General features: G+C 35.9%; 4 protein-coding genes and 2 long non-coding RNA genes across 17 annotated transcripts; 4 read left to right on the top strand and 2 right to left on the bottom strand.

Moving 5' to 3' along the window:
* The first annotated feature begins 917 nt into the window (after positions 1–917).
* On the top strand, positions 918–2,100 carry LOC119083581 (protein PRY1-like). The gene is made up of 4 exons (XM_037193327.1): positions 918–993; positions 1,048–1,344; positions 1,397–1,479; positions 1,544–2,100. Coding segments are annotated over exons 1-4 (825 nt in total). The 5' UTR covers positions 918–992; the 3' UTR covers positions 1,988–2,100.
* A 2,461-nt stretch (positions 2,101–4,561) lies between these two features.
* LOC119083575 (zinc transporter ZIP1-like) lies at positions 4,562–24,134 on the bottom strand. The gene is made up of 2 exons (XM_037193321.1): positions 22,391–24,134; positions 4,562–5,546 (listed from the first exon to the last, which is right to left on the bottom strand). The coding sequence occupies exons 1-2, from the start codon at positions 23,565–23,567 to the stop codon at positions 5,356–5,358; spliced, it is 1,368 nt and encodes a 455-aa protein (XP_037049216.1). The 5' UTR covers positions 23,568–24,134; the 3' UTR covers positions 4,562–5,355.
* A 4,433-nt stretch (positions 24,135–28,567) lies between these two features.
* On the top strand, positions 28,568–29,915 carry LOC119083580 (luciferin sulfotransferase-like). The gene is made up of 3 exons (XM_037193325.1): positions 28,568–28,949; positions 29,011–29,282; positions 29,343–29,915. The coding sequence occupies exons 1-3, from the start codon at positions 28,624–28,626 to the stop codon at positions 29,717–29,719; spliced, it is 975 nt and encodes a 324-aa protein (XP_037049220.1). The 5' UTR covers positions 28,568–28,623; the 3' UTR covers positions 29,720–29,915.
* Positions 29,916–38,224: 8,309 nt separating this feature from the next.
* LOC119083590 lies at positions 38,225–39,003 on the top strand. The gene is made up of 3 exons (XR_005088894.1): positions 38,225–38,372; positions 38,512–38,682; positions 38,737–39,003. It is a non-coding gene; the product is annotated as an uncharacterized LOC119083590 (long non-coding RNA).
* A 2,793-nt stretch (positions 39,004–41,796) lies between these two features.
* On the top strand, positions 41,797–43,949 carry LOC119083598. The gene is made up of 2 exons (XR_005088900.1): positions 41,797–41,845; positions 43,665–43,949. It is a non-coding gene; the product is annotated as an uncharacterized LOC119083598 (long non-coding RNA).
* Positions 43,950–44,296: 347 nt separating this feature from the next.
* On the bottom strand, positions 44,297–103,318 carry LOC119083564 (calcium-transporting ATPase sarcoplasmic/endoplasmic reticulum type). Of its 12 annotated transcripts, none has more exons than XM_037193291.1 (12): positions 89,604–89,775; positions 89,086–89,494; positions 85,547–85,691; positions 69,915–69,932; positions 66,233–66,315; positions 59,682–59,786; positions 56,786–58,852; positions 56,599–56,714; positions 56,288–56,527; positions 56,052–56,169; positions 55,016–55,133; positions 44,297–44,507 (listed from the first exon to the last, which is right to left on the bottom strand). In XM_037193291.1, exons 3-12 carry the CDS (start codon positions 85,662–85,664, stop codon positions 44,476–44,478), a joined length of 3,015 nt encoding a protein of 1,004 aa, XP_037049186.1. In that variant the 5' UTR covers positions 85,665–85,691; positions 89,086–89,494; positions 89,604–89,775; the 3' UTR covers positions 44,297–44,475. The 12 variants fall into 12 exon arrangements, with proteins under 12 accessions (XP_037049186.1, XP_037049187.1, XP_037049184.1 ...); XM_037193292.1 differs by having other exon boundaries at positions 89,209–89,494; XM_037193289.1 differs by lacking the exons at positions 89,086–89,494; positions 89,604–89,775 and adding an exon at positions 103,115–103,284.
* Positions 103,319–116,324: the final 13,006 nt, after the last annotated feature.

The raw sequence follows: 116,324 nt of genomic DNA, 5'->3' as shown, positions 1-116,324 counted from the left end.
ATTTGCCAAATAATTTTTACAAAAAAAAATTAGACTGGAAACAACCAAAATTTTACCAAAAAAAACTGCGTCGCATCTGGCAGATAAATTTTCTCGTAGGTCTGTTCCTGAACATCTGAAACTTTGCGACGCAGATTTTTTTGGTAAAATTTTGGTTGTTTCCAGTCTAATTTTTTTTTGTAAAAATTATTTGGCAGATGATGAGAAAACCTAAGCCAGCTTGTTTGAACTAATTGGGTGTAAAATTTAATTTTTGCGTAACGAAGCTGAAAGCGTCAACTCTAGCGATATCATTCATTTTAGAAATTGTATTTCAAAGACTGCGTCACACTTTTCTCGAAGAGATTTTTGTTGGGTAGTATCTACCACAGCTCTGCTTTGGAGACTTTTTGGTGTTGGAAAAATGAGCGTACGTGCTAGTAAAGTCTAGACTATTGCCAAGTTAAGGCTTTTGCTTCGATGATCCTACTGAGTTTGTCCTTGACTGAAATATAAAGGTTAGGAAGAAGGGAAGCTTGGCTTGAACCTAGGATATTTATATTTATACTAGTTTTACTTCTATAAAGTTATAATGTTTTGGTCGACCCTAGGAAAATTATTCTTTTACGAACTGTGCGAAGTGTACTTGGAAAGGGTTCGATCTTATTGAATTTATCCTTTTATGAACTGTACCTGAATACCACTTGAGAATTCGTCTTTGGACGAAGTAAACGAGAAAGGTGTTTGGTTTGATCCCACTGAATTTATTCGTTAAAGACTGTGTCTTAAACGCGTGTTTTGTTTGACCTTCTCCTTAGATCAATGAAAATCACGGTCGTGGACTTTCAACTTTTTATCTTTAGGTGACGATGTGAGTATGATAAATTGTCTGTCATGTGTATCTTATTGTCTTATCTAAACTTCGCTTTTCACATTTGTGCGCATTACGCATAAATGGAAAGGTTAGAATTTGTTTTCTCATTAGTACCATTGATACGATCGCAACAGTTACAAGTGAGTTGATCTATGCTAAACTAAACTGCAATTAAATATTCATCGCATTTTAAGTGTTACAACTTTTGACGACCGTTATATTGCTATCTGCCTACGCAATAGCAGCACTACCGAATTGCGCTAACTATCGCCCCGGTTTTTTCGTCAACGATCCATCTAACTGCCAAGCGTATTGGTATTGTGCAAATGCTCAAAGTCAACCACAACCAGGCGTGTGTCCATTGCCCTATCATTTTGATCAGGCCAATCAATTATGTAACCATCCCAACACATACCCTTGTTCAAATAACCCGATACCAACCACATCTACTGCACAACCAACGACCACATCTACATCTACACCATCTGAAGGTTCAGATTTTTTTTGTTCCAGATGTGTGCTTCAATAAACAGAATTTTACAGATTTTGTGGCTGTAGCTGTACGGGAACACAATTATTATCGAGGCGTTCACAGTGTACCTCGTGTTTCATCATTCAGTTCGGATGTTAGTTAGTTATTAATTCCGCTACACGAGACACTACATGAAATCATGTATTCCTTGTCCTCAGATCAATAACTTTGCACAGCAGTGGGCAGACTATCTTGCATCAACCGACCAATTTTACCATTCCAGTGGATCTGGATTCGGTGAAAATCTTTACAAGTCGTGGGGTGGCAGTAGCGACAAAAATACCATAATTGCCAATGCCATTAAACTGTTTTACGACGAGATACGCTATTATGACTGGAACAATCCAGGTTTCTCAATGGAAACCGGTCACTTCACGCAAGTGGTGTGGAAAGCGTCCACAGAAATTGGAGTTGGAATCGCTATTTATCCTGATAAACGTTATGGTCATAGGTCTGTGGTTGCTATAAACTACAGGCCACCGGGAAATTATCTGGGACAATTCGCACAGAATGTGCTATCACCCAGATCCCGTTCATTTCATTTGAACAACACGGAGTCACACGACGACGAAATTAGTTCTGCTAAGCTTATGGTTGTATAAATTGGAATCGTTGTTGCCGACAATGTCAATTCCTTGGAGTCTGGCTCAATTGATACTCTAAAAAGTCATTAAGTTTCCACCATCTGTCGGGGCCTAAATAAAATGAATCAAACTCCCAATAATCGATTTTTAGGACTAGTCCAAGTTGGATGTCATTTCGTCATAGCATTGCACCAGGCTCTCGATTAAGTGCTGTACGCACTTCAAGCATGAGTGGTAATTTAAATTGAGTGCTGAAACTGGACAGACTGAATCATACAACATTTGGTTTTCTGTAAAAAGTTTTTGGAAAAAATGTTCATTCAAAATAGAACTCTATTTGGCAGCTGTCACTACGATCACTCATGCTTGCAGTGCGTTGGTAGAAGGTATAATGTCAGAGAATATGATGCTATACAGCGGCGTAAGTATACCAAGACGCATTGATTAATGTTGTATGATTCGTAGTTGCTAAGTTCCATATTCAAAAGAAATTCGCTGTCTGACCTTCGATACAAAAACTTTGTTTTTAAGCGTTTCTGAGACAAGGACAAAAAACTTTAAAAGCTTTGATTTTTGGTTTCGTGGATATTTCTTGGAGTCCATCACTAAAAAGCAATTTAAAAGTATTTTCACTCAGTACCGGAGAGGGATTCTTCTGAAAAACAGAAGACCAAAATCGGACGCATTTTCCATTGAAATTTTTTGTATGTGCCCAGTAAGGTATTCGACTCCAGAAGCCAAAACCACTTTCAAAACGAGCCATCAGAACAGTCGGAGCGTTTGCTGCGACTGAGCCCCGTACAAACCCGTATATCTATTGCGTACGTGACCCTAGTGCGTCTGTCACCCTACTTTGACCGTAAGCCTATTGCGCCGGTTAATGTAGTTAAAGTAAAATTATTATGTAATATGTACATCTTAGAAATTGCGCATAGCGCAATTACGAAGCCCCGTACGACGTTCCTCTCAAATAAAACAAAAATTTCAAATAGCCCTAAAATTTTAATTTATTGAGTATAAATACACATAGGGCCTAGTATCGGCCTCAGTCCGAGGATCCAAATTTAATTTTTTTTTCAACTACATTCTATTTGGCCTTTGATTACCTTCCAAATGAAACCAAAATTACGAAAAACGAATGAAATTTACTCGAGTTCTATGTAAAATACACATAGGGCCCTAGTAGTGGCCTTAGTCCAAGGACCCAAATTTAATTTTTTTTTCAACAACATTCTATTCGGCATTCGATTACCTTCCAAATGAAACAAAAATTACGAAAAACGAATGAAATTTACTCGAGTTATATGTAAAATACACATAGGGGGCCCTAGTAGCATTTCACTTCTAAGGCCCTAACTCACGGTCCACTCACCCGATTTAAAAAAAACTTTTTTTTCCTGGATTGGTATTGACAATACCTATCATTTGCCGTGTCATTTACATTTCCAGCGTTAATTTTGCCATAAATATCACCAAAAGACCTTAAATCACTTAGGTGGCCCTAACTCACGAAGGGCCGACCCGAATATGCCCATCTTCGAACTTAGCCTCACTATTTCGACTACCTTTCAAGGGAAAATTTTTTTTTGAAATCGGATTTGTTTTACTCAAGATATCGACGTGACGGACAGACGGAAAGACGGACAGACAAAATTTTTATTGCGGATTCGTCATCTATGAACATAGGCAAACACTTTGCCCTTACCGTCTGCTTCGAATTCCATCAATTACACACGGCATCGTAATCCTATAAGCCCCTTTGGACTTCGTACGGGGCTAAAAATTCTTCGAAGTTTGTGTGGCTGGTGAAAGGTGATCAAAAACCGAAAACTTGCACTTTTCTTACAAAAATTTATCCAGTTACACGAGCCGTACAGGATCGTGTGGGGTGTCATTAGAAAGGTAATTGCATGAACTTCCGGGGCAAATATGCACAGTTGAAGATTTCAACCGAAAAAAGACTGAAAACTTACACTTTTCTTACAGAAATTTCTCGAGGTACACGAAACGTACATGGTCGTGTGGGGTGTCATTTGAAAGGTAATTGCATGTTATTTCAGGGAAAGTAGAGCTTACGGAAGTTAAACATTTCAACTTCTCATAATTCGCTTCCAAACTCCAGTAAGACCCTATTTGCCGCGGAAGTACATGCAATTACCTTTCTAATGACACTCCACACGACCCTGTACGGCTCGTGTAACTGGAGAAGTGTTTGTAAGAAAAGTGCAAGTTTTCGGTTTTTGATGACCTCTTACCAGCCACACAAGCTTCGAAGAATTTCTTTGAAAGTGGTTTTGGCTTCTGGAGTCGAACACCTTACTGGACACATACCAACAATTTCAATAGAAAATGCGTCAGATTTCGATCTTCTGTTTTTCAGAAGAATCCATCGGACTGGCCCGAAGGGCCTTCTGATTTTTGTATGGAAAAAGGGCAACGAAGAACGTTTTGCAAAATTCCTTTATACAACGCCCGAAGGGCTTTTTTGAGGCTGTCCGGCACTGTTTTCACTCGACTCTCTTGAGACTATGACATTGTATATGGATCCGTAATACCACACGAATCTCAATTCATTTTAAAAGTCCATCAACATTTTTCTTCTTTTCATTTTATTTAACAAAAAAATCTTAAACTATTTTATTACATTGCGTATAAGTAAATAATTCGTAAATAAGTGTAACTAATATTAACTATAATACTTCTCTCACCACAATCCCCCAGTTTCATTAAAGTTACGGAGTGAGTCAGTTTACTGTATCCTAAACGACGTCTATCTATCTTACAGCTTGAGCTATTGTTCAACTCTCGGCGGCTGACATGATGTACCTAAACAGCTTTCAAATTGTTGTTTTGTCTAGTGTTATTGCTGCTCTCGTAGTCGGATCAGACTACAACCAATTAAAACAAGAACTTGAGGACAGTCATATCTACCATATTTGATCTAGAATAGATTTATGTAGTCCACAGATCATCTTCAAGTTACGGTACTTTCAGACGTAGCCTCACTAAGTTTCGTTCATTGAGTCTTTTGTATGAATTCTTTTTTTTTGAAGTTCTGTTACTTCCTTTGCTGTAAGTGACACAAGATCTTCACAGGTGTTGTATGGATCATTATGGGAAAAAAAAGAAGAAAAAGGTCAAGGTCAAGTTTCATCCCTAATGATCCAAATAACTACAACCTAAGGTGTACAGTCGGTTAGAATTTTTTTTATCAACAATTCGCTTCATTTACATCTCTCTGACCAAAAATATTTTATTCGTATCCCTAAGTCGTCGTCTGACAAACTAGCTAAGTTAAAATCGTTTAATTTTAAAAACATTTAAATAAAAGATAAATTATAGAAATTGTAAAACCTCACGATGTCAGTCGAAATTTAATACAAATTTTAGTCATCGTGAATGTGATGCTCCACAATGTTCTTGATTTCGTCTGTAGCAGCTCTCAGCAAATTCAATTTCTTTTGAATTCCATCGTCAGCATTATTTTCATTTTGGTTGTGATAGTCAAGCACTAGGTCATGTAAATTTTCTGGGAAACTATGAGCATGTCCATCAGCATGACTGTGTTCGTGACCGGCTGAAATTATTAAATAAAAAAAAATATTCGTTGCATTATCTTTGCTATAATTTTGGTTAAAAGAGTTGAGTTGGTTATGGTTACGTATTTCATTTAAATCATTATTTAGTTCAACCATCTGATGACGTCGATTGTGCGGTATATTTCCATAAAAAAAGGTTCATTCCATTTCGTATGAAAACATTCAAATCAATATATTGAGCTAATATTGTATGCACGAAACTTTAGAGGCAGCAGTGCCAGGTACAATCGTTTAACCTTGCTTAATGTTAAAAATGTTGTTAGAACATTTGCCCTACAGTCCCGAGCTTACATCATATACAAAATGATGTAATAGATAAGTCACAACAAAGGAATACTTTTGCGTTTTATTGAAGAACCCGCGTCTGTATTCAAATTCACACTTTTCTTGATGGTAAAAGGCTACATTTTGATATAAGGCTTGATTTCCGCTTAGCAAAAAAGTACTTCGTGTGATAGACAAAATTGAATTTTTCCAATTTTTGCTTTGTTTACTTAACGGCTCTCACATAGAGCACTTTTTGTTGAGTGGAAACCAGGGCCTACTTTTTGGAAACTAATTTCTTGAATTTCTTGAAATTTCTAGAATTTTATCGAATTTCTTAAAATTTATCGAATTCGAGAAATTCGAGAAACTTCAAGAAACTTCAAGAAACTCGAGAAATTAGTTTCTTGAAATTTCTTGAATTTCTCGAAGTTTCCCGAATTTCTTGAATTTTCTGGAATTTCTTGAAATTTCAGGAATTCGAGAAATTCAAGAAACTTTGAGAAATTCAAGAAATATTTCTCGAAATTTCTTGAATTTCTCGAAGTTTCTTGAATTTCTCAAAGTTTCTTGAATTTCTCGATTTTCTCTAAAAGTTTCTAAAAAGTAGGCCCTGGTGGAAACCATACTTAAGCATGGAAGAAATCGGCGTAAGTAAATAAATTGGTATTGGTAATAGAGACTGTGAATATGATACGGAAGACAAAATCATTTTTCGTACGTTCTTAAGATGTTAACTGCTTCCGGAAATCCTGGACGAGTTCACTACGATATTCTACATCTACATAGTACACGTCACAAATCTCGCATAACACAATTCTCTTCTAAGCTCGTTCACTCTACAAGCCCCCCACGATGTTCGATTAGAGACAAAGAAAAGATTGTTGAAATCCAAGACACATGCTCGTTGCTAAATTGCTTTGTTTAAATATCTTACATCAAGATTTAAAACGGTCATGACGAACCAATAAAATGAGATTAGATTACAGTTGTTATATTGCTCTTTGTTTCAACGCGGTAATTAGTGGCTGAGGCAAGTCTTTTATCGTTTTGGGAGTCAATGAGCTAATCAGACTAATTCAATTTGACTTTAATTTTTTTGATGTAATAAAGATATTCCGGTCGACTTTATCTCGTTGAGCAGAGTTTTCAATATTGAAATGTTACATGTTTGATAACCGTCACACGAGCTCAGTTCATTATTCTCCGTTTGTTTAACTACATTTGGAATGAAGATCAGTTTTAATTGCCGGTAGTTTGTTTGTATTTGGCGGAGAGACCAGATAGTCAAAGAGCCCAAGGAGATGCGGGAAAACAGGAAAAGTAGGAAAATATGCAATTTTGCTGGCTATATTGCATATAGCTATTCAGGCATGAGCGCTGACGGAGAAACCTCGGCGGCGGCTAGCCGAAAAAAAATTCTCGGCGGCGGCGAAAAAGTCGGCTTGAGCCGGCTTAAAACGGCTCGGCTGGAGGTTCCTTTTAACTTTTTTTCCAAATAAAAACGTTTAGATAAATTCATGGAAAATGAACTAGTAAGCATGAAAATGAAATTGTACGGAAAGCGAAAATGTAGGTAGATTAGGTTGTTCAAAGTGCAAGTGGAACTGGTCTTGTTACAAGCAAGTCTCTAAGTCTAAGGTTCACTAACACGTCAAGTTTTATTGCCTCAAAACTTGAACTAAATGGAAAATCATGCTCCGGTACACTCATTTAACTCATTAAGAAAATGGTTTTCGAGAAGAAATCGAAAGCTCACGAAAATCAAGTAAAAACTGAAAAGAAAAAAAAAATCGAGAAAATTCGCAAAGATCGATAAAGTTTTCTCAAATTTGTGAATTAACTGATTGTGCGCCTTCGGCTCGTTCCGCAAAGGTCATACTTGCCAAAACAACAAACTTAGAAGCGAGGACGTAATATACCATTCTGGAAAATTCATGAAAATTCAAGAAAATTTTCAAAATTTTCTTAATTTTGAAAAAAAAAATTGAAAATGTACTTGAGCTGCTTAGGATCAACAGGAATCTCGGTTTTCAGAATTATTTCACCCATTCACCTTTCGAAATCTTTATTTCATTTTCCAGCCGTTTCAAGCCGGCTTGAGCCGTGTTTTTGGCACCGGCTCGGCTGCGGCGTGGCTTGCTCAAAAATGGCCGGCGGCGGCTTGTTCGGCGGCTTATTTTCGGCGGCGCTCATGCCTGTAGCTATTGTTGTACAAACCCGATTTTCTGTTTCGTCTCGTCAATACCTTTCATTTGATGTATCGCACACGATTTTTTAGGGAAAAAATCCTGAGAAATGCTTGAAAAACTAGTGAAAAACGTTCAAAACAAAACAAAAACAATGTTTCGGGAACTTGACTCTAAACATCCATCGCTGTTTTGAAGCATTTTCCCGTTGAGTCGCAACAACGTGATTACGCTAGAAAGTTAGGGGGGACGCAAAACAGAGGTAAATAACGTAAAAACCCAACATACAACTGTTTTTTTTTTACTTTTACGTTGTTTACCACTGTTTTGCCTGCCCACCTAACTTTCTAGCGTTATCACGTTGTTGCGACTCAACGGGTAGTGCTTCAAAACAGCTACGGATGTTTAAAGTCAAGTTACCGAGACATTGTTTTTGTTTTGTTTTCAATGTTTTTCACTAGTTTTTCAAACCTTTCTCAGGATTTTTTCGCTTGATGAATCATGTGCGATTCATCAAAATCATTTTCATTATACGGTACTCGTCAACGTAACCCCACTTAATTTTTCGTCAAGTAGTTCGTAACCTCAATTAATTGACATTAATTGCGTTCAATTTACTGGTTTTTACATGCAAACCATTCGTTCAATTCATTTGATATTTTTCGACATGTCAGAGAGCTGGGATCATGTCTGACGTTTACAAGGTCATGAAAATGATGACGAGACGAAATAGAAAATCGGGTTTGTACAACAATAGTTATATGCGAGAAAGCAAGCAAAACTGCATATTTTCATACTTTTCCTGATTTCCCGCATCTCCCAAGCAGTGATGTTAATTCGTTTTACTGAGGGAAGTCGGTGAAATCTTTACATCCCAAAAGTTATCCGAAAGAAAAAAATTTCTAACTAGTCTACATGTCTCATGCAACAAACAAAATTTCATTTATAACCAAATTTTCTATCAAAATTAATTTCGGCATCGTATCACTCAGCGTTTCCGCAAACTGTTCAATGTCTGCTGAAAATATTTTTTTTTTATTAATTTTCGAAAATAGGAAATGTCTTACATTTCATATCAGATGTCTGATATGTACAAACAAAAACGCTCGGTTCATCGTTTTGCGAACAAAACGAATATTATTGTTACGTTATGAGTTTTGATTGCATGACGAAACAGACAATTCGACACTGTATATAAATATAACCGTTTATGATAACGTCCATTTTTATGGCATTGTCAGCACCAATTTTTTTAATCACCAGAATGCAATTATAACCCATTAATGAAAGCAAATAAACTGTAATCGGACGAGCGATACAAGTGACAATGTATATCGATGACTAATTAAACTATATTTCGTAAGAAGGTAGCACATTGTTGTTTACATGAATGATTTTCGGCTTGACTCAAAAGGTTGAACTTATCTTTTGTTACAAAAAGTCAACGGATCTTAAGAGCAAGCAAATATGTTTTCCTCGTTTGATTATGTTCTTGGAAAACATTTTCCACACTTGATAGAATGTGCTTCCCACACATTTTCGAAACTAAAAACGAGCCGTCAGAACTGTCGGAGCGTTTGCTGCGACTGAGCCCAGTACGAACCCGTACATCTATTCACGCCGTAAGTGTGCCTAAAATTTGAATTTTTAATTGAACGATTTGATGAAAAAGTGAACCAAAAAATACATTTCAACGCTTCACTGTATGAAAATGACGCTACGTTAAAAAGACCTCCGCACTTTCCATTTTGAATTTCGACCGCACTTACGGCGTGAATTGCGCACGTGACCCTAGTGCGTCTGTCACCCTAGTTGAAGTCAAATTATTATGAAATGTGTACATCTTACAAATTGCGCATAGCGCAATAACGAAGCCCCGTACGACGTTCCTTTCAAATGTAACACAAATTTCAAGTTGACCTAAAATTTTAATTTATTGAGAGGCCTAAGGCCTAGTTACGGCCTTAGTCCAACGACCCAAATTTAATTTTTTTTCAACATCATTATATTCGGCCTTCGATTACCTTCCAAATGAAACAAAAATTAGGAAAATCGGATGAAATTTACTCGAGATATATGCAAAACACACTTAGGGCCGTGGAGAGGCCTTAGTCCAAGGACCCAAATTTTAAATTTTTTTCAACAACATTCTATTCGATGTTCAATTACCTTTTAAATGAAACAAAAATTAGGAAAATCGGGCGAAATTTACTCGAGATATATGCAAAATACACTTAGGGCCGTGTAGCGGGCTTAGTCCAGGGACCCAAATTTAATTTTTTTTCAACAACATTCTATTCCTCGTTCGATTACTTTTCAAATGAAACAAAAATTAGGAAAATCGGATCAAATTTACTCGAGTTATATGCAAAGTACACTTAGGGCCGAGGAGCGGCCTCAGTCCAAGGACCTAATTTTCAAACGTTTTTCTCACCACATTCTTTTCGGTATTCAATTACCTTTCATATAAGACAAAAATTAGCAAAATTGGATGAGATTTACTCGATTTATATGCAAAATACACTTAGGGCCGAGTAGCCTTTCACTTCTAGGGCCCTAACTCACGGGCCATTCACCCGATTTTAATAAACTTTTTTTTCCTGGATCGGTATCGACATTACCTATCTTTTGCCGTTTCATTTACATTTCCAACGTTTTTTTTGCCGTAAATATCCCCAAAAGACCTTAAATCACTTAGGTGGCCCTAACTCACGAAGGGCCGACCTAAATATGCCCATCTTCGACCTTAGCTTCACTATTTTGACTATCTTTCAGAGAATTTTTTTTTTTTGAAATCGGATTTGATTTACTCAAGATATCGACGTGACGGACAGACAAAATTTTTATTGCGGATTCGTCATCTACGAACATAGGCAAACACTTTGCCCTTACCGTCTGCTTCGAATTCCATCAATTACACACGGCATCGTAATCCTATAAGCCCCTTTGTACTTCGTACGGGGCTAAAAACCAGTTCCCATGAATAGCAATATCATTCCCTTAATTGGCTTGTGGACGCAAACTGTCATCTATATGCTACTCAAAGTACTGGCACAATAGGACATGGATCTTCTTGACGTTTTCACTACTTGTCAGCAAATTTTCTTTAGCTGAATATATGGCGCTGTTGTAGTTTTCAGGGTAAAACGTCACGAAACCACCCTATTCAGATATGAGAATGAGGATACTGTTTTTGTTGTTTTCCAGGGTAAGCTAGTACGTCGTCCCATGCCCTATATTTTTGTGACTGGGTTTTTAACTTACTATCATCGTAACGAAAATCAGTCTCTACATCAAGTTTCATAAAGTTTCGACGTCCGCAGAATGTAAAATCCATTACTCGAGATAAAAGTGGAAAAGTCTCTCGGCTTCGCCTCGGATCAACAGAATTCACACGAAAAGTCTTCTTTTCTCTGTTTTTCTATTGTCTTTTTTCACTAGTGACGAAACGGATATAGACTTTTTGCCACCAAAACACAATGCTTATCGAGAAAAACTAACCATTCGTTTATTCCATTGACTGAAAGTCATGGGTCTTACGAATGATAAACACTCTAAAATGTTTGTCACACAATGTTCATTCCTAGATGCCACGATAACTTGAGTAATTCTAAACGGATTTCCAAAAACTTTTTTTTTAATCGACGAGGAATTAAATTCCTCAGATCAAGTTCGAAGATGGGCTATGAAGGACCGATGATCTCAAATATATTCCCAAAAGAATTTTTGTCGCGTCGCTTGATGCCACGATAACTCGAGTAGTTTTCGACGGATTTCCAAAAACTTTTTTTTAATCGACGAATTAAATCCCTTAGGTTAAGTTCGAAGATGAACTATAAGAGACGGGTGATCTTAGAGATATTCTCAAAAGAATTTTTGTTTTGTCGCTTGATTCCACGATAACTCGAGTAGTTTTCGACAGATTTCCATTTTTTTTAATTCGACGAGGTATTAAATTTCTGAAGTTAAGTTCGAAGATGGGCTATAACAGACGGGTGATCTTAGAGATACTCTTAAAAGAATTTTTGAGTTATCGCTTGATAACACGAATTCTCGAGTAATTCCTAACGGATTTCCAAAAACTTCTTTTTATTCGAAGGGGAATTAAATTTTTGAGGTTAATTTTGAGGACGAACGATTGATCTTAGAGATATTCCCAAAAGAATTTTTGTCGCGTCGCTTGATAGCACGATAACTTGAGTAATCCTCAACAGATTAAAAAAAAATTATTCGATTAAGAATGAAATTCGTGAGGGTAACCAGATCATCATCTATATAGTCTACTTATCATACGGAGTAATTTTCGACAGCTTTCCAAAAACGTTTGTACTGAAATTACTCGGGCTAAGCTAAGTTCGTTAATCGAAATCCTGTAGTATTTATTCCGAAAAAACTTGCTGTCTATGCTAGAAAAAAAATATTAACGAGTGTGAACTTTGCCAGAGCGAAGCGAGAGCCGTAATCACACGAGTTGCATACCTTATTCATAAGCAAATAGGGCCAATTTTCAGTAGAACATCGAAAATATTTGACGTTTCATTTGAAACATTCAGCTACGCTGATTCGACATCTTTGTCGAACGAAAATATTCCCTTAGAATTATTTGCTAAAAAAGTCTTATAATCTAGAAAATGTCAACGAGTGTGAACTTTGCGGCCAGAGCGAAACGAGTTTAAATTTATTCGGGAGTTTAGCAAGAAATACGTCCTCATTACAGCGTCTTTTACCAGACACAGTAATATCGAAACATCTTTTGTTTGAAAATGTAGAAATAAGCGAGGTTCAGAACCTTGAAAATACGCTCCCTTTGTTTATTCAGAAATTTGATTTTCAATAAAATAAAAGGAGCGAACAATTTATGACAAAACAAGACAAAGAGCTACTTTGATCAAGATCAATCTAATATTTGTGTAACAATTACAAAAATGTATTGAGAAAATATCAGTCAGTCAATATCAGTCAATATCAGTCAATACAGTCAAGGGACCTGACCCACCCATAAGGTGGGGCCTAGTTGATATACATAATTGCAGTGAAGCGTAGGAATTTAGATGTTCAATCACAATCACAATGAAAACGATCGACCGAAGATGCTGAAACATGAAAGTGACAGCAAAGAAAGTAAATTCACATCGACATAAACTTGATCATCATTTGTGTTGAATCATAGTTCCACTCTGACAATCAAGGAGAACAACATCGCTTCAGCGACTCATCATTCCTTCATTTCTTTCAAACAATGTAATTCATGAAGTGGTTATTGCAAACTCACGTTGAACTTATGCAGGGCTTTGCCCTTACGGTAATGCCATCCAATTCCATTTGCAATATGTTTCAAGGTTAATTTCATGTACCGTGTGTATTATAAGCTATAAATGGGCCGGCGCGGCAATGCGAACGACGACTGGACTAGTACATATATATACCAATTATGAATGTTTGTTGAAGCAAAATAAGAAAGGTGCTTACTACAAGTTCACCTTAAGTATATGTTGTTCATTGCATAACGACCTTTCAGAAATATTAAACAATTTCAATTCAGTGACTGTTTCATGCGAACTTATAAATATACACAATACGTATGCCCACTACAATAACTTGATTATTAGTATGTTACGTCACTGTTTGTAAATATTTGTTTAGGCAAGTGTGAGGTTTGCGGAACGAGCCGAAGGCGAGTGGGGTAATCACACATGCCTAAACAAGCATTTACAAGCAGTGACGTAACACATTTTACATGTTTGTGGACGGTAAGTGCATTTTCCCTGTCGCAAACAGTGATGTAAAGTGCACTTTACCGTGCATAAGCATGTAATAGAAATTGAAACATTTGAATCGATGAAACACACCATCAAGTGCAAATCGGCAATTATTTAACATTACGGAGCCGATTGTTTTGGGTGGGTTCATTATTCAAATGCACGTTTTTAGGTGCGATCTGGACTGATACTCACGAATGTTGTTTTCGATGATTTATTATTATTATTATTTCTGTTGTTTGTGTGTTGTGCTGAGTGGAATTGAATGATAAAATCAACAACAACAACAACAAAATGAAACACAAAAATGGTAACATTAATATGAAACGTCCATACCATTAAGTCATTGTGGCGCATAGAGTCAGTAGAGTTATTGCGACGTAGATATTTATTTTACTTGAAGACTCTTTTCCATCGGATTAGACATGGATGAAGGTCTTATTTCTTGACAAATTTTGAAAAGCTGCTAAAGTTACACGAATCCTTGGTCATATCTTAACGAACGAATTAATTTCGACGAGATAAATTTAGCAATTCAGGAAAAGCAGTGGTTCAAAGAAACCCATCGGGAAATCCAAAAGCCCATCTTTTCGGGCGACTGTTTCTGCTCATAATTTACAAGCTGTTCGAAAAGACAGATGCTGGTACGAATAGTGTCACTTTTATCATGCGTGTAGTGTGTACATCGCGAGCGGAGCGAGCGAAAAGAAAGTTTCGATTAATTAAAGATAGAGCCAGGATTGGCCCAATTGCCAAAGACAATCTTTGCGTTATACAACGTTTTAAAGGATGACCTCCTGACGTCGTCCTATCTTATACTGAATTTCTTAACAAGTTTCATTGAATTTGTAGACCATGGCTCGGATCGGATATCTCCACCACAAAAGAGACTTCGTTCTTTTCGTAACAAAAAATAGATTTTCTCTCTACCGAAATCTACGTACATTTGTGTATCATAAGAGTCGCTTATAAAATCATCGTTTTTCGGACTCAAGTACTCAACCAGTCCGAGCACTCCCACATTTTTTCGAAACATAGAAACATTGTGCGAAAATCGCGAGTTTCGCGAGTATCGGGAAATCACCCGAGTTAAGTTTTTCAAATAAAACTTTTCAAAATTATCAGTGAACCTTTCGGGTAATTACCCACCCGGACTGGCTAGCTAACGGCCCTGAGTCGCGTTGTTTTTATCATCGACACACAATGGAACGGTGTTGGTGTGGAAAATTTTTAACTGTAAACATTTTCGACAATGATTTTGTTTGGTTTAATTCACCAGTAAAACTTCTAAAGCGGAGATATTTGCCATGACCATTAAAATGCACTAACAGCACATAATTGGAGCAAATATTGGATTCGTTTAACAAGAGATGCTTTTAACCGAAACGTGTAGCTTACAATGCTGATCGATGTTGTTCTAATTTTTGCATATTATGCTAATGAACCGCCTTTCCGAATAATATTTTTTATTGTACCAAATGATTAGCACACACTCTGTGTACTTAGCTTATCTTCATGAAAATATTTTTCTCCGCTCGACCTGTGAAATTGCATAAAAATATTAATTCGGGCTAAACGAGAATGCCAACAAATATGTATTCATCGTTGCTCATGTGATGGATGAGACCGATAAGTGAAGAACAAATAAAAATGTTTTTTTTTGTCTTTCGTTAGTCCCATTGCTGCTAATGAGACCTAATATTGAAACAATTGCAGGCATTAACAAAACAGATGTTTGTTGGAAAACATTGCGGAGATAAAATGCCCGACTTTGGTCTGTTTCCACTGTACACACTTTGCTTCGTATATTGACACAAATATTCAAAAAAACGAAATTTTTTGTGTCACCAGGAAAATTCAAAACTTCCAACTTCCTAGCAAGGTCTTATGCAAACATTCATCATAATTCACGACATGAGGTTATGCACCGCAAATTACCTTCCTTGTTTACGTCGGTGAGTAGGCATTGTTCACGTGTAAATTTACTTTCGATTTTTCTCCATTGAAAATGATTATTATTCGATTGCGATTCGTTGGTCACGAACGAATAAAAAATCATAAAAGTTATTAACATCTTCGCAACAATTGCAACAGAATGTTGTAATGGACAACAATTTTAAATGTAAAGAGTAAATAGCGAAAGGGTAATGACCTATGCGCACGTTCAACACTTCCAATCCAAGCTGTGCATTTCTTTTAATATTAAAAATTAATTTATTCATACAGTTTCCACACTCATAGACTCGTAGGTACAGTGTCAGCAAATGAAAATTTTAATGTGTTGGCAATTTTTGTGTGAACATTTTCATAGGAAAGTAACATTGCGGTCAGGTCTCTTTACCTCGTTAAAAAAAACTCTTTGCGGAACATGGTAAAATCAACCAATCGAACAGACAAAGTATCTGGTTGTTCCACAGATCAAACAGGTATGGTCTATTGTCCGTCCGGAGGACATAAAAATGTGATTTTCGTACTTAAACGCACTCATTTTCATATTATTTTGACATAAAATGTGAGTGTGTTTAAGACGAATTCGCCGATCGACCATACCTGTTCTAGACTTTCATTGAAACCAATACACACGCGGTGTGTACTTTCATCGTGCTGCGGACCCGGTATACGTATGGGTCTATACTATTTAGTGTTGTGGTCATCAAATGAATGTTAATGAATATAAAACAATGAAATCTCTTTTACATGTGTAAAGGTGCTTTCAGTCTCAAATAAATTCATCCGTTTACACAAAAAATGTTCATCCGTGTACTTGACAGATGTGTTTTAACAATAGTGAAATTAGTCAACGCCTTTTCTAAAGTATAGTTTCCACTTAAAAAGAGCACTCCGTTTAGCCTCCGTTTACATGACAGTTGTAAAATAGAACAAAGGAACTGTCACGTAAACGGAGTAAAAATTGAAATAAATTCAATTTCCACTCCGTTTGCGTGACAGTTATTTTGTTCTATTTTACAACTGTCATGTAGACGGAGGCTAAACGGAGTGCTCTTTTTAAGTGGAAACTATACTTAACACGTGCTCCATTGTTAAAATACATCTGTCAAGTACACGGATGAACTAAACGGACGACTCTGAATTGGGCTTAAAGTATAGTTTCCACTTAAAAAGAGCACTCCGTTTAGCCTCCGTCTACATGACAGTTGTAAAATAGAACAAAGGAACTGTCACGTAAACGGAGTGAAAAATTGAAATAAATTCAATTTCCACTCCGTTTGCGTGACAGTTCTTTTGTTCTATTTTACAACTGTCATGTAGACGGAGGCTAAACGGAGTGCTCTTTTTAAGTGGAAACTATACTTAAGAGTGTATTAACCACTATATGACTTGTAGGGAAACCCTTTTTTTGTTCATGTGAGAAAAGAGGGTATTCTATACGCTGCTCTTTTATACCCTGTAACAGAGAGAGAGAGAGAGATTTTTATACCCGGGAGAGAAGGCAGTCACACATTAAATGATGACATGAACTTACATCATATAAAGTGGCGGTTACGTAAATTGACAAAAATGCAGTTGGTATGACAAAAAGTTTAACGTAAGTCAATGACGAAACTGATTGTGAAGGTCTTGGTTTTTCTTAGAAAATGTAATACAAATTACGTGCAAAACTTTGCTTAATTGTAAAACGGGAAATCACCTTAACAATATATTCATTATTGCTTGTAAGAAAAGTCCCCTACGTCTGTTCCAGTTTTGTTGCCAAATTTGGAACGCAATTTATGAATGAGTTTCATTGTGCCCAACAAGACATCGTTTACCACTTGGCACCTTAGAGTAATTATACCTAGAGAGGAAATTTTTACGACGAAATGTGGTCCGAACATCAGTTTTGTATAATGTTCACATTTCGTATATTTTTACACCAATGTATGCGTTGACGCTATTTCGCTTTTGATAGTTCAATTTGCCCTCTAAATGCCATTCGGTGGATTTCATTCTGGATAGTTTGGAGAGCGGCAAATAATTAAGAGGGTAACTACCAATAAACATTTCGTATTTCATGTTGGGACCACATATTTTACGTAATTTTGTTCGAAATTTCCTCGCTAGGTATAATTACTCTCCTTGGCGCACACACATGATTTGAACAGTCAAAATCGGAGCTATTAATGCTATAGATGTCATCGACAAATTAATCATCGAATCTCTTACTTCATTTGTTCCAACTAGATTTTCGCTTAAAATCACAGATTAACGTCCGTTAAACATTGAAAAAGTGTCGATGTCATTAACAGATGATATTAGAATACTTTTCAATCATTTTTCAAACATGCAAAAGAAATCTTCGTGACACGTTTGATATAAAAAGCAATAAATTGCAATTTTGCATGTTGCTGTCGGGTTTTTTTACTCTCGTTTCAAATGCCACCATACGGCCACTCTAGGTCATAAAATGTTGTTTTTGTTTTTGTTTAATTTGTCGACACGAATATTTATGTTTTTTTCCGATGAAATGTTTGCGTATAATATGATATTCAAAGTGCCGAGAGCTGACGTGCATAATATCTACCTTTTTTTTGCTTTGGTACATTTTAAGAAATGAATGACGAAAACAATCTCTCAAGTTAACTAATTTGTTATATGAATTCGAAACAAAGAGAAATTGCGTTCAATGAAATTCTAAGAAAACGAATATATTTACATATATACACCTCTACCTCGCTACAGTCACGTCGTCACGTGTCGCATAGAAAATAATGTCCGGCAATTTTCAGAAATAAATTTTATTGATGCGAATGTGCATAAATTAAACTAAAGAAACGGTTGGTAGTTCCCACAAGATTTTATTGCGTTTAATAAACCGATGCGCGCATTTCTGTGATCAATTAGCATAATCTCAAAATGCATTTTCACAAAATAAATCAACAAAACGTCGTGGGTATTTTGTTATGGATGGGTATGCAATCGTCGATTGTGATGGAAAATCCATTTTTACCGTAAAAGTTGTCGTAAAATACCATCGATTTTAGGCAATTGATCATTCGCATCAAAAAGTTTTTTATTTTTAAATGATCAAAGACACTATGTTCATTCAAAATTTAAGTTTAAAAAAAATCTACGCGTTCAAATTAGTTTTATAAAAATAAAATTAAAATTAATTCATTTTTGCACTGACTGCGAAATCGCACCTTGTCAGCACCTTGTCAGTTTGCTGTCTACTGAAATGTATGGAATTTATGAAATTTTTATTTTTTTTGGTTGGTACCATTTGCTATGCAGTAAGTGAATATTAGCGCGAATACTTTGAATATGTAGTTTCAATTTGATTTATAAAAAAATTAAAACAATATTTACCCATGCCGTAGAAGTACTTTTGTCTTATAAAATCATAATTTATCGAAATAAAATAAAAAGTCCTGAATGCGAATGATTAATTGCCGAAGAAGACAATTCAAAGTTACTATAACAGAAAATCGTTGTTGCCGAAAACTATAAACATTAACGAACTATATGAAAAAGGCAGCAGATTTTGGTTTTGATTTTGTCAAGTTGAATTTCAGTGTAGAACCTGGCTGTAAATTACCAACCCATTTGATCGATTACTCGTTTAAGGAATCTATTTCTTTAATTAAATTAATTAAAATTTGATATTATTTAAAAAAAAACCTTGGAACGAGCCGAACAATTCGTATGATCTGGAATTTCCAATTGTATCACAGAAATCGGTTAAATTTGCATTTAAAATGTTTGTCGATTTATTTGACTGGATCTGCGTTGGGTAATCAAAATTCCAGATCATAAGAATTGTTCGGCTCGTTCCAAGTTTTTTTTTACAATAAGAATCAGATTTTAATTAAATTAATTGGAGAACTAGACGCAAATGCGACTTTAATTCGCCACCCACCGGTTCAAAAAGTATTTCGGTACATGTTGTGGTATTGTCGGTAATGAGCTGACATTCAGAAAATTAAAAAACGAGTCCGATGTTTTTGAACGACATTCAACAGGGCTGGTACAAAAATCAAAAATGTTCTAAACAGCAACAATAAAAATTGTTCTAAGTTACACCCCTGCTCCCGAGTAGCCTTTTTTCGATATCTTCTCTCTTTATTGCACTCATACCATTGTATCAATGTAACAGAGAAAGGCAATGGTCATTTCAGGCTAATATTGTAGCCTGAAATCAGATAATATTTACTCGGGGTTTGAGTAAGAGAGAAATTCTTCGATGAATTTTGTAATTTTCGCTTTTGTTACCTGGTTCTACAAGGTTTTTAGACCCGTACGAAGTACTGGGGTCTTATAGGTTTACGCATACGTTTGTAACACGTCGAATTGGACTCCCTGAGTAAGGGGAAACCTATTGTGGTTGTCCAGAGATGCCAAATCAGCAAGAAAAAAAATGTCCGTCTGTCCGTCCGTCCGTCCGTCTGTCTGTCTGCACGATAACTTGAGTAAAACGCATCCGATTTTGAAAATTCTTTTTTTCCCCGTTTGGTAATGTCAAAAGACAGGCTAAGTTCGAAGATGAGTGATTTTGGATCGACCCCTCCTGAGCTGGGGCCCAATAAGTGCTTTACGGTTTTTCGAAGATATCTCCGGACATTTAAACGTTAAACTTGTAAGTGATACGTCAAATAAAAGGTATTTACAATACCGATCGACAAAAAAAAAAGTTTATGGAAATCGGATGACCGACTTGGTGTGAAACAGGCACAGGGCGGCAAGCAGTTTTTGCTTGTAGGTCGGCCAAATTTGAACATATTTCGTCTGTTTTAGCTTTATTAGATAGGTATTGACCGTACCAATCAGGGAAAAATTTTTTTTGAAATTATGTTCTCCGGAGCGTGAGCTAGGTCTCTTGGAGTGAGCTCTTATCTGGCTACTCGGCCGTACAGTGAACGTGGAGCATTTTGTCAATATCTCGAGTAAATTTTGACCGAATTTCATGATTTTTTTTTTGTTTGAAAGGTATTAACGAATGTAAAGCGTCGGTACTATTTTCGGTTTCCTAACAAAATGGCTGCCGGCGGCCATATTGGATTTTAGTAAAATAGAAATATCTTGGGAAAAATGGTTCTTAGAGAGTTTCTGTTAACATGGAAATAATTTGTTATGTGTGTGGGGTGTTTCAGGCATTCCATATATGGACATCTATATATATACCTATATACAGCTATATTGAGCTATATACAGGCATATAGAGCTATATAATAGCATATTCATCTGTGAAATGTTTATTTATAGTGAAATATAGGTAAATACAGCGGTATATAGCTGTTTAAATAGGAATTTATGAAATTTGACTTCGTACGGGGCTGTCTATATTGTCTCCGGCAATTTATTTGTATATGATAACAAGGCAAAGAGTGGATAATGCAAGTGATTTTAAAGCGCGAATAGCTTTTCAGTAGAAAATGAAGTAAGAGAAATGAAGAGTTTCACATTAAAGGCTTTTGATACGAATAGGTGTTTCGTACGGGTCGGCGTTAGCTATGTTTTTTTGTGATTTGTCGAATTCAACGTATACGAAAAAATCGTCAACAATTTTCCTGGAATATTTTTTATTCGACATTAATGGATTCGTTGGCAATTCTATTTGCGAAATGAATTCGATTTAATTAAATGTTTATGAATTACGAAAGAAGAATTCAACTGAAATTAGCGTATATTTTTGCATGTGTATCAAAAGGTATAATAGCTGCAGTAATTGAAGGCATTATTTCGAGAACGAGACAGATGGAATTATACGTTTACAACACATCATTTTCGATAAACGGTTTTAGTCGACTTACATGTTGTATATGAAAACACTCTTCCATTCACTTGGAACACTAATATACTTTACTATCTACCCCATGCGCAAGTTGACCATTACTTAGCAATTTGCTCCATTCGAAAATGATCCGTTACATGTTGATTATTTTTAGTTCATTTTCTTCATTTTCCAATGTAAAAATCTGGCATCGGGCATCGGGTTTTTCGACAAGTGTAGTTTTAAGCCTCGCCTTCACAAAATTGTTATCCCCTGTGATGAATTACTTTCGTTAGATGCTAACCTATTGTTCAAATTTGTGTCTGATTTCTGACTATCAGTAAAACAAAACAACTAACGGATATTAACGTGGAAAGCATCGTCCTAGCATTTCGTTTCTGGCCCGATAACTCCTCCCCAATTCTAGACCGAAAGGTAACGTGTTATTGAATACCCAGGAAACTTGTGAGAAAAATTGAAAAGTCGAGTTTTCGTGTGAAGTTTGTTGATCCGAGTCGCACCAGAGTTCAACAAGCTCAATGAAACACAACTGCCATCCCGAATTATGTGTATAGGGACTTCACATAAGAATCAATTTGAATTTATCGAAATTACGGATTACGGACGAAGGACTCTCGTTTCATGTACAGTCAGAGGCAGTGAAATTTCGGTATTAATTTGCTTTTGAAATTATCGAGAGAAAAACCTAATTAACTTTTGTCAATCGTCGAATAATCGTATACGAGGTAAGTATACATTTACGACTCTTAAGTTATCGCCTACGTTTAATGGTTGAACTTAAAATGATTTAGATAGAAAATATTATCGAATATCAAGCACTCTCGATAAGATTGTTAAGCGTAAAGTATAGTCATAACCAATTAAAAGCATAATCAACTTACTTATAAAAGTGAGGCCAAACATTAGCGAATAGCCAAAAATCACAGCAAAGAACTGCAGTATGCCGGATCGACCTTTCTGCAAAATTTCAAAGAACACCACGTACAGCAGTGTTCCCGATGCAAGCCCTTGCAGAATAGCAGAAATCAGTCCGGTGGTTGACGATTCACCGGATATCAAAATTCCAATGCCGATACCCATCGGACTAACAGCGGCAAATGTGAACACATAGACGAATGCTAGCCATTTCTGGGTCTTAGCCACAATCAACTCGACGCCAACACAAAATGCTAATACTAATTTATGAGCTGCAACCGCTCCAAACATATACCATACGGTTGCCGACGTATCTTCCAGGCCGACTGCTAATCCTTCGAACAGTTCGTGGACGGACAATGCCAGCACAATTAATAGACCGCGCAGCGATGAAACAATCAAATCATCATCAGCCACATCTGGCAAATGTGAATGGGCATGATGAATGTGGTTGTGATGGCCGTTTAAACCGTCCGATACAGTCATTGGGCCTGATATCGAACTGATTTGATTGTTTTGTTTCGGGACAATGTGTGCGTGTGTGTGCGGCTGATAGAAACTACTTTCCGTTTCGTTGGATATCAGATCGGCAACACTGCTGTGTCTATCACCATTGTGGTTTTTCGCATTTTTCGCCGACATTATGGTACTGTTCCGTATGCTGACGCCACGCTGAAATGCATTGTCCGCACACCGTGCATTTTTGCCCCGCCTATTCAGGTACAAATGAACCAATTCTTCCACGAAGTACATTGTGAAAAATCCGATGCACATGAGAAACTCGGCAAAATGAAATTTAAGCTCGGGCAAATCACCAGATTCCTGCAGCTGTTCGATATTTTCCTTTACCTCGGGCAACAAATGCATAAATGTTGTGCATAGTAGGACACCACCGCCGAACGCTAACAGCAGCGAAACAATCAGACTAGCACGCTTGTGAGCTGTTCCAACGGCATCGGTTAATTTAAACCAAGAGGCCAATTTGAATGGTGCCAAGCCGGCTACAAGTGCGGCTAAAAATAGGACTACCATTGCTATGGCTTTGGCTGTGATTGGATTACTTTCATCCTCATGATCGTCGTCATGGTCGTCATGCTTATTAACTACATCACTAAACAGATCGTTAAATGTGTTTTGACTCATTATGGCTTCAAGAGGTTCAGTTGTCTTTCTTCTTCTGTTTTCTACTTTTCTTTGCCTTTAACAACGAAAAAAAAATTAAATTGTCAAAGAAATTCGTGGTAAGTAACACTCTCTCTTTAGCTCTCTTTCTTCGCTTCCACACCTTTTACTTTGAGATTAATACAACGAGATAAATATATCAGAAAAACAAATCACTTTATTCAACATTCATCAAGCACTAGCATGCTATTCCACGAAAATGCAATTATTGAACCTGTTCATAATAAACATTCTTACAGGCACTACAACACCACATCGCTAACCGAATTTTTTATTTTTATTTTAACTTCTTTTCTACTACTTTTCGCGGTTATTATGTCTGTACGCATCCACTGTTCAAACTAGACTTGAAAAAAGCATACGAATACGAAAACTTAACCGCCTCTTTCAGCGGATAGGTAGGTATGTTTATTCAGTTGAAAATTTTACAATTCTCCATCTAAAAACTACACTATAACACTCTGGACAACTATACCGACACACCGAAATGTGCGCACACGAAACACTCTCGCTTGAAAGTGGGATATGGAGAATTTGTCTTTCCAGTTTTATATACACAATCAGCGAATCGACTCCAAAGATAAAACGTTTTTGCGATGATTAATGAAATTGGTTGCCGACGAGACGATCGAATGTTTGTGTACGATTTTGAGTTTGGATTATTGAAATTTCGACATAATTGTTTAGAGCGATCGGCATTTGATCTCTATCTTTATACTACCGGCAATAATGTTTCTTTGATAAGATTCAAGATGATGATCGTGACATGCGAATTAAATCAATTAAGTTTTAGTGATGTATGCACGTCGGCTATGCAATGTTTTTTTTGAAGCTAGAGGAACATCGAAACAAAATTTTTCATGCCAATAACGCACTCCAAGCATTAGTGGTCTCTAACAAGGGTACTGAAACTGGACAGTGTGTCAGTGACACAGAGTGTCATACAACAGTAAAAAACTGAAAGAAAAACCATTTCATACAAAATAGTACTCTATTGGACAGCTGACTATAATCACTTTTGCTTGAAGTGCGTTGTCCATTGCGAGCACTGACTTCGGCTCGGATTTTCGACCAACTTCAAAAAAGATTTGTGTAATTAACTCTCAAATTCCAAAAACAACGGAATATCCCACACCTTGATGCTTGTAGCATGCGTAAAGTCCATTTTTTTAAGTTGATTGCGGCTGGTATAATCGGCACGAGCACAATATGATGTTTGGATTGATCTGCAATTTAAATTTTTTGCACGTCAGCACACCGTCTCTTTATTTCTATTGTTCTTCTTTTATAAGGAATCTTATCGAAAAACAAAAATTCTTAGAACGTAAGGCGGATACGTAATAGGTTTCGTTGTTAAGACTCTTATCAACATCCACCGTTAACATCAATGTAAATTTTCGCTTTTGTTTTCCAAATCAATCTCTCTATCTCTCTCTCTTTTCGTAGAAAAGTGACGCCCTCTATAGAGCAACTCCAGTTCCAATTAACACTTTCGATTTTCTATGGAAAAGCAAAGATCAAAAGTTAAGTTTATCTCTCATATTTTTGACGTATCGTGATCTTTGCTAACTTACACCAAACATGCCAATAGTTGAGAACATTTACGCTTCCCAATTGGCACTTTTGGTATAAACTAGCAACAGTATTAGCAAAGATCACGATATGTCAAAATTATACACTCGAGAGGTGGCATGATGACGCTGATGCTAAAAATTACATGGGCACCCAGACATGTTTGAAAATGACAGCGCCACCATGCCATCGAAACGCTTCCTTGTATGAAAATGACGCTGCGTTAGAAAGACTTGCGTGAGAATGATTTTGAATTTCGACCGCACTTACGACGTGAATTCACTGAACATGGCGGCTATCGGTAACGCCTTCGAGCTGCAATTTTTTATGAAAATTACAACAAAGTTCAGCGGATTTTTGCGAAAACGGCCTCAGTGATCGGCGTTACCTCCTCATGTAAAGCCTTAAGTCTTAAGACTCTTTCTCTTCTTTGAACTCTACTCGATGAGCGATTTTATTTGCGGAATTTATGTCCATTGTATTGACACAGTCTCGTTGAAAATATCACCTCAGCCGAAACTGCATCATCAACATAAAATAAAAACGCTCACACAAATGTTGAATCCATTCCAATGAGATTATTTTTACAAGATAGTTATCGCGTTGGAAATTTTCCCCTGTCATAAACAACAGTACATCGATTACTAATTAAACCGATAAAACGCCCAAAATAACCAATTTATGGCGAAATATGAAGCGGCCCACTCCAATAATTTATACAATTACGACAATCAAATGATTTATAGCCAGCGGGCCCCACTTCAGTTCGAAATCATGTGATTTTATTTCGATTTAGCTATTTCGGGCCCGTTAACAACAACAAATTTCTCTGCTGTCGAATAATTGTAATCAGAACAAACATGTATGAATGAATGGGCCTTTGAGTGCTTTACGACTGAAAAACACTTAGCGCTATAGATACGACTATAAAATGAAGAAAAAAAATATTGAAGAAAGATATTTATAAAACCTACGTGATAACTGATATGGGCCTGACGAATTATTCATACGGGCCGCGAAATGTTGTAGTGCCACACATTCATAATTTCGCATTTCAGTGCTTTTTGTACGAATTGTGTGAATATTGTACAGTCGTGGGAGAATTTTCTTTGATTGAATCTTCACCCACTCGCCCACTGACTCGCCTTTTAGAAACAGCAAACATATCTCCTAAACTTGCGAAATCTGAAATTCCTTTTTGTTTAACCTATTACCAAAGCAGGGGCTATTTAGTTGAATTAATTTGCAGAAATTCGCCAAAATTCGTCGAAATTCGCCGAAATTCTCCCAAATTAAAAAATTCAAATTTTGAAAATTTTCTTCCAAATTTATGTTTTTTGAAATATTTTGCTAGTTTTGTGATATAGCATAACAAAAATATGCAAGAATCTACCAAATTCACAAATATATGTAAAATTCACAAAATTAGGACATTTTTCATCGTTTTTCCAAAAAAAAGCCATCATGGCTTCCCGGTTAAAAATAGATTTCTAGAATGTCTTGGCCAAAAATATGTAACTAAGTTCTACGATTCTTTGAAATTTCTTAAAATCATGTATAAATTCACAAAAAATCGAGAAAATTCGTCAAAATTCGCCAAAATTCGTCAAAATTCGCCAAAATTCGTCAAATTCTCCAAATTCGCCAAAATTCGCTGAAAATTCAACTAAATAGCCCCTGTACCAAAGTGATCGATACTTCTTCGGTTTTCCTATATATCTTACTATTTACATACGAAGTCACTAATAGACAGAGTTCATCATCGTTAAGAGTCATATCGCCAAAACTTCAGGTGATTTTATTAACTTTGCGAACAAGCGGTCCAACGAGCTATCACTCATTAAAACCGGAGACCGCTTGTTCCCCAATCACCTGAAGTTTTGGCGATATGACGTATGCACGAAGTGTTTTATAAGTCAAGGGAATAAATATTTCTAAAAATGGCTTAAATGTTTCTTTCTGGACTGCAGAAGTGACCACAGTCTAAGCAGTTGTGAAAAATCATCTCCGACAATTTTACATACAATATTGACGTAGATGATAGGAAATATTACAATTTCTCTGTTAGAAATGATAGGCTGGGTGGGAGTTGCGGGAATCGTTAATAATTTTTACAGTTGGCTCATCATTACAATTGGTTAAATCCCACATTTAAAAAAGATAAAAGTTGAACTTGCAAAGATTGTTCTGTTAAGTAAATGGACAACAAAGCCGACAGTGTGAAAGTGTTAAGTCAGCATTTTTGAAAAAGACCAGTCCAAAGGAATTTAATGTTTGGCTCTTTTTCGGAGATATTTTACGTCAAACTTTCTTTTTGGTTTCTTACGATGGAATCAGCAACTAATTTATAGTTACTGGGTAAATAGTGTCACTCTCAAGCTTTATGCAACCGATGTAAAGAAAGTTTGACGTAAAATATCTCCGAAAAAGAGCCAAACATTAAATTCCTTTGGAGTGGTCTTTTTCAAAAATGCTGACTTAACACTTTCACACTGTCGGCTTTATTGTCCATTTACTTAACAGAAGCAATCTTCGCAAGTTCAACTTTTATCTTTTTTAAATGTGGGATTTAACCAATTGTAATGATGAGCCACTGTAAAAATTATTAACGATTCACGCAACTCCCTGTGATAAAAACCGCTTTCGCACAGCACAGGCGAGAGAATAGTTATTTTCTCCCCTCCACTGAAACTTTGGAAAAGCGTTGTTCTTAAATAGGGGCAAACATTTCCACTTCCTCGGGTGAGTTGTACGCTATGGCCACAAACAACACCACTGAAATACAAATCCCGACTTATCTATCTTCTCTCGTTGAACAAATAACTATCATGCAGCAGTCCAATGTAATTTTCAATTCAATCTTCAACTGGCAGATTTTTTTTATTTGTTGTTCAGACAGCTTATCAAAATCCTTTTTCCCTTGAAGTTCAAGGCTTGAACGTTTCGTTTGTGCCCAAACGTAACTGATGTTGGTAGCTAGAAGCTAAAACTAGGTGCATTGACAGCAAATGATCATTCAGGTTATAACTGTTTCGAGCAATATTTTTGCCCATTCCGATTCCACTTTAAAAGTTAAAAAAAAAATCGCCAGCACTATTTCCGAAGCGCCAAACCTTACAAATTCTAATTTTGTAAAATGGGGATGATTTTAAACAGTTTCGATCTACTCTCTCCTCGTTTATGGGTCATTTTGGGGAGATAGCCCATATCAAAAAACACTGAGTGTAAGAGTGTTCGAATTTGTTAGGTTTTTTGTTGCGTAAGTTAGCCCTTTATCAACTTATTATTGGTATGAGTAGGTTCTGATACATACTATACGAACAAAATTAAACTCGGCGCGCATGCTCGTTTTACATTTTTCAGTCACTTCGAGTAATTCATATCAGTTCTCATATAGCAATAGTGCCGACACGTCACAATTTATTTATTTTTTTATTAATAATTCATGTCATTTAGAGCTGAATTAATAACTGACCCACGTAGTCAGTATGAAGTTGATCGAAAATTCACAAAATTTTATTTGAACTATTCGCCCAAAACGCCATTAGGTGATAATTATAAGCCCAACTATTGTGTTCTGCCAGCAAAATATGCCGAAATACATGATAAGATCCAAGAATTTGAGGTGCGGTCGGATGATGTGCTTTTATGTGGAATCAGTAAATCTGGCACCACTTGGGCTCAAGAAATGGTGTGGTTGATCAATAATAATTTGGATTATGAAACGGCAAAATCACAGAATTTGTTGTATGAACGTTTTCGTTTGCTTGAGTAATTTTTTGTTTTGTTTTTTTTCCAAAATGAAATCCCATAAGTCTAGGTGATATTTCAGGTACGAATCACTAAAAGCGAACGAAACTGAAATTTTAGGACTGAACGACAGTGAAATAGATTTGTTAAATCGGACAAAATCACCTCGTCACATCAAATGCCATTTGCCTATGGCTTTTCTACCGACTGCAGTATGGAAAATTCAGCCAAAAATCATTTATGTCATGCGTAATCCAAAGGACGCAGCCATTTCTTACTACCATCACATGAAAAGTATGCGGGGTTTCAAGGGGAATTTGGATGACTTTTTCGGACTGTATTTATCGGGTCAAGGTAAATAGAGCATTAGCTGGGCGTATAATAATGTTATTTTGTGAATAAATACTTCTTTAGTACTATGTGGTCCATACTTTGATCACGTAATGGGATTCTGGAAATTAAGACATCTGCCCAACATTCTTTTGCTTACTTACGAGGACATGAAGCGTGATTTGAAGGATGTGTTACAGAAAATAGCAGACTTTCTCGGAAAAAGTCTTTCAAATGATGAAATCCACACGTTGTATGAACACCTTCAAGTCGATTCGATGCGACAAAATCCGAGTTGTAATTTTGAAGAACGTATTCAGAAAGCAGCGATCAATAAAGAATTCAAATTCATCAGACGAGGAATAGCTGGCGCATATAAGGACGAAATGCCTGCTCATTGGATTAACAAATTTGACGAGGAAATTCGAGTGCACATGGGAAATTGCACGTTTTATCAGTAATGAAATTGAATTGAGCTTGTTTAATGGTTTATTCTTATCTACAATGTTTGACGAGTCTATCCCAAAGAATTATGTTCCTTTGGAATGTAATTCCTTTGGAATGTAATTATTCAAACAGTTTGATACGACAACGAAATTTTAATCTGAAATAATGTGTAAGACACATTTGTAAGACAAATAAAAAAGCACAGAAAAACCAAACAAAACAAATTCTTTTAAATTTATTAATCTTTTTTTTAAATCTGTTTTAAACTGTTTAAACGGCTGTGAATAACGACAGAAGCTATGCGGGCAGGACAGGTATAAATCTCATACAGATGAATGAACAAACCATTCAAACATTTAGTCTTGATTTCCACTCACGAAAAAAGCACTTCTAAATTGCTTACTGCCTTTGCGATCAAGTCAGATGTGATCTAAACTGTCCTTTCAGAATGTTGATTAACGCTACCTAGTACTTCTTTAACTGCTTGGACACGCAAAGTATATGGTGCCACCACAAGCAGATAATGAGAACTAACCACATGTATGTCAATGGTGCCAATCGACTAAATCAAAATTGAATTCGTTGGTTCAATTGAATGTGGAATAGGGTGTAGTGTTTTGACGAAAGTATTTTGTTTTTTAAGGCCTGCGGGTAGGTTCGATGCAGAATGGTCCACTGAACACGAAAATACCAAAAAAAAGAATTTTTGAAGATCGAAGCTCCCATGCGCACCTCTGAAAACCGACTTTTTTTGGTCTCAAAGCCATAGTGAGATTAGTTCTGCCGGCTGTGTGGAAAAATATATCTTAAGTGTATATGATAATTAATCGTAGAGACCGTGGCTTCAATTTGGCATACTTTAAAATTTAAAAAAATTCGAGTCACCGATGAAAAATTACAAAAAGTTCTCCCGACCACGACTTTTTCAGATTTTTTTTGGATTTAAAGCTTTCTAAAATATGTGACTGGAAAGGAATATAGTCGTGTCATAGCTCATTTTAAAGGGAATTTCAAGAGCTTTCAAACGAATATAGACTCGACGTAAAGATTCGCCGGGTTGCAGATTCGATGACCTTCTAGTGTGTAGAAAATGGTACGAGAAAAACCAATTTTTTTAATTTTTCACAATTTATGCAAAAACGGTTCCAAATTGTTCTTAGTATTGCTGGCGTTAATAGAGCAGCAATCCTGGGAAGAAATGAGCGATGTAAGGAGAAATTTAAAAAAAAATGGTCAGTTTGATGATTTTTCGATTATCATAAAGATACGAGTTAAAGCTACCCCAAAAGTCGGCTATTTCTTCCCAGAATTGCTGCATTATTAACGCCAGCAATTCTAAGAACAATTCGGAACTGTTTTTGCATAAATGAGGGATAACTAAAGGTGTTATCGTAAAGTTCCTCAAAAGTGATTGCTTTCGCACTAATTTGTTTTACCGGAAACTTATACACATTTAAGCTAAAGCGTTTCCGCAAAAACGTAATTTTTAAGATTACCGCCGACATTTTATTTCTACTGGGTCATCTCTTTTGAACTTCAGCATCACACCAAACGACAATATTGTTGTTTGTTTACATGATTGGTCAATGTAAATTTTTCGTAATTTCGGTGGTTTTGACGAATATTTTAAGTCAACCGTTGATTGCACTGTTAAAAAAACACAAGAAGCACATTTCCGCACAAAATCTGAATTAAATCACATCGAAATCACCGAAATTATTACAATTTTCACAGTCGACACTAAATTTTTGTGTTGTGGATTTGACGTTTCAAAAACAATACTCATGTTAAGATTAACGACTTTGACGACGATTTTCTTCGTTAAGCCATATTTGACTAAGTTCAGAGTGGATGTGATTTGGGTGTGAAATTGAGTGGGAAGTGCTATTTTCATCGATTTTCTTTTTGTAAAATCTTTTAAATGAGACAATATTTTGAGAATGCCCGATGTACCAGTTTCTTATTTTTCGTGTTTCTACTGATAGGTGACAAAAAATCGCGAAAAAAATCGATCCGTCCCTCCCTTGTGAAAAATTAAAAAAAATTGGTTTTTCTCGTACCATTTTCTACACACTAGAAGGTCATCGAATCTGCAACCCGGCGAATCTTTACGTCGAGTTTGAAAGCTCTTGAAATTCCCTTTAAAATGAGCTATGACACGACTATATTCCTTTCCAGTCACATATTTTAGAAAGCTTTAAATCCAAAAAAATTCTGTAAGAAGAATATTTCATTCAAACTGCAACGAAATTCTAACAACTTACTAACGAACTGATATCCCCCAAAACCACTTACAGTGGAAGTGTGACGCAAGTCCTGTTATCCACTTACAAAAGAACTGATATCGGTGTAGGTGCCGCTACAAATGGCAGCTGATGAGGAAAATACACGAAAGTTTTATCAACAAAAAGCCCTACCATCGCAGTAAAAGTGTAGCTGGCCGACCGATTACTAAAATTTAGAATGACAACACTTTAAAATTTCAAAATTAAAACAGGACAAACGATACTGCCACTGTTTGTAAAGTTGACGGTGGATCTTGGACAGGTTTTGTCCTAGTGGTACATCGAAGTGACGCGTAGTGCACCGAGGTGACGCGTGGTGCACCAAGGGGACGCGTGGTGTACCAAGGTGACGCGTGGTGTACCAAGGTGACGCGTGGTGCACCAAGGTGACGCGTGGTGCACCGAGATGACCCAATGCAATTATAGAATATTGAAGACGTTCAAAATTATCGATAGTATCAATCGAAAGAAATTATCGATAATCGATTAATCATATCGTTATCGACAATTTGATAATTATCGATAATTAGCAAAATATCGGAATTCGATAATTATCGATAATCATTATCATTATCGCCCACGCCTATTCTTTACCCCAAAACTTCCAGACTTCCTGCAATATTCTAAACTTCCTGCAATATTCGAGAACATTTTTGCAAAATATTGAATGTTGAATATTGAATTGCTAGGTTCGAAAAATTACCTGAAGCACATCCGTATTGGTATGTGAATGGATCTATTTTTAGACACTTTAAAAATTTAGAAATATCATGGCCAAGGCATTCGGGATTGGGATCGTAATAAATGGCTGGTCTATCTCCTCCACTCACCACTTTTATCCGCCCCATTGGATCTGACTACCAATGCTGCCATGTGCAAATCCAAACACTGATCCGTGCTGGCCTGATGCACGCCAAAATTTCGGGCAACAAAAAATACCACAAAATGTGGACTTTCTGGTGTTTGACGTTCCACTGCCTTGATACCGTCCCGAATGTACCGTAATAACGAATCCATGTTCTTGCATGCCAGGCCTTCAGTGTTTTTGAATTTTTTAGCTGCACATCTTTAGTTCGATTGTGACTTATGGTTTCAGTAATAAAATAATTTTTTTTTGAACCGATACGTGGAGAATAACGTGCAGCTTGAATCCCATTTTTCAGTTCGCCCAGCAGTTCCACACAATCGCCGGTCTCCGTCGGAAGAGCCACTTCAGCCAAACTGCGAGTGGCCATCTTTCTTTGACCGTAGTACAGCTACCCAATCGGCAGGCCGGAAATCTCCTCGGGTGAACGAATCTATCATAAACCGCAGTGTCTTCAACGTTGGCTTTTCGCTGCAAACTATTAAAATTCACGCCGTAAGTGTGGTCGAAATTCAAAATGGAAAGTGCGGAGGTCTTTCTAACGTAGCGTCATTTTCATACGATGAAGCGTTGAAATGTATTTTTTGGTTCACTTTTTCATCGAATCGTTCACTTAAAATTCAAATTTAAGGCACACTTACGGCGTGGATTGCGGCAAGAGGAGATCATTAGCGACTAGGTCAAATAAATAACAAAACTTACCAGAGAGATGCTAATATGACGGCTGGGACGCCGTTTCGACGGATAGAGGGAATTTGTCCATCATTTCTGAAAAAAATTGAACCGTATGCGACCAGCTGTCAAATTGAAAAAGACATAACCACAGATTTTTCTTAATACTTATAGCATCACCAATTTTAATGAAATAAATTGCTAACATGATCCTTGTGGGATCAGAATGAACGTAAGTCCATTTATTTATAAATCAGATTCAGTATTCGTACACACGTACGTTAATTTTGACACCAATGCAAACGTATTTCCATATTCTGCTTCTCGAATCATTGTAGTCAAAAATTAATTATTTTGTAAACAACCGACCAATTTTGGAAAAAGTCAGCCATTTTTGACATTTCATTCGTTATATGAAAAAGGCTGACAAATTCCCTCTATCCGTCGAAACGGCGTCCCAGCCGTTATCTTAGCATCTCTCTGAAACTTACTCGTCTTCGTATCCGAGCAACCGGACGACGAAAAAGGGCTCTTCTTCTTCTTTGATATCGACCATTTGGACGATGCTGTCGACAAGAAACCACTCGTCGCCATTTTCCTTTTTTTCTGTTCCTAAACGACAAAATGGTTTTTTGGATTGACGAGGAATTTTGGCCAATGCGTCAATTGACAAAAACTTTTCGCCTGTGAAAAGGAGTCATTACACAACATGCCACTGACATCAACTTATAATAAATTGAAATTATTCGCTTACGCGTACAAAAGTCAATAAGGTCGGCTGAAAACAGAACTTGGCTCCTTCTTCCATTTTTAAGAAAAACGTTATTCGATTACCCAAATTCACTCGGTTCAATGATCAACTCGGTTCACTTAATCGAATAGTTTTCTTTCTTAGTTCTTGGTGTGCGAAATTTATTCTACAAATCGAGTTCATTGGTGCGGCTTTATGTTCTCATTAGCCCGATGTGGGACAAAATACAAAATGCCTGATGATTAAAAGAAGGATAAAACATTTTGAGGATTTTAAATAGTCTACGGCACAATATGAAAATGTAATGACATTTCGGTGGACAAAACCAAAGTAAGTAAACACTGAAGGTAATGCAGACCCTCAGCGGATCAGAGAAATTGCGAATCCAAACTTTCAGGTGAATTCATTTTCGCATGTTGTCTAACTTAGACTTGTGCAACATGACAGCCTTAAATCCTTCCAATTCACCACAAAATACAACCTGACGCAAACGAATCTTATATGTGTGCAACATAACGCCGCTAAATAGTTCCAAATTTACCACTAGATGCAACTTGACGCAAACGAATTCAATACGTGTGCAACATGACAGAGCTAAAATTCACCTGAAAGTTTGGATCCGTGTGTAACTGCGGATTTGCATTACCTTCAAAGTTTATATACTTTGGTCTAAATAAACATTTGGACAGAGGTGAATACGCTATTTTATCTACCGACGGCGAAATAATAGCACTTTTTCCACTGCTATTATTTCATCTAGGTAGATAAAATCAAATACGAAATATTTTGAATTTATTTGCATGGTTCGATAAATTGATAAGATCGGTACGGGAATAGAAAATAAAATGTAAACTGAACATTTAAAATAGATATCAAAATGTTGAAGCTCCGAATTGCATGTAGATGTAATCACCGATCTTATCAATTCGTTGAGCGATGCAAATATATTTAAAATATTTTTGCTTGACGTTGTTTGTGAATTTCAGAATTTTGGTTAAAACGGTCCGAGAGCTCGAAGTAAATTTTCATTCAACACATTAACATCGCCATTCAAAAAGGAAACCTGGCAAGAGTTGTTTTATCTTTGAACATTGTAAAAATAATAAATGAAATTTCAAATTTTTACTGTGTCGGCGACCATGACGACACTACTAAAAATTATTAGAATTTTGTTAATTTTTCACTTGGCATCAACGGAACAGGTCGTATAACATCAACTTTTACATAGGAAAATCTGGGGTTGAACCAGGGTCTATTTTAGGGAATTCGTTAGTGAATCTTAAGAATGATCATTCAAAATTGTTTGACTGGCATGGTCGAAAACAGCTAAAAAATCCAGAAGTTGTTCAGAAGTAAACAAGGCTGCTGGGAATCTCGCGCCACGTCATTCACAATAATAGACAAAATGACACATTTCATATAAGGAAAATGTCACTTTGTGGGCTATTGTGAATAACGTGGCGCGAAATTCCTCAACACCGTAAACAAGTCAAAAATTGACTCTGAAATTGAGGAATTTTAGGGAAATAATTCCCTCAAAATATGCCCTGGGTTGAAGAGCCTAATCTTTCGAATTATAAATCTTCTCGATCTTCTCAAAAATGTCCTAATTCAGAAAGATTACGAAAAAAAACCAGTCGTTTTGTCAAAATTATTAAGAGTGATATCGCGAAATCTTCGAACAATCGGCTAGCCATGCCATCCGGATTTTTGACGACTGTGGCAACCATCGAATCCTTACTTCATTACGATTCAACGAGGTATATCTCACCTCTCTCTGAATTGTCGTTTTTGTGGTAGAGCTGTTTGAAAAGTCGGTGGTTTTTAGATGAAAATTATCTCGGGTAATAAGGGGTCGATTTCGTTCAAATTTTAGGGGATTGTAGTGCTAGACAAGGCCGATCACATAAGCTATAAGATACGTCGGGCTGTTGGTTGTACTGGCTTCAGTGACAGTATTAGGAAAACTTTTCTCTGACTAATAACGACTGCGCGCGACTGCTAGGAGTTTCGCGCCACGTCATTTACAAAATTGACACATTTTGTATAAGGAAAATGTCACTTTGTGGGTTATTGTGAATGACGTGGCGCGAAATTCCTCAACACACTGCGCGCATCAGCAAACCTGACGGTTTATAAAAGCTTGCGCTGGAGGGTTTATTGGCAATAAGATAGGGCAATTTCTAAGATGTCAACGTACTACACGGTTGGTTTGAAACGAGATTAAATAGGGACCGCCGACCACCAATAATTTTTTTTTTTCATATTTATAATGAGTGATGGATAAGAACATCACACAGGAAAAAATTAGCCCGAACCCCTGAGCCGTTTCTGAGAACCAGTGGATGCGCTACCACAAGCAGTCAGGCACAGCCTGAGCACAAATTTTAATGGGGATCGGTAGAGGGAAAAATTCTAAGATATACTGTGTAAAAAATATTGCTTTCGGTCATTTGCTCTCGGAGCAATAACTGTTGAAAATCAAAATTTCACCATTTTCGAAGAGTGATATATCCTTGACAAAGTGACCGAACCAGCCAGTCCAGATTGATTCTAGACGCGGTTAATAAGCTTTTTCGAATGACAACAAAGAAATTTTGAAAAAGTTCTTTTATGTTACATTTTCAGAGAAGTTACTTTTTCCGCTACCCTCGGTGAAATTTGGACAATTCTGTACCTTTCTGGCAGCTTTATTTTAAACTAATTTGCCCCTAATATTACAGCCTGAGGAATAAGCTTTTCAACGACACCAAACATGCCATACTTGATCCACAACAAGTACGGTTGATGATTCAGTTTTCAATCGAAGTCACTCTACTCGCAAATCTGGAGCTCTCGAAAACGAAATTATTAAATTTCAAGGTAATATTACAATTGAATGTTTTTTACTCAATTATTTGTATGGTACCGACTCAGAAAGTCATTAAAGTTTATTACTTTTCAAAAAAATCTTGAAATTTAATAATTTCGTTTTCGAGAGCTCCAGATTTGCGAGTAGAGTGACTTCGATTGAAAACTGAATCATCAACCGTACTTGTTGTGGATCAAGTATGGCATGTTTGGTGTCGTTGAAAAGCTTATTCCTCAGGCTGTAATATTAGGGGCAAATTAGTTTAAAATAAAGCTGCCAGAAAGGTACAGAATTGTCCAAATTTCACCGAGGGTAGCGGAAAAAGTAACTTCTCTGAAAATGTAACATAAAAGAACTTTTTCAAAATTTCTTTGTTGTCATTCGAAAAAGCTTATTAACCGCGTCTAGAATCAATCTGGACTGGCTGGTTCGGTCACTTTGTCAAGGATATATCACTCTTCGAAAATGGTGAAATTTTGATTTTCAACAGTTATTGCTCCGAGAGCAAATGACCGAAAGCAATATTTTTTACACAGTATATCTTAGAATTTTTCCCTCTACCGATCCCCATTAAAATTTGTGCTCAGGCTGTGCCTGACTGCTTGTGGTAGCGCATCCACTGGTTCTCAGAAACGGCTCAGGGGTTCGGGCTAATTTTTTCCTGTGTGATGTTCTTATCCATCACTCATTATAAATATGAAAAAAAAAATTATTGGTGGTCGGCGGTCCCTATTTAATCTCGTTTCAAACCAACCGTGACTAGTATTCAAAAAACATTCGACCAGTTGTCGACCACTTACATTTTTTCAGCTTAGAAATGCCTTATTTGTTTGTCTAACACGAAAACACACCTTTACAAAGCAAAAACCAAATTTTACTCAAATCCTTCGAATCCCAAAAAAGGTTCACAGTTCGTGGAAATCTCAAAAAAACCCCGTACAAGCGATTTTAATTTGTTAAATTTGTCCTCCATACGAATTGTTCAAAGATTTCGCGATATCACTCTTAAGCGCTGAAATCAGAATTGGTCCTCTGTTTTTCTCTGTTTTCAACCAAAAATGTGAAAAGTTTCAATTCACTATTTCAGCTCTACAAAATTGAACTCAAGCACTGCAGTTGCTCCGCAAACAAAGTATATGTGAAGAATATAACGTGCCGCTATAAACCAATGAATCGGACCACAAAATTTGCATCGCTTGATGTGCATTTTCAACCGGAAGTTAGATTAATGAAACCATTATATGTAAATTCGTGAAGGGGTTCATTCACAAATGGCAAACGCACTGATGGAACCAACACTGGCGAACATCATTTGTGAAAAAACCTTTCAATTCCCTTTTTATTTCCTGCGAATTCAACTGAATTTTCTCAAAATCTTTTAGTTGGAGTTCATTGCGAATAAAAAATTTGGCACAGTTTACAGACCGTCTATGGTTCATCTTAAGGAGGACTTATGCGATTTTTTATCATTAAAAAGTCACCCAGCCTTCCAAATTCTCAACCACAACGTTCAACGGTCGAAAAGCAATTTAATGGATCCGTGTCCATTTATGGTGTGTTTTTGTGGAATGTGCTGTTTGATGTCATTGTTTGAAATTTCATTTTAGGGCCATCGGTTTTTGAAATCGGTATCATCGGACTACAAACACCTACCACCGTTAATTCCAGTTGGAGAGTGGAGAATCGATAACGTTATAACGCGTTCAAAAGATAAAATGGACTGGTCTGATGAGGTTTTCCGTTTTACCGACTATTATCATGTCTCACCGACGGGCGCCGAACAATTTTAAGTCACACAAACACACCCACTCTGGATAGTAGCGTTGCTTTTGTGTGTTGAAATCACTTTTTAAGAAAATATAAACTATCTCAATCACGAAAATCAGTGTAGTTTGTTCAGAATTTCACGGGGGTGCCATTTTTACCCTTCTTTTCACTTCGAGAAAGTGATTACCGACGCGACAACTTAGCCTTATATATGGTCCTAATCTAGGTGCCGTGCCTAATGTTAACAGGTTTGCAGGTAGCCGGATCGCGCTGTCCTACCGATTTCTATGAAAATCGTCAATTTTTAGCGGTAAAACTGCTACAGAAGCTAATCGGTAGAACTTTTTCGAACATATCGGTCCTGTTATATTCGTATCTTTTTGAGGCTAGTATTTATTTGACCATAATTTTACATTTATCCGAAAGATGTAAGGAGAATATTGTCTAAAAACACTTTCGCCACTTTCGTGTGGTGTAGTCTCGGGTGTAGTGCTTTTTTTTCAGAGAGGCCCAAACCTAAGGAAGGAAGAAATTCTACTTCGAATTAATCGGTCTGGTGTAAGCTTTCGAACGAGACATAACTCATAAAGATCGGAGACCCTTTAGTTTCAAACATATAAGATCCTCGAAGTGATCGCAAAGTGAATTAAAATTTATCTGGTCCATAGATATGAAACGGATAATTGGTTTTCAATTTCTCATTTTATTTCTTTTACAAGACGAAAGAAAAAAATAAAATTACAAATATTGCCGCCGCTCCAAATATATATCATCGAATATCACCAGGAGTCTTGGACTCATATAATTTTTTGTCAGTATTTGCCTAGCACTAGTAGCTATCTATAGAGTATAGTGAGACATGAGTCCAAGGCTGACTTCTGATAGCTCTGCAACAAAGTCCTTCGTATGGAATAAAAATTGTAGAAGCTATATCTCGGGCCAGGAGTCTTGGACTCATACAATTTTTTGGCAGTATTTGCCTAGCACTAGTAGCTATCGATTGAGTATAGTGAGACATGAGTCCAAGGCTGACATCTGGTAGCCCTGGAACAAAGTCCTTTGTATGGAATAAAAAATTCTATAAACTATATCTCGGGCCAGGAGGCTTGGACCCATGAGATATTTTGGATTTTGAAGTATTAATTTACAAGCTTTCAAAAGGTAAAAAGAAGACGTCCATCCGAGGTTTCCTTCTCATAGCTTCAAAACAAATAAAAGTAATTGGTACAACAAGAGCAGATAAATACTATTCGACAATTACCGTACTTCATGTAAGAACGATTTAGCTCACATGAATTGTCATGAGCCGACGTGTGAGAGTGCACGTGTTCGATCCCAGAGATGTGCGGTTTTTAGACCCGTACGAAGTACTGGGGTCTAATGCGTTTACGCATACGTCCGTAACACGTCGAATTGGACTCCCTGAGTAAGGGGAAACCTATTGTGGTTGTCTAGAGATGCCAAATCAGTGAAAAAAAATGTCCGTCTGTCCGTCTGCACGATAACTTGAGTAAAACGCATCCGATTTTGAAAATTCTTTTTTTTCCGTTTGGTAATGTCAAAAGACAGGCTAAGTTCGATGATGAGTGATTTTGGATCGACCCTTCCCGAGCTGTGGCCCAATAAGTGCTTTACGGTTTTTCGAAGATATCTCCGGACATTCAAACGTTACACTTGTGACTGATACGTCAAATAAAAGGTATTTACAATACCGATCGACAAAAAAAAAGTTTATGGAAATCGGATGACCGACTCGTGAGTTAGACCCCTTGGTGTGAAACAGGCACAGGGCGGCAAGCAGTTTTTGCTTGTAGGTCGGCCACATTTCAACATATTTCGTCTGTTTTAGCTTTAATAGATAGGTATTGACCGTATCAATCAGGGATAAAAAAGTTTATGAAATTATGTTCTCCGGAGCGTGAGCTAGGTCTCTTGGAGTGAGCTCTTATCCTACTCGGCCGTACAGTGAACGTGGAGTATTTTGTCAATATCTCGAGTAAACTTTGACCGAATTTCAAATTTTTTTTGTTTGAAAGGTATTAACGAATGTAAAGCGTCGGTAAAATTTCCGGTCTCCTAACAAAATGGCTGCCGGTGGCCATATTGGATTTTATTAAAAGTTACCAAATCAAATTTTGTCTCTTTTTGATGTACGAATACGCACCAAAGAAGATGCGAAAAAACATACCATAAGTCATGTTACCAAATGTGACTATGCATATTGTAGAGCGCCATCGCTACAATACAATGGGGATGTTGTGAGAGTGAAAGAGAAAAATTTCTGTCACAAAATACGTGGATTTACCCCTATATTCACCTATATTGAGCTATATACTGGCATATAGAGCTATATAATAGCATATATTCCTCTGTGAAATGTTTATTTATAGGAAAATATAGGTAAATATAGCGGTATATAGCTGTTTAAATAGGAATTTATGAAAGTTGACTTCGTACGGGGCTGTCTATATTGCCTCCGGCAATTTATTTGTATATGATAACAAGGCAAAGAAAGATAATGTAAGTGATTTTAAAGAGCGAATAGCTTTTCAGTAGAGAATGAAGTAAAAGAAATGAAGAGTTTCACAGTAAAGGCTTTTGATACGAATAGGTGTTTCGTACGGGTCGGCGTTAGCTATGTTTTATTTCAGAAATACAACTCTCTCTCACGAGAGATCTTTGGATGCGTTCACTTTTCATGTGCTGATTTCTCTCATGTGCTGGCGTACCAGTAATGTTTATTTGACAGTTTGCTCTCTCACAGCTCTCTCACGGAGTACTTTTTTTGAGTGGAATGGGCACTTAAAGATCGGAAATCAAATCGGAGATCGAAGTTTTCGCTAAGCGACTCTTAACTTTCATCGTAGTTACTATAACAAAAATTTAAAATTTATCTGTTCTATAGATATGATAAACGGCACCTCGCTGGGTGATGGATGGTGTATAGAGGTGTGCACCGCCGATTTTACGCCGGCGCGCCGCCGATTTTTGGCCAAATTTTCGGCGCGCCGCCGCCGAAAAATATTGGCTCACGCCGCCGCCGCCGCCGGTTTCATTTTCGTCGCGCCGAAATGTTATACTTTTATTGCTTTCAGTCATTTTAATGGGCGGCAATATAAACTTAAACTGAAATATATATACAACAGTGTGTGCGTGATTACAAGGTTTTAGCAAATGTTTCTATCTCTTAATTTTTTAAGTCAGGTTGCTATATGCTGCTCAGCAAATACACTTATTACTAATTACTTATTACTTATACATTTATGTTTATCAAAATCTCTTATTTGCGCAAACCATAGAGTTACACTCGAGAGTTGGCGTGATGGCGTTTTGTCGTTTTATCATCTATCCATGTGGCCACTATATGGACAACCCTATCTTTGTAGTTACTTATCAACCCTGAGTCATATGTTGTTCTGTCAAAACGGAAATTATGATGACTCATATCAAAACAAACCATTGCACTTTTTTGCTTCTGAAGATTCATAAAATCTGATTGTTCAATTGCTCGAATATGCAATTGGATACGTCTGTACCGACAATTTGATACGATTTCGCAACCAATTTAGTAGTATTCTTTAATGAAATTTGTGATATTTTTACTCTGAAACCGTTGACTTTAATTTGATAAATTTTCACTATTTCGTTTAGTTAAATTTGTTCCTAAAATTTATTAATTCAATTACTGTAACGAAATTCACACATTTAAACCGACTCTAAGAACAAACAAACATAACACAAATTCAATGACACAAAATGTCAGACATCAGTACTCATGTAACAGCAGTCAAAACAGCAGTAAAAACAACAGCTGCTGGCCACAAGAATACAATTATTAGGAGCATCGGCACCCAAAATGCTGGTTTCCTCTTAAAAGTAGCATTTTCATAGAAAAGCGCCATCTTGCCAACACTCGAGTGTAACTCTATGGCGCAAACCTACTACTACGATCTCACTCCTACATCGAAGATATGGAAATGTAAAGTCACATCTTCTTAATCTACTAGATGTTCTGACAGTTACTCATAATTTCCCAAGGTTCTGAAAGAATAGGGTATACACTCGCGAAGGCGGTTGAAACCAAATTTGTCAAACGCACTTATTACATATTGTTGAAAAGTCAACTTGAAAACAATTATTTTTTGTAAGTTGAAATCGTCATATAAAATATTCCAAACCTAGTTGGCGCTACAGAGGAAAATTTTGGTTCCACCGCTCTCGTGATCAACTCGAAAGTGTCTTAACCTGTTCTTTCAAAACCTTGTTAATCGAAAGGACAATCGTGAGTTTGCGAAAATGACATATAAATTATAAGTTGTAAATTTTAAGTAACCTTCTAGAACATCTAGTATGAAGATGAAGATGTGACTGAAAATTTCCAACTTATAAGTTGACTTATATGTCATTTAGGCAAACTCACTAATCATTCTTGGATTCATTGAATCAGATGTTTTTAAAATGAAGGTCAGGGATTGTACATTCGAAAGATAAAAATGAGATTGTACTTGGATTCGTGGTTGATACTTCAGTTCTTCAGTTTGCAAGATAGTAAGAATTCAGTGTTCGTAAAAAGGATTGCGCACGCTTTTTCAAATGTCTTTGCATTATTTTAGAAAGTTTAGATTTTTTTTTTAATTTATCGGCGCGCCGATCGGCGCACCGCCGCCGACATTAAATTTCTTTCGGCGCGCCGCCGCCGATCCATCACCAGTCGGCGCACCGCCGCCGACTATTTTGAAATCGGCGCACACCTCTAATGGTGTATAAGTGAACTACATTATTTCTCCGACGAAGAAGTTTTCGCATTCAATGGAATAGAAACGAAACGGATAATTGGTTTTCAATTTCATTTTATTTGTAAATTAATTTATTGTCACAAATTGTTTATCTAAAAATAAGAGTTCTTAAAAAAACATACTTTACAAGACGAAAGAAAAAAAATAAAATTAAAAATATTGCGGCCGCTCCAAATATATATCATCGAGCCGGAACAACAAAACAAACGTATTTCGAGAAAAAGAAAATGTTCTAATTAATTAAAAACAATAAAATTTACCTTCCCATGAAATTTTTTTTTGTTTCACGTCCAAAATAATTAACAAATTATACCGATTCGACTAAAATTAAATTAGAAAATTTAATTACAATCAAGAAAAGAATAATTAGAAGAAAAAAAAATAACCAATAACGTTGAGAACAATTTTTTTTTTTCAAATTTTAGGTTGATGTTACACGTAAAGAGAAACCGATAAAAATGTAGATCAAAAACATTTAAAATAAAGAAAATAAAAGATTTTTTGAATTATTTTTTATGGTTGGTTTGTATCTTTGAAAAGACAGAATAATAATACTTCTACAATAACTTAGTAGATAGAATAGATGCATGGTTTCTTTATTTAATAATTATAAGTTTCACTTCTTTTTAAATTAATAAATTTTTTTCTTCTTCATGTAAATAGAGATGGCGGTGGAAGCTATATTTTTAGACTGTAGATTTGATTTGAATTTTTGTTTTTAACATTTTTTTTTGTTAAATTTCTGTTTTGTCTTAATAGAAACTCATTATCGAGATGAGTGATTTACTTCATTCTATCAACAACTTTCTCGCCAACTAAAAAAAGAGAAATTGTAAAAATGAAAAAATATTAATTAAATAAATAAAAAAATAAATATTTTAAAGAACAATTATTATAAATTGATAAAGACAAAAAAATAATAAAAATAATTATAAAAAAAAGATTGAACATTTTACGATTTAAACAAAATGTTAAATTCACGCCGTTAGTGCGCCAAAAATTCAAATATTTACGACTAGACAGTGTCTAATGCACGTCTTAGTATTTTTTTATTATTTGAATTTTGAGTGAGCACTGTCGGTATGAATGTCCGGTGTTTCTAGAATATAAAAAAACTAAAAATCATACAAAAAGTAACAACGTTCATTATAATATTGCTGGGCATACACTAAAAGTGCAGGTATTGTTGTGGGGGTTGGGGAGGGACTCATGCACATTGCGCATATTTTATTGCACAACAATTTTTTGTTTTTGTTTTTTTATTATTAGAAATTTTCGAATTTTCTTAACTTTACAAATTAAAATGTTATTTCAATGTTTACTGTTTAATGATATTTTCCAATTCCAAAATTTTTTTATGGTTTTTTTTTGTTGACGTTTCCAATTATTTAAAAATGCGTTAATGGGTGTTCCATTATTTTTCTCGATTTTATCTTTTTGGTATAGGAGGTGTGCGTATTGATTTTTCCTGGTCCAAAAAGCTCAAGCATTTTTATGGTTTTGTAGGTGATGGGGTGGTGGTGTGATAATTTAATTTTTTTTTTCTGTTTGTTATCATCTTTCACTTTTACGTGAAGTTGCATTGCGGACGTTCGCAACTTTAATGGAATTCTGGTCTTACTGTGATTGGGAATAAAAATAAAATATTAAATTTTGGCTTCGGTCAAGGTGGATTCGTAAAATAGATATAAAAAAAAACAAATCGTATTCGAGCATCGGACATCTTTCTAATATTTAACTAATTTAATTCATTCGCCTTTCGTAACGAATGAGCCGAGACTGACATAATATGTGAATTTTTACCGTCTACAAAAATGACTAAATCTGTTACTTCTTTCGTTAAACGTACACTCGCGGAAAAGTAGATACCAATAAATTGTCGGATTTGGAAGTTGTTTGTTTAACAAATGAAAATCTAGATTTTAATTTTCAGATTTTTTTTGTTAGATACGTGCTTGTGACTTGCAACGAAACACTAAAATTTAGAATCTAGATTTTCATATGTACTTTCAGGGCAAATAGGTCTTATCGGGGTTTGGAAGCATCTACGACGAATTATGAGAAGTTGAAATGTTTAAGTGCTTATATTAATGCTACCAAACTTCCGTAAGCTCTACTGCTCCTGAAAGATCATGCAATTTCCTTTCTAATGACACCCCACACGACCATGTACATATCGTGACCACGAGAAATTTCTGTAAGAAAAGTGCAAGTTTTCAGTCTTTTTTCGTTTGAAAACTTCAACTGTACATATCTCAGTGTGGATGAATTTTAAACCCAATAAGACACTATTTGCAAGTACATGCAATTACCTTTCTAATGACACCCCCCACGACCCTGTACGGCTCGTGTAACTGGAGAAATTTTTGTAAGAAAACTGTAAGTGGTTTTGACTTCATCTGGGGTCAGAATAATCCCTCAAAGTTTTCGTGTGAATTTTGTTGATCAGAGGCGAAGCCGAAGTCAATAAACACACGAAAACGAGACTACTTTCCACTTTTTATCCCCAGTTATTTAATGGACTTTTCATGCTTCGGGCCAAAAATGAGGGCAATTTTTGATTTTTTCTCGAGTTTTCGGCCAAAATTTGAGGACCCGCTCCGCTATGTAAAACACTTGAGAATATTTGGACGTCTCGTATCTTGGACTTTGAACCGATTCACGCCGTAAGTGTCAAGGTTCTGAAAGAACTTTTAGAACTTTGGTAAGTGTGCCTAAAATTTGAATTTTAAGTGAACGATTCGATGAAAAAGTGAACCGAAATATCCATTTCAACGCTTCCTTGTATCAAAATGACGCTACGTTAGAAAGACCTCCGCACTTTCCATTTTGAATTTCGACCGCACTTACGGCATGAATTACAGTTTCCGTAATACTCAATTTGTAACTTGGGAATGAACAAGCTCGAACCTCATCGCTGTTCCACTCGGTTAATGGTATATTTTGCATAGATGTCAAATACTCGAATCTCGTTTGAGAAATTTTGAATTTAAAAAAATACTTAAATCTAAGACTAAGCTACTATTTACAGGATTAGCAAAAGTTTTTTTTTAATTTTAAATTTACACCATAAGTGCACCTAACATACCACCGAGACATTGTAACACAGCTTTTAAAAAAAAAGGATTATCCATAAGCGACGTGCAGCGAAAGAGAGAAACACAAAATCTATTTTGTACGTACGCTATTTTGACGTTTTATCTCTCTCTCTTTCGATGGATGTCGTGTATGGATAGTCCCGAAGTATTGGCATTAAAATGGCCCATTGTCAATTCAAATAATTTGAATTTTTTGGCGCACTTATGGTGACAATAATATTAGATTTATGTTTTGTGTACTTACTGGATTATTCACAACATGCAAAATGCTCTTCAAAATCAAGTCAGTCAAATATATTTATATATCGCTGGCACACACTTCGCAAACAAAAATTGTGGTAGTTTGGTTTGTTTTTGGTCAAGAAAAGCTTTTGATTTGGTTTGATGCGAGGGTTTGATGTCGTTATTCAAATTTTTCGGGGCGGGCAGGTGTTATCGTCACATAATGTTATAATTTGATAAGAACGAGTCTCGTCTCGACAGACAAGTGTGGTGGACACATTTTCCGCATCACCATTGTCTTATACGTTCACAGCTACTTCTACGAGGATGTGTGCTCAAATGAATGGGGGGTAAAAGAGTTATTTACAAAGATGGTTAGTCGTCTGGAATGGACATTTTTGTTTCTGGCACAATCACTGCTGCCGGAATGTTAAACACTATGGAATGTTAATGCAATTCTGTGTGAATTGTGGTTGTTGTTGGTAAATTGTTGTGTTTCATTGTTCAAGTTTTTTTTGTTGGAAATTTCGCCGTAGGAAAATACTAATTTACTAATTCTGATTCTGAAGCAGCTCTCACGGATTGACGTATAACAGCGTATTTTGCTGCTAACTCTTTGATCTCAGGTCTGGGTTCGACTGATGCTCTACTAATTCACGAATTTCTCGTTTTTTTTTGCTGCCGTTCAATTTAATACGAAATTTTACTGTGTCCTTCTGGAAACACACGAGCAAATTTGAAATCGACAGCTTTTCAGGTTAAAAATATAAATTCGTAGAATCAGTTGAGTGCATCTTGAAGACAATGATTACTTGAGCTTGGACACAAACATTGTCCGCATGGTTATTGTATATCATGATCATAATTCGTCAACTTAATCCCAGTCAAGTCTTCGTCAAGTTGTCCTTAACCTCAATCGATTGACATTAGCTGCGTGCAAATTGCTATTTCAATTCATACGAGATGTATGACAGCTGGGATTGTGTCTGACGCTTGGAATGTGATAAACATGAACAGCATGTATTGCAAATTAAAATGTCCATAAGCAGCCTTGGAACAGCAGTTCGAAAAAAAAAATCAGAAAAGTTGCAAAAGACTGAACGAATCGTTCAGAACGTATACGAACTTATATTTGCATTCCGCGCGCGATTTTTATTTCTGGGATAAAATGAATTTATTTAAAAGGAAAACTGCTGGTTTGACAACGAGCAGTCAATGATGTCGGAACAGAAAATTGAAAAAAAAAAAATTAAGTTGAAATGAATTTTCGGACTGCGTTCAGGGCTCATTTTAGAGAATTTTAATTCTGAAAAATTTAGAAACCTCCGAATAATTCCGAAAATATCTGAAAGAATTCCGAAAAAATCAAAGTTTTTTCTCCGGATTTTTCCGGAATTCTCTCAGAAATTTTCGGAATTATTCGGAGTTTTTCAGAAAAGTTGCAAAAGAATGAACGAATCGTTCAGAACGTATACGAACTTATATTTGCATTCCGCGCGCGATTTTTATTTCTGGGATAAAATGAATTTATTTAAAAGGAAAACTGCTGGTTTGACAACGAACAGTCAATGATGTCCGAACAGAAAATTGAAAAAAAAAATTAAGTTGAAATGAATTTTCGGACTGCGTTTAGGGCTCATTTTAGAGAATTTTAATTCTGAAAAATTTAGAAACCTCCGAATAATTCCGAAAATATCTGAAAGAATTCCGAAAAAATCAGAGTTTTTTCTCCGGATTTTTCCGGAATTCTCTCAGAAATTTTCGGAATTATTCAGAGTTTTTAAGAATTAAACTTCACTAAAATAAGTCCTGACTGCGTTTCTCTATTTTTATCGATATTTGGTTTACGTCGAAGCACATCTAATCATTGCCTGTAGCGGTTAAAATGGGTATCGTAATCATTCATCGAACTACATTATTAATCAAACGATAGTTTTTATCCTTCGGTTTTTTTTCTGTTTCTTTTTTCCTTTAATTAAAAATCATCTCTCGTTTAACTTGTATTTTCTCAGACAAAAGTTTTGTATTCATTTAGCAACACAATAATATTTATATCAGCTAGGTAAGTGGTTGGTTGTTTTTGTTTAATCTCTTACACATTTTTCATTAAAAATTCCCTAAATTTTTTTTGTTTGTTTAATTTGTTAAAACTAGTCAATCTATTTCGAGCAACTTACAGAGCTTAAAATATTTTTTTTTGTTTACTTTTAATAATGTTTCTTTTCACTTGTTTTTTATTCAATTTTTTTGTTTTCTTTAAATATTTTGTATAATAATTACCTAACGCTAAACGTAATGAGAAAAATGCTTTGTTTGAATTTTTATTAAAATGTAATAGACCGAGAGAGCATGTGTGATGATCAGTCTGTCATAAAGCCACTGTTCCAAACCTTTGTCATAATATACAAATGCCCGATACGAACGACATTCTTAATGCTTAGTTTCCTTTTACCAAAAAAAGTACTCCGTGTGAGAGACAAAATTGAATTTTTTCAATTTTTCTTTGTTTATTTGACAGTTTGCTCTCTCACGGCGCTCTAACGGCTCTCTCACGGCGTACTTTTTTTAAGTGGAATGGGCACTTTACTCTTCGATTTTTCGAGAAAAAATGTTTATTTTCAAATTCTTCATTTGGTAGCTCTACACCTTCGTTATTGATACCAATTTGTACTTTCTGCAAGGACATACCTTGTTATGGTGGACTTCTCGTGGTCAAAAATCGTAGACCATGAGTATCTTTCGTATCGGGGTAGTGTAATTTGGAATGATTTTGATTTATGAAGGACTGATCGGCACACAGGCTCGCGATCTAAAAACGTTTGTTAGTTGAACTGTATTCTATTCATTCATTAAAAGTATCGTCTACTACTTCTTCTGTATTCATTTTTGTTTTGTTATTCAATTTCTTTCACTAATTTAGATATATTTATGTTTCATTCGGCTAAATTCTACTCTCTTTTTTCTCGAAAGATTTGTTGTTTTTTAAAGTGTTAGATGTCGCTATCGGCAGAATAAATACACGTTGCTTACTATATTGAGAACGATGAAGAAATTTAAATCTTCAAGTGAAAAAATATTACGAGACCGGTAAACTAATGTGTGTTTACGATGAAGATTTGGATGAAGTACAAGATTAGTGAAAAATATGTGAAAAATGCATGAAAAATCGAATGTCGATCCAACCACAGTGGAAAGAAGAATCCACTGAAATCGTCAAATTGCAGTGCGCCGTCTGATTGATTTTAATCGAAAATCGATTGAAATCGACCTAATTTCCATATAATGATTGATGGCCTGCTACAATATGATTCCAGTACTTTTTCCGTTCATTTTTTTTTGAACTTTTGAACCGATCCACAGTTTTTTAAGCATTTTTCTGATATTTTTCATAAATTTTGTACTAACCGGCCGTTACTGTTTTCATCCGTTTGTAAGATTGACTGGATAAATTAAGTAAAACATTTTTTTTGTTTTCTTTTTCTATAAATTATTCGCATTATATACAAAAAAGAGAAATTTATTAAGTTAAAAACTAAAAAACGATTTTATTGAACGCTTTTTTACTTCTTCTTCTTTTTACTTCTTCTTCTGCCTCGTCGCATTCTTTTCCGTTAAAATTCCCTTTTAAACGATTCTACTCAAACTGTCCGTCGATTTAACTTTTAAAGTGTCAACTCTAGGTAAAAATTTGGCCATTTAATGTTAATGTCTAAAAATGACTCCGAAAATTTAAGCGCAATATAAACGAAAAGTTTTCCCTTAAAAACAAAACTGTGCAATTCGACGCTGCTTAAAGTGAGAACAACGCCTTGAAACGCATGGAAAAGTGATTATATTTGTTGATAGATCAATGATTGTTTACTTTTCTAATGTTCCTATTGCACCGTTGAATGTGAAAAGAATTTCGATTTTACCTTTCACATTGTCTCTCTACTAGTCGCAGTGATCCTTTGGAATTTTTTTTATTATTTTTTCTCGAGACTGGAAGCATCAAAGCTAACGCACTGTACGACCTGTAACTTTCCCATCGTCCGGCCATTAACTAATCGAATCATTTTTAACATTTCCCGTGACTTATTAGCATACCCATCCGAATCTATCGCTTTATTCTTTTGTCTTCGAATCAACAACCAACAAAGTGTCGATTCGCTGAAATAACGGATCACTGCGACCGTAGAGATAGAAATGATTTTCTTGCCAACTGAATGAATGAATGAAAGAAAGAAAAAAATGGAACGAAAAAGCTTAGGAGTCCCGATTGAAACCCATTTTGTTTTCACTATCTACACCATAATTTATGTAAATGTAAACGACTAAAATTAGGCACTCAATTATATCTCTACATCAAATATTTCGGTTAACCATTCCATTTTCCTATATACTTTAACAACAAAATCAATTTGACGACCAAAAACTATTCAGAAAATCGTGTCTACCGAACTGTTCCAACCACATAATGTTCAGTGTTTCGTTTTCATTCTTTCTCCTTTTCTCAAATATAAATCGTATAGCTCCGTCGGTTGAATGTGAGTAAATTTTTTGGGTGTGTAATTGTGTGTGTGTGTGTGTGTGGGATGAGACTTTAAATCAACTTTTATGCATTTGTGTAATGTGTTTGATTGGACAGAAAATAAAAACAGCAATTTTATGAACGGCACTGGGATGCATTATTATTACGATTGAAACATTGGAATTTGTTGATATTTTGCGGTTAATGTGAATGAGATTTGATTGAAATTGATTTGAAATGAAACTTCTATGAATTAACTTTCATGGCCAACCAAATCAATTTTAAAAGCTTTTGTGGCAGAGCTTTTACTGGAATTGTTTCCAATGTAACCACTGACGGCCGAGTATACCATCCTAAATGTTTCGATTTGATGAGACGATACGCAACCTAAGAAACTTTCGTTAAATTGCAATCGTTGAGTTCTGTGATATGAATTGACGCAACTCGATGGCATGATCATCGGATCTCATATTTGGTTCAACTTAAATTGAGGAAGTAAAAACAACCCGATAACAGGGAACCACATGGGCGTAAGGCTAGATTATAGTCATTTCTGTTGGCTTGTCGTAATCCTCGGATTGTCGTCAGTCTTGCTGAACTATTGCTAAATCTACTACTTTCAAGGATTCGAAAAACAAAAAATTGAGAGAATAATTGTGAAGAGTCATAATGCTAAATGAGTCGCAGTTTTTGAGTATCCGTAACAATCAAGCAGTCGTTAACTTCGGAGAAGCATGACTCACGAGAATGGGCTACGGCGTAGCCTATTTTAGGGAAGGGTTTTTGAGAATTTTCAGGAATTTTACCAAATTTTCAAGAATTTTGAGAATTTTCAAGAATTTTCAGGGAATTCTTGAAGACTAGAAGGGATCTAATTCCTAGAATAGGCTATGCCATTACGTTACCAGAATACCGCACTATTTCCACACAGACAAAATGGATTATGCAACCGTAATATGGGACACCTAAAAATGGTTGCCACGACAATCAGTTGGGATCTGGCCGTGGTATAGTGTGCAATTGATTGCAGGTTTCGGTTTAAAATTACTCGCACAAAAAAAAATGTTGCAAATTTGCGTTAGTGTCTCTCTAGCAGGTATTCTACCGGTAAGATGCTAATAACGGGATCATGTTGGACATTCAAAACGTTAGATTGGATGAGTTAAGAAACTGAACAACCATTGACTGTGAATATAGTTGAACCGGCTAGAAATATGTGAAATGTTAGAGGTAAGCGCGAAATCGGATCAGGCATGAGCGCCGCCGAAAATAAGCCGCCGATCAAGCCGCCGCCGGCCATTTTTGAGCAAGCCGCGCCGCAGCCTAGCCGGTGCCAAAAAACACGGCTCAGGCCGGCTTGAAACGGCTGGAAAATGAAATAAAGATTTCGAAAGGTGAATGGGTGAAATAATTTTGAAAACCGAGATTCCTGTTGATCCTAAGCAGCTCAAGTACTTTTTGAATTATTTTTTTTTCAAAATTAAGAAAATTTTTAAAATTTTCTTGAATTTTCATGAATTTTCCAGAATGGTATATTACGTCCTCGCTTCTAAGTTTGTTGTTTTGGCAAGTATGACCTTTGCGGAACGAGCCGAAGGCGCACAATCAGTTAATTCACAAATTTGAGAAAACTTTATCGATCTTTGCGAATTTTCTCGATTTTTTTTTCTTTTCAATTTTTACTTGATTTTCGTGAGCTTTCGATTTCTTATCGAAAACCATTTTCTTAATGAGTTAAATGAGTGTACTGGAGCATGATTTTCCATTTAGTTCAAGTTTTGAGGCAATAAAACTTGACGCGTTAGTGAACCTTAGACTTAGAGACTTGCTTGTAACAAGACCAGTTCCACTTGCACTTTGAACAACCTAATCTACCTACATTTTCGCTTTCCGTACAATTTCATTTTCATGCTTACTAGTTCATTTTCCATGAATTTATCTAAAGGTTAATATTTTGAAAAAAAAAAAAGTTAAAAGAAACCTCCAGCCGAGCCGTTTTCAGCCGGCTCAAGCCGACTTTTTCGCCGCCGCCGAGAAATTTTTTTCGGCTAGCCGCCGCCGAGGTTTCTCCGTCGGCGCTCATGCCTGAATCGGATATCGTATCACACACAGAAATGTCTCCGGATTTTGGGTAATGCGTTCCGTGCTAATTGTGGATGGGAAAATTATAAGAAAAAAACACAAACTGGAATTTCGGGTAAATGCACAAATTCACTCGCATTACACTCAATTGTATTAAATTAAGTTTTACAACAACAGTCGGAACTCATTCGTATATGGATGTTGTGATATTCTATCTTCTTGTTTCTTTTATTTAACTTAATTTAAAATAAATTATTTACCAAAAAAAGAAAAGAAAAGAAAACAATAAATCGAAAAGTGTGTCGTTATTTACGTGTGGTTTTGGTTAATCAATTTTTCGTATTTTCAATTTTAATGCTTTTGCTGTTGCTGGTTTCTGCTTTGTATCAAAATATTATCAGTTCATTCACATATAAACGAAAAATAATAATTAAAAAAAAAAAATATCAAAAACAAACAGTGGTTGATGGTAGGAGTGGTTAAAAATCATGATTGAATGCAATTGTTGTACATTTCGTGATGTATAGTGAATGGATGTGGGTGTTTGTGTGTCTGTTTTTTTTTCAATTTTAATTTTCCGTGTTGAATTAAATGACTAAATTTAAAGTATAAATTGGATTCCTACTTAAAAATAAAAGTAAAACGAAAAGAAAATCAACAAAAAGAAAAATTAAAACGAAAACAAACACATCACACACACACATGCACGCACAAACAAGAACCAAAAAAAAATTAAATAAATTCTTTCGAAGGAAATAAAAAATGAAAACAAAAATCAAACCGGGACGAACGAGTAAGTCACATTGTAATCGTAAATGGTAGTCACACTCATTTCATCCACTGACAGTAAAATTTGCTCTTACGTTTGATTTTATTTCCCCCAAACAATTAATCTTTCTCACTCTTTGCAATCTTCCAATCAAATTCACTAAATTAATTTAAAACCCACAAACTATATACAGCGAAACGGTTTGACTTTCGATCGCTCTCTGGATGGTGGTTTTGCGGTTATTATTAGTGGTGGTTATTATCAATTCGTTTCAATCATGTTTTTCTATCGCATTTGGTTTTAGTTTGTTTTAAATTTTTTTAATTTTAATTTCGGTTTTTAATGGTCAAAAATCAAACAAAAAAAAAATTTAATTTTTGTTTGGTTTTTTGTTCTGATTTTTTTTGTTTTAATTTGTGGTTGATGTGGTTGATGGTTCTTGCTTTTACTTATTGTTTTAAGTTTTGTTGTTGGTTTGGTTGGTTGGTTTTTTTTTACTTATTTTGTTTTCTTTTATGCAAATTTTGTTTGTTTTTTTAAGTAAATGATTTTTGTTTTTTTAAAATGGACCATAAATGATCAAGCCAAAATATACTGCCCACATAAGCACAATCCAGTGCACTGTGTACAGTGGATTCGTACCGTCTGTGATTTTCCGGGCGACAAACTTCAGCACTTCGTCGAGCAGTACGACGGGTATGGAGAATTTCATCACGGTCATCCATTCGTCAACGCCTAATGGTGTCACTTGGAAAACGGTCTAGAAGACAAATGGGAAACGTAAAAGAAAATTAATTACAAAAAATTGATCTCGTCACAGTTCCGACCGTCGCACGATCGGATGGTCAACACTTTTCTCGTTTTATTAAATATAGATTTGTAAAAAAAGACCAGCACCAGACGTAGAGGGAGAGCAATTCTAATCCTCAAAACACTTTTTCTTGAAAACTGCAAAACGAATTCAATAAAGAAAATGACTTAGAGCGACAGCCCACTTGCAGTCCGCTACTACACGAAAAATCTGCAAAAGGATTTCGCGTGTGCAAATAATTCTTTTTTTCCGGTATCCAAATCCGATTTAACGATTTTTCCCGGTATCCACTAAAATTCGACCAAATTTCCCGGTAATAATATTGGAATGTCCCGGTAGAAATGTTGGGACTTATCGGTAAATAACATTTATTTTCAATCTTACTCTCCGATTTCCGGTCCTTTCCCGATTACCGATCCTTTCCCGATTACCGGTCCTTTCCCGATTACCGGTCCTTTCCCGATTACCGGTCCTTTCCCGATTACCAGTCCTTTCCCGATTACCGATCCTTTCCCGATTACCGGTCCTTTACCGATTACCGGTCCTTTCCCGATTACCGGTCCTTTCCCGATTACCAGTCCTTTCCCGATTACCGATCCTTTCCCGATTACCTGTCCTTTCCCGATTACCGGTCCTTTCCCGATTACCGGTCCTTTCCCGATTACCAGTCCTTTCCCGAATACCGGTTCTTTCCCGATTTCCGGTCATTTTCCAGCGTCTTTTCTCCTTTTCATTGTTTCTTCCAGCCGGATAGATTTGCCGATGTCCGGGTTTTCGACACAAAAAAAATCATTATTTGCACACGGTATTGACTCTCCCTCCCACTCTTGGTCAGACGTCCTGACCGCCCTGAAACATTGTACTTACGGATAAAACTTCAACGTGAAGGATGACGAAATGAAGTGTGAATGACAAAGCCATTGAACCGACCAGCCACATATTTTGCCATGGTGGCATAGCAATAAGAGATTGATTTTCGGATAAACTAAAGAAAAGAAAAATTTTTGACGGTTAAGACGGCTTCGCATGCGAACAACAACGAAATTATCACAAAGTCTATTCGTACTGTCCATTCAGATTGGTCAATTGAGTTAAAATTTTACCTGTTCATGGCGTTCAACATTTCAATGGTTACCAATACGGATAAGGCCATTGTCATTGGCTCGGGTGCATTGAAGAGCTTACAGTCAATACCCTTGAAATCGTCCGATTCGTTTCCGAGACAAGATAAATGATGTGTCAAATGCCAGTATGACATTTGTGGACCAGTTTCACAGTACATGAACCACCAAGCAGCGGCACCGACGGTAGCACAACCGACATAACCACCAATAGCCATGTAACTGAAGCACGAAACAATTTTCGATCGTTAATGTTCATTGTTAGACGACAGGCAAAGAACCAATTAACTTACCGGAAGAACAACCATCCAGAAATGAGACCTTCATCGGCTTTACGTGGTGGTTTTTCCATGATATCCAAATCTGGTGGATTGAAACCCAAAGCGGTGGCTGGAAGACCATCAGTGACCTAATGACAAATAATTATCGATCAGATGCTGTAAGCTTATCGGCAGGCAAAAGTTAAGCAAAAGACCGTACCAAGTTGACCCACAACAATTGCACGGGAATCAAAGCTTCTGGCAAGCCCAAAGCAGCAGTCAAGAAAATGGAGACGACTTCACCAACGTTGGACGAAATCAAGTAACGGATAAATTGTTTCATGTTGTTGTAAATGGCACGACCTTCCTCAACAGCTGATACAATGGATGAGAAGTTGTCGTCGGCCAACACCATTTCGGAAGCGGACTTGGCTACAGCAGTACCCGAACCCATGGCAATACCAATTTCGGCTTTCTTCAAAGCAGGGGCGTCGTTGACACCATCACCTGTCATGGCCGAGATTTCATTCATACTTTGCAAGTACTCAACGATCTTCGATTTGTGGGCCGGTTCGACACGGGAGAAAAGACGGGCACGTCCACAAGCAGCCTTTTGTTCAGCAATTGACAAGTCATCGAATTCACGACCGGAGTACGATTTGCCGGTGGTGTCTTCTTCTTCGGTGAACACACCAATACGTCTGCAGATAGCTTCAGCTGTGGCCTTGTTGTCACCGGTGATGACAATGACACGAATACCAGCGGCGCGACAACGGACAATCGAATCGAAAACTTCTTTACGTGGAGGATCCAACATACCAACAACACCGACGAAAGTCAAACTGTTTTCGTATGTGAAGAATTTGGTCGAGTCGTTGAGATCCATGCTGTCTGGGCTCATTGGGCTGTCAGCTGTTGCCAAAGCCAAACAACGGAGTGTATCACGTCCAGTACCGTATTGAGCAGTGAGCGACAAAATGCGAGACTTGAGTGTGTTGTTAAGTGGTACCTTTGATGTTCCAACGCGAGCATATGTGCAACGTTCCAAAACACCTTCTGGTGCACCTTTGACGAACAATTTCGGTCCAGTTCCGAGACGGGATGGCTTAGTTGGTACACAGTACGATGACATAGATTTACGATCGCGTGAGAATTCCAAGGTAAATTCTTTCTTCCATTTCGTTTCGATTTCTCCACGGACAGCAATAGCAGTCGAACGACGATCCATACCAGTTTTGGTCACACCGAACGGGTTCAATTTCTCAGCCAAGACAATCAAAGCGGTTTCCGTAGCTTCACCGACTTTCTCGAACACTTGTTTGAATTCGTTGAAATCAATAGCCGAATCGTTACACATCACGCAAATGGTTCCGATTTCCTGAAGGCAATCGAAATCAGCGGCCTTAACTTTGGATCCGTTGAGGAACAATTCTCCAATGGGCTCGTATGTTGAACCAGTCAACTCGAATTCAAGGAAGCTGCTGTCCGTTCCATCAACTTTGTCGAAAATGAAGAGACGAGACACGGACATTTGATTGGTGGTGAGTGTGCCGGTTTTATCAGAGCAAATAACTGAAGTACAACCCAATGTTTCAACGGATGGAAGGGAACGTACAATTGCATTTTTCTTAGCCATACGACGAGTACCCAAAGCCAAGCAAGTAGTGATGACAGCTGGTAAACCTTCTGGGATAGCAGCGACAGCCAAAGCAACAGCAATTTTGAAGTAGTAGATAGCGCCCTTGATCCATGAACCTCCATGAGCTGGATCGTTGAAATGACCAATATTGATAGCCCAGACAGCAATACAAATGACGGTAATGACTTTGGACAATTGTTCACCGAATTCGTCCAATTTCTGTTGCAATGGGGTCTTCACTTCTTCAGTTTCGGACATTTCTGTACGAATCTTACCGATAGCGGTATTCAAACCAGTTCCAATAACAACACCACGGGCCTTACCAGCAGCCACATTCGTACCTGAGAAGAGAATGTTCTTTTTGTCTTGATTCACGGCACGTGGATCTGGAATTGCGTCAGTATGTTTGATCACAGATACAGATTCACCAGTCAAAATTGACTGATCGATACGGATGGTGGTTGAGAAGATCTTGATGAGACGAATATCAGCTGGAATCTTATCGCCGACTGACACTTCAACCACATCACCGGGAACGATTTCTTTGGCTCGGACTTTTTGTACACCAGATTTGTCCTGTCGGACCACTTTTCCCATTTCTGGTTCATATTCTTTGAGCGCTTCGATGGCTGATTCTGCATTTCGTTCCTGTAACACGAATGAGGACGATTTAAAGTGATTTGAATGACTTGGTGGTGTAAAATGTTCTACTGCCACACGGTGAGTAAATGGAGCTGGTACGGCAATTGTCAAGGAACAACAATGAGAAAATAACGTTTGTCAGATGCCCCTCGTTTGGAACATAAATTTTCTTGTGTAAAACGATCGCGTCGTACGGTTTACCATAAATATTGAGTTATTACGAAACGGAAGAAGAACTGCGAATTAGAAGCGTATTATGTAACTCATCACGGAGTAAAAACGACCGGAAGAGATCTTATTGATTTTTTAGCCGAATTTGACAAACGACTCAAAAATAATAAACTGAGAATGTTGTTAAGGATGTGCGGGATATATTTTGCGATAAAGATGTTTTTTAACAAACAATCGTCACACTTTGGCTTCAGTCCAAAGATATATTCCAACGACTGTACCAATATATCCAATGAATCTCTTTAACAAGACACCCGAAAATAAACAAAGATAATTTTTTGTTGAATTTATTACTTTTTAGCTGGTTTTCTTTCTTATTATTTTCCTTGCTGTTGGCTTCTTCATTTTATTTTATTTTAATTTTTTTTTTTATTATTATCTTTTGAGACTGTGAAATTTTGGTGTTAGCTTATGACTTTTTATATTTATGTTTCGTTTCGAATGGAAATGATCGTACGTTGAAAATAGTTTTTTTTAACGGTTAACTAGACAGCCAAATAAATGCCATGATTCTTGTTTAAAATAACATTATGTGTGGTAGTCGAACATCATTAAAACAAAAAAGAAAAGAAAAGAAATAACAAAATGAAATAATAAAATTTACCTGCCAAACACCTACGACAGCGTTTGCAATTAAAATTAACAGAATTACGAAAGGTTCAACGAATGCTGTAAATGAGTCTTCATGTTCCTCAAAGAGGGCTAATACCTGCAAAATACAAACAGAAAAATTAGAAAAATAAATTTTTGTATTAACTTAGGCAGGATTGGGCTACGTCAATCGATGCGCTAATCGTTATCCAAGCACACATTTATGGCTAATTTTATAAGACGTTCAAAGATAAAGTTACGGTTCAAGAGCGTTAGTTTAGTTTAGTTTATTTATGTCATAATATGAGTAACGAGGCTCCTTAAGGAGCAGTGCCGGATTATCATTTCCAGCGCCCTGGGCTGGAAGATTACAGCGCCGCTCAAAAATGTGAAAAACGAAATTTATCAATTTTTTTTAGACACAAAATGAAATTAAATTTTAAGAAAAGTTGTCTAAATTATGTTTGCTTGTGAATTTTAATTTGAAGTGACCAATAAATTCCTACTTGGATTTCTTGTGATAGAAATGAACGTAGAGTTGCGAGCGGAGCGAGCTAATTTTTTTTTTTTGGTTCACCAGCTCGACTTAGTGAAAAATGATCTCAACATATTACCCGATTTTCCGGTTATCAAACGTTTTTCTTTGTATTTTGTCTCCCGCGACGTTTATCGCTTGCAACTCATTTAATACCCGAATTCTTTTGAAAACAGTCCTACCAGACGTGCCCATAGAAGGCAAAACTATTTTTATTAAAAATCCTCAATCCTCAACAGCGGAAGCTGATCGAAAACAGGAAACATGCACTTTCAGGGATTCCACGGAGAATTTATAATGAAAAAGTCGAAAAGTGAGCATAAGTCACGAAAATAGTCGCTAGAAATAGTTGATTTTCTGATCTAAAAGTAGGTAAAAAAGTCAGTTTTCGGGAAATTTGTACCCTGTTTTTACGCGAAGCCAAAGTTATTCCGCAAGTAAGTTTCTAAAAATTAAAATTCGTCAAACTCAAATAGAACTTTGTTCCATCACATCAGCACTTTTCGAATCATCATGAATTGCTTGTGAGAAAATGGTTGTAAATTCAGAAAGAATCCAGGTTGTCGTAAACTTTGATGTGGAGAACATTGAGGACATCCGTTCGTTACCCCCATCTTACTTCTTACATTTCCTATGACTCAGTCTGGAAGGCTTGAGAAAAATTTGTAACGTTCAAGAGAAATCGGCAGATAAAATTGACTGAAAAGCAGAACCTCATTTTTTGTGCCGATTTCTGTTGACATTATGGACCCGATATGCATAAAAAATAATCATTTCTGTTGGAAATTGATAGAACAATTACGGCGCTACAGAACTTTAATGGAGGTTGCGTGTGAGAAGCTTTGGTGTAATTTTTATGGTCAATCAAACAGACTTTCATCCTTCCTCATCAGGATTTCAATAAACTAACTATTTTCGAGCTCAACATGAAACTCTTGTTCTTGTGTCTGCTGTTTTCATTTGACGTTTGTTTCATTGAGACTTAATCCATACCTGATCTGAAACCTGGAGAGTTACCAGGAAAATTTGTATGACAGTTACAGGTTACCTGTAACTGAACTGACAGCTTTGAAGCTCTGATCAGCTCCACCATAATAAGCGTGCGTTCTGTTTGAATGACTCAAGCAATGGCACAAGCTCGTGGTAGAATCAAAAAGTAGATTGGAGTCGACGCAAAGTTTCTGCGTACACTAACTCCAGAGGTAACATTACTAAATGATAATGTACAAGACTAGAAAAAAAAGGAGAGTTTCGAGCGCCGCAGGCGAAATTTCACAAATCTAACATGGTTTCCAGCCTGTTTTAAGTGGTTTTGAAAAAAGTGAGTGAACGGACTAAAAATAGTTGAAAAAAGTGAGAAATCGAGCAAATAGTTGCTCACTTTTTCACATGTTGAAATTAGTTGTAAAAAGTGAGAAAAGTGAGTGCGTGGAATCCCTGCACTTTACTTATAAGAGGAGGTATCTCCAGATACATGTCATTGGAAAGGTAATTGTGAACAGAAATTTGTTACTTAAAACAGTTTTAAATTTGTTGATGTTCGCTGATATCGCAAACGTAAGTCAGCAGCTGTTACTGCCACAGAAAAAATATTTTTTGATAAAATTTTGAAAATGCCAGGAAATATTCGAGTAGATTAACTGAGTCTCCGATTTATACTTCAAACTTTGAAGTTCAAAGGGACATTCATCATGTCACAACCCATGTATGTTTGGTGTCATTGGAAAGCTAAGACCAGTAGCAACAGCTGATGTCTTCGTTATTTTTTGTATGCATAGTAACCATCAGATGTTCACCGGTGTAGTCAAATTTTAAGCATTTTTCCAGCCGTTCATATCTCAGTTCAAATAAAATTTAAACGAAACAAGACCTCATTTGTCCCGAAAGTGCATGTAATTACCTTTGTAATGCCACTTCACATGACCTTGTACGTTTCATGTTTATGGAGATACCTCCACAAGAAAAAGGAATGTTTTCAGTATTCGATCAGTTATACCACTGGATAAGAGTTGAGTACTTTTTAAAAAAATAGTTGTGGCTTCTATGGATTATTACCTATCTAGGCACATATAAATGCGTCCGATTTCAATAGGACCGTTTTTAAACGAATTCCATTTATACAGAAAAAATGACGTTAATCGATAATAACTGAGCAAGAACACTGTAACAAAACCGAGATCTAAACCTCACTTTGATTGGTGTACATTTTGCTTGTGTACTTTAGTCTTAAATTCTCAGCGCCCCTAATTTTCCCAGCGCCCCTAATTTTCCCAGCGCCCGGGCCCGGCCCGCTTGGCCCGCCTTATAATCCGGCTCTGTTAAGGAGTAACGTCTTATGCATTAGAATGCATGACAAGAAATCGAAATATGAGAACAAGTCGCAGCCAAGAAGCACATTGCTGGCTGATGCGGTGGAGTCATAACGGCCCAAGCCACAAACGAACCTAATGCAACCCTTAAATGCCTTCTCTAGAACCTTCTTCGTCGAAGCCTGCAACCTTCCCATGACCTTCGAGCAGTACGTGAAATGAGGCATCAGAAGAGACTTGACCAGACTTGACGGATCTAGGGAGGAAGCCAGCATGAGGCCAGAAGCATCGAAGTCCAGCAAAGACTTTCAACGAGACCGAAAGGGCATGAGCTCGCCAGTTCATCAGATTATCAATTAGAGTCCCAAGATCTTTGACCGTGTCACTATAGCCGATGAGAGTCCCATTCAGCTCCACCGGAGGGATGAGAAGCTGGAGCTGCATCCATTAATCATTACCTTCTGTTGCCTATCACTCAGGTAGCTCCTAATGAAATTAAGTGCGTGCGGATGAGGAGAACGTTAAATTTTGGTCAAGTTTATTACGTCGATTCTAAAATAATACCTTTCCTATATTCTATAGGGAAACGCTGTTAGGAAACTAAAGCTAAATGTTTTAGATTTTCGTATAATTCTATTACATTTCTAATTTCGTCATTAAATTACTAATGTCAGCGCTCTATTTTTTTGCAAGCCAACTTCACAGCTATGACATTTCATGCTGATTTCACAAGAGTGAAGTTCTATCACCTGAAAATAGAGCGCATGGAATGAAGTACTGAAAAAGGTTGTGGGCCGATTTGAAAATAATTACAGTAGGAGAGTCCGGAGGTCATGTGAAGTAGGCATTTTATTTGACTAAAATCCGTCGAATAAAAAATTAATTATTTTTCAGTTGTTCAGTCGGGTTTGTTGCTGCGTCTATCAGAATTGAGAAAAGATATCTGATGCCGGAATCCCTCTCCTGAGAGGCGAAATCATTGATTGGAATCCAATTAGGTTGGTGTCCAATCGATGTGCTGCTTCATAAGTAGAAGAATGCATTGTGTGTGAAAGGACAACTGGCGTACAGTACATCCCAAAATTAAACATCAAAATTCCAATTGAGTCAACTGCCTGAACCTGATTTTGATGAACGGGGTCAAGCAAATTCACAGGATAAGAATATTTTGGATTTTCCTAATTTTTCAATTCTCATAAGACTGTGGATTCCATTGATACCAGAGTACCCTTCCTCGTTTTAAAGATCGAATCACAAATACAGAAACATTGAGGAAGCATTGAAGTTTGTGAAAGATACACCCACATTCTTCGGTAATAATAATCGATCGATGGCACAGTGATTGTTTCGAGCAGACTGTAGGAAGCCATAGATAAAACAAATTTTCTTCTGACAACATTGTAAAACTATATGTTGTGTGATGGCACTAGTCTGCAATGCTCTGTATGTTCAGCTAAAGCCATCTTTATGCGACTCAACGTCATAATGTGCAAAATTTGCAAACTTTGGATGCATCGTCTGCATAAATCGTGGTATGAATTCCGGTTAAAGTACTTTATTAGGCGCACGATGTTTATTATGACACATGGCCTGCGGTCTCTTACACATCTAGAGCCTAATACTTTGCATTCGACTTATAACTATGACATAAGTAACCATTATTTACAGTAGTAGGATCAAGGTAGTTCGTAAAAGGATTATCATATTTACGCACTAGTGCGTAAAAGTGACGTTTGTGAAAATGAGTAAACTACACCGGTACATAAAATCTTGCTCTTAACCTCTGATTCAACTGGAATTTTCACATCTAATTTACATCTAGGCAGATGTTATGAAACCAGCTGTTAACAACCGTAGACTAAGACTGTATCAAAAGTTCTTTTCAAACGTTTGCATTTTTATGCATAGAGTACGCTATCAGAATAGAATTTCGAAAAATTGGCATTCCTGGTATAGGCCACTGCGTTACGGACGCTTCATACTCCACTTTTCGAATCCAAATTAATTATTTTGGAGGTTTGAGCATCTCTCCAAAACAATTTTTCGTTAGAGTTGATTTTCCATACGATTTTTCAAAATCATCGAAACGGCATTTTCAGAAGCTGTCTACGTTTACCTCTTGAAATTATTAAAGATTACCTCTGTGAAACTGAGATCTGATAGTACGTGATACCTTGACAGATCAAAGAGACGTCGAATGGATAAGAGTAACGAGAGACCCCTGCGGTATGGCCGGTTTATAACATATGTCACGCCGACTTCCATTTTGGTTCATTAGAGATAAAAATCTAACTTTTGGCAAACAAAACCCTGCTTTCTAAAAGATCATCTTCAGGGTACCGTAACCTCACTTTAGTTTCGTTAAATGTTTCGTTCATTCGTTTATTTGTACGAACTTTTTTTTTTTTTAACGTGGATGGCATTTCAAACGTACGTCCTTGAAGATGATCTTCCCCAGCTAACCGTAGAAGTCGGCACGCTTGTTGGTTTGAATAGTGAAACCATTTAAATTATAGTTGCTTCAAATCCTCAAATAGCATTTCGAATGGTTTAAGAGACTCTGGTCAATATACACACAATAAACTGTACGAAAATTCAGCCATGTTAAATATGCATGTTACGTCCATCGATATATATTTAAATATGAAACTGTGCGTGTTTGTAATTTGCGTACACGATGCGTACTGATGAACGTGTGACGCCAAACTAATCTAATTTTAATTTAGCGATTTCAGCAACATTATATATGTATATTGCATATATACCATACTAATCACAGTCACACTGTGTATAGTATATTGAATTTAGAAAACCAAAGTAAAAGAAGAAGAAAATGTAGCGAACGGCTCGACGCCAATACGTACACCGCACACATTACACATGCACATACTTCTTTTATTTCAATGGAACGTAAGTTTATTTTTCATAAATTAGTGAAAAATGTTAAATAAATAATTAGATGGAAAAATAAAACTCGATTTTCTTCAGAAAACTAAAGAAAAAGATTACGACCAGTTGAATGGATTGGAAGGTTTTTTTTTTGTCTTCCGTCTTCTTCTTCTTTTGACTGTGCTCTGGTGCGTATGACTCGTGGTAGATATCGAAGCAGAAAGATTATTTCTGGAGGAATGTTATTTCAGTGGTTGTATAGCTTTTCTCAATTTTTACGTTACGCAATTTTCAAATTTGCGTAGTTCAAGAGAGAGAAAATAGAGGAACGAAAAATGTTCATTATACAAATGACTGGTTTAAAAGCCAATATCACTTCATTTCGATGTAATAAAATTTTGACATCATCTCTACACAAAGTGTTGACTGAAAATAGCTACTGAAATATTAATGTCTTTTCGGCAGATATATTTTACCAGCACTGCCAACACTGCCTCGACTTGCAGCGACCGACTATAAAATGCTGAATTTTATATAATTTTTTTTTCCGAAAATAATGTTCATAACTGAAGACGTAATGCTTTAATTAGTGTCTTCATTTATCTTCCACACAGAAACCGTATACTGAATAAATCAATCAGAGCAAATTTATATATATAAAACATGCATCTGTTTCCATATTACATTGCCGTCGGATCTGTTACAGAATATAATCACCGATTACGATATATATTAATAGGAATACATGGAAGACTTAACATATTTGTGGTCTATTTTTATAAATATTAAAAAAAATGAAAAATAGCAAAACGGACACGTGATGATACTTACAAAAGAAATAATAGCAGCCAACAGTAAAATTTTAACCAAAAGGTCATCGAATTGTTCTAAAACTAATTGCCAAATTGTCTTTCCTGTGGATGAAACATAAATCAATGCAATTTTTACGTAATAACATAGGCGATCAATGAATGATGATTAAAATGATCGTGAACAAGTCGCGAACCGTTCAAATAAACACAATTTTGTGTCTGATTGATTTTTTGATCTATAGATACAGCGGTCAAGTCACGAACGAAACAGAACCAATTTTATAATTCTAATCGCCGATGCTGACACTGCTTCAAGATTAGCCGACGTGCATATCAGTCACACAGCGCCAAACGACTGACTAACGAAATTGATTTTTTTTTTACAATAATACCGTCCTCATTAGGGCAATCCTAGCGGTAGCGGTAATGAAGCTTCCTTTGTCCATCGGATGGGATTCCCATCATCTCTTATCATTTGCAATTTTGTACTTTTAAAACGTTCTATTGCTCACTCCTGAGGGCCTCGGGTAGGGCGTATCGAATTTTGCAAATTTTAAGGACCGCGATAGCCATGGCTCAGAAATCTTACAAAGCAGCCAAGCAATGCTTGGAGAACACGAAAATTTCGGAGAACAGCTTCGACGAAGAGAAAAATTTTGTCACACATATTTCGAGAGCAAGTAGTAATTTCAGACCTTGAAAGAACATTATAGATTAGAATATAGCTGATGGACAAATTTTGTCAACACAAATGAGAGCACTTAGTAATTTTCAGATCTCGGATAACACTTATAGAGATTAGATGTAGTTGACTTCAGTCTCGGTTCTTTCCCGATTCGACACTTCATTTTTTTATGTTTCAATGGGAACAGTAGTAAGCCAAAAGAAATAAATGACACGATGACAATGGAAAAATACAAAGTTTAATAAGCGTTTTGGACATGGACTCGCAAACTTTTAGTAAATTTTTAATCATAATCGTTGTCGTAATCATAATCATAATTAATTCTGGATGTAAAATGATTGTGTCGGTCTACGACTTTTGATGTTTCAAATATTTTTAGCAAATCGTGTCTTCTAGTCTTTCTCAAAAAGTGCCACTTTTCAGGCCCTCCACCGAACCGCAAATAAAGAGCATCTCGTATAAGCGTACTCGATTTGCTAAATGGTGGAGGCCCATTCCATGCGATGAAGACCTCCTTGCTAACTTTATCAACATGCAACGAACCACGGTGCTCGTAGTGGCGTCCAACTACAGAACCAATTGCTTCACGCTGACTTTCGTTCGCCAATCTGACTATTGCACTTGCAAGAAGATGATTTACCTCTGGGAACGTTGACTGATTTTGCAACAATTTGTTATACAATTTCCTTTCAAATTCTCGTTTCTTCGAGAACCTGTAGTTCTCATAAAACTCGTCCTTCTCTTTTCTTACAAATGTTTCGAATTCAGAATACTGAACCCTTAGCTCGCTTTCGGTGAATGTTTCTAAAAAATCCACCTTCATGGCTGCCTCAGCATACTCGATAAAAGCGTCAACACCTTCTTCATTCGTTTCCGGTCTGGTATAAATTGCATGCAAGTCAAAGGCCTTACAGGCTGAGAGAAGAATTTTAGAGTTGTTTGCATCCATACGACATTTAAGAGCTTCAATAAGATCTACTATAAACTTAACAGCTGCTTGTCTACAACTGAGTATCGTTTCGTTCTGAGTTCGCTCTTGATGTTTCGGTTCAAGCGCTCTACGACGGGTCATTGTAGGTACATGTTGTTTGTTGAGTACGGGTCTCGATTTGTAGGTGAAGATGTTAAGGTGCATGAATCAATTGGCAGGAATTGTGAGAGATGGCAAGATGCATGTAACGCATAAATAATTATTTTTTTCTGCTAGTGCAAAAAACAGATAGATAATGTTCACATTGATTTATGTGTCTGTTTTTAGGGAGATAAAGTGATTTTTCGCACACGCAGATAAAATATTGTGTTAACTGCTTCCAAATTGTTATTTTGGCAAGTGGGATTATAGCCCTTGCCTTCGGCAATAAACTTCCCACTGGCCAAAATAAAAATTTGGAAACAGGTAGGTAGGTTAGGGAGGCAGTTCACTGAGGAATGTATGCGATTTGAGTTATATGAAAAAATTGGACGTAAAACATCTTTAAATTTTTATTATCCATATTTATATGGGAGAACACTGATCGGCTTGCTTGGAGAACAATTGTAAGATTTCTGAGCCATGGCGATAGCCTGTGTGCGGAAAACGTATATCATCGAAAACTGTGTCCGGGCATGTGGTTGCTGGATCCAATGGAGCCATGGAAGAAGTCCCCCGGGCGACTTTAAGTTTCCGAAGGTCATAATTCGGAAAGTTGATAGTATTTTTGAAAACAATGTTCTAGCGGAATGTAGAGCTTTGAAAACTCTACAAAACTACCGAAGAAACCGATGGTCCAAAAGGTGTCACTGCCAAGATTGCCTAACATCGAAAATGTGACCATTTGGTTTTTGACTTATATTTCCTGAGAGACAAATGATTTTGTTTAGCCTGTGGTATGAGATGGTAGAGGAGGTCGAGCACTACCAGTACACTAGGCATCAAACACTGCAGTTTGTAATCCAATAGTAAGCTGAGAATGAATGCAGTTGCATCGGAAAACTGGAATATGAAACAAGTGAGACTGACGTCGCGGGCTAAAATTCTATTTTAGTCTTGGAATGGCATGGAGCTGTTCATTTGATTCATTGTTGTTGTCACCAAAAATCCTATTTATAAATATATCTAGACAATGTAAACGCACGGTTCATTCATCGTACGGATACAATACCTCCTAACAAATTCCGAAGATATCACAAATGTACAAACAACAATGTCAAACAGTCATATAATATGCAATCAACGAGCTTAAAACGTTGCATTATTTCGTTTCCATGGAATATGCACGGAAAAGATAGGGAAAATTCAACAGGTTGATGGCTTTAATTTGAATTCAATGAACGATGTTTACGTATCACCTATAATTCCGCATCCACATACACAGTTAGGTCGACTAACCTGATATGTTTGATCTGAAATTGTTATTTTCGGTTAAACAATGGAATTTGTTTATTCGATGTGCTCACTGTTCTCGGGTGATAATTATATTGCTGACGATATGATGAAGGCTTAAATTTTGTTGTCTGTTAATGAAGTTGCAACCGTGACATTGTTGCAAAATGAGCAAACAAACTCTTTTTTTTTTGGGGGGGAAACAAAGAGAAGATAAAACTTTATACGATATTTGAAGAAGCTTAACAAGAGTAAATTTATCAGAATGAAAATGGAAAGTGTATCTTGTCTGTCACCGTGCCTGGCTGATAGCATTGTCATTGTTACGACAAGAGAACTAAACGTATGATTCACAAAATATTGTCGGTGTCGTTACGCTTCCAGACGGATGACAAGAGATATTTTTTGAATATATCGGATCAAAGTAGTACCGGCATGGGTAGAATTACATACACTTCCATAATCTGCATTAATCCTTACCTCTGAAATCCCTTTCTAATTAGTTAAAACCGTAATTACTTCGTGACTTGACCGCAAATCAAATGGATATTCAAATCAGTCACCAAATGTTAGTTTATGTTCGTTTCGGATCTTGTTCTGTGAGCAGAAGGTTTACACCTGCTTCTGCTTCTTTTGTGCTTATGTGTCACTTACCTTCTTCTGTAGGAAGTTCTGAAAGTAGAAAAGAAGAAAAGTTATTAATAAATTGTCCGCTTTTGAGCAAAATAAAATTAAAAAGTCCCACGGGGATACACGGGCCGTGACATAGGTCTCATAAGAGTACGAATTTTTGCTGCAAAAAGCTCCACATTTTTATAGATTCTGTGGATTGCAAAGAGAAGAATCCTGTTTAAACCACAAGACCGATCCTGTCGGTGACAGGACATTTCTTTTCTACACGGTCAATATAGTCAGTACCAAAAACGATGTTATTCAACAACGTTAACATCGTTTTTTGAGCGATAATATTGTTCCTGATGATATTGACCGTTTAGAAATGTCGCCTCTCTTCCACCTATGTGCGGGTCAGAAAGTTAAATTCTTTTTTTAGCCCCGTACGAAGTACAAAGGGGCTTATAGGATTACGATGCCGTGTGTAATTGATGGAATTCGAAGCAGACGGTAAGGGCAAAGTGTTTGCCTATGTTCATAGATGACGAATCCGCAATAAAAATTTTGTCTGTCCATCTGTCCGTCTGTCCGTCACGTCGATATCTTGAGTAAATCAAATCCGATTTCAAAAAAAAATTTCCCCTGAAAGATAGTCGAAATAGTGAGGCTAAGTTCGAAGATGGGCACATTCGGGTCGGCCCTTTGTGAGTTAGGGCCACTTAAGTTATTTAAGGTCTTTTGGTGATATTTATGGCAAAACAAACGATGGAAATGTAAATGACATGCCAAATGATAGGTATTGTCAATACCAATCCAGGAAAAAAAAAAGTTTTTTAAAATCGGGTGAGTGGACCGTGAGTTAGGGCCTTAGAAGTGAAATGCTACTAGGGCCCTATGTGTATTTTACATAGAACTCGAGTAAATTTCATTCGTTTTTCGTAATTTTTGGTTCATTTGGGAGGTATCAAAGGCCGAATAGAATGTAGTTGAAAAAAAAATTAAATTTGGGTCCTTGGCCTAAGGCCGCTACTAGGGCCCTATGTGTATTTTACATAGAACTCGAGTAAATTTCATCCGTTTTTCGTAATTTTTGTTTCATTTGGAAGGTCATCAAAGGCCGAATAGAATGTAGTTGAAAAAAAAATTAAATTTGGGTCCTTGGCCTAAGGCCGCTACTAGGGCCCTATGTGTATTTTACATATAACTCGAGTAAATTTCATCCGTTTTTCGTAATTTTTGTTTCATTTGGAAGGTCATCAAAGGCCGAATAGAATGTAGTCGAAAAAAATTTTAAATTTGGGTCCTCGGACTGAGGCCAATACTAGGCCCTTCAAAAAAATAAAATTTTAGGGCGATTTGAAATTTTTGTTTCATTTGAAAGGAACGTCGTACGGGGCTTCGTAATTGCGCTATGCGCAATTTGTAAGATGTACATATTACATAATAATTTTACTTTAACTACATTAACCAGCGCAATAGGCTTACGGTCAAAGTAGGGTGACAGACGCACTAGGGTCACGTACGCAATAGATATACGGGTTGGTACGGGGCTCAGTCGCAGCAAACGCTCCGACTGTTCTGATGGCTCGTTTTGTACCCAGAAAATGCATTCAATCAACAATCGCCCGGGTCAGAGCTTTATAAACTTCCAATCGCCGATGAGTTTTTCTTCTGTTACTCATTTTCTCGACATTTTTATTCGGACAAGACTCTTTACTAACCTCCATTTTCGACTCACATGTTTTCAGTCATTAAACTCAACCTCTACCATTAGCTACATTTATTCCGTTTTCATGAATCAATGATTTAACATTAAACAAATTATACCTTCATTATAGACAGACCCTACGTTCGAGTACTGTGAATTACTAATGAGAATTTTTAATGACGTTAGTTTTGCTGCTGTATACGCAAACGAACGGCTATTACTTGTGTATAATGAAAGTTCGACGCACTTTAAATATGCTATTTTCTCAGTGCTTTCAACGGTAGTCGGGAGTCGATAGTTTGTATTCAAAATTCTCATAGGCGTCGATGATACGGCATAGCTTAGGCATGTACTAAATAATACTGCGGAAAATGGCACTCAAGCAAACTGTGTGAGGCGCTTAAAACGTTAATTCGTTAAAACAGGTCAATTTCAGTTTTGGTTTCACATAAAGTTTTATCTAAGCAATGAAAGCCTCACTGATACCCCACCGTCGCGTCCTTGGCGATTGCCGATTGGCTTTATTTTCCACCACCGAGGTAAGCATTTTAAATTATGATGATTTTTGAATTCAAGAGCAAATACTCATAATTGGTTGGAGTTTGCTCCGTGCAATATAATCATAATTTCAACGTAACAACATCGTGGTATGGAAAATCAAAATCAAGTTTATAATAATACAGACATAAATACAATGTCAGCTGTACACATGAATGCAGTGTGCAGTACTTTCGTTTGTTTATATTGCTGTAAGACTAACAGAATAAGAAAAATGTAAGAAAAAGGTTGTCACTCTAATCACTTTTCCAGTTTAAAGTTTCTAAGTGATGCCGTACAAAACTCGACTCGTTTGTTTTCCACACAACATGAAGTGTTATTACGTACAATGAAAAGTAATTTGAAAAAAAAATAATAAGAAAAAAACTGTGCCAATGTCACGGTGCTTCACATGTTCAACCGACAATTGTACTCGACTTGATACAGTAAGACTACACAGATTTATTCGTTAAAGATCTGTACTTGTAATGCATATAAAATCCAACATGTAATTAATGGATTATGAGACAACCACAGCACAGGTACAAAAATATAAAAAAATTAAAAAAAAAATTACTGAACTTGGAAATACGATGCATTTAGTGGTCGCGCATGCATATACATACAACTGATTTGTATGCAAAGACAACTGTATTGGAAACGATGTTTATGGTGTTTCGATTCCAGGATGTTTAGACAAACACCGATTTTTGGAAGGCACATTAACCCTTCGAAAATATCGATTTGGATGATAACGTAGTCTTAGGTGACAATTTCGTTTTAGTTCTTCTAATCTTGACGATATTTTCACCCAGGACGATATTATCGTCGAAAACTCGGTTTTTGAGGTCGAACTTTAGCAAAAAGAGTTTGACTGGAATGTTGCTACCGGACATTGAAAAAGCCTTCGATACGATTTGGCATGAAAACTGCTGGTTTACGGCTTTCCGTGGCATACTCATCAAAATCATCCAATCATTCTTGACTGGTAGATGTTTTTATGTCAACGTGTTTGGTGGTTGCTCCGAAGAGTTTTTAATCCCAGCAGGTCTTCCGCAAGGGAGTACACTTAGCCCTTGCTTGTACAATTTGTTTACTGCGGACTTGTAGGCTCCGTCTGGAGCCGATCTGGCACAGTTCGTCGATGACACTGGTATTTTGTGTAGTGGAAAGAAGCCTGAGAGGATTACGAAAGTTCTTGAGAAGTCTTTCAAAGCGATCTCGAAATTCTGCTACAGGTGGAAAATCAAAATCAATGACCGAAAAACTGGAGCAGTATTATTCTCGAAGAGACGTGCTGCTAGATTTTCTCCGAGTCGTGAAATCAGCCTGAATGGAAACGTCGTTCCTTGGTCTGAACACATTACATATTTGGGTGTACTGCTGGACCGAAAGTTGACCTTTGGCGAGCATGCGCAGCACACCCAGGTAAAAGCACAAAAGTGCATGAGGTTGCTGTACCCCTTGATCAACAGGAAGTCGAAGTTAAGTTCGAGGAACAAGTTGTTGGTTTTCAAAAGCTCTTTCCGGCCGGTACTTTTGTAGGCGTCTACCGTATGGGGTGGATGTGCCAACAGTCACTTGAAGAGGCTGCAAGTCGCCCAAAATAAGTGCCTCAAGATGGTGTTAAATAAGCCATACTGTTTCCCCACTTTGAGGTTACGCGAAGACACATGTTTGAGCTTTGTTAAAGATTCTGTCAGTTGTAGTCTTTAGTTTTTAAGTTAAGTCCAGTCAAGTATTAGAAAAGGTTTTTGTCAAGTTTTCCTTTCGCCTTCTCGCTCGTCAGTCGCCATTTAAATAAATAACTAACACACTAACGCTAAATTAAGTTGAAAAGCCGTCCTTAAGCTAAACACCTGCTGCAAGTGAAATATTGTTATTATATTCGTAATTTGTATTTTTTTGAATAATAAAGTTCGTTAACTCGGTTTTTGAACAATAGTGTAGAAAAGTCGCCTAAAATGCTTTGCTACTATTGATTCACTTGTTGCTCGTCACATTTCTCTTGAAAAAAATGTGGAAATAAAAGTTGAAAAATTAGAACTTTTATAAGCGAAAAGCTGGGAGGAAATAGGTAAATGGGTTGAGTATTTTTGTTTATTCACATGCAGTTACACATTTACATTTCCGAGTGTTGTGTATACATATACCTGCATGGAAACTAAAGTTCAGAGGAGAGGACAAAAAAAATTAAAATAAAAAGAAACAAACAAAGGACAATTACTCGTCGTTCTATTTTTTTTTTCGACTTGCAACGAACGTACAACAAAAAGTTGTAAGAAAATGTTCGATTGGCAGCTGACAGACGAGAAGTCATTCAACTGTGCAATTTGTTATCAATAAAACGACTATAAAATGTCGTCACTGAGAATCAGATTTAAATTCTTTTGAACATAATATTTATCGAGAAGGAAAATGGCAAAAACAAAAAAAAAAGATTCCACGAAAAAAAAACTTTTCACATAAAAATGAAAAAACATTTTCTTTATTGCAAAAGCCCTCTTTCCATTAATTTTTTTTTTATAATGGCCATGTGTTTCGTTTAACTTCATTTTTTATATATGTTTTTATTCGATTGAAAGTATAGACGGAAATGTGTAATATCATAAACCTGAATATTAGCAATTAAATAAATTCAAAACAATATTAATTGCCAACATTATTAAGAGAAAATGTTTGTAGAGGAGAGTATTTCGGATGATGGCATGACTGGGTTGGAACAACAGTTTAGTTAAAGCATCACAATCTTGCACGATTCTCCTTAATTCTAGTGAATTCTTCTGAGTCTCCAAATTCGTTGGAAAAGTGTGTGAAAAGAACCAGATTAATACTTCTCACAACGCAGACGAGAAATTAGTAATTTTCTCACCTCAGATGGGAGACTTCGGTAGCATTTGTTGTGAAATAGTTATTTGTTTACCTAGGGAAGAAAATTTTGAAATTTCATTTCGAGGGTGTTCTTTGTGGCCAGAGCGTAGCTAGTGCCAACTTTTCTTCTCAAGGTTAGCTATTTCACAACAAAGGCTGATGTTTGTATGATGTTTCAGCTGAGATAAGAAAATGACTAATTTCTGGGCTGCGTTGCCCTGTCACTTTGTTTATGTTTTCAAATATGGTATGGGGAATTGGCATCGCTCTTGTTGGAATTTCCTATTTCTCCCCTCGGTAAACAAATAACTATTTATATACTGATCGCTTCTAGGTATACAAGCTTTAGAGCCTATTCGGTCTGCCGAGAGTGTTTAACTCGAGGTCTACACAGGCATAAGCATTACAACGACTGAATGAATGTGTAGTTTATTGTCAAAACTCCTGAATCATCTTGTTTATCGTTCCATCGTGTGGATCGATCCATTTACGCGGCTGTTTCTAGCGTGGAAAGCTGATTGTCGACAGTATGAATTGGAGAAAAAATAAATGTTGCTTTGTCGTTAATTTACGGAATGAAACCACCAACCGATAATAGTAATTTAACTGAAACAACAGAATTCAATCAGTAGTAAAAATAGTTCACCACATGTTTTAACTGCGGAAATCCCATTCAATTAAAATGCATTTTCGAATATATATTGGAACATTTCGACGTTATACTAAAATAGCAACATTCTCAATCGTACACAAATGTGATCTTTGATCTGGGCGGCCCGCGTCTGTTTTTATTATTTTTTTTTTTTAAATATAAAAAACAACAAATTTTTGGTTTTTGTTTCAACGTGTGTGTCAGACTGCATCTCAAATGGAAAATGTAAACTGCATCCCAACCGAAATGTTCAATTTCAATTGATGCGAAATTAGAGTTTGGAGTTGTTTTCAATTTGATATTTATTGAGCCAATAAAAAGAAAATAATTTACAATTTCGGTGTACTTTAGAAGATCAAAAAGCTTTGGAAAGAAGCATTACGTAAGCCGGTTAAATGAGAGTTTTATATTCGTGTATTGGATGAATTGGAATCATTTTATCGAGGAAAAAAGCTCTTTAATTACATTCAATACACACATTATTGTGAAGATGCTGTTCGTAGTAATTGATGTTTTATTTTCATTATGATTTTGTTGCTTTCATTGTAATAAAATTTTGTTTGCTTTGCTCTAATTATTCATCTTCGAGCCCACTCAGACCAGAAGGTATACTACACACCAAAGAATCGTAATTCGAATTCGTTCAATATTTTTACTCAAATATAAAAACGTTCAATGTTAATAAACTTTAATGTGATTATATACGATGTGCTAATAATTATGTGAACATTATCACTAAACATCTTACATATGGCTCTGTCGTCGTCACGTACATATACATAATAATGTAACAGACGCAGTATGATTAATAAATCGCTTGAATCGCGTTTGACTTACATTTTCTAAGCGATGACATTTTCTATTGATATTTTAGATTGTACGAAAAACGAGATTGAAATAATTTCGCTCGAAGGTGTGCGGTATGCTCAGGTGGTGATTATAATAAAATACGAAATCATGGTCGACTCAATTTCATTGCGTATGGTTTTAGCACGTTAGCACTACAGCCGTCGCAGTCAACGAATAACTTACAAGGACGGACAATTCGTTTTTATTTTATTTTGTGTAAACGACAAATGTGTGAAAAAAATATCCAAAAAATTCACGAAAATATTTATTTTCCGTAGGTTACAACGAACCATTGTGTCGGTGATTGTTCTTTAGGTATCGGGAATCGGGTATCGGAAATGAAACACAATTGTGGTGAACCACAGACCGCAACGAGTCTGCATGGATAGAGAATAATTGGAATTTCATTTCGATTACGATTCGCTAGATTTGTTCGTGTGCAAATTGACATAGTGTTTCTAGAGCATTGGATCGAGTACCACTGTGGCCATGGCCTGATAAGAAATGGTATTTCTTGCCTATTAGTGCAAAACGTCGAAAGACGCATCGAAACAGAGGTCAAACGTCCTACCATGGCAAATGGAGAACGACACTTCAAATATATGCGCAAGTATATGTTGGACGCTTCTTGACGCTTTCACAATCATGGAATTTGTTCACAGATTGTTCGTTTGAGAAGTGGATCACCACCGGATTCGAGTGGGTTTTGATTTTTGTTTTGTTTTTATAGGAAGGTTACAGAGATTTCTTGGTACAAAATTACTTAACCTAACGCAAATTAAAGACATCGGACAAATCAATGGTTGCAACATAAATAGAGAAACTTAATTCCAAACGGAGTGACTATTCGACACCAGTGTCGAATAGCCACACAACACAGTGCATGCTATTTGACACCGGTGTCGAATAGCCATACAACACAGGGCATGCTATTTGACACCGGTGTCGAATAGCCACACAACACAGTGTATGCTATTTGACACCGGTGTCGAATAGCCCAACAACACAGTACATGCTAATTGACACCAGACGCACTCATTTGTTTGGTTTTAAATATACGCAATGGTTAAAATTACTATTAAATGTGAAATTCAAATATTGATGTCAATAGGTTGTGGTTTCCGCAATGTTGGTATTTCGTGTAAGAAGGTCAAGAGGGGTCGATATTAGTAACGATGATAAATTGACATATTAGCTAAAAATTGTTGGTGCTCTGAACGTTGGAGATCCGTTGTTGTTGTTCTCTTTTCAAATAATTACATTCTGAATTTCTAATTGGAGTTTCCGACAATTGTAAAAAATATTCTCAGTGTATAGAGAAAACTGAAAATTAAAAATCAAAGAATAAAACAATTTTGCACTCAAGAAATAGCGAAATCATATTGGTTCCCCGTCTGATGATTGTTCTAAACCTGGATCGAAATATAGCGAAATTATAATTTTGACTAATGGTTAGTTAAAGTAACTAGAACTGGTACAATAATTATCAGAAATCGTAAACCGTATTGGAATGAAATTAAATTTGAAAAGAAAAATTTGGTTCACGGGTGGGGACCGAACCCACAACCTTCAACTTGCCGGGAGACAGTAAATGTTCGTATGTACGGAAAGCGACAGCGTTACATGTTGAGTATGTGTGTGTTGTAGAAAAGTTCGACAATTGATCAGCTTGTGTGCAACACACGATATGAGCTGTGACGTAGCATTTGAAAGAACGGTTCAAAATTAGAGTTGAAAAGAAGATGTCCACGGTGGCCCAATGGATAGAGCATCAGCCCGGCAAGTTGAAGGTTGTGGGTTCGGTCCCCACCCGTGAACCAAATTTTTCTTTTCAAATTTAATTTCATTCCAATACGGTTTACGATTTCCGAAATTATAAATTCACAACCAGATCCAAATCATCAGTGAAATAATGAAACATACCAAAACATCTTCAATGCCAGGCTCAACCCGTAATTCCCAACATTTATTATTTTCAATGCATATCAGTCTTACAGTTCCAACAAAATAACGAATTCTAAGAATTTAAAATTTTTTTCGCAATTCCGGTCCATAATCATCACCTTTCCATGCATCCATTTAATGTCGTTTTGAAGGTACTTATTTCACTGTATTCCCGGACACAGTGCAATATGAACTTTTTTTTCGCACGCAGTGCGATACCAACTTTTTTTCGCACGCTAAAGAATCTATTACCTTCAACGAAGGCTAAATTTTTATAAACGGCTATAGAGTCAAGGCTGTATACTTTGGGGAGGTCACGCAGATGCAGATACGCGGGTTACACACCACGTTTTATACAAAAAATTCACTACGCCATACAAATTTAATTTTGGTGAATTTGTTTGTATGGAAAAGGTGTGTTCCCGCATATCTAATAAAATGGCGGTCTGCGTGACCTCCCCAAAGTATACAGCCTTGTATAGAGTCACACAATTATACCGAACGTATTGTTGAAGCGTATATACTAAGCATTGACTACTCGATTTCATTCAACGCGTTACATCACATTGCAATGTGTATTATAATGCAGCCTTCTTGATCGTTCATGACCCAAAATCACATAAATTCTTGTCAGGTTTAAATTTTTATTCCTTAAAAGTATGTGGTCTAAAACTAGGATCCCATATGCTTGTGTTTCTGATCTTATATTAAAAATAATTTAATGAGTAAAGTCTGTTAAAATTAGAAGCTATACTGTATCTGTTCTTAATGATTAGGTCTCTCCTATAAAGTTACGCTAGAAATGTTAAAATTTGACGCCAATGTGATTTAGATATCTTTTTATCACAATTTCAAAAATGCAATGCGAAGATATGCATCTGAAAAAGTGAGAGAAATCAAAAATGGTGGTTTGATGAACTTTGCGAAGTGTTAAAAAAACTCAAATACTTTATCTACAGCTAGGGAAAAGCACTTATTAAACAAATAAAGTTTTCGTTTCTAGTTAACCTGTGATTTTTTTAGAAAACAAAATATATAGTCTAGATTAGCCAGACAACACAGCGCGCGCGAAATTTATTTCTGGCTCCCAAAGGTGGGTGTCGAATAGCATCAGCTGTGTTGTCTGGCTAATCGACACTAGTGTCAATTAGCATCTACTGTGTTGTGTGGCTAATCGACACCGGATGCAAATAGCACGCACTGTGTTGTCTGGCTATTCGACACCGGTGTCAAATAGCATGCACTGTGTTGATTGGCTATTCGCATCCGGTGTCAAATAGCCACACAACACAGTGCATGCTATTTGACACCGGTGCCGAATAGCATCGGCCAATTCCAAAACCCACCGAAACACCGACCTTCCTCTTACATAAAAAAAACCATACCCAACGACCCAGTCCTAATCTGTTATACAGAAGAGAAACGAAGATTCAAGCAAACTGAATGCTGGCTCGAAACAAAGAGAATTGTATTTGTGGAAGGTGTCGCCGTTTCATATTAATATTCCTAATGCATCACTTTATACAACCCAATTACCACCAATAAAACAACAATATTGAAGTAAATCATCTGGAAAAATCGATTTTTCTTCACTTGGATACGGCCCCACCGTATAAACCGTTTGAAAGCGAAAACCTAATTTAGCTGGTGGTATACAGTTGGCTTCCGGCTGAAGTAATATGCACATCGATTGTGTACGGCTGACTTTCATGGCAGACCGTAATCTATTTTACGATAAACAGCAAACACTAAAAGGTGTATCACCAACTAGCATAGTGTCGATTTTCAATTACATCGGAGCACTATTTTCAGTTTCGACTCTCCTACACACAGCAAAACTAACAAAATTTACCGCATTGTGCGGGATAGGATGAACTTTATAAAGGCGCCATTATGTATACATTTATGCTGTGTCATAGAGCAGAGTTTTGCAGCTGATGCATTAACAAATTCGCACAGGAGATGGAAACATTTTGCTTTGTTGTTTGTTTTGCTAAGTGACGATTGAACTTTGAATTTGAACCATTTGAACGGATGTAGAAGTTTTATAGCGTTTCGATAGCAAGGTTTTTTGTTTTAATCAGTCTATCTCAGTCTAATATTACATGTAGCAGATGGACTCAACGCTACCTCAGTTTGTAAGCGTGAGCTTGCCACAAATGACTTGCCATTTATTTGAAGATACTAAAGCAGATGCAGTGGCAGCCAATGGTATTCGATCTAGTCTAAGACACCAGCCTTTTATGGCCAACAACAAGTGTAGTCTGGACCACCGGTCTAACGTGACTTCGTGACTCCGAGGAAACTTAGGTGCTATCTCGCCTAAATGTAGGCAACGATACCACACTTTGTAAGCGTGAATTGACTTGCCACTTATTTGAAAATATTAAAAGAGATGTAGTGGCAGCCAAGTGTTGACATATTTTGAATCGGTGTGTCCGATCTAGTCTAAGACACCAGCCTTTTACAGCCAATAACAAGTGCAGTCTAGACCACCGGCTTAACGTGACATCCGAACCACGCCCGAAGTATGCCCCGATGAAAGTTAGATGCTAAATGTGGTCCAGACATAAGTACACAAATTCATCGTTTTTTGGTTACGTCATACGAGCCATTCAGAGTGCAATGCGTTGCATGCAGCCACCAAACGTGATGTGTTTCGGATAAAACAGAACGAAACAAATAGCCGAACCGTCTCTTAGTATTGGTGTAATGATCGAATTGCGGTAATTCAATGGTAAGACTAGAAGACTGATTTCTATCGAGTTAATCGAAATTAATTTTCAATTTTCGTAAAAAAGAAAATTTTTGAATTTTCTAGCGAATTGTTTGTTCATTTTTCATTTAACGAAAATATTGGAGAATCAAACTTGTCTAAAATGAAAATACATTTTAAATATGAACAGTCGGTCGCATGGCCACTTTTAAGGTTTTTGACTTTTTACACACTTTTTTTTTAAATGCCCTACAAAAAAGTGTGTAATTACCTTTTTGCGATTACACACTTTTTCTGAAATTACCAAAAACGTTTTTATTTTGTAATGAAACACTTTAATCTTTTTTTACGAATTTTGTAATTTATTGAAAACTGTCAGCACGAGTCTTGCTGCACGACCCTTTCAAATACCTTTAAAATGAGCTATTACATGGAAAAATTGCATGTGATTTACTCTAAAAAAGTGGTTTTTCAACTCAAAAATTCCTAAAAAAAATCGGACATAGGCGAATATAGGATCTTATATATTCTGGGAAAAATATTTTCTTTTTGAAATGATCCATAGGTTCTGGAGGCATGTACGAAAACTCGAAATTTTTCACAAAAATCGCCCGTGCAAGTTTATATTAACTTAAAAAAATAGTTTGTGGAGTCTTTATTGTTGGAAAATGTTGAGTTGTTGCAAGTAGTAATTCGGTCTGGATAAAAAGTTAAAATCGACTCCAGACACTTTCAGTACAAAAAAAGTTGCAACAGATTCCAGGGGCGCTTTTTTCTGAAAGATATTGAGCCTCAATAATATATTCTAGAACAAACTATGCAGAAAAAATGGGTCTCCGGGCTGCGCAGACCTAATTTGTACAAATTGAAAATTACTTTGGTTAGAGTAGGCGGCTATAGTTATACATCTATTTGTCTTTTACTATTCAATGTATTATGTAATTTTGTACAAATGATCGTTGCGCTGCCCGGAGACCTATTTTTTCGGCGTAGTTTGTTCTAGAAAATTTTATTAAGGCTCAATATCTTTCAGAAAATACATGCGCCCCTGGAATCGGTTGCAAATTTTTTTGGACTTTTTTTACGATTATCGCGAATTTAATACCCTTAAACAGGTAAATTGCCAATATTTTCTTATGAAATTGAGCTTGTACGGTTTCATTAGAAAAGCACGGGATACGACTAAATAAAACAGGTTGACTTGGTCATAAAAAAACTTCACTCACAAGTGTTTAGTAGGAGTCAGAGTTCATGAAGGTCGCTTTATACCACAAAATTGGTCGAAATTGAAAAAAGATCCGGCTGTGATAATTTATTTTCTTCATAACAATAATAGTGGGGCCCTAATAGACCAATTCCAGGAAAAAAATCTCATGTGTAAATACTTTGACTAAAAGTTGGTTCAAGCTCACAGTGGCTGGTCTTTTTTATGTGAAAATCAATTCTCAGTTTTGGAAAAAAGTGTGTAATTACAAATTTTTTGTGCAAACATAAAAGTGTGTAAAATACACACTTTTAAAAAGTTTTTACACACAATGTGTAAAATACACGCTTAAAAGTGGCCATGGTCGGTCGGCCAAACAATCCTCTCTATAGCTAAACCGTTACCAGCTAAAAATATCGCATTTTGTTTACCCGAATTTCCGAATTAATCATGAATGTTTTTATAATAATAAGACATGATAGATTCGACATTACATTATGTAGCCAAAGCTGCTATTGAGAACATCCCCCCGTTGGGAGTCGTAGTCCATTTACTATACGCTATAAGTAATCGTTTACTGACTGATTAATAAATAAACAATCACTACTTGCTATCGATGCCGTAATTATAATATTTAATTTAATCGCAGAGGTATCCAGAGCACAAAAAACATTACGGCTCTGCTCTATACCGATTGGAACGTTTGCTATCAGACTAGCAGCACTTTTTCTTTAAAAAAAAATTAGTCTGAAATGACGTACATTATTTAAACACTTTTTTTTTGTGCGGCATTGGCAACGCTAAGCACACAAAATGTTTATTTTGCTCTAATTAATTGGCATTTTATTTATAATTGTAATTATAGAACACGTTGGAAATGTAAATACAACAATGGTTGTCATAGACGTGTTAGAACATACATACACATCTATATACGATATCGATGCGTTTGCTCAGTCTATTGAAAATTGGTCGACGAATATGGCAGTTGACCCTTTTCGAATTCTTCATATATGGTTCCCACTCAACAAAAAGTATTCAGAGAGCCGTGAGAGAGCAAATTGTCAAATAAACAAAGCAAAAATTGAAAAAATTCAATTTTGTCTCTCACACGGAGTACTTTTTCGGTAAGTGGAAATCAAGCATTACATTCATTCACTGATGCACCTCCATGCATTACGTTTACGTCTATCAATTTTACAATTCGACCGATTTCATAACATCGAATCATCGACATTACCCGCAGTAACTATTACAAGAATTAGACTGGTCTACTAATCGAGCCATATCGGCTGGTTTAATTAGTCGCAGAACTTAACCGACATGTGAATGGAAAAATATAATGTTGGCTGGTATAGTAAGTAGCTGCTGCAATGAAATTAAACGAAAGGAAGTTTTTCGTTGTCTGGTGTTCACATTCTACTCGTTTAATATTTGCACACAATTCTATTTGCACATTTTTAGTCTTATCAAATTTCTGCACTGAATTTTTCCAACCTTTGTAGTCGAAACGACCGAATGCTATTTACGACGTTATACGTGAATTAATTCGCGCATACAGCTTTTATCGCCTAATTATTTAGTTTGCTGATAATACAAATTCAATACCAACAAAACCGATATACGATGACACAGAGTAATTTGAATAATAAATTCAATTTCGTGATCAAATTGAGTTTATCTTTTACGTCGACAATTACGTTTGTGTGGGCTAAGACTGTGTATGATTGTTAAGTCGACGATCTGATAATACAATGCATACACAGACCTGTCTGTGATGAGTATTATATTTTCAGCAATTCGAAGAATTCTGAATGGAAAATCAGCCAGAGAAAATTGAAAAAAATCGGTTGAGTAAGTTCGAAGATCTGGTGGAAAAAGGGCTGTTTTGGAGGGATGGCCAAGGTTTTTCGCATACATTTACGAAAGAGCACACATCGATTATTAATGACGCCATTGACCACGCTAATCGGGAAAAAACAAGTTGATGTACGAAAATCGGTTTATGAGTTAGAGCCCTCAGAGTGATCGTAGAATGGCCAGGTGATGGTTTTTACATACAACTGATGCCAAAGACCGATTTTCATAATTTTTTTTAACTTTTGGAATTGTTAATGTAACAGACTGGTGCCCATAATTCTAACATACAACGTGGTCCACCACATTCCCAGTTCAAGAACTTTAGGATTTTGAAGAATTTCTGAGGTTTTTTTGGGCTCCCTTCTGGACATTTGTTATTATTGAGGTATTAACATGTTGGTTTTCAAAATTCTAGCACCTCACGTGGTCCACCATCTCTCCATTTCTGAAACTTTAGGATATTGAATGTTAATTCGGTTTTTCTGGATTCCTTTCGGATCTTTTGGTATTGTTGAGGTAGTAGCGTGTTGGTTCCCAAAATTGAAGCACTACGCATAGTCCATCATCGTTCCCGTTCAAGAATTCAAGGAATTTGTGAGTTGTTTTTTTGGGTCCCTTCTCGATTTGTGTAATTATTGTGGTGGTACTATATTGCTTCCCAAAATTTCAGCACCCTACATGGCAGGGCCTACTTTTTAGAAACTTTTAGAGAAAATCGAGAAATTCAAGAAACTTCGAGAAATTCAAGAAATTTCGAGAAATATTTCTTGAATTTCTCAAAGTTTCTTGAATTTCTCAAAGTTTCTTGAATTTCTCGAATTCGAGAAATTTCAAGAAATTCCAGAAAATTCAAGAAATTCGGGAAACTTTGAGAAATTCAAGAAATTTCAAGAAACTAATTTCTCGAGTTTCTTGAAGTTTCTCGAATTTCTCGAATTCGAGAAATTTTAAGAAATTCGAGAAATTTCAAGAAATTCAAGAAATTAGTTTCCAAACAGTAGGCCCTGCTACATGGCCCACCATGTTCCCAGTTCAAGAGCTTCAATATTTTGATGAATTTTTCAGAGTTTCTTGGGTTCCCTTCTGTACTTTCGGTACTATGGTGGTGGTAGTAGGTTGGTTCTTAATAAATACTTATCCCAAACCTACTTGACTTGGAAGAGAGGTTTAATTTTAGTTCTTCGATTTTATCTCTGATAATTTAACAGATAGAACTCAGTAAGCGACTTTGACTTCCACTGTGGCTCAAGATAACGGCGCAGAATTGGTAGCTTTACGCGAGCTCTGTTCATAGCGAAATTTACAAAAAATCATCTCTGTAACAATAACTCACCATTTGGTCCATATTTTTCTTGATTTCTTTTTATTTGATCAAGTGAAAGGCCCCGTTCTGCATCTGTTCCGAAATAATTTAAAGTCTCTTCGACGGTTTTGATATGGCCGTCCTCCATTTTGTTATTATACTAAGCTCGGCAGTTCTGTAAAAGAAAGAGAAGAATGTTTTATGAGCCAATCCGAACATTTTCTTTGCTGTTGGTGGGAGGGATTCGGTGTCACTACCGACCTAACCGTTACCGTACTATTTAAGGTTAGAATTTAAAGTTTTTTTTTGAGCTACACATGATTTATTGACTCCCATTCAAAAACCAAAACAGTTTGGGCGTACGGTTAGATTGTCAGTGACGAAATATGAGAAAAATCAATCGGTTTTGCCTAATACAATTGTACACTTTAAGCGACGCTGAGTTATTCACTTTAACTGTCACATCACTTTTCATTATAGGTTTACGAGCACTAGTTGCACATTAATGACCGTTTTTCCATACACTACACTTACTAACAATGTACTCGAATGTTTAGTTAATTAAAATGTTTCATGTCGTACAGCTCACATCTGGTTCCTGTTGATTACGTGCACGTTTTTAGAAAATAGTTTCTTATGTTCCCCCACTTTACGTTACGCTTCGTTTTTTGATAAAAGGCTACAGATGTTGTATTAAATATGGAAATGATGAGACGATCAACTTAGCAACAAAATGTCTCAACTTGAAGATGTACGATATGGTGAACAGTTTTACTACTGACATACAATCAATCGAACGATGAGCTATATTTACAAAATGCTTTAATGAAGATGCGGAAAAGTCAGAATAAATAAAAAATTGTAATTTTGATGGTGACTCAATTGACGTAGAACCAGGGAGTGAAGTCTCTCCGATAGGAGTCCATTCCTATTGCTTAAGTTTCCCATTTATTGTCCGGGTACAACAGACGAAAGAGGTCATGAACACAAGCAAATCGGCATGCACGAACGAAGTGCAAGTGCAATAAAAAGTATTTCAGAGGGATCTGGCCGGCAACAAGAGAAGAGAAAAAACGGCTGAGAAGAAAAGATTATTTGGTGAGTGAAAGAACAGGGTGAATGAAAAATTGATCAACGTCAGACCAACAAAATCCCATTTTGATAAAAGACAGAATTGCAGTTTTGCCAGATCGGGAAGGATTTTTAGTTAATGTACAGTGATAGACACCCTTTGAAATGAATGCGGCGCGCATGCTCCAGAAGATGTTTTCAATTTCTTTAGTTTGAGATCAAAAATGATTTTGTTTTTTGAGAAATTTTCCTCAGTTCTGCAAGTTCTTGAAGACAATTTAAACCACAAAGAAAATAATTTCCAAATTTTCCCATTTTTGGTGTGACATCGCAAAAAGCTTTATCCAATTAATTAGCCAAGGAAGTGTTGTGGATCGGTAAATTTCGTAGGTAGTGTCTTAGATCCTACGAAGAATCGTAACAGCAGTAAAGGATCATCAGAATAGAGATGTCAAAGGATTATTCGCTGGAATTTTGCATATTTTTGTTTGTTTTTTTTGGAATGCAAGCAGCGAACGTAAGACCTAATCTCGCAGAGCATTTTTTTCTGTTAATATCACACGTTTATGAATCATTTGACAAAAGTGCTGCTTTTACTCAATGGAAGAAAGTCTGTTGGCCGCGGTTCTCGCAAACATATTGCCTTATTCACTGGTTGTCTTATCAAATGATTGGAACAGGGCCTATTATTTGGGAATTAATTCCCAAAATTCCCAAAATTCCCAAATATTCCCAAATATTCCCAAAATTCACAAATATTCCCAAAATTCACAAATATTCCCAAATATTCCCAAAATTCCCAAATATTCCCAAATATTTCCAAAATTCTCAAATATCCCCAAATATTCCCAAATATTCCCAAAATTCCCAAATATTCCCAAATATTCCCAAATATTTCCAAAATTCCCAAATATTCACAAATATTCCCAAATATTCCCAAAATTCCCAAATATTCCCAAATATTCCCAAATATTCCCAAAATCGATTCCCAAATTGGAATTAATGTTTGGGAACCGAACGAGAAATAAGAGTAAAAAAATTGGAGTTTTTGGAGTAAAGTTAGCACAAGAACCATTCATTTCCAAAGATTGTGGAATTCATAGTTGTGCAGATGAAAATGGAATGTTAGTCCATTTGTTAGTCACAAAAGAAGCCGGCAATAACTGTTTCTTCTAAAGGTGAACTACATTGAAAATTGGGCTTAAAAAACGTCTTCTAGCAGAGCTAATGCCATACAGTGTTTATTCAGTTAATTGGTCGTTAGTTAGGAATTACTAGGTTTCGTCGAGACCGTTGAGACATAACATTTTTAACCAAAACGCTGATGTGGGACACCTGTGAAGAACTACCGTTGATTCAACGACACACTCGTGATATTTTCATGTGGCAAGGGAACATTTACAGCAGTGTCGTTTGATTTACTGTACTGGCAACGCACTTCAAGCAGGAGTGGTACTGTAAATAGAGTACTAAAACGGGACAGTGTATCAAACCAATTGTGGTACTGTAAAAAAATCTGGAAACATTTTTCATTTAAAGCCCTATTTGGCAGCTGTCACTCGAAGCACTTTTGCTTGAAGTGCGTTGGTACTGGACGAATTTGTGATTTTTACAGAGTAGTATAACCGATGTTATTCAATGAATAAATTGCAGACCCGCAAAACGAAATCTACAACAACGAAGATCTATTGGTCGCACAAAAGTCCAACTGGTTGATTAATACACATTGTCCATTTACCATAAAAAGAATTTCTTATCGAAAGAGTAACGAAACTATTACGATTAGCTCGTTCGATTTTACGTTTTTTTTTCTTGACACGATGACGTTATCAACAACAGATAAAAGTTAACAAAAAGTAGCGAAACTTGACTCTACTGTGGAACTAAAAGAAACGGAGAAACGAGACGAAGCGTTGGAATGGGCGTCTAAGCTGAAAATATCGTGTCAATGAACGTCATTAAACCTTTAGTCAATCGAACTATCGAAAACACGCTGATTTGGAACAAATTTTCGCACATTTTGTGGCAAAATGTTTTTTGTTCCTTGGATCTTCGAAAACACATCCATACATACAAGCAAAGTTCGATAAACACCAGAGAATTTGAGTCGTAGTTTTAAACAATAAAAATGGGAAAAAGAATGATTTCAACACATTAATTTCCTTGACTCATTCACACGAGAGAGTTCGCCTATCACAATGTAACACGTGTACGTTTGCCGGATTCGATTCGATTGACTATAAAACAAATTTTTTTGTTGGTTAACGCGGTATACAACACAGAGAAATTATGTACAAAATACGTAGAGTTAAAAGAAATGATGGTAACGTTTGACTTGAATCTACGATTCGTTTCCCTCATATTCTTGTTGTGTACAAATGAATCGAAATAAAAAAGTATTTTATCAATGAAACAGAAACATTTGAATGCGCAAAGATTGTTTTCACGAAAATTATAAAATGTTTAACTGAACATCGTTCTCGATTGTTCGCACTTACGTGGACGATTTGGAATTTATTTATGTCGCTGTTTCGAGCCAGTAGTTCTGGCCCCGATTCCAAATGCAGACTCTTTTCGTAGAATTTTTTACAAGGTTTTCTTTACAGTAAAATCCTAATTACTTTCTGTGATTAGAATATTTACACCACAAAAAAAAAAAACGTTAAGAAAGTTTTGCCTAGCTTACGATTCTTTATCTTGAATAAATAAACTGAATATCACCGAATATTGCTTCACTTTTAATACTAAACGCTGTTTGTTTGTTTCTTTTTGTTAGCTTCGTTAAACAAGTTGAAGTTTTCTTACACTTCCAACGGGAATATTATTCGTGAGTTCGTGAATTTTGTGCACTTCGACTTGGATCACAATGTTGTAAAATAATATTCACGACAACCGAAATCACACACACTGAAAATGAGGCACTCACAGCAATGAATGAAAAGAGCAAAAAAAAAACAATTGAAAACAAAAAAGTGGATTGATTGGTGGTGTGTGAATAAAACTATTTTCGACTAACAATTTGTTCCGACTATTTTATGGTTTTAATTCATTTAGACTGTGACTATTTTTATGTTTCACTACAAATTACGGCCGTCATTTTTATGAGCAAAGACAGAACAACTGTGAAAAAGAGTTTCTTGTAAAACACACAAATCGCGAGAGATATCTGGATGGCTTTTTATGCGACTGAAGTTGGTTAGAATTCACCAACGAAATGTGACAGATTGAGATATTTTTCGCATTGGGAGTGCGTTCAAACCGTTCAAACAAACAAATAATTTCGAATAATGTTTTCAACTTACACCGGAGAAAAACGCACCAATATTTGTTTTGAATGTTTTGCACGAGGATATGGCCACTTCACGCTCAACAGTTGACTGAATTTAGACCAATGTACTTTAATTATGCGATTTTATTAGAATGTTTATTGATTGCAATAAAATGTTTCAGAAAAGAAATCAATGATCAATGACTTTGATAAATAACCTTAAGTATAGTTTCCACTTAAAAAGAGCACTCCGTTTAGCCTCCGTCTACATGACAGTTGTAAAATAGAACAAAAGAACTGTCACGCAAACGGAGTGGAAATTGAATTTATTTCAATTTTTTACTCCGTTTGCGTGACAGTTGCTTTGTTCTATTTTACAACTGTCATGTAGACGGAGGCTAAACGGAGTGCTCTTTTTAAGTGGAAACTATACTTTATTGATACTGTGAATTGAGAACGAGGAAAAACAACTGTAATCGCATTTTATCGTGCAGCATAATCAATGGGCATGGATCTGGTTGACGTTGACGAAGTGACTTTCGGAAAACAGTATGAGACGATGCCGAGGTCAATAGGATAAAGCAGTGCTTAATTTTTCACGACGAGGCTTAAATGCTTTTGTTGAGGAGATTCGTAATTATTTCTTAGGGCTTTTTACTCTTACTAGGTTTGTCGTTATGGGGGGAGAGACAGCATCTTCATTTTCTAGTCACATAAAAACGTGGTTTCTTTTCTTCGCCCGATTTATAAGTAAGACCAACCACGAAGATACAATGTCATATTAATTAATATAAAAAATCTTTCAATTTCTCCTTGTGTTTCGTTGAATTGGGCAGTTGAATGATTTCATTTCGATTTTTGACTAAGGTTGTACGGCAATGGCAATCGCCCACTTTAAAATTGAGTCCTCGAAATCTTTCCAACCGGTATTTTCCGTTACACATTTGTAAATTTGAAGGGAAAAAATGTTTCTGTGAACAAGCTCCAGAAATCGATTATAGTGTCACCTTACGACAAAAACACCATATTTCTGTAACGGAAATTATTTAATTTGAAATCTTTAAAATCGGTTGAAAAAGGCTTCGAACCTTTTTTGGAAACCGTTAATCATCTTTAATTGACAAAAACACTGTTGTTACTAAATTCAAAGTTCGAATTTCGATAAATGGAATCAAAGTTACAAAACCACATGGAACATTGCAATCAATAATAATAGCCTGCCTGTTGTCCGCTTTTTTCTGTTTACATTTTGAACCTAATAAATGATCGTTTTTTTTGTGTGTCGAACATAAACAATCCACATTTTATACACTCATAAATTTTATGAAGCGATAAATTTCTGAGAGGGACATACAAAACACCCACTCGATTTGCATACGAGAAAAAAACTCAATTTTCTTTTTTGAATTATTTGTTTTCTATTACACGATTTTTCATCGAAATTTGTGCGTTAGAACATTTATTATCAATTGACTAAGAACCAGTGTTCATTGAACACTGACTATGGTGGATCGATTTAGTTTTTCGAAGTCGTAGCATTTCAGGTTTATATAACAAGAGCAATTGTTCGGAACGTAGTTTCGTTAGCTGAATGCTTGTTTCAGCATAACTGTAGCTACACATAGGGACGCGAAGGAGAGCTAATCCAAATTTTTATTTTGTTTTTCTGTCAAGTTTGACAGTACAACATAAGAAATTAGGTCTCCTTCGCGGCGCTATGTGTAGCTAGAGTAAAGTATAGTTTCCACTTAAAAAGAGCACTCCGTTTAGCCTCCGTTTACATGACAGTTGTAAAATAGTACAAAGGAACTGTCACGTAAACGAAGTAAAAAATTGAAATAAATTCAATTTCCACTCCGTTTACTTGACAGTTCTTTTGTTCTATTTTACAACTGTCTTGTAGACGCAGGCTAAACGGAGTGCTCTTTTTAAGTGGAAACTATACTTTAACCATAAAAGGGTCAGCTGGTAGTTTCAAAATTATGCTAAACATAACCGTCAAAGGCGCCTTATATCTGAAATTCGGCATCCACCGTAACCGTGTTACGCTACGATGTGTTATGAACTGGAAGCGACTTGAATGAATAAAGTAAAAAAATATTTTTTTGAAAATCGAGCCAACCTTTCACACATTATGTTGCATATCGTTTAAGGTAAATAAATTTTTAAATCCAAACCATCCGCCGCATTCGTTAATTATGTAAGAATTGACTTCGAATTTTTGTTTAAATATAAAATTTTGATTGGTAAATTTAGCGATGTTAATTTCTGCAAATTGAATGTTTTTCTATTTAAAGATTAATTTTCTCCATCTAATTAACCCATTAAGCGTCATGCTCATTATATTTCGTCCGTGCAAGCTTACGTACTCAATCGGGATCGATTTTAAATATCTCACTAGTCAATGGAGAAAAGAAATATTTCTTCAACTTTTTTTTTAACATGAAGTGATAGATGACGATAACCATCTGTGAGCGGAGGAATTAATACGTAGATACGAATGCTTATATCTACTCTACCTACATATAGACATTTCTGAGTCTTCTACATACGAAATTTTAATGGTCAATGGACGGTTTCGATTCCATGCATTAATCATTTAACAAGAGAGAAAAAACTGGCGGTACTTCAGACTCTCTATGAAACACATTCACAATTTCCGGAAACACATTCATCAAGCAATTTGGAGATTTTTATGGGCTTTATCAGCAGGATACGTGTAGTCTGTGTTAGGTGCTTTATTATGAGCACTCTTGAGTACAACTCAAGAATTTAGAGATTTTCAAAGGGGTGTTAAATGGTCAAATGGCCAGAATGGTTCCGAGGACGATCCGAGGATTGTGAGGTATAACCGAAAATGACCCATTCTGGCGTGACCATGAAAGATGAACTCGAAAACTGACAAATGGCCAGAAATCGTTCCATAGAAAGTAAGAAATTATTTTCTGAAGATTGTCATTTGATGTGAAGAAGATTTTTAAGAAAAAATCTTTCTTGTGAAAAAAATCAGTGATCAAGAGTAAATGAAGCTCTGTAAATTTGTATATTTGTTGTGCATTTTACGATCTGTTTAAAGAAAAAAAGTTAAAAAAAAATTACCGAAGCTTTGTAAGACAGCTAATGGTAATACTGATAGAACAAATCACACAGATGCTCTCAGGCAAAGAAATGTGTATGTTTAGTTTACGTATCAGTCATTATATTTACATCATTATGCGTTTGAACTGTCATCGCTTCTCAGTATAGAAATCAAATAGATATTTAATATGTTAAATGCGCTTAATGCGCTTAATGCGCTTAAAGAAGTCTATCCTTCATACACGTAATCGGTCAAAGGAGGAAAAAATTGTTGGTAGCTCCTCATCGCAATGAATAGACCGAATTCAGATCTTTTCATTGTTCTACTGTCAAATTTGACAGTAGAATAAAGAACAAAAGAAAATGTTTAATTATGGCTCTCTGGCGTCACTATGTCTAGCGGCAGTTACTCTTGATTTACAAAGTAATGTAAAGGTATAATAATGCCTCTTATTTTGTTCGCAACGCTGTGGCTTATACCAACATACAAAACTGAATTTTTGTACTACTGCATCGTGGAAGCCCCTTATTTAAATTTTGTTCTTTTGCCTTTTCTTGTAGTGCATTGTTTCAGCCTCGGTTTCAGCTCTTTTCGCATTGACATAAAATGTCAAACTTGCATTTGCTTTCAATTTTCTTTGATTCATTCATTTCAATTGAGAAAATTTAGCAGCAAGTATGACATTCTATGAAAAGAGCTGAAAACAAAAGAAATTTTTCGGTAACTTTACATTGCGATTGGTTGTAGCTCCTTAGAATTGTAACACATACTGGAGCTAAGCGGTGTACTTAGTTTAAGAAACTATGTTTAAAAATAAATGAAATTGAAATTGAAATTGCGATGTAAATCAAGAACCGACCAAATTGAGTAGCTTTCGCAAGTTTGACATTTCGGAACAATTGGAAAAGGCCTGAAGTGTGGATCACGTGGTTTATTCGAAATGAAGTATTTGAAAGCGAAATTGTCTGCTGTAAAAGTTAAGAAGACATTTTGCTTCAAACGAAAAATATTTTCAAACACTAGAAAACTGAAGTAGTAGACTCTGATCTGCCTGGGACATTTTTATTTTGACGCACAGCTGTCAAAAATCCTCTTATTTTGGGCTCGGCACTGCGGACCGCAGTGGTAATGTATCAACAAAAAACTAAATTTATAAAAATAATTCTGACTATTGCGTCGAGGGGCCTATATTTCAAATCTGTTCTGGTGCCTCTTTATAGTGTGTTGGACTTATGCAAAGTGTCTGCGGGTCCATTATTCTCACTCGCGTTACAACAATGTAATAATTTTCCTCATATGCAACACACCGTTCAGCACAATAAACAAAATAAAAATAAATTCGGAAATTTGTATAATGAAAATCTATTATTGTTAGTTGCGCATTACCTGGGCCAAATTATGAAAATAAATTTAATTTCATCCGCGAATGAAACCATAATAAAATACATTGCAACGGCGACCTCTACACCAATGCATAACCTAACAATTGTCTAATGGATATAACGCTGACATTCATAGACATTTTAACGATTAATTAATCAGTACACACAATTGTGTATTACTAATTCACGAATCGGACCTCTATTATATGCGAATGGTTCCAGAAAAGAAAGTAAATCTTTTTTGTGACAAGAAATAAAATTTTATAATTTTAAACCTGAGAAGACACGGCTTTGATGAGTGAAGGTCAGTTGCTCAGAATCTTGAAATAGATTGAATATGGTGTCTGTTAATGACGGCATATATTTTTTATATTTTCAAATAATTTGGCAAAAAATTATGCGAGCTAAATATATAATTAACAAGTTGAAAGAAGCTGAGACGAAAATTATGTAAAAAAAATAATAATTTTTTAATTTAATTTTCTTTTTGTTGACTTGTTGATGATTAAGGACTTTATTTCGATTGAACATTCTGTAACCAACAATATTTTTATTGGATGTATCAACTGAAAATAGTGGTCCACTTAAAGAAGCCTTAAATACCAAAAAAAAAAAATCTTAAAATATTGGCCGCAAAAATATACAAAAATAAAACCGAATAATCTTCAAGGTTTCCATTCATAAAGCCCTTCAAATTATAAAAATAAACAAAAAAAAAATTAATTTTAATTTGTTTTTGGTTCAACTTATCCTCGTCCAATGTCTTTTCAAGTCTGGGCACATTTCCGAATATATTTAATCACACCGAAAAAACAAAGTTCTAAATTTATATTTTTAGCTACACTACGATTTTGAGTATCCCCAAAAATTGTCTATTAATATAAAATTTTTGTATTTAAAGAAAGAAGAAAAAAAAACCGCTTCGTGTGCTTCAAAATTTCATCCAACGAAAATATCCAATATGAATATGAGGTAATCCCACACGTTCTTTTGTCAAAAATTTATTTGTGTTTCCATTTTTTTAATTTAATTTTATTTTATTGTTCACTTAAAATCATTTTATTATCATCCATTTTTACCATATGCACTAGCTTTTCATTTGAGTTTTCTTTTTGCTTTTTTTTTTACTTTTGTTCTTATGTCACTGAAGATTTATTCAACAAATTAGTTCTTTCAATTGTCTTCGTTTTTATTAAAATTCACTAATTGTCTGCATTCCTTCCAAATAGTAGACCGATTATATCACTTGATTGATTCGAAATCAGAAGGGATAGATTGTAAAAGAAAATAATTTAAACAAAAAAAAATGATTAAAAGAAAAAAAAATGATCGAAAAATAGAGTGAAACTAGTAGATAAATTCAAAACTTACAATCGAAAAAGAAAATATTAAAAAAAATATTTTTTTATATTTGTTGGGGCGCGTTTGCACCACCACACAATTTATTTAAAATTATATAATAGGCCTTGGGCCCAGCCGATTCGATGCTACACGGCTGAAAGGTATAATCGTGACTAGTTAAAAGATCGACGTCGACTGATCACAAAGAGTAAATATCTCTGGTGTGATGGTTTATTCTGTACTCAAGTACAACACACATTGCTTGAATATGTTTGAAACTCTCCCGTTCGGGTTTGGCTGTAGTCCCAGATGGCCTTTTCGATTACCCGGGAAAAAACACTTTTAGCACATAACACACTAAACTGTGTGTAGTGGTTACCGTACAGAAACGACGAACGATTGTCTTACGAGCACAATTTTTTTTTTGTATATTTTTGTTTCGTCTTCGTTTCTCTCTCTTTTTTTTAATGAAATTGTGTCTTGGAGTAGCTGATATTTAGTATATAATGCACACGAGGAAAGCAGTTGAAGAAAGAAAAAAAAAAGAAGAAATCTTTGTCGGTATTATACACTGCATATAAATTGACTTTATGTTTAATTGAATTCCATAATTACTATAGTTACGTGTATATATACATCTCAAAGCAAAAACTTTTTTCATCAAAAAATTCGTAAAAATTAGATTTTTCTTTATGATAATTTCTTCTATACCATCTCCAGACAGACGGTTCATTGACGATAATTACGACTTCAAAAAAAAAAAAAAATCGGACAGAAGTATATTCTTATAACATAATTGTCAAACAGACTGTAATAAACGATTTTCAAATTCAATGTCAAAATGGGAGAATTTTTTTTTTTGTAAAATGAATTTCGAGTTCGAAATTTATATGTTTTTCCTGTTCTATGTGATCTCTATTTTTATCAGACATAAGAATTTCTTGTGGGAGTTTAAATCTTAAAATATTATAGATTTTTTTGCGAAAATAGCAATTTTTTTTGAGTGTATGGACATATAGCCTATAAAGTATTAACGGGCCAATTCATTTTTTTTTTCGAAATCTACCGAATACTGAAAAGAATTTGTTGAGATTGGGCGGAATATTTAAATTTACAACTGAAGCCATTGTGAATGTGTTTTTATTTCGATTCAATGATTTCTTCTGCTCTTTCTTCTAATTTTTTTTTTCGTTTTATTTTTTAGTTTTTTTTCGTATGTGATGTGATATTGAACCACTCATTTTCAAGTTCGTGAAAATCAATACAAATTTAATGTGTTCAATGAAAATTGGTAGCATTAATATTGAACTTATTTTGCTTTTCTTTCGATTCTTCGAATATTCACTAATGCTCGAATATATGATTCATATAAAGTGCGTATACATAGAGGTTCAGAGTTTATTTTAATTGATTCACTGTTGTGTGTCTTTTTCGGTAATCTGATTAATTTTCGACGTAAATAAGTTAATTGTATGGCATTAATACTGAATGGAATATGGACAGGATTCGTTGAACTATCTTTTAAGATCAAAAAATTTTTCCGTGAATTTATAGAGAATTCAGAGAATATTTTCAGTTCTTTGTATGAATTGTTAAATGCAGAAACAGGACGTGTCATATTAGCGAATTATAAGAAAAATGAGATTTTATTAGCTTAGCTCCGTTGGTAAATAGGCTTACGACTGTCATACCTCCTTGAACACAAGAAATTCTTTAGCCCGAAAAAATTTCACTTGCTCCACTCGCGTTGCACACTACCTTAATCTTACATCCTCGAATATAAAAGTTAGGAATTTTACGATCAGAAAATTATTGTGTAACGTTTTGAGAGACTCCCAAATTCTCGCAGGAAAGAAAATCAATTATGATTGAAGAAAATGTGATTGGGTAGAAAATAGGCCTACAAAGTGTATTGCATTGTGAATTACACAAGACCTGGACGTAGTGCATGAAAAAGTAGTAATTCCTCGTTCGAAATCCATTTCTCGTCCTCTTTTCGACCTATTTTCGTCCTCTTTTTTATACCAAAATGTCATCTGATTCAACATTCATAAATGGGAATGGCGCTTAGGAAATAGATTAAACTAAATCTGAAAAATACATTTAGGGCCTTAGGGATCTATTAGTTCTACTGTCTATTCAGTTGTTGGCATCCTAGAAGTGTTTCTGATCTGGATGCCTTGAGGTCACTCAACGAATAGCTGGTAGGAGCAGTTTAGATAGTCAGAAATGTGGTGAATGCAAGTTCTTCAAAAGAAAGTAATTTTGTCGAAAATTCGAAGAACGTTCAGCAACGTTTATCCCAATAGAAAATGTCTAGATCGCTAGGTTTGAATTAGCTAAGCCAGTCTTATTTCCCTTTATTTCAGCTGTTCTGCTGTTGATGTAACATGTATTATTGAATATCTAGGCGCAACAAAAATATCGCTGTAGTGTCATCGAATCTGCTTCCTGGCTCAATGCTATAATAGTAATGGAGCACGTTTCGACTTCACTATTACGCGTCTACAATAAAATTTGTGAACTTAATGAACCGAAAGTTTAAATTAGCTAGTAACCGATTTGTAGATGATGTATAATGTATATATGTATCCAACAGATTAAGTGGTGATCTATTTATAAGCTGCTTAAAACGAGCAAGATATTGCTTTCTTTCGACGAAACTGTTTTCAATCGCGAGAAAGAAAAATGTTGTCTTTTGATCTATTGACATTAATTGGCTTTTTATTATGTTTTAACCTTGAACTTCTATGTCGTTATTTGATTGGTGGTTTATTTCGTTATTTTGACTGTACAGCAATTTGGTTCGGATTTTGCAATGATACGGCTAACCTTTACGTTCAAATTTAACCGCCTAAGTTAAGGTGTACGCTTTGATATGAGAAACCGCACCAGAAACGCAATATTTTCGGCATACAATTAGTGGAAGAAGTACACGAGCTTCATCGGTTTAATTGATGTTTGTGAGCCGATGAAAGATTTTGAACGAATAATCACATTTAACGATGATTGCAAACCATTTTTATGAGTAATAAGCTTCTGTTGGCAATTATATCGTCTTATTGGTGTAAGGATAGTACGTCAGTACATTATAGATTAAAGAAGTTAGCAGTCGTTGTTAAATATGACATGTAACATAGCAGTGGAATATAAGTGATGGCAGCACGTGTTACGGCCCGGTGCCTCAGGTAAGTCAAGGGAAAACTTTTCAACCGGATAGTACGACGGATTGCCTGCCTGATTAACCTAATTCACTATGCAGTTAAGCTGAATTTTTTTTGTTCCCTAAAAGAACCGCTTTTTGAGAACAAAAGGATCGTAATGAGGAGTTGGACGCGATCGTTAACTCGACCATGCACGTATTTTTGTGAGAAGGACTAGATTTTGCTTTTACTTAGCAATTTATGCTAATACCTAATAAAAAAGGTAAGAAGTAAAGAGCACAACGCTCTTTAATGAAGTAAAAGATTATTTCCAATTTTCCAATTTTCCTCTTTTGCACTATAAATCTACACTTCTGCCTATTTCAACGTTGCTAACAATCAAAAAAGTAATCCGATATTCGGAAATAATTTTTCTTATTTATATGTCATGTCCAAGAAGTACAAGCCAAGTACTTCAATGCGAAACGGAAAGAAAGAAAAAAGATGCCATCGAAACTAATGAAGTAAAAGATTTTGTATCAAACACTATGCGATACTTTAAAGAGACTGAAGTGATAGATGCAGATGAGTGTATAGGATTCCCATTTTTCAATTTTCGTTTAATATATGTCCGAAAAAATTAAGTTTTACATGTTTGTACCGCGTAGCGCCAGTTTGTTAACAATTCGAAGGAGCTACAATCAATTTTGAAATAGAGGACATTTTGGCATGTAAAGTGGACGTTTCTTCTATCGAGAAAGAGGGCGAAGAGTAGATTTCCAATGAAATTTTCCAGGTCCAGGTGTTCTGTAATTCACACTACAATAGATCAGTGTCAAATAGCGGTTTCTTCTCTCAAAAAGTGTTAAATGAGTTGTCAATTTCACAAAGCTAACCTCAAAAGATATTTCGTTCACAGAGCCGCCCCTTGAAATGTATGAAAATTTGTGTGGCGTCTCACCATCCAATACTTTTTTTGTTCGATTTGAGGTTAGCTTTGTGAAAATGATAACTTATTTGACAGCTCCAACGACATTGACAATGATCTATTCATGTTGTAAGTCAAGATTTCTAATATTTCTGCACAATTAGACGTCGAAATCGTGAAGATATTCTTTTCTTAGTCATCACCCACCGAATGTTATGCAAATAAGGACAGTTTTCTTCTCTATCAAATTTCCTTCAATTGTAAGAGAAAGGAGTTTAGAAACTAAGGGTAAAATCTAATACAATTTAGTACTTTTCTTCATAAAAAGACTGCTGTCACTGAATTATTTTTTCATGGACAAACTTCACTGCTGTGACATTTCCAGGGATTCCACGGAGAATTTATAATGAAAAAGTCGAAAAGTGAGCATAAGTCACGAAAATAGTTGATTTTCTGATCTAAAAGTAGGTAAAAAAGTGAGTTTTCCGGAAATTTGTACCCTGTTTTTACGCGAAGCCAAAGTTATTCCGCAAGTAAGTTTCTAAAAATTAAAATGCGTCAAACTCAACTAGAACTTTGTTGCGTCACATCAGCACTTTTCGAATCATCATGAATTGCTTGTGAGAAAATGGTTGTAAATTCAGAAAGAATCCAGGTTTCGGCATGTTGGCGTAAACTTAGATGTGGAGGACATTGAGGACATCCGTTACCTCCATCTTACTTCTTACATTTCCTATGACTCTGTGAGGAAGGCTTGAGAAAAATTTGTAACGTTCAAGAGAAATCGGCAGGTAAAATTGACTGAAAAGCAGAACCTCATTTTTTGTGCCGATTTCTGTTGACATTATGGGCCCGATATGCACAAAAAATAAACATTTCTGTTGGAAATTGATAGAACAATTACAGCGCTACAGAACTTTAATGGAGGTTGGGTGTGAGAAGCTTTGGTGTAATTTTTATGGTCAATCAAACAGACTTTCATCCTCCCTCATCAGGATTTCAATAAACTAACTATTTTCGAGCTCAACATGAAACTCTTGTTCTTGTGTCTGCTGTTTTCATTTGACGTTTGTTTCATTGAGACTTAATCCATACCTGATCTGAAACCTGGAGAGTTACCAGGAAAATTTGTATGAAAGTTACAGGTTACCTGTAACTCAACTGACAGCTTTGAAGCTCTGATCAGATCCACCATAATAAGCGTGCGTTCTGTTTGAATGACTCAAGCAATGGCACAAGCTCGTGGTATGTAGAATCAAAAAGTAGATTGGAGTCGACCAATCTCCAGTCTCCAGATGTAACATTTCTAAATGATACTAGAAAAAAAGGATAGTTTCGAGCGCCGCAGGCGAAATTTCACAAATCTAACATGGTTTCCAACATGTTTTAAGTGGTTTTGAAAGAAGTGAATGAACGGACTGAAAATAGTTGAAAAAAGTGAGAAATCGAGCGAATAGTTGCTCACTTTTTTACATGTTAGTTGTAAAAAGTGAGAAAAGTGAGTGCGTGGAATCCCTGCATTTCATGGGAATGAATCAATGTGAAGTTGTTACACATAAAAAAATAGTCCTGTGAGATTGAAGTACTATAAAAAAATGTGGCGCCTCTACAGGCCAACCGACTATCAACCGACTAGGCGAATATTTGATTCATCTAAAAACGTCTCACAATAATTTTCTGATTGTAAAATTCCTAACTTTTATATTCAAGGATATAAGATAAAGGTAGTCGCGAGCGAAGCGAGCTAAATTTTTCCGGGCTAATGAATAATGAATTTCTTGTATTAACTCTTGGAACATTGGCAAGGAATAGAGTGGACGATTTTTATTAATTGTAATTTCTGTTTATGAAAAGATCGATTTTTTACTGGCTGTGCAATTTGAGTAGTCTTTTTTTCGCTTATCTGCGGGTATGAGATGCATGCTGCATTAAATTTATTTAAAAAAGTTTGTTTTGAAAGAAGAGGACATTTTAGGAAAAAAATGGACGTTCTTAGAATTTTTGCAAAAAAGTGGAACAAGATGCAAGAGGACGAACGAGATCCAGGGCCGTCTCTAGATGGGGCGCAGGGGGGGCGGCGCCCCTCCTAGAAAAGTCATTTTTTCATTTTTTTTTAATTTTTCCAATACAAAATATTTTTTTGGACCTTGCGCCCCCCATAGCGCACTCGGATTTTAAAGCCTGGCTACGGTTCTGACGAGATCCCTATTGAAGTTGTTAAATAAGAACTTGTAATGAACGCAACGAACGACCTGTACAATCAAATTTTTCATATATGAAAGACATAGCAACCTCTAACGTCTGATTTCAAAATAAAACCAAAGTGATTTCTAGCCAAATATTACAGTACCATGTGAATCTATATTTGAACGTCTTTTATCTAAATTTGTGTTATTTATTTATTTTTATGCATTTCTGAGTGCTCTGAGGTTTTTTTTTGCTCGATATATATTTCGGTTGCGTTATGCCTGCACACGTATAGAGGAGGATGCACAATATAATCTAGATAGAAAGATCGAAATTGTAATTTTGCCAGATATTATAATAGAAATGCAATGGCATTGCAATATACAAAAATATACAAATTTTTATCTAGACTTTTACATTCGTATCTTACGTTGAACGTGTAGGTATAATCAAATGTTTAGTAGGAAAATGCACCTTATTTCCCCCCGGGTTATCATATCCAATTTAATATCACTTATGTTTCACATAATGTGAAAATAAATCCAATTTGTATGCATGAACAACAGGCAAACATATCGCATAGTCTTTGGAACTCGTTTTTTTTTGTGCTTTAAAATACAATTTTTTACTGCAGTTTTCGAATAGCATTTGAATTTGATGTACTTTCGTGTTCTGTAAGGATCTATACTACACTAATTACTACGTTGAATTAAGCCTGTCCATATACTCTATCTGTTTCTCTCTCCATCTCTCTCACTCACTTATTTCTGTACTTTCACGGAGTTTCATGCACACTACCTCTCAACTTGACTCGGATTGTATCTAAAATTATTTTTGTTTAATTAACGAGTAATCAAGGCGCACTTTTTCCAATTGATTATTTATAGTTTTGATTAAATATTTACTTACATACCCAAACAAATGAATCGCTAAAATATATTAATCCAAAATAGTTTTCAATAACACTCTCAAAAAATTGTATTTTATGCTTGGAAGATCTACATAGAAATGTTTTCGTTCTTTCTTTTAGAAATTTTTCTTTAACTCTCAAGCACACTGAGAATCCATAAACCATCAATTTAGAAGGAATAATAATGAAAAACCTTTCCGACTAAATGGAAAAGTTACTCAGATCACCATCAACAACAGAAAATTATTTAAAAAAAAATATTTTCAATTATATAACACAAAACACCGACCTTTTAATACAGTTGAAAGGTCGTGACAATTAGCTGATCGAAGAACTTTGTCTGTTAGCTGTTTAAAAAAAAATCGGTACTAAACGATACAAGGAATCGAATAGTTCAAAACTCGACTTGTGCTGACCAAGTGGCCAGTCCCGAAACTATACAGCAAAAAAAACCGAAGATCTCTGAACATATATTTTCCTAACAAATTTTCTTATTCATTTTACTTTTTACCTACACCATCGCAGCATCATCGGTAAATGGCTTTACAATGTTTACACATGGTGAACGTGTTAATGTGATGCACACCTATATTCCTCTATAATTGGCCACCGGCCAGAGGATTGGATACTTACTGATTGTACCATTGAAAATCGTTTGTATCGAGAGCGGTGTATGGAATGGAATGACAATCTGAAATCGTTTCTCAATCTGAAACGGTATGGAATCACATTTTTTTTAAATTATGGTATCCAGGTGGACCGAATTGACAGAAAGTGTGGAAGACGCGGAAACGTATATAGTGCCGAAATATAGACATCCCAACAAAAATCTCTTCGAGAAAAGTGTGACGCAGTCTTTGAAGTACAATTTCTAAAATGAATGATATCGCTAGAGTTGACGCTTTCAGCTTCGTTACGCAAAAATTAAATTTTACACCCAATTTTAGTTCAAACAAGCTGGCTTAGTTTTTCTCATCATCTGCCAAATAATTTTTATTAAAAAAAAATTTGACTGGAAACAACCAAAATTTTACCAAAAAAATCTGCATCGCATGTGGCAGATAAATTTTCTTGCTGGTCTGTTCCTGAACATTTGCCACTTTGCGACGCAGATTTTTTTTGGTAAAATTTTGGTTGTTTCCAGTCAAATTTTTTTTTGGTAAAAATTATTTGGCAGATGATGAGAAAAACTAAGCCAGCTTGTTTGAACTAAAATTGGGTGTAAAATTTAATTTTTGCGTAACGAAGCTGAAAGCGTCAACTCTAGCGATATCATTCATTTTAGAAATTGTACTTCAAAGACTGCGTCACACTTTTCTCGAAGAGATTTTTGTTGCGATATCAGTCGTTTTAGAAGTTTCAGAACACTGCTTTTTATAACAGTTTATAACGGAAATTCGGAAATTTGGCAAAATTTGAAAATTTGACGAAATTCGAAAATTTAACGAAAATCGAAAATTTGACGAAATTTGACTAAATTCGAAAATTTGACGAAAATCGAAAATTTGACAAAATTCGAAAATTTAACGAAAATCGAAAATTTGACGAAATTTGACGAAATTCGAAAATTTTACGAAATTTGACGAAATTCGAAAATTTGACGAAAATTGAAAATTTGACTTTTAATTCTCTATCTGCCACCATTCAAGAAATATCTCCAAAACCCCAATTGACCCACCCATTTCCAACTTTCGACATTTTTCACAAATGCCCCTCTGTTCTACTCGTAAAACTCTGAGACTTTGCCGAAGAAAGTAACTCTCTATCTTTCATAACCGAAAAAAATATTAGTCCTATTTCATGGAGATTGGCTGACTAGTTTCCGAGATCGTCCGTCGATAGATAGATAGATAGATAGATAGATAGATAGATAGATAGATAGATAGATAGATAGATAGATAGATAGATAGATAGATAGATAGATAGATAGATAGATAGATAGATAGATAGATAGATAGATAGATAGATAGATAGATAGATAGATAGATAGATAGATAGATAGATAGATAGATAGATAGATAGATAGATAGATAGATAGATAGATAGATAGATAGATAGATAGATAGATAGATAGATAGATAGATAGATAGATAGATAGATAGATAGATAGATAGATAGATAGATAGATAGATAGATAGATAGATAGATAGATAGATAGATAGATAGATAGATAGATAGATAGATAGATAGATAGATAGATAGATAGATAGATAGATAGATAGATAGATAGATAGATAGATAGATAGATAGATAGATAGATAGATAGATAGATAGATAGATAGATAGATAGATAGATAGATAGATAGATAGATAGATAGATAGATAGATAGATAGATAGATAGATAGATAGATAGATAGATAGATACAGAGTAAGTTGAAAGATTTTGATTGTTTGGAAAACGTTAATTTGGTGCATTTTCTATCAAAATGACCAACTTCAAAACGATGTATCTCCGGCAATTTTAAAGTTACATAGTCGAGTGATAGCTCGTTTTGCTCGTATTTGAAGCGCGATAAAGATAGAATAGGATTTGTGGTGATACAGGCCAAAGGAAAGAAACTTAAATTCTCGCCTATATATAGTTGCCGCGTCTCAAAAAAATTTCTTCCTTCTTTTTTTTGGAAGTTAGACTGCGTCAAGTCCTCCGCTAACGCTCCGGACATGATTTATCTTACCTGTTGCTATAACATACCACTAACCAGAACTCATCTCTTATTTATGCCGTTGTCGACTGCTTTCGCAGTAGTTTTCTTTGATATTAGATTGACATTTTCCGAGTCCAATATTACTTGAACTAAGAACTGACACTATAGCGAGTGCACAACCACAACCAGATCAACCAAGCAATAGCTGTGAGTATAATCAATCAGTCAAAAAAAAAACCTCAAGAGTTATATCGCCAAGTCTTCAGGCGATTGGGGAACAAGCAGTCTCCGATTTAAATGAGTGATAGCTCGTTGAGATCGTCTTTCAATTCTAGCAAACTCGTATCTCTTCTCTCAGATCGAAACAGTGGTCAAACGTCCTACTATTTGTTCGACATAGTGCCTGTCTAATGGCACGGATTCGATGTTGATGTGATGAATGCATTTAGCATTCGATGTTAACCAATATAATGATGATTGTTTCATCTATAGAAGAATCAAACCACCGTCGTCACATACATGTACGGCTTATGAAAGTTTTAAAAAACTTTCCTAAGTTTCACATCGTATGAGACACAAAAGCCAAACCTTAATTTAGCTTTTGTGGTGGCTTTCACCGCAGACTGCCATGAGTCTGCAAGGATAGTGATGAATTGGAATTTCATTCCGATCATGATTCGCTATACTTGTTCGTGTGCAAATTGATATGGGTTCCTAGAGCACTGAACCTTAAGATTTGACGGACTTTTCAGATTAGGGATTACATTCGAAATGATGAAATTCTTCAGATATAGAGATCCCCTAAAATTCTGGCCAAGAATAAGATTGAAACGGTATGATCACTAAGTTGAATTGTGTCACAAGCATAAGAACCGATAAATTCACGAAATCTCTGATATTCTCGATGCCAAGATAAACTGGAGAAAAACCGCTCCATATAGGACAAAACTTAAGAATTTCTGTATACAAATTGTTATGCGTTTCTGATGACCCAAAATATATAAATTTTCTAAAATTCCCGGAGCATAAATATTAAGACTAAAGGCCAACAATATTAATATTTACTCATCGAATGAGTATAATGGTGTTAGGGAATCTCGCGCCGCGTCATTCACAATAACTCACAAAGTGACATCTTCCTTATACAAAATGTGTCAAAATGTGAATTATTGTGAATGACGCGGCGCGAGATTCCTAGCAACCGAGTATAATGTTTTCCGAAATTGATTATACGCAAAATTTAGAGTAAATAAGGGCAAAATTGCACAAAAACTCAATTGAAACTTGTAAAAAGCTAAATAAATACAAAAAATGTCACTTTGGAATCTGTTGAAAAATCATATATGAATGAGTGATGTATACGACAAAGTTGAATATTCGTGGAACAAAAAAAAACTGTATTGGTAGTACCGAATTTGAGCTAGTTAGCTGTCAAAATGTATGAGACTTTGTAGCTCCTACATCGCTTCAGCGCATCGCTACACCATCTTCTCATACAATTTTGACAGGTAACTAGCTCAAATTCGGTACTACCAACACATAAAATTTTAGTCTATGTTTTTCTTCTACATGTCGTATATACACTTAGCTCAGAATAGTTAGCAAGAAATTCATGTAATTTCTTATATTTTTGAGTTCCAACAGTTCCACACATTTCGAACTTAATACTAGCGTCATCTGTTCGACGTTGATTCACCGAAACAGAACTTTATGTCCACAACGATTTCGCACCAAACTCAAAATTCCTTGACTATTTTTTTTTACCAATAAATGGTATAAAATCGATAAAATTTAAGAAGAAAAATTTCGAAGCAATCAAACTTTAATGTAAGTTTAAATAACTCACAAGCGTATGAGCAAATTTAAAATTTTGTTTTTGATTTTTTCGACATCAACACATGGACGCTGAAAATGTAACAATGATCATTCAACCATTTGACATGTTTAAAAATTAAAAAATGTACAGGGCAGCGTCAATGTAAAAATTGCACATACGCATGCATGTTAGGGTGTAGCGTTTTGACGAAAGTATTTTGTTTTTTAAGGCCTGCGGGTAGGTTCGATGCAGAATGGTCCACTGAACACGAAAATACCAAAAAAAAAATTTTTGAAGTTCGAAGCTCCCATGCGCACTTCTGAAAACCGACTTTTTTGGTCTCAAAGCCATAGTGAGATTAGTTCTGCCGGCTGTGTGGAAAAATATATTTAAGTGTATATGATAATTAATCGTAGAGACCGTGGCTTCAATTTGGCATACTTTAAAATTAAAAAAAATTTGAGTCACCGTTGAACAATTACAAAAAGTGCTGCCGACCATGACATTTTCAGAATTTGTTTGGATTTAAAGCTTTATAAAATATATGACTGGAAAGGAATATAGTCGTGTCATAGCTCATTTTAAAGGGAATTTGAAGAGCTTTCAAACGAATATAGACTCGACGTAAAGATTCACCGGGTTGCAGATTCGATGACCTTCTAGTGTGTAGAAAATGGTACGAGAAAAACCAATTTTTTTTAATTTTTCACAGAATTTATGCAAAAACGGTTCCAAATTGTTCTCAGTTTTGCTGGCGTTAATAGAGCAGCAATCCTGGGAAGAAATGAGCGATGTAAGGAGAATTTTTTTTTAAATCGTCAGTTTGATGATTTTTCGATTATCATAAAGATACGAGTTAAAGCTACCCCCAAAAGTCGGCTATTTCTTCACAGAATTGCTGCATTATTAACGCCAGCAATACTGAAAACAATTTGGAACCGTTTTTGCATAAATTCTGTGAAAAATTAAAAAAAAATGGTTTTTCTCGTACCATTTTCTACACACAAGAAGGTCATCGAATCTGCAACCCGGTGAATCTTTACGTCGAGTCTATATTCGTTTGAAAGCTCTTGAAATTCCCTTTAAAATGAGCTATGACACGACTATATTTCTTTCCAGTCACATATTTTAGAAAGCTTTAAATCCAAAAAGATTCTGAAAATGTCATGGTCGGCAGCACTTTTTGTAATTTTTCATCGGTGAGTCGAATTTTTTTAAATTTTAAAGTATGCCAAATTGAAGCCACGGTCTCTACGATTAATTATCATATACACTTAAGATATATTTTTCCACACAGCCGGCAGAACTAATCTCACTATGGCTTTGAGACCAAAAAAGTCGGTTTTCAGAAGTGCGCATGGGAGCTTCGAACTTCAAAATTTTTTTTTTGGTATTTTTGTGTTCAGTGGACCATTCTGCATCGCACCTACCCGCAGGCCTTAAAAAACAAAATAATTTCGTCAAAACGCTACACCCTAATGCATGTGTGTATATGTGCTGCACTTGTCTACTAAACTAAAGTAACAGAATGAGGCTTTGATATGAAGCATATTGCTTTGATGATTGTGACTACAACTAAATGGTTAGTGGTTAATATTTTTTATAGACAAAATAGCGAAATAATTATAAATTATCAAAAGTTGTGTTGTCAACACACTTCCATTATAATTTGGAAAGTAGAGATCCTTACATTTCAATGCCCAACACCTTGATGCATGACGTGAATGTTTTTCTTTTCTTCGTAATTTCTGTCATTTGATTTATTTATTGTGAAACTGTCAATCAATCGTGTAGTGATTTAAAGACAATTTTTTGGTGTTTCAATTTTGGATTCTTTTTTCTAACAATGCCATAAACTTGGCCATAAATTTATTGTAACATTTTTATAAATCTTCTATTTTAACACCTACAGTCTTCGACATTTCAAATGTCTCACTGTCAAATTTTTCTAAATTTTTGCGAATTCACAATGACATTCTTTGAAAAAAATGACAGTGAGACATTTGAAATGTCGAAGACTGTACAAAATCGCAAGCAGAAAATATGAAAATCCAAATTATTTACGTTTGTTAAAATAATAAAATAACTTTCACGAAATCTTGCTTTGATTCATTTCAAATATTTTCAATTGTAAGAGTTACAATTGTAACGTGAAATGTACTGTACCCTACATGATGAACATTCTGAAATTGGTGGAATGCATTCAATCCATTGCATTTTTTTTTGACATTTTGACATTCGTATCATAGTTTAGAAATTTTTCGATTCTCTAGTGGTGCTTCCAAAAGTAGTGCCTTTTTGTGCATTAAAATAATTTCAAATTTAATTAAATTTTGATGTGTTATCGTACAATGTTCATTTGTTCAGCTGTGAATCTTTTTAGACCCGTACGAAGTACTGGGGTCTTATAGGTTTACGCATACGTTTGTAACACGTCGAATTGGACTCCCTGAGTAAGGGGAAACCTATTGTGGTTGTCTAGAGATGCCAAATCCGCGAAAAAAAAAATGTCCGTCTGTCCGTCTGTCTGTCTGTCCGTCTGTCTGTCTGTCCGTCTGTCCGTCTGTCCGTCTGTCCGTCTGTCTGTCTGCACGATAACTTGAGTAAAACGCATCCGATTTTGAAAATTCTTTTTTTCCCGTTTGGTAATGTCAAAAGACAGGTCGAAGATGAGTGATTTTGGATCGACCCCTCCCGAATTTTGACCGAATTTCATGATTTTTTTTTTGTTTGAAAGGTATTAACGAATGTAAAGCGTCGGTACTATTTCTGGTCTCCTAACAAAATGGCTGCCGGCGGCCATATTGGATTTTATTAAAAGTGATATAAAGTGGGAAAAATGATGCTGAGAGAGTTTCTGTTAACATGGAAATAATGTGTTAAGTGTGAGGGGTTTCAGGGATTCCATATACGGACATCTATATATACCTATATACAGCTATATTGAGCTATATACAGGCATGTAGAGCTATATAATAGCATATATTTATCTGTGAAATGTTTATTTATAGTGAAATATAGTTAAATATAACGGTATATAGCTGTTTAAATAGGAATTTATGAAATTTGTCTTCGTACGCGGCTGTCTATATTGCCTCCGGCAATTTAGTTGTATATGATAACAAGGCAAAGAGTGGATAATGTAAGTGATTTAAAAGGAAGAATAGTTTTTCAGCAGAGAAGAAAATGAAGTAAGAGAAATGAAGAGTTTCACATTAAAGGTTTTTGATACGAATAGGTGTTTCGTACGGGTCGGCGTTAGCTATGTTTTTATTAAATTAACTGGTGTAAGTATCGAGGAATCGCGAATTTCTGCCTTGTGAAAAGTGTTGTCATACTTCCGACTTTAGCAAGCATTATCTCGCTTTCTTCCAGAGTATTTACAAGAAATTTGAATTTAATAGAAGTGTTGAACTATTTCAAAAAAAGGATTAAGTTTTATGAAGGTTCAGTAAGATCATATGGTCATAAAATCTAATTTAATTTGTGATCATCACTCAAATCTATCGATTTGGCTTAGTGTTTACATTGTGACAGGTCTATTGATCAATTATTGTTGTTGTTTCGTTTTTTTTATTGAAAGTAGTCTAACACACAGGTTAATATAAAAAGAGCTGTCACAATGTAAACACAAAGCCAAATCGATAGATTTGAGTGATGATCACAAATTAAATTAGATTTTATGACCATATGATCTTACTGAACCTTCATAAAACTCAATCCTTTTTTTGAAATAGTTCAACACTTCTATTAAATTCAAATTTCTTGTAAATACTCTGGAAGAAAGCGAGATAATGCTTGCTAAAGTCGGAAGTATGAAAACACTTTTCACAAGGCAGAAATTCGCGATTCCTCGATACTTACACCAGTTAATTTAATAAAAACATAGCTAACGCCGACCCGTACGAAACACCTATTCGTATCAAAAGCCTTTAATGTGAAACTCTTCATTTCTCTTACTTCATTTTCTTCTCTGCTGAAAAACTATTCTTCCTTTTAAATCACTTACATTATCCACTCTTTGCCTTGTTATCATATACAACTAAATTGCCGGAGGCAATATAGACAGCCGCGTACGAAGACAAATTTCATAAATTCCTATTTAAACAGCTATATACCGCTATATTTACCTATATTTCACTGTAAATAAACATTTCACAGATGAATATGCTATTATATAGCTCTATATGCCTGTATATAGCTCAATATAGCTGTATATAGGTATATTTAGATGTCCATATATGGAATGCCTGAAACACCCCACACACATAACAAATTATTTCCATGTTAACAGAAACTCTCTAAGCATCATTTTTCCCAATTTATATCGTTTTACTAAAATCCAATATGGCCGCCGGCAGCCATTTTGTTAGGAGACCGAAAATAGTACCGACGCTTTACATTCGTTAATACCTTTCAAACAAAAAAAATTTCATGAAATTCGGTCAAAATTTACTCGAGATATTGTCAAAATACACCACGTTCACTGTACTTCCGAGTAGCCAGATAAGAGCTCACTCCAAGAGACCTAGCTCACGCTCCGGAGAACATAATTTCATAAAAAAAATTTTCCCTGATTGGTACGGTCAATACCTATCTAATAAAGCTAAAACAGACGAAATATGTTCAAATGTGGCCGACCTACAAGCAAAAACTGCTTGCCGCCCTGTGCCTGTTCCACACCAAGGGGTCTAACTCACGAGTCGGTCATCCGATTTCCATAAACTTTTTTTTTGTCGATCGGTATTGTACATACCTTTTATTTGACGTATCACTTACAAGTTTAACGTTTAAATGTCCGGAGATATCTTCGAAAAACCGTAAAGCACTTATTGGGCCACAGCTCGGGAGGGGTCAATCCAAAATCACTCATCTTCGAACTTAGCCTGTCTTTTGACATTACCAAACGGGAAAAAAAAGAATTTTCAAAATCGGATGCGTTTTGCTCAAGTTATCGTGCAGACAGACGGACAGACGGACAGACGGACATTTTTTTTCGCGGATTTGGCATCTCTAGACAACCACAATAGGTAGCCCCTTACTCAGGGAGTCCAATTCGACTTGTTACAAACGTATGCGTAAACCCATAAGACCCCAGTACTTCGTACGGGTCTAAAAATATTAACCACTAACCATTTAGTTGTAGTCACAATCATCAAAGCAATATGCTTCATATCAAAGCCTCATTCTGTTACTTTAGTTTAGTAGCCAAGTGCAGCACATACACACATGCATGCGTATGTGCAATTTTTACATTGACGCTGCCCTGTACATTTTTTAATTTTTAAACATGTCAAATGGTTGAATGATCATTGTTACATTTTCAGCGTCCATGTGTTGATGTCGAAAAAATCAAAAACAAAATTTTAAATTTGCTCATACGCTTGTGAGTTATTTAAACTTACATTAAAGTTTGATTGCTTCGAAATAAATTTTCTTCTTGAATTTTATCGATTTTATACCATTTATTGGTAAAAAAAAAATTGTCAAGAAATTTTGAGTTTGGTGCGAAATTCGTTGTGGACATAAAGTACTGTTTCGGTGAATCAACGTCGAACAGATGACGCTAGTATTAAGTTCGAAATGTGTAGGACCTAAAAAACAACAAGAGTTCGCATAAAAATTGCTTATTATATTGAGCTAAGTGTATCTCTCATTCATATATGGACAAATGCACAACGAAAATATTATGAAAAGAATTTGACATATGTCATGTACCAAGGATGTGGATCTCAAAACGGTCGAGGTACAGCCGATCGTCATTTTGGTAGATGTGTGTTGGTCACACAACCTTTTATGATTAGTATTTTGTCTAATTTAAACTCAACAATGTCAACGTTTGACCAGCAAATTTTAGTTGACGAATAAGTTCTGAAAGAACAGGTAACGACACTCATAAAAGCAACTGGCATTAAAATATGATGAGTGCAGTCAGTGCTTCAACAGCTTCAACACAAACATTTTAGTAGACAAAGAAATCTCTTCTAAATTGGTTTATTGTCTTCGTGATCAAGTCAGATGTGATCAAGCCTGTCCTTTTAGAATTTTGATTGCCACACTACCTATTGCTATATAAAATATGTACGTCAATGATGTCGATCGACAAAATCAAAAATGAAACTGAATTTGTATTAAGGTGAATTCTTCGCAGCGGTCACTTATTTTTTCGCGATAATGCCACAGCGAAGAGTTCAACTAATTTGAAACGCACCGGCAACACAGTAGCAACCAGTTATTTTTGATTTTAATGCCACCACGAAAGAAGGCTGTTGGCCCAACCTCCTAATAATATACAACCTTGACAGCCACAGCGGATCATACTGATACAGAGTGTGAGCTGTGTGGAATGTGTGGAATTCATTGAAAACGTGTAAATCATAAGATGTGAGACAATTGAGATGTCGTGAACTGTATGATGAAAAAAATTGTCCACAGTTGAGCGCACTTGGGAACTGCCCCCAAGGCCCTGCCTGTGCCCTCTTTTCTTCCCGTAGGAATCGGCGAGGAGTTAGGTCCGAAATGGGGCAATATTAAGGAGAGTTTGCTTATAACGGATACACAATGATCGCGTATAAACGGTTTCTCATTGCCTTACAAGGAGTTAGGTTAATTGATCACCTGTCAAATGATCGCTAACCCGAAAGAAATACAAAACTAATGTGAACTATATACAACGTATACCGGCGGCAATGAGTGGTAAAACAAGACACATTCGCTACACATGTATGTGCTATGCAAATGGATCAAGTAAGGACACCTATCTTACCAATACCGGCGGCAATGAGTGGTAAAACAAGACACATTCGCTACACATGTTTGTGCTATGCAAATGGATCAAGTAAGGACACCTATCTTACCAGTGGAAAATTCGCAAAAGAATCGAATTTCTTCGCAAAATTAGCTGTTACACATCGATGGGTGACAGAGAAATGATAACAGATGGCGATGGGCCGGTGCAACCAGTGCCATATGTTATCATTTCTCTGATGGTTGACAATTTCCCTAACGTGGCGTCGCGTCCATCCCCAAACTAATGTGGCAATATTAAGGAGAGTTTGCTTATAACGGATACACAATGATCGCGTATAAACGGTTTCTCATTGCCTTACAAGGAGTTAGGTTAATTGATCACCTATCGAATGATCGCTAACCCGAAAGAAATTCAAAACTAATGTGAACTATATACAACGTATACCGGCGGCAATGAGTGGTAAAACAAGACACATTCGCTACACATGTATGTGCTATGCAAATGGATCAAGTAAGGACACCTATCTTACCAATACCGGCGGCAATGAGTGGTAAAACAAGACACATTCGCTACACATGTTTGTGCTATGCAAATGGATCAAGTAAGGACACCTATCTTACCAGTGGAAAGGTCACATTAGATTCGAATTTCTTTGTAAAATTAGCTGTAATTCATCGATGGGTGTCAGATAAATGATAACAGATGGCGCTGTGCCGGGCCAGCACTATATGCTATCATTTCTCTGATGGGTGACAATTTACCTAACGTGGCGTCGCATCTACCCCCAACCTAATGTGGCAATTTCAAGGAGAGTTTGCTTATAACGGATACACAATGATCGCGTATAAACGGTTTCTCATTGCCTTACAAGGAGTTAGGTTAATTGATCACCTATCGAATGATCGCTAACCCGAAAGAAATTCAAAACTAATGTGAACTATATACAACGTATACCGGCGGCAATGAGTGGTAAAACAAGACACATTCGCTACACATGTATGTGCTATGCAAATGGATCAAGTAAGGACACCTATCTTACCAATACCGGCGGCAATGAGTGGTAAAACAAGACACATTCGCTACACATGTTTGTGCTATGCAAATGGATCAAGTAAGGACACCTATCTTACCAGTGGAAAGGTCACATTAGATTCGAATTTCTTTGTAAAATTAGCTGTAATTCATCGATGGGTGTCAGATAAATGATAACAGATGGCGCTGTGCCGGGCCAGCACTATATGCTATCATTTCTCTGATGGGTGACAATTTACCTAACGTGGCGTCGCATCTACCCCCAACCTAATGTGGCAATTTCAAGGAGAGTTTGCTTATAACGGATACACAATGATCGCGTATAAACGGTTTCTCATTGCCTTACAAGGAGTTAGGTTAATTGATCACCTATCGAATGATCGCTAACCCGAAAGAAATTCAAAACTAATGTGAACTATATACAACGTATACCGGCGGCAATGAGTGGTAAAACAAGACACATTCGCTACACATGTATGTGCTATGCAAATGGATCAAGTAAGGACACCTATCTTACCAATACCGGCGGCAATGAGTGGTAAAACAAGACACATTCGCTACACATGTTTGTGCTATGCAAATGGATCAAGTAAGGACACCTATCTTACCAGTGGAAAGGTCACATTAGATTCGAATTTCTTTGTAAAATTAGCTGTAATTCATCGATGGGTGTCAGATAAATGATAACAGATGGCGCTGTGCCGGGCCAGCACTATATGCTGTCATTTCTCTGATGGGTGACAATTTACCTAACGTGGCGTCGCATCTACCCCCAACCTAATGTGGCAATTTCAAGGAGAGTTTGCTTATAACGGATACACAATGATCGCGTATAAACGGTTTCTCATTGCCTTACAAGGAGTTAGGTTAATTGATCACCTATCGAATGATCGCTAACCCGAAAGAAATTCAAAACTAATGTGAACTATATACAACGTATACCGGCGGCAATGAGTGGTAAAACAAGACACATTCGCTACACATGTTTGTGCTATGCAAATGGATCAAGTAAGGACACCTATCTTACCAATACCGGCGGCAATGAGTGGTAAAACAAGACACATTCGCTACACATGTTTGTGCTATGCAAATGGATCAAGTAAGGACACCTATCTTACCAGTGGAAAGGTCACATTAGATTCGAATTTCTTTGTAAAATTAGCTGTAATTCATCGATCGGTGTCAGGTAAATGATAACAGATGGCGCTGTGCCGGGCCAGCACCATATGCTATCATTTCTCTGATGGGTGACAA

The sequence above is a fragment of the Bradysia coprophila genome, unplaced genomic scaffold (genome assembly GCF_014529535.1).
Source record: "Bradysia coprophila strain Holo2 unplaced genomic scaffold, BU_Bcop_v1 contig_70, whole genome shotgun sequence".
NCBI lineage: Eukaryota > Metazoa > Arthropoda > Insecta > Diptera > Sciaridae > Bradysia > Bradysia coprophila.
Note: the sequence above shows the minus strand (reverse complement) of the source record. Positions and strands in the feature narration are given on the sequence as shown.

Coding starts and splice junctions, on each gene's coding strand:
- LOC119083564 (XM_037193289.1), bottom strand. CDS start 85,664: ATGGAGGACGGCCATATCAAAACCGTCGAAGAGACTTTAAATTATTTC. Junction 56,170..56,287: donor ATGTTGAACGCCATGAACAG/GTAAAATTTTAA, acceptor TCTTTTCTTTAG/TTTATCCGAAAATCAATCTC. Junction 55,134..56,051: donor TTCACGTTGAAGTTTTATCC/GTAAGTACAATG, acceptor TTTGTCTTCTAG/ACCGTTTTCCAAGTGACACC.
- LOC119083575 (XM_037193321.1), bottom strand. CDS start 23,567: ATGAGTCAAAACACATTTAACGATCTGTTTAGTGATGTAGTTAATAAG. Junction 5,547..22,390: donor GTTTGGCCTCACTTTTATAA/GTAAGTTGATTA, acceptor TAATAATTTCAG/CCGGTCACGAACACAGTCAT.
- LOC119083581 (XM_037193327.1), top strand. Junction 1,345..1,396: donor TACATCTACACCATCTGAAG/GTTCAGATTTTT, acceptor AGAATTTTACAG/ATTTTGTGGCTGTAGCTGTA. Junction 1,480..1,543: donor TTTCATCATTCAGTTCGGAT/GTTAGTTAGTTA, acceptor CCTTGTCCTCAG/ATCAATAACTTTGCACAGCA.
- LOC119083580 (XM_037193325.1), top strand. CDS start 28,624: ATGTCATTTAGAGCTGAATTAATAACTGACCCACGTAGTCAGTATGAA. Junction 28,950..29,010: donor GAACGTTTTCGTTTGCTTGA/GTAATTTTTTGT, acceptor GTGATATTTCAG/GTACGAATCACTAAAAGCGA. Junction 29,283..29,342: donor ACTGTATTTATCGGGTCAAG/GTAAATAGAGCA, acceptor ATACTTCTTTAG/TACTATGTGGTCCATACTTT.